The 144179-nt window shown below is 40.2% G+C and overlaps 2 protein-coding genes across 5 annotated transcripts; both read right to left on the bottom strand.

Moving 5' to 3' along the window:
* Positions 1-19021: 19021 nt before the first annotated feature.
* Positions 19022-47502, bottom strand: TNFRSF11A (TNF receptor superfamily member 11a). Its single transcript, XM_069853540.1, has 10 exons — positions 47085-47502; positions 34605-34686; positions 33306-33431; positions 32644-32787; positions 31462-31555; positions 30995-31089; positions 30046-30153; positions 28102-28154; positions 25990-26821; positions 19022-22051 (listed from the first exon to the last, which is right to left on the bottom strand). The coding sequence occupies exons 1-10, from the start codon at positions 47136-47138 to the stop codon at positions 21672-21674; spliced, it is 1968 nt and encodes a 655-aa protein (XP_069709641.1). The 5' UTR covers positions 47139-47502; the 3' UTR covers positions 19022-21671.
* Positions 47503-54634: 7132 nt separating this feature from the next.
* Positions 54635-143108, bottom strand: RELCH (RAB11 binding and LisH domain, coiled-coil and HEAT repeat containing). 4 transcript variants are annotated; one of them, XM_069853534.1, is made up of 29 exons: positions 142499-143108; positions 121582-121671; positions 113380-113451; positions 113215-113270; positions 112989-113102; positions 110986-111189; positions 110803-110894; positions 109531-109836; positions 104840-104915; positions 104325-104420; positions 95437-95549; positions 90834-90924; positions 87188-87259; positions 86239-86379; positions 85389-85553; positions 84354-84501; positions 81532-81688; positions 80843-80966; positions 79774-79822; positions 79259-79338; positions 78392-78498; positions 77704-77803; positions 73545-73627; positions 72570-72633; positions 70850-70988; positions 70020-70136; positions 68943-69031; positions 62546-62616; positions 54635-56419 (listed from the first exon to the last, which is right to left on the bottom strand). In XM_069853534.1, the coding sequence occupies exons 1-29, from the start codon at positions 142980-142982 to the stop codon at positions 56299-56301; spliced, it is 3621 nt and encodes a 1206-aa protein (XP_069709635.1). In that variant the 5' UTR covers positions 142983-143108; the 3' UTR covers positions 54635-56298. The 4 variants fall into 4 exon arrangements, with proteins under 4 accessions (XP_069709635.1, XP_069709636.1, XP_069709637.1 ...); XM_069853535.1 differs by having other exon boundaries at positions 70020-70109; XM_069853536.1 differs by lacking the exon at positions 113380-113451.
* Positions 143109-144179: the final 1071 nt, after the last annotated feature.

Here is a 144179-nt window from a genome sequence, read left to right as displayed (position 1 = left end):
ACAGGCCATGCTAAGAAGTTTTTCCCTGTCTTTCTTATAAGCCCCCTTTAAGTATTAAAAGGCCTCATCAAGGTCGACTCAGAGTCTTCTCCAAGCTGAACAACCCCAACTCTTTCATCCTCTCTTCATAGAGGAGGTATTCCAGGCCTTTGATGAGTTTGTGGCCCTCCTCTGGACCCTTTCCAACAGGTCCATGTCCCTTCTGTGCTGAGGGCTCCAGAGCTAGATACAGTATTCCAGATGTGGTCTCACCAGAACAGAATAGAGGGGCAGAATCACCTCTCTTGACTTGTTGGCCGTGCTCCTTTTGATGCAGCCTAGGATATGGCCTGCAAGCGCACAATGCCAGCTCCTGTCCAGCTTCTGTGGGAAGCCAGGACCCCTACCTCCTTCTCGGCAGGTTTGCTTTCAATCTCTTCATCCTCCAGCCTGTATTGTTACTGAGGGTTGTCCTAACCCAGGTGCAGGACCTTGCACCAATCTTGATCAAGACTTTCCTGCAAAGGACTTGTTGGTTGCTCGGACCACAAAGGGCATGAGGACTTGTGTAAAACTGGTTACATTTGCAGCTCTACTACCATTATCTTCTGGTTGGTTAATAATATTAGTAGAATAAATAAAATTAATTTCATTCGATAATGGTGAAATTATAGATCTGTAAATAATGTTGAACACCTTATGCAAAAATATCTAAAATAAAAAATGGTATGACATTTTGCCTTTCTTGAAATTAAACTTTCTGCCATTACAGAAGTTCAATTTTAACGCACTGGTGAAAACCCAGCAAGAAAAGCAGTACAATTCTTACTAACAGGTTAGTAAAAATTTCCTATGACATCACCAGATGTTTCACTTTTAGGTGGGAAACGTGTTCAACTGACAATCTGCCTGTCTGCTTCTGTTTGTTTAACACTAGCATCTACCCTGTGATCAGGCCTAATGGGGCTTTTGGTATGCAATTTCCCACGGTTGGAGGAAGAAAGCGAAAGTGGTTTCCAGTACGTGCAGCCAGGTCCACTGGAGCATCTTGAGTCACTGGGGTGAGTCAAATCCCACAGCTTCAGCACCAGCAGAGCCAGGTGTGGAAGAGGCTCCTCGGCTAGTGGGGCTGACAAGGAGCACGTCCCAATCCCAGACTCATGGGGAGCAACGGGAGGGCTGCTGTTCCAGAGGAGGAGGACGTGGGACCAGACGGTGGTTGTTTAGCTTGGCTGTCCTTGCCTCCCACAGCAGCCGTTCTCTGGCAGCATCCAGTCGTTCCCACAGTAAGTCTGGGCTCAGCCTTGGACACTTGCATTCAGTTATTGCTTTGGATGTAGCTGAAGTTTTCCTGAAGAGCTCGAGCCGTGGCACAGGAAGCACGTATTTCAGTTTGCAGCCCAGGCCAGACCGGAGCAGGATTTCTCTGGCAGGGGGAAGAAGGCGGTTGTTTGGCCTCAGGCTCATCTCCCTGCAGCAGCAAGGGAGGCAGAAGAGCTCTGCACAGAAATCCTCATGCACAGAAACCCTCATGCAAAGCCTTCAACCACCTGAGACACAGGGCTTGAGCCAGGACACCTGGAAGTGAAAACAACTACTTAACAGTTTCATAGCCTCCTTTACTTTTATTTGTTAAGTACTTTGTGACAGGTGAGTTAACATTAATCTTATTCTGCAGAGAGCAAAAGCAGACAGAGGTGTCCGAAAATACCCACCAAATCAATGGCACAAATGTAAACAGAAGCCAGCGCTTCTCATTCACAGACCGTATTTGAAAAAAAAAAAAAAAGAAAAAAAGAAACATGGAAAAGCACATTTTTCTTTAAAAATGTTTTCTTAGGATCACTGATCTGTGACTCCAGCTGATGTTTTTTAAATCTGTGAGCAGACCGAGGCTTCACGGTGAGCTCTCCTTCCCTGAGGAACCACATCGGCAAGAGCCATTTGGACAGGAGGAAACATGGCTCAACCTGCCTTCAAACTATTTTCCTTTGTTTCTTATTTCAGGGAGCCTTAAGCTTTCAGAGGTCTGTACCAGTAAGCTCATAACTTGTCCATGATCCGGTAAGTCACTACATTTCCATTTTGTCCAAGAGACACAGAATACAAATTAGTGGTCTGCTTTATTGTTCGTTCAAGGGAAAAAAAAATTAAAAAGGCAAAAAAAAAAGTCTCTTGTTCCATTTAAAGTCTCTAAACTTAATAGTTTATAGAATTTAAATAAAGGGTAGACTTATGTCCTTGCTCAAAGCCCCATAATGGATGGCAGATGTACACACATACACATACTAGCAACCAACCCAATGCAAAGTACCATCAGCAGTGGCTCCGAATCATCCAGGGAAATACATACTAGAATCACTCCTAGAACAAAAGTCTGTGGCTGCTCTGCTCTTTTTATTACCAGAGAAGAGTTTGATGGCAGTAGAGCGAACCACACTTTTATTATTTGTTGCACAGTCCCCCTGTGGCATTGTTTTTTGTAGCCATCCTCGTTAATTTACATGCAGAGATACCACATCACTGCTCAATTTAACTGCACCCCTGCAATATCAGATTTACGCCTGTAGAACAGAAGGAATAACTTCATTAGCTCAGCCAGCAGAGGGAACTGCTAATCAGCACTAATTGCTCACACAGGCCTAATGTATAACCTACTAAGTTTAGTAAATACCCAGTAAGTTATATTACTCCATGTTTCCTTCTCCGTGACAGACTGCAAATCACTCAGCTTACTTCAGCACTGTAATCTCCCTCCACAGCACCCCCCCAGGGCTTCACCTCCCCTCACCTTGACCTTATGGCTTCCTCCTGGAAGGCGGGTGAGCTTTGAAACCAGTTTTGCACAATGGCATTTTTGTGCCAATTGAGTTTTTCTGATCATTTTTCTGATCAATTGAGTACTCAGCCAAGTTCAAATCCTTAAAACCACACAAAGTCTTTTTTTCCCCCTCATCTACCTTCTTACTCCCCTCTAGTTTGCTCATGTCCCACATATATTCTGCCAAACAGCAGTTGTATAGATCAGGTGTTAAACCGTACAGCTCACACATAGCCCCAACTCAAAGCCAGGTTTGACCCGCACTGACTGGCTGCGTAACTGGGCTGAGACCTTGTACAGCAGTACCACAGCCACAACATCACAGCTACTCCACTCCTTTTAAATCCTCCCAGCTTCCCATGGAGAAAACATACACACGAGGTGCGAAATATTCTTTACTGCTAGCATTGTTGATTAACAGTCACTTCAGAAGCGCTGTGGTTATCAACAGCTAGTGAAAGTATGTTTTTTTGAATCCCTTTCCCTGCTTTACCCCAGGCTGACCCAGGGCACTTCACATCTTCCAACACAAAATGCTTCCTAGTGATACCAATTTGCTTCCAAGAAGGCAAGCCAAGGCAATGCCTTGTGCTGTTTGTGACAACAGTCCAACTTGCTTTATTCAGTGCTCATCCCGTTTTTTTACGTCCCTGCAACAGGTCAATAAAAAGTGTTTGCAACACCTCCTCCCTAGTGACAGCCCTGGCTCCTGTCCTGGTGGAGCAAAGCCACCAGCACAGTTGCACCAGCTAGAGCAGGAAAAGAGAAATCCTCCATCAAACTCAGGCAGTCCAAAAGGGATCCACCAGCTCAAGAGCAATGAAGGCATGCAGTAGAAACCTCATTAGGCAGCTTCTAATGATCTCAGATGTTGGAGTTCACAGACCGATGAGAGGAGCTAAAGGCAGATCTCCCTTATGACAGCCACTCGCGGGCCACCGACATCGCTTTATTGGCCAACGAGCAGGCAGAGCGTGGGCTGTGTCAGGCATAACTCAATTACAGAGGCCATATAGAAACCCATATGGCAGCTCCCTGACACCTCATTTCCTGCACCCTGCACGGCAAAAGAAAAGGCTTGTGTAGCTGGAAACCTGGCCTGCTGCTTTCACATAAAGTCAGCAGGGGGGTCTCATTTGGAGGAATATAATGAATTAAACTGGAAGAGGTCCAGGATTCAAGTTACACTAATTATGGGTTTAAAATTAATGTAACACTAAACACCTGCTTCCGTCGATCCTGAAAAAGGTGCCTTAGAAGGGTGTTAGGTCTAATTTGTGCTTTTACAACCTTGAGAGGAAGGTGCTGTTACCATGTGAAATTAATTGCTTATGAGCCCTCCCTGGGCCCTCACATGGAAACCCGAGCCTTTGAAAAAATGAGGGATTTAAAAGACAACAGCTGTAAGATGAAACTCATGATGGAATAAAGGCAGCACCTTAGAGAATTAGTTTTACTTTTCCCTGTAATACATCCATTGTTAGCTTAGTAGTTTTCCATCTGGTTAACCCTTGATTTTCCATTACAATGTATTTTAAAAAACCAACCAAACAAAACTTTACCTGTATCAGCTATTCCTTTTTCCAGCTTGGATTATTTTTCTTTTCTGTATTTAAACCAGAACTGTTTTAGATGCACAAAAAGCTATCAAAGCTCAGAGCTGATGAACCTCACCCAGCCTGCCTCTATCTCACACTTTTCAAGGGAGTGTCTTCCTCCTGGTGTCCCCCTGTGGTGTGGCAGCCATCCTCCTCCAGGTACTCTCCGGCCAGGCACAGCTGGTACCAACTAAACAGCAGCCCTGTCTGTGCAGGCTCCCCAGGAGCAGAAGAAAAACTGCACCTATAGCACTGCAGTCAGAGGAAAATCATGGGGGCTACATGCTCCAGAAAGCCCTTTGAGGGTTTTTGGGGACACCTCTGACCACAGTGCAGTGACACAGCTCCCTCCCATCATGTGGCAAAACCACATGTTCTTTTCCTATGTGACCCGGCACACAGGTGCTTCTCCATCTGTCATATGATCTCATGGAAGGGCAGGGAGGGAAGACACAACCGTTCCTGCACGCTGATCTTTATAAGTGGTGTGACCTGCACAGAGCTGTAAAACCTGGAAAACCAGTTCCCTTTGGGGCTGGCTTACAGCTTGTAAATATTACTCGCTCAGAGTAGTCATCCTAGAACAGTTATTCTGGGGCATGTGTAGTCACTGTCATTCTTATTTCTTGCAGCAGCTTGTGCTTCCATCGTTTCCAATGCCTCCCGTGTGCTGTGCCGCACCTGTGGGAAGACTTGTCCTGGTCTGCCAACTATTCAGGCAATTGGGAGCAGCTGTGATTTTATAAAGGAAAATAATGAAATAAAAGAAACATTTGCCTTTTCTCTTTGCTGGCTCAGTGGGATCCTTAATCAGGTGGGAACATGGATTAGCTGCCTAGTATTTCAAGTTTAGCAAACTTAGCCCTGCAAATAGCAATATTGTTGATGTCTTAGAGTCACCATATACTCCTTGCGCCAGTACTTAGAAAGTGGAAACCATCTGACTGACTTGCAAGCATTTTCTTACGCCATGAAACCAAACAAGAAGATAAATCCTCCTCATTTTGTGAGTGAATTTTTCCCACACTGAATAAACTTAATAACAGGTCATCACTTCTAGCTCTGCACTTACTGTAAACACCCCTTGCTCCCCACTGCTGCATCCTCTGTACGTTGTGGCCCCAGAAGTACATCCTTGATAAAATTGTCAAACAGTCTTGTAGCCATCGGTCACGAGGAAGGGGAGTCCCAAACAGCTCATGGAGGAAGGTGGGAACAGGCCAGCAGGTTTGATCAGAGGAGGTGGCAAATTACAGAGCTGAGAAGAAAACAGCCCTGAGTGGCTTAACTCGGGCAAACTAGTTAAAATGACTTTTGCACTTGTTGATGCTATTTCAAGTGCCTCCATCTGTAACATCTGGTTGCCTTAGATACATGAGGTAACTAAGGCAACTAGATATTACAGGGAGAGGGATAAGAAATAGATCAACACTACTGAATTTGGTAGGCTCTAAAATAGTTTTTCTGTAAAGTAGAGGCAAGCGCAGAAAGTACAACAGCACCATGGGGTGGTGAATGGATACCCTAGCGTGAGGCCATGTAAGCGTTTGGGTGCATTACTCCTTTAGGGGTTGTTGGCCAGAGTGCATTAGCGACCCTTAGGATCCCTAAAGGGGAATGCCCAGTATTTGTCTTGGAGCTATTTTCACCATGAGCTATCCCATCCCCACACCTCACCCCCCACCCCCTCCAAAAAGGAAACAGCTAGGAGTCACAAGTTGTCCTCCCACTTTTCTAACTAAAGAGGGGAATACACGAAGAGAAAAGATTGTGGTGACCAGAATCATTGTGAGCCTGAACAGACATCCTAAATGTAACCTCTTTGAGGCACAAGTGGAACCAGGTCTTGATGATGTAACATACTGTAGTGCCACAGAAAAGATCAGAAAATAACGCACAGTTGCCATTCACATCAGAGCAACTAGGTACTATGTTAGAAGGTGAGCAGCTTTCAGGCTATATATGGTGGGTTTTCATCCCTGTAGAAAGTCATTAAATTGTACTGAAACACTGCAGCGACCTCTTTGGACTAGACAGTAGGGAGGAGTGGGTGTTCCCAGATTTGAAAGGGAACCATCAAAGACTGCCAGAAAGACATATTTATGCCCAAAATGTCTGCCTATTTTTTTTCCCTGGCTTGCAGGAAAAGCCTTGTTAATAAATCCACATAAAAAGCTGAATCTGCATGCTGTCTGAATATTATTCCTACACAGAAATTTTCTCTTCAAAGCTAGGGCAAAGCCTCCATTTCTTACTTAACCCAAAACTGCAGAAATTGGGAAGAAAGAAGAAAGCCAGCACCACTGCTCCCTCTGTTGCCTTTCATTAAAAATACCTGTAAGATCAGGGTGTTACAACAGCTAACCAGCTGCAGTTTGGCAAATGAAAGGCATTGTTCATTAATCCTGGCAGAATTGTCTTCCTGACCACAAAGGGCACTGCTTATTATATTGCTTGTATTTGAAATTTGAGTGTCTAAACCAGAAAGTCCCCTCCTTCTCACCTCAGCTTGCTCCTTGAGTGAAGTCTGCACAGAGTTTTGTTTTCCTCAGGAAACATCCTTGGGAAGTTTTCCTCGTTAAATAGTTGGTAATTGGTAAGTAACGCAAGACCATATTTTTCCCAGCAAATTGCCCTCTTGCAATTCTCTGCTATTTGTCTTCGGAGATGTGTGTTAGATGAACAGAAATGAGATTCAGTCTCAGTAAGTGTAAAGTAATACAAGGTACAGGAGTAGTGAGAGCAATTTAAGTATCTTAAGGGCTCTAAATTAACTGCCTCAATTTTGTAAAGTGACCCAAGAGGCAATGCATAGCTCAAAGAAAATCATTGCTCACTATGCAATCAAAAATTCTGACAAGATATTAGGAAGTTTAAAGAATGGGCCAAGTTAATATATATATGCGCTAATATATTTTAAGAACATTACAAATTACCAAGCACTGGGCAGACTCAGGTATAATGTTGTATATTCACTTGTCAAAAGATTTCAGAAACTGTATCACTAGGGTTTGGAGGAATTTAATCAAGAATAGCAAATAAGAAACCTTTCCAATCAAAGAGAGATTTGGAGAAGTGTGACTATATTTAGGAAGCAGAAAGCTAGGAGGGGACCTGAGGGCAAGCATGGGAAATGAGAAATGATCTGGAGAAGAGATATCAGGAGCTTCTCCTTTTCCTTCTTTGTAATACACCCAGGGAATGCTCAGCAATTTAAAAGATGGGAAGAGCACAACATAAAACAGGAAAGACTTTTTACACAGGCTGTGCAATATACATCCCCGGAGATGTGCAGGCAGTCTGGAAGGTTACAGCTGGACACCTGTTCGATGGGCACTGCAAACCCTTGAAGGACCACGTGGTGGCTCCTTGATCATCCTGCATCACTGGCTGGAACCTTAGTTTGAAACCTGAATAAAAGCAACCTAGCACTATGTATGAGTTCTGACAGGTAGGTGTTGGGGTACGTGCTCCAATCTGCATCGTTATGGGGTAAGAATAAGTACGTGATGATAAAGAGCTGCAGCTGCCGGCTCAGTGAATATAGGTCAGTGCTGCAAAACCTTAATCTACAGAGGAAGTATGAATGTCAAAAACATAATCAGATTCAAGCAGGATTGTGAGTTGTGCGGGTAACCAGAGCCCTCAGAATTCACCTAAATTAACTGATAGAGAATTTATCTCTTTACATGTAGATGCCAATGAGACCGAGCAGCAAGACTTTCTGAAAACATGGTGACCTCCTCAGATACTTTGGAAAGATTACAAACTTCTGCCACCCAACGGGCAACATATGGCCAGGACTTTTCAACAATGTGCTCCCAGGTACTGTGAGCTGGGCAGTGTTTGAAATGAGGGCAAGTTGAGGAATGGGGTCACACCACATTGGTTTAGCACAGAGGAGCAAAGTAACTGTTCTGGGGGACGCAATCCACCAGAATACTGGTGCATCGCTGTACATATGTACACATGTGAAATGTCACTGTGTGTTAAACAGTGATGTACGTATGTTAAATAGAGAAGCAATCTTAAGCCAGACAGAAATTTCTCAGTAGTCAATTAGCATTTCACCTATGAAGAAATTACTTCTTTAACGATTCAAACCCATCTTTAGACCTTTCTTCCCTTTAAAACTGTTGGAGGTGATTCCCTCAGCATCACCACGGTGCCACGTTAATGCTGTAGCCGCCGAGGCAGCAGCAGAGGATGGGTGGCAGCATGGTTCCTGCCACAGGGGTAGAAGGGTTATCAGAAAAGTATTCTAGGTATCAGGAAAAGAACTGAGAAAAAAAACTCTCTTAACCATCTACAGGGGTAGAAGAGCTGTTAGCAAAGCAGCTGTTAGCAAATTTCAGGTGACAAAACATTAAGACTTTTTTTTTACAGAATGATTTTTTTTTTTACAGAATTATTTCAATGGAAACATCCTATTTGGGTGTCTTGCAGAGTCCAGGAGCCCTGTGCTGCACATAAAGTCTTTGGCATGGTGTCAGTCTTAATATGGGATAAGCTGCTCTAATTAGATATCTATTTAGGAAAGGAAAAGAGAGCATTCATGTCTTGCTCTTTGCAGACACGTCTTTCTCACAGTTAATCTGAAAAGTGACACTGATTCTTTTCTCTGTTGTGAAGCCATCATTATTTTGTTTATATCTTTTGAGATCTACCACAAAAACTTTGTGTAAAAAAACTAAACATGTTCACAGCTAACTTGAAAACTAGCACAGGGACATAAAGAAAAAGACCTAGAGTCTGCTCAAACCTCAGCAGTCAAGGTAGTATCCAACTGGGATGAGGTTTTAAGCTCTCTGAGCTGTCTCTCAAGGAGCAGGGTGAAGTAAGGCTATACCTGAGAGATTAGGTTTTTTGCTTATAGTGCCATACACAGAGGTTTGAACATTGTATCCATCTCTGGTCATTCCCTAATATTCAAGGCATTAAGCTCTGCTTTGGTCTACCAAGGCAAAAGAGCAGCTTGGGCTTTGTGTGACGGGACCTGGTTTTTACAGAACTGCATGACTGAGACTCATTTGAGCACAAAGAAACCAAGTTGTTGTTTTTTTAACCTACTAGGTGTCAGAAACAGAACTGAAAAAAACCCAAACCTCCTAACCATCTCTTTTCATACACGGAAGCACGTTGGTCTGTGGTGATAACTGCGTGGGCTCCGAACAAAACAGCCAATGCGTCAGAGGAGAAGCACGGTGGTATCTCAGGCAGTGCCCATGTGGACATGACCCATCCTCCTCTGCCAGAGCAAAGCAGCCCCTAAATTCTGCAAGGTGTGACAGGTTCAGTGAGTGATTTAGGTATCGTTTATTGGTTTAAAGGTGGCTTGCTCTATAGAAAAGAAGAGGGTGAGATAATGTGCTATGACACCATGTCATGAGTGCTGTCTGGTGTCCTCCTGCCTCTTGGAGGATACACCTGGAGACCCACTGCTGGGGGGTCATGCAGCTAAGAGGATGTGCTGCTATTGCTCCCTCCAGTGAAGTTTCTCCTCATTTGGCAAACCGATTTCAGAAAGGCTGGTCTTTTTCCAGAAGCACTGATCCTGGGGGCTGTGTCTAATAGGGCCTGGAATGTGTACTCTTCATATGTAGAGAGAGAGGTATACATATTTTATCCATATGTTGTATTTTACAGAAATCACAATGGGAAAATACACGCACGTGTATTTCATGGGTAATACTATAAATGTCATCATTCAGACTCAGAGGTGAAGAGGTTATAGTAGATATTCAGCAAATTGAATTGTTTTCTTTGTGTTGAGTTTATTGTACAGTATGCCAGTCTTACTTCAGGGAAGTGTGTCCAGCTTAGACTCAACAGGCAAAAACTACTTCCATATTGTAGTTTTCAATACGATGCATTGCAGGGATTCTTTTTCTCAGTTAAGAGAAGTTATTTTACAGAATTTCTGCTCTCAAAGGCAGCTCAGAAATGAGAAGCCTTCTAGGAAAGGATTTCAAATGGAGGCAATGCTTGCCCCTGCTTGACAAGAGTCTGATAAGAAAGCTTCAATACGGGCACAAAGCAGTCTTTGACTTCAAAGGTTTAATTTCTAGCTGGCACAGGGCTGATAAAACCAATCATTTCCTCTTCAGATTTTGTTTTCTACTAATTGAATGTCTGTTCTTGTAAAGCATGTTAGTTAGTGGCACGTAGTGCTGGCTGCAGCCCAGATTGCCGAGCTCCTGAGTTTATCCATTTGATAAAATACATAATCATGCACACTGTGTGCACGCAGCCCAAGCTCCCACTGAATTTGATGGCTGATGAGATCTCATTTTAAGACCATCAGCATCTGTTCATAAGTCATTATTCCCTCCATTCTGATTTCAGTTATGGTACTTGATGTGGTTGTTTATGCTGTTGGCTAAGGAATTCAGGGATTTGGATTTTTATTCTGGTTTATGTCTATATTCTTTACATTTCCTAGAAGAATTCCAGTTATTCTATTTATAGACCTTTGTTAAGCTCCACGACAGCAACCTCTTGGGCATTTGGCACAAAATTTACACCTTTAACTTAAGTATTGGTCAACAGGTGAAAGAGATTAAGTGATGTATTTGAAGAGCATATGAATGATATGTTCTCTGCATACATAGTGGCCTGAAAACGAGAATATAGGCTTGAACTGTGGCAACAGTACTTAATTTAGACATAAGGAAGAATTATAGAGGCAGTGACGTGCAGGATGATGTTGCTTTAGGTTGTTGCGGCATTTCGATCTTCAGGGCAGGCTTCTTTTGAGGGCAGGCTAGGTGAATAGTTGCACAATATGTTCATAGAATTCCATAGAATTTCATAGAATTTCATAAAATCATTGAGGTTGGAAAAGACCTCTAAGATCATCCAGTCTGACTGTCAGCCCAACACCACCATGCCCACTAAACCATGTCACAAAGCACCGTGTCTACATGGTTTTTATATGATGACTCTACCACTTCCCTGGGCAGCCTGTTCTAATGTTTCATTACTCTTTTAGTAAAGAAATTTTTCATAATATGCAATCTAAACATCCCCTAACACAACTTGAGGGTATTTCTTCTTGTCCTATCTCTTGTTCCCTGGGAGAAGAGACCAGCACCCACCTCGCTACAATCTCCTTTCAGGGATTTGTAGAGGGTGGTAATGTCTCCCCTCAGCCTCCTTTTCTCCAGGCTAAAGAACCCCAGTTCCCTCAGCCACTCCTCAAAAAACTTGTGCTCCAGACCCTTCACCACCTGGACACGCTCCAGTGCCTCAATGTCCTTCTTGTACTGAGGGACCCAAACCCAAACACGATATTCAAGGTGCAGCCTCACCAGCGCCCAGTATAGGGGTGCGATCACGTTCACTTTTATATCCAGCCATGCCTGCTTTCAAGCTGGCTCTACAGGACCCTGTGACTTGGTGGCTCCGCAGTTTTGTGCAGCACTCGGTGAAAATGTTGTTTGGCAGTGACGTGAGGTGATGGTTGCTGAAGGCAAGAGAGGAGGAGGTGCAGCTTCGCATCAGAGGGTTGGGCTGCTGGAGCTGGGTCTGCCCCATGCAGAGAGCTGCCCGCACTTCGCCCGCTGATAAGGAGGCGAGGAAAAGCCATGCATGGTGAGGACAGAAGCCTTATAGGAGCGAAGGCTTAGCATTCCTTCACCTCCCTGTAGAACAGTCGCTTTCATGGAGAGGAAGGAATTGGGCAGGGGGGACATGGTACTGCTATGAGTGTGTCTAGCTCTGGAGAATGGCAGGGAGCCTTGCAGCCACACAATGCTCTGTGTGTGATGCTGGCGTCAGAGGAGATGGAGTTTTTCTGTGGGTTTTGTGGGTTGTGGTTGTTTGGTTTGGTTTTTTTACCTTCTTGACACATTCTCCTGCCTCCAGAACCAACATAACCCCCTATTTTATGGATGGAGGCTGGGGGAACAGACGGGGAGCATGCCTAGCAAAGAAATCTCTCACACCAGGGTAGGAGCAGTCAAGGGTGAGCTGGGCTGGCACCTCTGGTGGCAGCAGCTACTGCAGATTTAGGTGATGTTCCCAGTGGGTAGTTCCCAGGTAGACAGAGGGAGGTTGCAAAGGCTGTGGCTCAATAAGCTGCCCACGGGGAGCTGCCTTTTCTGCCCCTGTGCATTAGGAGTCAGTCACCTTCACACGTTACACGAGGGCCAGAGTTCTAAGCATCACCGCAGTGCTTCAGGAGGGATTGCTTGGTCAGAGGGTGGTGGAGCACTGGATCAGGCTCTCCAGGAAAGCAGTCACAGCACCAAGCCCGACAATATTCACGAAGCATTTGGACAACGCCCTCAGACCCATAGTGTCAATGCTCGGGTTGCCCTGTGCAGGGACAAGAGCTGGACTCAATGATCCTTGTGGGTCCCTTCCAACTCAGGACATTCCATGGTTTTATGATTTGATGATCCCAGCCTTGAGAAGTTATCTAAATGCTCGGCACAGTCTAATCTCCCATGTATACACAACTACATGTGTGCTAAAGATGTTGTGTGCATCTACCCAATGGCAAAAAGTAATCTGCTTATTTCTATACAGCACTGTCAGGTTAGAAGTATTTTCTTTGATTTCATACACAGTCAGAAGTTGACAAGCAATCACACATGATACTGGCACCACTCAGGAGAGCTTGCATCCACAAAGGCATTTTTCAAGCATGTTGGCTGCAGGGAATACACACCACACTGGGACTTCTAAGTTTCCATTTCGATCACGTTGCTCAAACATGAGAATGAGTCACCATGCTGAAAACCATGACCTTTGTATTTACACCAAAAAGGGAATGATAAGCTTAGGAGAGGGAAAGAAAACTAGAGAAGGAAAGGAAAAAAAGAAAAGAAAAAGAATGTAAACCCAGGTATGTCTTTGCTATTTGAAGCATAGTCAGCTGCTGTAATTCAGGTGCAACCTAAAGAAGTTGTTGTTGTGATTGGATTTGTTTAGTATATCTGCACAAACTCCAAGGGACCCATGTCAATGACACTATAGTCCCTGCAGCAGACATATTCTGGTCACAGGAAAGCACAGCAAAGCTTTTAGCATCTGTCCATCCACTGAAGTTTTATTTAGAAATAGACTCCATCTGTACTTTAGGGCAATCTTGCTCTTGGCCATCTCCAGGAAAAAAACTGTGCTGTGAGGAAACAAAATGATGGCTGGAAGAGTGCTCACTCTCAATGTAACTGCTCAGCAAAACATGGAGCTCCAAAAGCAAACAAGTCTTCAAGACTTTTAAAAATGGTTAACGAGACAGAATTCTTGAGTCTGTTTTTCCTCATGTTCAGTGTCCTCCTAAAGAAGAACAAATATATTTACCTAATTTGTAGTATTTTTCATTAAAAAAAGCACCAGCTGCAAAATTTACTACAGAGCGAGTAACAGTATATAGTGTCGTAGACCCAAATAGGACCTGACAAAGAGCATGAGTGTGTAGAGAACAGACTTAATGTGCACCAGCATTTAAATATAGCAGGTTGGCCTGACTGAAAATAACCTAAGCATTGAAGTGGATTTATTTTTATGTACCTCTCTCTACCATACTCGGAGCATCCTTTCAGAAAAAGGGGACAAAACCCTTGCAATGATTGTTTGTGTAAGGAAAGATGATGAACTGGATGGGCTTCTGACGTATCCATGAAGTGTTGCCCATCCAGCAGCCAAGTTGGACCCGCAGGGTGAGGATGAAAAGAAAAGGGGTTACAGGAATCATTTATGAGTAGCCTGTTGAGATGATCATTAGAACCACTTGCATCCTTCCTGTTCTCCGATAAATTCAAAGGGTGTTCTCAGAGGGAAATTTGGCCTTGCACCAGAAGGCAGCTGCATTTTTAAGTGGACACCCCTGTTAAAGGAGAATTTTCTGTGTTACAGCATGAGCCCTACCATCTGTTGTCTAGCTCATTTATCACCAGCTAAGCTTGCAAAAACCCCGGTGAGGATCTGGAATGATGCAAAAAGCAAATGTCCTTGGGGAAACAGTGTTTTGTATTTCCCACAGAGAGCAAGAACTTCTGTGCTTTAGAAGTGCCTACAACACTAAAAGGGAGAGAAATAAATGTTAGATCTGATCAAACTCAAAGAGAATAAAGAAAGCAAGCTGCTTCATAAAGGCTGAGGAGTTGAGACCTGTAATGGCAGGACTGCATGCTGCAAAACATCTTCTAAATCCTCATTTAAGGTGCTTCAAATAATCAAGACTTTATTTAAATAGCCTGGCATTACAATCTGGTGAAGATCAATAGGAACAGCCTATTAGGGCAGTGGTTTCTGCATATGAAATGGTTGGTCCTCATGCGCTGCCTATGGCCAGTTTCACTTCATTTTGTGTACACTGATTTTTTTGAGAGATATGCATGGGGCTGATTTAATTTGACGGAAACCCTGGATCACTTGCCAGCTGCTCCTTCCCCTGTGGGAAACACCTGGTGCCAAGCACTGGGGATGGCAAAGCCTCTGGATGTTGCTTGCCTCCAGTGTAGGGACAGGGAGTACAGCTCTTCCAGCCTCTCCTCTTTGTACCAGCTCCAGCCTTTGCCTCTCACCTTCCCCTTTCTACAGGTGGGAAATTTGAAGGCCCATCCCTTGGCACAAGATAAAGCTTTCAAAACTCTAGCCAGACAAAGGCACAACAGCAGGGAACTTGCTCAAATGTTGAGGTTTTTTCTGTCATTTTAGAAAACATCCGAGGAAACAGCTCTATTAGGAAAAAAGTGACAGCTTGCTAGCTTTTGAGAAGAGATAGTAAAGGAGGAAGAGGAGGAGGGGTTATGCTCTATACAAAAGAGAGGTTTGAGGACAAGTTCAAGAGGATAGGTCAGCTGCATGCCTTTGTGTCAAAATCAGAAGTGTCACCATCGAGGAAGTGCTTGTGCTGAGTGTCTGCTATGGATGACCTGACAGGGAACATGAATCAGATGAAATCTTCTTCAGACCACTTCAAGACAGGCAATGGCAGTCTTGGCTGCAGCGATAAGATAATAGAGTTTAACCACCCGAGGACTGTGAAGAACGTAACCTGCAGAATAAAGCCCCGGAACTTCATAAGACCAGATTTCATCTTGCTCAGGGAGTTGTTAGGAGGTATCCCAGAACAGTCTGCCTTGGAAGCCAAAGGCATTCAGTATTGGGAGACTTTCAGAGACAGCCTTCTCCAAGACAAGAGCAGTCCATCCACCCAAGCAGGAAAAGGAGCCAGCACAGCAAGAAAGCAGCCTTGTTAAACAGTGAGATACTGAGAGAACTGAGATGCAAAAAGGAACATGAGAGAGAGAGAAAAGGGAACAGTCTTCCAAAGCCAAATACAGAAATACCTCTTGGGCACACAGAAATGCAGAGAGGACTAAAGCCCATCTGGAGCCCAAACTGGCAAGAGACGTGAAGAGCAGCAAGAAAGCACCATGATACTGTCTGTATGTTAGCAGACAGAAGAACAAGGGAAATGTAGGTCCACTGCCAAGACGGGTTGGCCAGTTAGTTACAAATGACAGAGAATAAGCTGAAGATTTTCCTCCATGCCTGCTTTGCCTTGATCCTAATGAGTAACGTCAGCCTCCCAAGTCTCTATGGAAGCAATGATGAAGCAAACAGTAAATTGCTGACACTGGAAGAGGGCTGAGGTAGGCATTGGCTTCTCCCAGTTGCTTTCTACTTCATGCCTGGAAATAGCTTCCATGAGGACCTGTTCCATAATTTTTCGAGGGACTCAAGTGAGGCCGACTCATCTGTAATTCCCCAAATCATGTCTTTTGCCCTTTTTATAGATGGGTGTAATATTTGCCCCTTTCCAGTCAGCTGGAACCTCCCCTGAACTCCATGACCAGTTAAAGATGTTAAAGTGTGGCTTTGAAGTGACATTGGCCAATCCTTTCAGCAGCCCCTGATATACTCCACCAAGTCCCATTGGCTTGTATATGTCTGGCTTGTATATGTCCAGCTTGTAGAGGTGATCCCAAACACTTTGTAATTTTGCTCTCCTTGGGAACCTTTCTAACGGTCTCCTGGGAAGCTGAAATCAGGAGCAATTTTGTGTATGATCATCTGCATACTATGTGTAGAAATCCAGGACTGGCAATAGAAACATGATGCGACAGACGCTGTCAACTTTGATGAAAGTAAAAGCTGGTGCGATGCCCAAGGATCAATCAAGTCAGGCAGGCTAAGGAATGAGCCCAGAGGGCTGTGGTACTCCTTATCTAAAAGAACCATAAGCCGGATAGCCAAAAGAAACACAAGAAAAAAAGCAGTGTTAAACACATCGGACCAGACACATCTGACCAGACACAGCTGACCAGGCACATTCATCCACTGCAACATGGTTCCTTGAAGCTATGCTGTAATTGCCTTCTTCATAAGCCAGACAGAATTGTAGTAATGCATTTTCACCCATGTTTGTGCTCATGTATGTTCACATTTAAAAAAAACAAACAAACCAAAAACCCACAAAAAATATTTGTCAATGAGGTAAGAGCTCTGGATGGCCTTGAAGGCAAGACCAGAGGGCTTGCAAGTCTTGCTGCAGAGACGACAGTATCACTTGGTGGCCACAATGAGCTTTGATGCCTCGCAGAAGGAAAATACAGGTAACCAGACTTATTGAAGTGAGAGCAATGGGAAACTTATGTATCTTCTAGGGTCTGTTGAGAGGGGAGATCCTCATGGGAATCTCCTAGGGTATAAACATGAGATGACAGCATTAAGTGTACATGCAAAAAATGCACATCAAGGACTGCAGCCTGGATTGCTGGGTAGAATGAGTTTGAAGGCATAACAAAGACTGAAAAAAACATATATTCAGCTCGAGTAAATCATCCCATATACAGTGAAAGTGGGAAGGAAATTAGAAAGTATGAAGAAAACCCCTACAAGAACAGGCAAAACAGAAGAGAGGAGTTTCTCCTGCACAATCTCCTTAGGTAAGGACACCACGTGAGATCAGCAACAGCACTTTGACAACAGTTCATTCTCTGGATTTGGGGCAGGAATGCTGCTTTTTTGTTTGCCCCTTAAAACATTTTGCTAATGTGGATTCAGCAATTGTATGTAAGGTTGTACCTTTCACCAGATAATTAGGTTAAATAAACTGGGATGTTAAGAAGCTGTTCATATGTTTTTTGTTTTCTGCTTCAACCTTCCCACTCAACAACATGATTGACACCACAGCACAAAGGCAGAGTAAACGCATATGTCAAGGCTGTGGGAGGAATAATTTATTATATAGCAACAATTCACTGTTCTGGAAATGAAGAGAGCATCAGGCAAGAGGAAGAGAAGAGAAACACATTTCACAACAATGTTTTGATCTGAAATGGGATTCGTTCCCATCAACACTGGGGATCATTTACCCCTCGCTTCAGCAGTGACTGTGACTGCCACAAGATTATCAGTGGGATTTTTTCAGAGGTACCACTGCAACTCAGCCACAGTGAATGCAAATCGGAGGCATTTAGCATGACGGGGGGCAGCAGGTGGGAATGTGATAGGCCAAATGCTGCCAAGTGGAGCTTTCTGGTGCTGACATTTCCAAGTGAGGATGCTGCAAAGCAGCACCTTGGCCAGGCTGTGGGAGGTTGCCCTAGCACGTGCCTTTTGGGTCAAAAATATCCCTGATGGACTGAAAAGGGCAACAGCCATTTGGAAGGAGGTTTGAAAAACTAGCTGGTGGAGTTTGGAGTCATTCAGCATTCCTTGCAAGAAACCTCAGACAACTTGGTTAACTACACTTCAGTTTTCCCATGACTAATATTAAGCATCTAATAATAAGGTAGATTACAGACTCCAGAAATAACTTTTCCACACAAAGCATTTGCAGCCATTTTACCATGTCCAGTATGATGTGCTGCCACAAGTGAATTCTCCAATCACTGTTGATGTTTTTTAAGGGTGGTGATGAAGGGGCACTACTGCCTAATTTGAATGGAGGCATCTGATAAAAGTATAGCTGTACTAAATACCTGATTAGCACAAACACATCCTTTGGCAGGGTTCTGTTTTAGAATAGAGACAGGGGTGGAGCTGCTCAGATGCCATCAATATGTTAAAAGGAAAGGAACCTGAATGGACAAGTAGAAATGATGACATTTTAGTGATGCTACTCCTGGCTACGCTGTAAGCCTTGCAGAGTGATTTCTGATCTGTATTGATCTTTAATGCCACATTGTTTTCCATGGGGATAAGAAGGGCTGTGCCAGCGCCCTTGAGCAAAAGACCGCTCCTCATTTTCCCATGGTTATATGCAGAATTACCTGCTGCCCTGCCAAGCCTGAAGTGGCTGCGTTTTAAGGGTAGTTACTATATTCATTATGGATAATGTGTATGGTGACTTCTCATACTCAAAGACTTGTAAGAATGCATGCTGTGCAGGAAACTTTGGGAACGAGCTGGGATGAGTGCCCAGTTCTCAACAGTAAAGCATTAACACGTTAGATCTACAAGAGCTCCTATTTGGTTCTACGTGTGTGTGTATGATGTGCTTGTGCATTATTGTGGCACATACTGGGGAAGGGAAGCACTTCTTGTTAAAACAATTCTATATGCAAAAAATGTTATAAAAGCTTAACCAGGTATATTTTTATCCTCAATTTTTTTTTCTTTTTGGTCAAAATGAGCATGGGCACACAAAGCTTCTCTCAGATGATCTTTAAGATTTTTATTGTCACTAATTATGTGTATTACAATAGCAGCCAGAAGCCTCCAAATTAGTGCCCCAGTGCACAGGGCCCTATTGTACAAACAGATGTTAAGAAATAGCCCCACCTCAAAACTGCAAATGAAATAATAAGGATAAAGAAGTCCCTTTGGGGTCCGTGTCTAAGCAGCCAGACAGAGACCCGGGGAACGTGCAGCATGCTGATGTGTGATATGGTTTCTTCACTTTGGGTAGACTCTGCAAGAAGAAAAAGAATCGGATTTGTTGGCACACTGCATTTCCCATAAGGAGTGGCCACAGCGCTGAGATCATTATGACCCATTTCTTCACGCTTGCTGATGATGCTAGTTTCAGTCCTTGCTCAGTAGGATTCTGCGATTCAGTGAGTGAAGAATGAGTCCTCACTGAGGACATGTAGTAAACTTCCCATTGTCTTCTCTGAAGTTAGTATTATGAGCCTGCTCTGGTGGCAGATACAAGCCACGGGAAAAAGAAGCTGCAGATGAAGTGGAAAAATATCTGCACCACCTTACGTGAACATGATGATGAGTCTGTTTCCTGGTCCCTAGTGCACCAGCACCTAGGGGATTCAGAATTAGGCCAGAAGAGGACAGAAAGGGGTTGTTAAAGGATCCAGCAGTAAAGACAAAAGAACACCACAGACAGCCTCAGTAACACACCTTCAAAGAAGCAGAGGTAGCTTGGGCCATCACCGAATGGGACAACCTACCTGCCTAGCTGAACCTAGGCTAGGACAGCCTGGTATTCTGAAGGCCATGCAGAGGTGTAAGGGAGCCTGACTGTTCATGCATCATTTTTGCCAACCACCCAAGAAAGAGTCTTGCATGTCTGTACTGAATTTTATATGCCAGATACATAAATAATGCAGAATTGTTCTCCTGAGAGGTGAAAGTGGCTAAGTTCATCCTCTTGTTTTATGGGTGAGAAAGAAGCTCATCTTGACACAGTGGTCACTTTGTCAGCTTTATAGGTGCTCGTCATCCACAGAGCAGTGCTACTGCAAATGGAGCAGCTACTCGGTGAACTGCTTGGCTTTAAAATCCACCCCGGAGAGGAGCCCCTCCTTACCAGAGATCTTATCCCTCAAGGCAGATTAGATCACACTAGATAAGAGTTCCCTTTACTCTCTGACAGGAAACACAGCGCTGACCTTCCTGAAGGCTCAGACTTAGACAGCCTCCTGCAGCACTCCCACGCAGGAGAATGTCAGAAAATTACCCCTTGTCAGGAAATCATTAAAATGTTAACTTTTCCTCTGGGGAGTTCCTTGAGTCTCTGCTCCTTTCGCCTCTCTCTCCACAGTGGGTACTGGAGGAGGCTGCAGGATACGGGACCTGAACCAAAGCCAACTGAGCAGCTGAGGCTCCCTTCTAGCTACAACTACTATTGTTCTTTAAATCCAGCTCTTTGGTCCTACTGCTTACAAACTCTCAGTGTGACAGTGGTGATGTTCTGATTTCATCTCAAACAGGCTGAGCTCGGGTAATAGCTTCATGCTACCTAAGTAAAACCCTGCTTACTAATGAAAATATCAGAGAGAATGACAAAATTGTTTGGGCAGATGAAGGAACCTGTGTTTGACCCTGATCAAATTCTCCACCTTTGGGTGATCCCTCCCTCTCCTGTCACTCAGGAAATCTCCACAGCTGGTTATTGTAGACCCTTCCTCTACCTGCTAGCAGCTCTGTGTCTTAAATTTCAGTGACGTTTTTAATCCAGCAGCATGCCAAGGACATCACTCTCATCTTCAAGGGTCTGAATTCCTCTGGAGAGCTGCAATAAGGCAGAGGTGAATCAGGGTCCAAAACTATAAATGCTCTTTGCTCAAGATTAATCTGATATGGCATAGCAGCTCTGCTTTGCCTGTTTTTCTGCACATGGGGCAGTGTTGCACCTATTCATGCCCACAAGTTAATAACGGACAGACCAGGATCTTGGTTCTGGTGCTGGTTTGAGACTCTTGGGATAAGACGGGAAGGGCTGATGCCACCTGCCATGTCCCCATGGGGAGGTGAATGTCAGCAGCAGCACTGGGCTCGGTGGCAGATGTGGCCACCGCTTCCTTCCATGACCAGAGGCATTGAGGAGGCCCAAGAACCAGCAAAATGGTTGCAGCTTAGTTGTAAAAAGAAAACCCTGACGCAGAGCTCAGGGACCCCTTGCAGTGTGGCCTTCTGCCACGTCATCTACTCTCTGGGAGTGCCCAGCACGCCCTGCCAGCAACGCTGCTCCTCTCCTTGCAAAGTTCCCAGCCTGAAGGCTCTCGTCATCCCTTCTTCACTGCTTGCTGCGGAGAGGTGCCAGGGAGTAGGGGCAGGCAGGGAGCCTGCTGCCCCATGATGGAGAGGAGAGAGCCCTACCACTGCTTCTGCAATGGGTGAGCTTCATACATGCACCTGTCCCCACTGGTAACCTCTTCAGCAAGAGCACCACCACTGGCATGTGTGCCACAAGAGTCCATTCCAGCTCTAAAATTTCCTAGGAGGCACCAAGGGTAGCAACAGTCTCCAAATCTGTCACGACACCCAGGATTTCGGCAGCCCTACAGCAGCCTCACACCCTTTTGCGGGCTGCCCGTTGGTGCCCCAGCCCACAGCAAGGACACCATCTCACTTCAGTTCAACACTTTCTCCGAGAAGTGTCCCAGCTTCCCCTCCTCCTGCACGGGCTGTGAGGCTTGGCCAAGGCGGGATGGTCCCCACTCTTGGGTCGTGGGTCCGGTGTTCCACCGTGGCCACCCGCTCCCCATTGCCGGGCAGGCACCCTGCAGCTCAGCGCACTTCTCCTTGTAGTGCTGGGTGTTGCCGGCAAAAGTCTCACAACGGTTGAGGTTTTCCTCCTGCACAGGGCTGCCCACGTTCTCCTCACTCGGTCCTGAGGCTGTTGTCCCCTCCTGAGAGTTTTGGCTAAGGTAGACAACAATGATGTCACCGCTGAAGTTCATTACTTGTCCACTTGAGATAAAGGTGGAGTTACTGTTTCCAGTCACATTTCCTGGGGAAGGAAGGGGGAGAAAAAAAAAGACACATGTGATTAATATTTTCCCATCACAAGACAGATGCTTAACACAGCGAACCTATCCACTTTGGTGGCTTTACTCTTTTTCCATTATTTTTTTCCCTGTGACATGGAGATACTCGTATAAACCATGCGTTCCACAGGACCTTTTCATTATTTCCATTTTTGCCTCCTCAGTATGAAGCCTGTCATCCATGGGGAGCCTGTCTGGAAGGCTGGGAATTGTTTTCTCTCTCAATTGCGCTCTGGGAAGCAAGAGAGGAAGAGTGACAATCTCATGCTCCCCATGCCTCCTGATGTATCCAAACTGCCTCCACCCACAGTTCGCAAGGAAATGATCATTTTTTGTAATTAAAAGATTTTTTTTTTTTAGCGTTCCAGTCATCACATTGTTTTGTTTTTATTCTCCTTGGTAAACAATCGATCCCACCATGTGGGCTAGGTAACGGGCTTATTGAATAAATAGTGACAGACCTAATGCCTGAACATACAGTCACACAGTGTCAAAATGACCTGGAGCTTACATCATTATCTTGTATTGTTCTGATCCTCCATGCAGGTACACTCTGGTACTCACCTAGTGCCCTCATGGGTTTACATGGATATGCATTGATTCCACTGATGAGATAGACTCTATATTATAGCAACCTATCAAGAGTTATGGTTTCAGTCAGTCTGCCCATGGTTAGAGAATTTTTAGTATAAATTCAGTCTTTCTTCTGTTCCAGGAATGGGTCGCTGACTCAGGTGATGGCAGGACCAGGCTCAGAGAATTAATAAACTTCACTCAGAGCAGAAAGAAAATAACTTAGAGCAAACTTTCAACAACAAACTAACAAACCTGTTGAACTTTGAAAATTAAACAAAGCGAAGCAATCAAGTTAAAAAAAAATCTTCCTTGCCTATGAACACTCTCCCTCAGAAATGTTCTTCCTTCTGTGCCTCACTTAATCATTACTTGCAGGCTGATCTGACACCTTTTAGACGTTTTATGCCTTCTCTCAATACATTCCTCAGCACTTGAGACATTCCCATTTTCATTGCACGGAAGTGTGGCCCAGCCCAGAGAAACATCATTTTTCTAGCGGCTGTGGGTAGTGTTTGTACGTCAGCAATGGACACTGGGCTCCAGCAGCACTGAGAGCCTGCTCATAACTGAGTCTGGATAGCACTCTAGTGTCTCTCTAATAGCCTCCCTCTAGCACTTTTATTTATTTGTTTTAGCTAAACCACCACAAAGCTCTTTGCTTTCTTTCCAAGTGTTGTTGATTAACATGAAGTGTCAATAAGTTATCACTGCAGAAGTTTTTTCCCCTGCCCGTTGCATCCCCAATGATGGCAAACAGCTGAATCAAATGCAACACGACTGTTAGGCATAGTGTGAGTACATAAATTACTGTTTGTCTTTATACAGTTTGCCTGTCACACACAAAAGGTACCGCGGAAAAGTTTACCAAGGCTCAGTATGAGATCAAGAATTCAGAAATATGTTACAGCAGGGAGGAGAAAAAAAAAGCTGATTAACGCATTTATGTTTAATTGAATGTGGATGGCAAATTTTCATTGCTTTCTGAAGACATTGTACTGAAGCAAAAGGACATTCGAGGCCCAAAAGCACAGAAAATGGACGCAAGATCTTCCCAGATGGTACTAAGAAATGTGCTTCCACCCTAGAAAGTATAAGGGACACCTTCAGAGGATAAACGAAGGCATTGTTCTCTGCAATGTTTTAGACTTTTGGTCTCTTCTGACTACCTGATGACATTAATTAGAATGATAGATTATTTTTTCTGGTAATTATTCACTAAGAATTGGAACACGGGTACTTAATTTTCTCTGAGCCATCTAATGGCCTCTGGATAGTAAGAACTGCTTGTCGCTGACAAACCAGGCTGGTTTTGGATCTGGAAACTAAAGGTTCTGCAAAACCATTCCTATTTGTGAGTCACTTAAGTCTTCCTGCACTCGTGCTTTATGCTATAGCCCTACACATGTCTTGAGGTGGTCATGAACCAACACTTCATGTTCTGATTGCCTCCAGGCTTGCAGGGTTTGAAAAAGCACTTGAAAGCTTACCTCCATCCCTCATAGTGAACCCTGTAAGTAGCACCTATCCAGAGGTTTAGTTTGGTCCTCTAGAGTTGTTTCACAGGAAGGACAGAGTCTGCTATTTCTTGTACCATTTTGAGTGTAATTATCATCATGACTGCATACAATGCCTGGTGGCTTCAGTTGCTTTGAGCAGCTTTACAGAAAATTACTGCGAGTGCACATTTATTCCATCTGGGCACTTCATAAGGCCCAGCAAAATGACCGATGCCATTGCAGCTTCACCTGCAGCCCCAGCACACTCAGGTGCTTCATTGCAGAAGCGATGGCTAAGCCCCACCACACTCTGTGTGCAACCAGTGCCACTAGCAGGGCATGGCCATTCTGTGGACAGAAAAAGACCTGTGCCAGCAAGCCACATTCCGTACAGATTAACTAACCCACGCTCTCATACTGCCCACAGCTCAGTCAGTACTAGCTAGCAGTCCCGTGTAAAAATTGTCATTCGGAACGATCTCTGCTTAGGTTTCACCAGATGGCACTATAGCATGTACATACCCGAAGGCACAGACACAATTAAAATCCCATGTAAAGAATTGTACTGCAGATCTAATACGGCACTTTCTAGCACGTCACTTAAATCCAAGCTCTCCTATTTGCCTTATTGTTCCTTAATATTTTCTCTTCCTCTTCCCGTCACATTTAGAAAGAAAAGTAGTACTTCTGCAGTGCCAAATACGACTCGACTTTCGGTTATGCCTCAGAGTCATGTTCCAACAACAACAACAAAAAAAAGACAATTTGTGTTCTCTTTACTGTTGCTGAATATTGTACAGACCAGGCAGTGAAACTGTGTCAGGATTTCAGGAAACTGAAGCAGTAGAAGGAGTTTCTGCTCTTAGAAAGATCAATGCTACACACTTTCTGATTCCCACATGGCATGCATGTTGAGAGGGGAAGGGCCTTCAAAAGTGTTGGGTTTGGGCTTTGGCAGACTGACAAGAATGTCTCTGTAAGAAACTTAGAGGAACGACATGTTTTTAAAGAAGGGCAGCTGCTTATGACTGCTGTGTGTATTACAGTAATACTTAGATGTCCTCATCAAAACTAAGGTCTCATTATGCTTAGCAGTGCCTTGACTAAATAAAAATTGAGCATCTGAATTTAAGAGATTGTAATCTAAAATGACTAATAACACACGACAGACTGCAGACTTTTATATTGAAGAAAAGGGAGGAAGGCTTTATCCAGTGCAAGGTTCATAACTTCCCTGCTGCTACTTTTGTTTTAGTGATTCCCCCCTTGCCCCTTTCATTTGACAGTTGACAGCAGAAAATTTAATTTAGTCTCTTAGACCCAGTCGTGGCCACCAGGTTACAGCTCCAGCTGGAGTTTCACTAACTACCATATAAAGGTAACTGTACTTAAACCCAACGGCAAATATATGTGTCGACTGTTGAATGGAAAATCATCTGTCTGAGCATTATGCATCCCTTCTTGACTCAGCCTCTAGGTCCCTATACTCTCCTGCTTCTAAGTTTTCTCCATTACACACACCTGCTATCACCAAATATTTCAGCAACAGAATCACCCAGCCTTTGCAGTGACAGCCAGAAGATGGGTTCTGCATTGATAGTTAGATCAGGGCAGGACAACGGTCCCACACAGTGCTTATACTGTTTGCAGAATTCACTACGAACCAAATGGCCTTACTATTTGAGTTTTGTTTCTCAGATTAGTTTTAGGGCAATTAAATGAGAAGTCATAATTTTCTTCTTCTTTCTTTTTCCTAAGTCGAACCCTTTGAATAATACTGAGCTAGCACAGTTATGTGATTGCATTTAGGTCAAGCTTAATGGGCTTACCAGATGCTGGAGGGAGATCTGAAGTGCTGCTGTTTGTCCCTGAAGTACTTCTGTTCGTGTTCTGATACTTCATGTTGGTACTATCTGAAGCGGCATCTTCCATACTATGATCACTTGCTAGACTGCTCTGACCAGCAGAGAGAAAATTCAAGCCACAGGTGCACTGTGCATAGGATCCAGTTTCTGGGGAGTTTGCGACACTGTCAGCTGCAGCACAACAGGGTTTGCTCCACTTTCTGGGAGATTCCCTGTATGCAGCGCCACACCTCACACAGATCTTCTCTGAGCCATAGTTTGTTGAAAAATTATCGATGTCTTTGTTATCTGTTTCCTTCAGGCAACTGTGTGCACATTGGCAAGATTTCTGAAGAAGTTTGTCCGTGGTAGCAAGTGCCCCATCCTTGTCAGAGGAAGGGTAAGAGACTTGAGAGACTGGTATGTCCTCTGTGATCCCAGTCCCTGAAAAGTACTGATTTAAGCTGTCATTCTCCCCTGCCTCCAACGGTTCTGAAAATGATGACACAGTTTTACTGGCAGTTTGACTCAGTGACGATAAATAATTGATTGTATTGAGATCCTTATCTGTGTATTCATCTTCTGTGGGAATTGGTGGGAAGTGGTCCTCATCAGTCTCAGTTACCACAGAAAACTCTTGGAGGCTCCCTCCTGCTTTGCACAGTGCCATGCCGGGGCTCCCATTCCTGCAAGAAGCATGGCTGCTGGTACAGCACAAGTTTCCAGGGACAGGAGAACCGGCAGGGCCCAGGAGACACATGCCTTCAGAGGTCTGGGGGACAGCAGCATTTGTGGTGTTTATATCCCGTGGGGGCTCCTGAAACAAAGCCAAAAGAAAAATGTGTTTAATAAAGAGATCAGCTGAAAATTATTTTCTAGACAAAGAAGGAAGAGGCAGATCTCAGTTATTCCTCAGTATGGAACCTGCTGAGATTGAATTGAGAGTGTGCTGCATTTGAGTGTTGAAGTGTAATTCTGTTCTGCTGTGAAACTGTGACCAGTGATGCTGATCATGTTGCCAGTGCTTGTTACAGTAAAACTATATTTTTGGTTGCAGCTCCACAAAAAAGGGCTGGGAAATACTTCAAGGGTTCCCTTTAGTTCATGCAAGTTGCATTGTAATGTTTGGTATATGGGAACTGCTACCTTTCATTTCTAAGTGCCTGTTCAGATCTTCCAGAATGGAGGAGAGAGAGTAAATGCTCCCAGCCACTAATTGCTGTTGATTCACTCCTCTGTCCCAGAGGATCTGAGCAGCTGCAAATGCAGGAGCTTGCATGAACACTTACAAGACAAAAGAAGAACTGCCTGCTCAAAAAGGTGGGTTTGTTTTTTGGGGGGGCTTTCTTCATTGTTGCAATGGAATTTGAGTCCTTTCAATGGCAAAGCTAGACAGAGCTCCTGGATGGTGTGGTGGGGAAAGCGCACACTTGGGACACCTCAGTCCATGTCCACAGTATGAAGCAGGCAGTGCACATGAACCTGTGACCCCATCTAATTGTTTCAAGCAAGAGATCTGGAACCATTCCAGAGCAAAACCTCTTGGCAGTCCTTACTTTTTTAACAGTTGAATGAACAAGAGAGATTTCTGCAAGCACTAGAAGTAAGGGGTTTCACCCTCCTCTGAAGCTTGGTGCTTAATGCCTTGCATGTCTGGCACTCTTGGCATTGTCCCAAATCCAGGTTTCTCCCCTGTGAGCACTCTGATATGAAAAAAGGTGCAAGCTCAACTAGGCTGTTCCTGCTCCTAGTATTTAGAAAGGCTCTCTCCTAGGTAATCTTAGGTGTTCAGCAACCAGGGCTCATGTTTAGCTTTCTCCTCATAAACATTTAATCATCACAGAGATTTTTACCACTATTAAAACTGGCCAAAACTAGAGAGCGGGTTCAGAAGCTATTTGTGAACCGTGATTTCATATGCCTCACATTTACAGAAAACCAGACTGAAAAAAGTTAGAGCTGCATGAATTTTTTTTGAGGATATCAAAACTTGCTTGCTAGCCCAATATTAATGTGGAGTCTGCCTTATGAGGGGTGTTAGGAGTGCCACATGGAGAATGTACGTAGGAGAGAAAATGTTAGCATCTTTGAATTTACCTTTTTTCCTTTTATTTGGCTGCACACTTCATTAGCCCAATTCTGTAGATCTGCTGTAGGGAAAACAAAAAGAGTAGCTGTAACATGTAGCAGGCACTGAAGTTAACCACAGACCTAAACACCCACAGTCATCCACAATCCGCAATATCATTAAATGAAAACCAACAAGACTGTTTTTACTGACTGTTCAAGTGTCCCACCATCAGTCTAGCTGAGGATTCATTGTAACTGGAACAGGGATATATTTCTGTGGAACAAATGTTTCCAAGCTCCTAAAATAGACCATGGTTAAACTGTGTTCCACATCAAATGGGGTTTCTTTCCTGGTCATATGTCACACAAAGCTATGACTGGCCCAATACCGACCCGCTTGCAGCCCTATGGTCTATTTCAAGAGAAGTCACATGGATGGCCCAAAGACCATTCTCAGACAGGAGTGAGGAGCCTGGAGAGAAGAGGGTAAGCCACTGAAACCACAGGATGGCAGGCTCAAACACAGCGTATTCCACTTAATCAGGATGTACTTAGTGGGGAAATGCACTTAATCGGAGTATCTACTGAGGAAAAGCTTTAAGTCCAAGAATGCTTTATGGTAAAGGCCACCAATTAATACAGTTAGAATTCTTGTTTTCTCTTCATACTTTCAGGAGATCTTGCAGGTCTCAGATCTCATGTCCGTTTGAAGCCTGTACTGGTTTTCTATGTCTGAAGACAGATGCTGCCACTGCCAGTTCCCAGCAATGACTCTTCCTCTGATGTTAAGTCTGCACATTTACCATCAGTCCCCAAGGAGGCAGAGATTTTTCCTGAGCCTGCGTGTCTCAGGGGCTCCAGTTAGCAGGATTTACCATGCAAATGCAATGAAGGATTGTCACTGCAAAGCAGCAGGGCAATAGAAATGTCAAATAAAGAACATTTCCCCCTAACCTGTTTTGCGTCGTAAGTATTCGGTTTGCAAGGAGAGTCACCATTTCCTCCAGCCCATCCCAGGAATTCCAGATTTAGCACAACCCATGTTTAGTGTGGCAGAGGCGGCCTATTTCTAAAACACAGGCTGAAATATACTTTACAAGAAAGGGCTGCTGTCTTCCCTTCCCTTGCTCCCAAAACATTTCATAATTGCTAGGGCTTGGGAAAGCGGATGATCAAAAACTACACTAGGAAAAGCTTTCCATGTTTCAGGGGAGAAAACAAAAAAAAAGACAGAACAATACAGGTATGTCCTAAATTCCCACTAAAGAGATCCAGGGTTTAACACAGAGCAGAGTAACTGTTGAAGGCATTTCCACCATATTGGGAATACATTCAGTGCCCCACTGTTATCCACTATGCCTTTGCTAGAATTTTTCTGGCTTTCTACTTTTACTGTTTATTCCATTTCTTTCCAGTATTTCTTCCATAGCTGATCAGAACTTTGGCCTGCAGCTAAAAACATTGCCTCCATCATGTTTTCAGATACACAGCAAGCCTTTGTCTTGAAATCCATATTTTAACCTATTCAGACGCAGGTTTCATGGGAGAAGGAAAACTGGGGAGAAGGAGACAGGAGGTGTTGAAACCTCTCTGTGTCTTTCCTTCCTTCCCCTTGGCTATGGGATCTGCCATGTCATGTGATGTAGAATGGCCATGCTGCTAAATCCCCAGTGCTAAATCCCTCCTTCATCCACACAGTGGTTGCATCTGCCCCAAGGGCGGTCAGGGCTGCAGGAGGATAGCAGGTGATACGCATTATGCGTAAGTGTAATATACTCCTTGCCTAGAGGAAAGGAATTTGAAGCCTAGCTTTGTGCTAGTTAAAGCACATCCATATGGACAGATCCAGGGATAGAATACGACTTCCAAAATAACTCCCTATTTTCTTAACCTGGTGGTTACCCATGAAATCAGAGTGCATGGAGAGCAGTGCAGTTGTCACATTCATGAATATCATTAGCTATCACGTACCTGTCAGTTTTTTTCCCTTATTCTTGTAGTATATGATGAAGATGACAATGACAAATAGTGCCACAAAAAACAAGATAACAATCAACACGTATAAGATCCTGTTTGCTCCTGCAGAATGTAAGAAAAATAATGCCATCAACACGTAGCTTGAACTTAGCACTGTGACAATCCTTGTTCATTTTACCTGCTTTTGCACAGGTGAGGGTTTTTTTTCCTTCCTATTCAATTTTCAGTTTCTGTAATAAGGACGACTGCTCTAGCACTCATGCAGTTCTGTGACAAGCAGCCTTACTGAAGGAATCTGGTACTGAGCCATCTCCATAAAACCCAGAATCCTGGTGTCTCAGAGAGGTGTGATCCAGTCATGCTCCTCTGAAAGTCCCCTTGCAAGCTGTCAGCAGCCCACGGACCGTGCTTGCTCTGCCTCAGGGGGTGGGAGATGTACATCTTAGGTAGACTATAGATTTGAGCCAGCAAAATTTGTCCTTTATCTCAGGTTATGAAGCATCACTGAGTGCCAGGCAAGCAGCCTCTCTGGTATCTTATCCAGAGTGGAGAGGGAAATGGGCAGTGGGCAAGACTGAGACTGTATCCATTCTTATGAAATAAGATGGAGAGAAGCTGCTAGCCTTTATACAGATAATGTGTATGGAACTCTGCAGGACTGAAAAAATGAAAGACCTAAAAATGTGATGGAGGTCACAGGTGTAACAGCAATGCCGCTCACCATGCAGTTTCAGTACGAGGTGTAAAACTCTCCTTAGTAGTGAACACAAGATCTAGAGTCACCAGGCTCAAAGCAATCTTTAAAGGTTGGATTTTCCAAAGTGCTGTCTTGGTCTACCTAGAGTCATCCACAATGGGAATGGAGTTAAGCCAGCCAAAACTCCTAGCAAACACATCACTCCTCCTTGTAATTTCTAACAGTTAATCTGTATGAGACATGTACCGTCTTCTGATGGCTCAGGTGTCTTCCGTTCTGCACAAACTGCATCTGACTTGTCAGTGCCAGGCAGAATTTCTGCCATTCCTAGAGCTGTACAGCTGAAAAAGAAAGACAAAGAGGCTAGGTTCTCCAAGAGGGATCTTGCTGTTATGCACAGCAGCATATTCAGATGTAATGTACAACATTCCTCCTGCATTTCTCCACCCTTAAGAACCTCAGATGCCTTCTTTATTTTCAACTGCGTCAGCTCAGCAGTTCTGTTGTTATTGCTCTCTCTCGCTTCCCCCAAAGAGAATTCAAGATTGAATTCAAGAATTCAAGCATGAGAATATCTCTATTGCTGCACAGCCAACAGAGGTGCTCCATGCACTCTGCATACAGCCTGAAACGCCCCACTGAAAACCACATCCATTCAAGCTTCTCCCTGCATTCTGGCTGTTGTATTCCTTTTACAAGATGCAGGTACTCACTTGGTCCAGGGTTTACACTTGTTGGTGGATGAAGCGACCTTTGAAAAGTAGCCTCTAGGACATGGTATACACATTGTGTCCTTGTCTTGTTGCACTGTGTGTAGTAAAGGAAGAAGAACATCATAGCTTAGTTTCTATGGGTTCCTTTTAGGTGAGAGGGAAGTGACTATTCTCTCCCATCTTCCTGCTCCAGACACCCCCACAAATCCCATTTAAAGCTTCCCTGAGGAGAGAAGGATCTAGATTACATTAGAGGAGCAACATCAGTCACACATAAGCAGAAAAAAGTATGCTAGTCTGACCTGAGCACTTCTCTACATTATCAAAATGAGAAATGAACAGGAGCCATTTGCAGTTACTTTAAAATAACATGCAGCTATTATATCCTTCTCCTTCCATTAACTTCCTCATATCAATGCTATGCTGCAGACAGTGATGCTAACTGGTATTGTCACTTCTATGAAGCCACAGTAAACAAAATGCTGCATCAGGATTTACTAAACTGGACAAAAACCAGCACCACTGTGCTCCAGGCCCTTGCAGCATTTCATCCTCCATTACACTATTATGTGCTGCTTTTTTGGGGTTCCTTGTGCTTGGCACAGCTGTTCATTACAAATCTGAACTTGACTGTTTCTATTTTTCACCCACAAATTGCTTATATTTTGGTTTTGATGAGACTTAAGACTAAATTAAATGTCTATAATAAAACTTTGTATTACAAGTAACCTAAAACAGAATGCTTGCACTACCCGAAAGGCCTTAACCATTTTTAACTTGCTTATAACATTATAAAATAGTGAAATGGAGTCATTGGACAAAAACTGATTTCAAATTCAACCTCAGAACAATCCCTGATGAACTGCTTCTCTGAATACTGGAGCAGTGCATGACAGAGTGACTCAGAGTCAGACACCTCAGCAAACATTAGAAATGCACTAAATGCCTTACAACTACTGCCATGTCCATGAGATACCCTGAAAAAAACTATTGATCCAAGATACTATTTAAACTACAGAGGCAGAAGCCTTCAAAATGCAAATTAGTCCAGGAGGGTTAAATGCCAATGATAACTCAGATATGTATCTTCTTTTGACAGTCATCTAAGAGTCTGAAGCATCTTCTCAAATGTCCCAAACAATGCCGGCCTCACCCTGTAGGCCTGAGCTGGACATTTCTTACCAGGGTGCTCGACTCCAAATCCTGGAAGACATATGGTGTTCCGCTGACAGCAATCACAGTCTTCATTCCAGTGGTAGCCCATTGTACAAGCACACTGGCGCTGAAATGTGCTGTTCCCTGGGTTCACTTCTCTCAAAGCTTTCCCTAGAAGAGAAGGCAGATGGGAGTAAAAATCTCTGACAGCAAGCCTTAAGTTTATTGACCTCCCGTTCTACATATTTGCTTTGCTTGAATGCAGAACTGTTCATGTTAGAGGAAATGTTATCTTTCAAGACGCATGGGAAACCCTTGACCAGCATGGGGCTCCTCACTGATTGTATTCCTGAGCAGTACTTTTCCTTGCAGCTGTTGTAGAAAATAAACAGAGCTTTTGCAAGGGTGAGACAGACATGTTGGGGGAAGTGAACACAGAGTATGCTGGGCAAAAGGACAACCCTTAACATAGAGCTCACAGGAGTGAAGATAATCACTGTCTGCAGCACGAAGACTATGGTTGCAGTGCTCAGCACAGCATGGAATCTCTGCTGTCTGGGGACCTCCCTCTCCACCAAGCTTTTCTGCAAGTGTCAGGTACCTGAACAAAGCAACTTCCTTACGTCCAATTTCCCATCTTCATGCTTCACTAATTTGGATTAAAACGTTCTTCAGTAGGAACAGCTCACCTTGGTCACATATTTTATGCAGTAAACATTTGTCTTCTTCATTCCAGACATCCATATATTCGTTTGGGCCACATGGCTGGCACACACTATCGGACGTACTAGTGCATCTAGCAGACATATATTTTCCTGTGAATGAGAGAAGGGCAAGTAGGTTGTTTGCAAGTTGCACACCAGCTGTCTAAGGAGCTTAGGGAAAATAACAGGTCAGGCTAACACTCCTGTGCTTCTGGAGACAATAATTTATTCTGCCACCCTTTCAGTTCCTTAGTCTGACCCCAATTTAGTGTGGCACTCAAACATCCACGAAGCTTGTGACCCAGGAGCAGTCCTATCTACATACACAAGAATCAAGCTGCTTTCTGTTACCCCCAGTGATTATGTGCTATGACAACTTTTCTGGTTTGAGCTAAAGTAGCACCAGCTTTCTGACTTTACAGCTAAGGCTCATCTCAATAAGTTCACTTGCTGAAAGTTAACTGCATGCTTTTCAGACAGTGTTTTTCTCTAGAAGTGGTTACGTAGGGCATTGGTGTGCAGAGAGGCCATTGCTTATACTTATTCCTACAGAAACCAAGGCCATCCTCGAGTTGGGGGAATGCCATAAGCAAAAGGGTGGAAAAGAGCCACACCTGCAGGGAGGAGTGGGCAGGACAGGTGACCCTAAACTGACCAACAGAGTATTCCATCCCATATATGCCATACTTGGTATGAAATTGAGGGATCACAAGGGTCAAGCTGTCTTCTTTGATGGCTGGTGTCCAATATGGACCTCATCTGTCTTTTGGATCTGAGTGTTTCTGAATCCAGTTCTTGAGCTCTCTCCTGCCACTGAGTCCAGCCTGGGACCTCTTACCTCTGCCTGCTCTGAAGCATCAGTGGTGATGTAGCTATTGGGAGGAGGGGAGCAATTTAATATGTTTGCATATGTTTTATTACCGTATTTTCTTTATTATTATTATGGTTTCATTAAAGCTGTTTTAGTTACCAATCCACAAGCCTTTTTCTCCCATTTCTTTCTCCTTCCCAGAGGGGGTGGTTCGACTGGGCTCACAACTGCTTACATTTAGCTGTCAGTCAAGCCAGGCCATGACACCAACACAATATCTGCTATGGCTTTTGCCAAGGTCAGAGGGACCACTCTTGCACTAGAAAGCATTTGTAAGCCTGAAATCATGCACCTGTGAGGCTATGTGCCAACAGGCTGGTGGAGTCACAAGATCAAGCTGCCTTAATGACTCACAGAGCTGCTTCTAATGAGCTTTTCAGCTATGCAGCTGTTACAGTCCAGTGCTCACATACCTGGCTCACACTTTGTGCAGCACCGGCCGGAGTATTCATAGTGTTGTTCGCTTTCACACGGTGGGGCAATTTGTAGTGACAACTGGAGCGGAGAAGGAGAGAGAGAGGACATGAGAACCTGTATACCAGGAGAGCTTCAGACCTACCTAGAAACAGTGCTAGCAGAGAGGAGGAAAACTTTTCTATTGTATAGCATTTTGGATAGCTAAGCAGTAAAAACTATTCAACATTTATGACTTCAAAGGTGCTTTGTAGACAGGCTAAGAATATGTGATTGATGCTGTGCACACAGGGACTTGTAATACAGCCAGGTGATAAATAAATTACACGCTCTTGCAATTTGTCATGAACTTTTGACCTGCTATATAACCTCTTCTTACAATACCCTATTATTTGAAATCTATGACGGCAAAGCAATTGTAAAGAAAAAAGTTTGATATAGAGATACTTCCGTAGTTTCTTCCATAGACACAACCTGAGACCAAGACCTGGGCAAACCTGACAATTTTCATGTATGTCATTAAGCAAACAAGTAAGGTGAATGATTTATACCCATGAAAAAGAAGAAGTTCCCACCAGGATACACAATGCTTCTGGCTAGCCCCAGAAAATACTTGACTTTAATTTTGCAGCTTTTTATGGCTCCCACTGTGTCATGCAGAGATGGTCTTAGGGAACTGAGGCAGCCATCCAAAGAGTTGAGACAACTAAACCAACAGCTTTTTTGCTTCTCCAAAACCAAACCAAAGCAAATACAAACCACCTAAAACTTTTACATGAGAGGTTTACCCAACACCTTACAACCAGTTGTTGATCTTGCAATAGATAAGCTGATTCAAAACCTGGCCCATAGCAAGGAATCCTTCGTTATTGGATACAGTTTTAAAAATCTCATTTACTTAGAGAAAGCTGCAATAAAGCTTAAGCTGCTGGTTAAAGGAGCTTTTGCTGTCTAACAGCATATGGCAGACCTGTGCCTACTGATACTGGTTTCCATTCCTCTGCTTGCCATTCTCCTCTTGTTTTCTCCAAGTCTTCACTCCTTCTCTTTCCTCCCTTTCGAGGTTCAGAAACAGCAATCACTTTAAACAGAAAATATTTTTCCCTAAGCACCTTCTCCTCTTCTAATGCTGGGAAGGGTCTTGTAACTTAAGAATAACCAAAAAAAAGTTGATTTTTTTCTTAAAGAAACCACCTTTTGGCTTGGAGTTTGAGCCATGGGATGTGTTTATCAAAACTGCAGTAGCTGTGTGTGGAACAGAATAAGTACCTGAAGTCAAAGGTCTTGGGTTTCTATATTTTTGCAGGTTATAAACAACTTATGGCCATTTTATCATTGTTACAACAATCCTAGGTCAGTTTATGAGCCTAGTCATGCAAGAAATCTTCTGCAGTCTCATTGTTTCCTTGCCTTCCTCTTTGCATTCATTAGCAGTACCTTTCTCATGATTAGACTGTATGGTTTTTGGAACAAACACTGCATTTCAGGTTTGCATGGCACCTCCCAGAAGGGTTAAAAAATAATGATCCGTACTGGCAAGGCAAGAAGCTATCTAGGAAATGGAAAGCCAGGCCAGTCTGGCAGCCAAACAGTGACACTGCTCAGTGTCCCAGAGGAAATGCTGAAAACGCTCCTGTAATTGAAGGAGCTCCTTTTCTGTAATGCAATTCAGGCAGTGTCTGCTAAAACACTAAGCTGGCCAGCACAGGGCTGAGGCGACGCTGCAGGACTAAGCAGCAGAGAGAAGGTCTTAAGCAACCGATTCCCTATTCCCAGCCATCTGAAAAGACAACTGAAGTGATGAGACCAACAACAGGTCCAAGTCACTCCCTTTTTGTCACAGAATGTCCTCTTCTTCCTCGTTTGCTCCAGTTTGATAGTTCCTCTTTAGAAGAAAAGGCTAAAAAAATTACTGAAGTGTCAAACAGGGGAAAAGTCATCCTCTTTAAGGAAGGATATGCAAATCTGCTAAAGAGCATTCTAAAGGGTCCAAAATAATTTCTGAGAATCACAACTTGGCCTGAAGAGAAGCTGCAATCCCCTTGTGCTGAGGCTAGGGTAGCAGACCAAATGCTGAGGCAGCTTTTAGAAACTGTTTCGTACCTCCCTGCTTTACTTTATAAAGAGGGCTGTTGTTATGGTATGCTCAGAGCTGCCTCTGCATAAATCTACACTCTGTGCCAATAAGTAGTCTCTTCTGCGACCCTGTCCTTATTTTCACACAAGCCAAAGCATTCACAGAGCTGCAATGCCCCCTCCTTTGATTTATGCCCAACAATGTAAAGGCAAGGCTCTCAGCATCTGTTTGCTATGTTAGATCAGCCTCCTTGCAAAGGTGAGGGACTTTGCCAGGTATGGATTGGCTGGATGAAAGCTGGGGAGAAAGAGGACAGAAAGGGAAACAAAAGCAACTTGGAGTTTTCTTAGGGTGGGAGCTGAACTTGGGCCCTTTTGCTAACGCAGCCCCACTGAAGTCGGATTATTCCTTGTTTAACTTTCTGCTGGTGGACTGTGCCTGTCTTGTTGTCAAACTGTACGTCAGCTTCCCTTGGAGGCTGAGAAGCACTCATGCTGCTGGCAGCCCAATGACCCGACGTGTCACCAGCACCAGCGCATTCCCGCCACATCGTCCTTCTGAGACAGGGAAGTTCAATTCATTTTGCAGATGAGGAACTCGCATCTGGAGGCTGACTGGCTTTACAGAGGTGACAGGAAACCAAACCAAGTCTCCCAAGTCTCAAGTTTGCCCCATAACCCCTTGAACATCCTTCCTCTCCTTGGGTGCTTCTCTGTGGGTCAGAGTGATTTGAACACCACTGAGCTCTTATCTAGAGAGAGAACAGGGCTCAATGAATATCAAGATACCAAACTCCTCCAAAATGGTTAAATAAGACAAAACCCAGCCTGGTCATTCCTTTAATGGTCTCACTATTGATGAAGCTATCCACTAAATCACACCATCACATGCAAAGAAGTACTTTGAGGAGCTCTAGATATCCTGCATAAATTTAATTTGTCACTTAAAAAGTGTGCAAAGCACACAAGTTTCTACCAGTTCTTAAGAAACAGTCAGCTTTCCTGCTTGATTAACATTCTCTCAGAACAAGTATATCTGACAGGGGAAGAATCCAGGGGAGAAAAAGATAAATCTCCTCCAGGCTTGGTGGATCCAGTTTAGTAAAGCACGTCAACACTTGCTCACCTCAAGGACAGGAGTAGCACCATTGACTTCTTTAGAAAAACACGCGTGTTCATGTCAAGGTTTTCAGGAGGACTGTGTTCTGGTGTCAAGCCGCAGGCAGCCTTTTCAGCTTCTTTATTTTCTTCCCTCCACTTGTTGAAAAGGACGCTAAGCAAGAGTGTGCTTGTAGGGTCAGAGAGCTTCGATGACTCAGAGCTACAAAGCACCACTGTGTTACTCAGATCTTGAAAAAACACACATACAGGTGCTTCTGAAGGGGGAAGCAGCAGAATTCAGATTTCTGTCCTAAGGAAATATTTATTCTTGGTGCCGTTGAGCAATCAGATGGTAGCAGAAGCTGTGTGTCATGGATGCTAAAATTACTTTCTCGCTCAGATGAATATTCAGACAGACGTTTCAGAGGAGATAGAGTTGCATGTGCCTCTTTCCTTTAAAAGAAAAAAATCTGGAAGAACAAGCTCGGGGGTTTCCACAGCCTTTTTCCCATGTCACTTCTGAACAAAAAGCTGAGGCCTCAGTGAGGATTGCTCATTAGTGATAATCTTAGTTTTGAAAGATTGAGATGTAAAGGGACACATCAAGGTGTAACTATCTTAAGATGACACCTTCTTGCTCAGTGTAGTTGTTTCTGGATAATATTCAAGTCATCTGTCATCATTCCGCTTAGCAAAGCACATTTTTTTTCCTCCATTTACTGTTGCAGCACGAAAGCACCTATGGGAGAGCAAACTGGTGTGTCCTGCTTTGCAAACCACTTGCTCTTTACACTTCAGAGCCTATGTTTATTCAAACCACTTGCTTTTGAAGTCCTTAGTCTTTCTGGCTGTAGAACTGTAATATTTCAGTGGATTTGGGGCTTTATTTCCCTTTGACAAGAGGACTGAGCTTTGACTAATGCTTCCTGATCTGAAGCAGCCCCTGCAAGTACAGAATCCTGGTATCCAGCTAGGATGGCCTCTGCAATCATCATTTCTCCTTCATATATGAGCCCCTGACTCTCCTCTCACACCAAGTTGTGTGCCCATAGCCCTCCAGCTTCCTACCTGATCAGAGTCAACAATATTGCTAAGCAAAAAGCAGATTTTCTGCAGCCCATTGCCAGTTTGCCTAATAAATCAAGAGTGAAAACAGAATCTGGTTCTTGAAAGATGCTGCTCTGTGGCTGGTGCTCCCAGGCACTCTGTTGAGGCACATCATAGTAGTGCGCGCAATGAACGATTCTGGAAATTTTTACAACTGTGAGTTTATAATGGGAAAGAGGAGTCTTAAGATGAGACTTAATCATAATCACATGGATGCTGAATGCAACAGTTCCTTCATAGACAGTCTTCGCCGTTGATAAAAATTCAATCAAAGCAGCACACAAGTCACAGCTTTACAATTCCAGTTATTCACTTGCAGGTCTATAATTCATCATGAAAATCTTAGATTGTGAATGAAATGCTTTGGTGATGTCAACTTTCCACCGACCAGGAAACCACATCACAGAACTACCACCACGTGGTAAAATATTGCCAGGAAATGGCAACAGCTAAAAACTAAATATTATTTCGCTCTTAAAAACAGGTCCTTGAAACCCTGCTGGGGCCTGAATACCTAAAAAGGCCAGAAAGAAGACGAGGGATAAAATTAATAATAAAGAAGTCAAGAGAAAACTGTAACTTGCAAGCGGGACGCAGGCAAACAGCAGTAAAAGCCCTGTCCTGAGTCTTCCCCTTGCCCCTCTGTTTTAGCAGCCAGCACAAAGCAAACACCTGAGCAACTGGTGCTGCTTTGCCAACAGGAAGGACCATTCATCAATCTCAAACCCACCAGAGTTATTTCTAGCCAGCAGACTACGTGAAAGAGAAGTGCCGCACTGACCGCTCTTGCAGCGGGGAGGTGGGGGCAAGGCAGACGGGAACCTCAGGTATATCACATGGGAGATGATGGAGGTGATAGATGGCAGGGCTGAAATGGCTGATGACCAAACCTGCGAATCAGCCAGCTTTCTTCTGCGAACTGAAAACTCACCATCACGTGCACAGCATTTATCATTGACAGACAAAGTCATCTTCATCCAACAGCCAGAGGGTACACCTAACATTTTCCTCAGCTCGGCAGTCGGCAGCGTCCCCATGTTGCCTGCACTTTGGTGGAAAAACTCGTGTACTTCAACCTACGTGACCTCACTGCCAAATCAAAGGCTACTAGGTAGAATATTTCAATAGCTACTAGGTAGAATATTTAAAAAGTGAATCAGAGTAAAAACCCTACAGCTAATCAACCCAAATATTTAACAATAAAGCTTGACAGCAAGATAACAGTCCACAACAAGCAGAAATATAAACCACAGAATAATGACATTACCAAAGCTAATACCTAGACGTGCTTGTGAAAATGCCTTCAAAGGCAAATCTCTTCTAGATTAAACAGGTGCAATAGCACCGCTCCATAGGAAAGCTTAGCGATCTCACTGCTCCAGCTACAGTCTCAGTGGTTGCCCATGGGTAATTCTACAGTCATTCATGCCTAATTATAATAATAATAAAAAAGGGGCTAAAGACACAATCATTTATAGGGAGCACATTCCTCTTGCATTTTAGTTCAGCAAATTATTTTTCTGTGTTTCATCAACCGAAGCCAAGTCTTAATGAAGAAATGAACATCAGAGTTTTCTTGGGCTGGGCTGTTCCTGGATGCCAGATTAGGAGTTCAATGGGGACTTTCTACGCTTAAAAAAATCTATATGTTTATGTACTTTTTCCTCCCAGCCTTTCATGGGAGTGGAGCGTAACATATTAATTAATCTCTTTAGGTGTGAGGCAAGATTCTGCAATCCTAGCTGAGCTGTCAAGGAGAATGAGAAAGTTTGTAGAGAAGAGGGGGAAGCCTGCATATACTGCCTAATGTTCTGCTTTGGCTTCCTCCTCCTGGATTTTAGCATTGCACATAGAACAAATCCTGGACGTTGTGCAGGCAGAAAGGAGAAGGGCAGTGGTAAGGCTGTAGCCCTGGCTTTGGACATGGCCATATAGAGGGGATAAGAGTAAGAGTAAGTTAAGAGTAAGAATTGCATAAATGGATCTGCACCTTCTCCATCATGCAGCAATTGCTGTCATTATTAAAGGGCTCAGGACTGGGCTGAGAATTGGCTCATTTATTCTTTAGGTGTGCCCGTAAGGAAACAGCTCTGCTGGGGTTTGTGAGCCATTCAGGTACTTGGAAACATCCCTCCCTGGTTTGATAGGGAGCGTTTCCCTTTACTACATGTGGCATCACAGGGGAGGAATTTTTTTCCTGTGAGAGCGAATTCAAGGTATTATCTTGTACTTGCTACTGAACAATGAAAAGTTACTGAAGAACACAACGCTCATAAGGCAAAACTATTCACTGTGGCAAAACAACATGCACAAAATATATTCCCTTGTGTGCTAATTAAGCATTTTTCAGGGCTCCATATGAACCTAGCAGCACATTTTTCCCTATCTGTAGTCCAGATTAATGGGTTGCCTAACAAAACTTCACAGTATTTTTTTTTCCATACAAGATTTTTTTCTTTTCTCTCCACTTTGACCGCTGACTAAATATATTCTGCACCCATTTGCAGTCACAAAAATGTTGTTCTTTGTCATTCTTCAACAAACCCTATATACTCTTTTTTTCTTTTGGAGTGGCCACAAAGTGGTGAGGGTGAATGACTTCATTTCCACCCCCCCCCCCCCCCCCCATATCTTTGGCTAATTGGATATTGCAGGGTGGATTAAACCAGCCAGCTTGCCTCTTTTACCCAACACAAACTTTCCTAGTCCCTTTTATCTAAATTTTTCAGAGGGGAGCAGCCAGCAGTTTCTGAAAAGCTGAGAAGTGGCTCTGGGTCTCAGTTCTCTGCCTGCCCACTGCACTGCCCTCCTCCACGACAGTCCCTGCCCCAGCCTCCCCACTAGAAACATCACAGGGAAGAGGCAGGGAGTCACCACAAACACATTCAGCCACACAGTGCAGGGAACATGCCTCTGGCGTGAGGACACTAGTGGAGTCGTGGGCAGAAGAGGACCCAGAGAATAAGGGTGAGGGTTGGATGTTGCACCCTGTGTGAGGGCAGCCTGCTGGAGGGGGTGTGCCCGCTCCCTTCCCAGGCCCACATAGGCAGACTTCCCTGTTGCTTCAGTGGGAAATAGATGGGGCTCTGTCCTGTGGTGATTAATGACTCTTTGGCTTTGTTTGCAGTCACGACATCCAAACTGCTGTACAAACACCAAAGGAAGCCAAGCCCTTGGCCCAGAGAACTCACACCCTGAAAAAGCAAACGATAAAGGTAACCAAGGGAAGCACTGTGAAGAGCGCACAAGGTGGCTGCACAGGTACAGGACAAAAGCCAGGATGTCCTGGAGGGTCGGTGTTGCTCCTCTGGTGTGGTGCTGAGCCCTTTGCAGGGCATCACATCAGAAATATGATTGCACATTGCAGTGACTGACAAACAAAGAAAAATCGGGAAACCTGCATTCCCCCAGCGCTGAAGCCTCACACCAAACCCCGCTGCCATGAAGCAGAGACAACACCAGACTGCTCTGGGTGCCAGTGAAGCCTGTAGAGCAGGACCCTCCTGCAGCCCACCTTGCAACCTTCAACCATCACTGCTCCATCCCGTGGGGGTCCAACAACAATCTCCCTTTTACTACATAAACTTTGGACCATTTTCAGTGAAGAGTCAGTCATAAAAAGGGGCAAGTTCTTGCAAGCAGGCTATTATGTTATACAGACTGAGGCCGACCCAAGTCCATAGTGCAACCTGGTTAAACAGCACTTAATTTTTACATTGCATTTATAACACACAAATATTTGCCTTTGCATTTTCCATCAGTAATAATGAACTATTCTCAGACCAGCTGCTTCTCCAAGCAGGCAACGCCAACCAATGCATACTTAACCAGAGGACGGGCAGCTGCAGCAGAAGCCAGTGCTGCCTGGCAGGTTGAGTTTCCACTGAAAGGAAGGGGGTAAACTCTGCAAGAAGCACACTTGCAGCTGAGGACATGATGAACCAGCCATCTCCATTTCCCTCTTCTTCCCACTGCCCGCCTCCAGTAAGCCAAACCAGCATCTGAAACAACTACCACCTCCAAATGTCTATCAGCCTTTGCGCTGCAGAGCAGCCCCCATGCATACAGGATGGAAAGAGGTCTTTATTCTGTGGTCACAGCACGAGGTGGTAGGAGTCCTCCTGGCTGTGGTCACCACAAACACCTCCTGGAGACCCAGTCATACAGAGAGGAAGTTGGCAGGGAGGAGCAAGAGGAGGACAGCCTTGCAAGAGACATACCTTTTGGAAATGGACATCTTGTTGTTTTTAAAATTGAGGGACTTACGGGCACAGTGTCCCCCCGCCCCCAGCATCCTCCTCAGTCCTGGTCAACCAGCAGAACCCTTTGCCATGCAGAGTTGTCCCCATGGAGAGTCAGCAGCGCAGAGGTGTCCCGTGGAGAGCTGTCCACAGAGAGTTGTCCTAGACCCTCTACATATGTATCTAGTACAGCAGGGTCTTCCACCACTTTAGCTCCAAGGGACAGATGAATAAACATAGCAAAGTGACTCAAACATGATTCTTCTAAATAGTGTTAAGGTATCAATGCCAGAGGGCATCAATTTGATGTTTTCATAACTTTCTATGCTGTACTTTGCATGCCTGCCTTTTATAATCTGCACTGGTTCTTGTGGAGTGGTCAAACTACATCCCACTTCTCTGAGCTTGTGGGTCCTTGGGATGACAGTAACAGGCAACAGAAACAGATCCTTAGGGCCACAGTTAATTTCCCTGCTTGACCTGCTTTTTTTCTTTTTTTTCCCGCACAGTATGAAGAAAGCTCTGTACCATAAATGACATCAGTCAGTGCCCTCAAGATGGCTGATAAACTTTGAATTCTACTGAGTTGTGAAATGTGGTGAAGGTTTGTTTTGGTCCTGTTTGTGGGAAAGAAGAAATTACATCAGGAAGCTGATGTTTCACATGAGAGAAGCGGCAGAGGTTTCTTAAATTGTGGATTGATTCAATTTTATATGCATTATATTTCTTTTATATGAGGTACTGTAAAGTTTTTCACATGTTCTTGGGGATACTGCAAAGCAAAGAAAGGCTTCCAGATTCCCTTGCAGGAACCGTCTCTGCATTTTGACAAGTGAACTGACTGAAGTACAGTAACTTTGAAACCCATGCTGTTAATAGCAGTATCAATCCATGATTTTAGATTAGATATTGTAGAAGTTTTACTCTACTAAGTGATACCTTTGGCTCTGATCTGGACCAGGAGAGTCCATGATACAACACAGCATGGACATTTTTATGCTCTTTCCCCCCACTCTCACCATAAAGACTGTGTATTTTAGGAAGATTTTTCTGTATTACAAAGAAATCCAGATGCTTGCAGTAAGCAAACTTTCCCTATAAAGTAAATATTATGGAGTAGTGGAAGAATCCATCCCATTGACACACAAAGGAAGAAGAGTCCTTGGCATTGAACCAGACAACTGGTTTATTACATATTTGCAAATGCACATTCTCACAGGCTTTAACTCTTCTGTGACAGAAACTTTTATGCTCTTCATCAGTGTTAAGGAAAGGGATGTGACTATTCAGTACGAAGAAGCTGAGCATATCATGCCTCAGAAAGCAAAATACTGTGTCCTCTGACAGGTGCCCAAGACGTATTACTTGGAAAGATCATCTTGTGGCTGAAGCACAAGACAAGGAGGGCTGAGTTCTGCTCCCAGCGGTTCTGTTCCATGCTCGGTGTATGACCTAGAGCAAGTCACGAATTCTCTGTTCCTATTTCCTCTTTGGTGAAAATGATGACGATGATCATGTCTATTCTCAGCAGAATTATGAGTACTCAGTAACTTACATTACCAAGTGTTTCTCATTCTTCGCAGGAAATAACGTTGCAAATATCTCTGCCCTACTGCTACCCCCAACCTCCCCCACACTGATTCTAACACAAGTGCATCAGACAAACTTCAGCCCTACCACACTTATTCTCACAATTTGTTCCATCAGAAAACAGCACTCCTAAGAAACCACTCTTCAAATCAGTTAAACAAAGGAGAACCTAAAAGGCTGTCTGGAAGCAGCATCTCTCCAGGACTGCCTTGCTTTCACATTCTTGACTTGCAAGTCCTGCGCACTGTTGCAGACAGGCTATCAGATTAACAGACTCTTTGTCAAGAGGCTTATCCTAGGGAAACTTATAATTTTCCTGGAGACCCTTACTATTTTGTACTGCTACTTGTCCGAAGTATTTGCTATGGAAAGCTGCACCCTCTGCCACCCTTTACAGGCTCAGAATCAAGCACATGTTGAATGCAGTGGAAAGACATTACACATCAGCCCCAAATAAATACAAGTTCCCTGTTCTGCATCCTCTTAAAGGCTATGAATTGAGAGGTAAGAAATAATGAGGAGCTCCTTCTGGCTTTTGCCTCAGGGTACCGACAACAGGCTAGAAACAGGCATAGAAATCTGAATTTCCAAGGCTTGGTAAAGAGCTGAGCAGTTTCCAGGCAATGAGGAGACTCCAAAGAGAACAACAGACCCAAACCCAAATGGTTCCAGAAGGAAGCAAATATATAGTGACCGGTGACCAGAAGTAAGGGTACAAATAACACTGAGGTCTGCTCATCATGCTGCATTGATCAAAGTCCTGAACACCAGGGCAGGAAAAAAATGACTGATACAAAGGCTACGGAGGAACGGTACAAACCACTTGAAATCAATGATGTAAAAATCACTTTTGAAACATGCAGGGCCATTCATACACATATGGAGGCCACCTGGAAAGCAGAAACTTAAGAGAAAGCTAAGGAGCGAGGGTGGACAGAACAAAATGTATGATTTAGAGGGGGAAAAAAGGCCTGTGTGGTTTTAGGCAACACATTTAGGACCAGAGATCTAGAGGAAAGGCTCTTAGGACTATGCGGTCAGACATTAAATTGTAAGCTGTAGAACAGCAGAGGGTTTCTTGGTTTTGTTTGGTTTTTTATCTTTTTTTTTCTTGAAGCTGCACCTTGCTCTCAGGAAACCCAGCCATGGCCCACTTGTAGCACTACGCTGAGGGAAGCATTTACGATGACACAATTAATCAAGAATAATGACACACAGAGAAATAGTAGAAGTTCAAATGAAAGAACTACAAATGGTAGTGACACTGCCAAGGATTGATTAATGGAGGAAATAAAGTGCCCGTATCATGGGATTTGCAAACAGCCTGCCAGTCTACAAGGGTCTAAATAGCCCAAAGGGAGGAGAATAATTTTTAAACTATATAATTAGAAAAAGCAAAGCAAGATTCTGCAGATTTAAACTGCTGGAGGAAACCCAATGTATGCCATTCACAAAGCTCAGCAAGGGCTGGGTGTTGAAAATGGTCTTTCTGAAAACAGGGCAAGCCCAGCAACGATCCCAACTGCAGAATGCACTGACCATTAGCCACCTGGCATTGCATGAAGCTGCAAAAAGAAGACGCTCTGTTTGCAAACAACCACGGGGCCCCATGAGAGGAAAGGCTGCCCTTTTGGGACAGCTGACCTGGGATTGGGGTTTGGTTCCCAGCTCTGTCATGAGTGGCATGTGAACCTCCAAGCAAGCCACATAACTGGTGTGGGACTCCCATCTTCCACCCATGGACCCACCAGGGGCTCTCAATGCCATCCCACCTCCCAGAGCCACTGGAGGTTTGCCTACTTTTGGGTGGTGGCGTGGTTGGAGAGTGAGGGGGACTGCACCCTGAAAAGCTGTAGCCAGGCTGTAAAGATCATACAGGCTCATCCCACGTCTGAGGGACAAGTGCGCTCACGCTCTTTTGAATAAATCTGTTCAGTAGGGTGGAGTCTGCCTTATTTTTACTCTACATGCAAATTATATCCCTCAACAACCTCACTGCAAATATTTTCTGGTTTCTCACACCCTGCCCTGGGCAGGAGCAGGCTGTTTTCCCTGCAGATCCTTTGGCTTCCTTTAGAGCTTTGGGTTTGGGCTATTTTGATTTTACAGAAGCAAGAGAAGCTTGTGAGACAGGGCGAGCTGCAGGGACAAAAACAAAACCGAAAACCAAACAACCAGAGGGAAGATAAGGCAGGCGAAGTTGTTCTGCTCAACCCTGCCCTGCCAGTGCCAGCGATGCAGGATTCCACAGGCTCCGACTTCGCCACCTCCTCTGAGTGATGAGCAAAGACACAATTGGCCCCAGGTGCGAAGCAAGAGCTGCCTTCCCCCTGCTCCAGCTCAGCCCTGGCAGCGCATCCTTACCTGTTTGCCAGCGAGGCAAAGGAGAAGGAGCCAGCAGCCTGACGGGACGGGCATGGCTGGGTGTCCGTCTCTGCCTCCTCCTCTGGCTCCTTTTCCTGCCACCGAAGAGAAACTAGATCCTTCCAGCCAAGCCCGCGAGCTCTGGCAGCAGAGCGAGGCACATCTCAGCAGGCTACTTCTCTTTCTTCCTTTCCTTCCTCTCAGCTACGCGAGAGGAGAAGAGAGAAGAAGAAGAAGAGATAATCAAGAAAAAGAAAAAAAAAATAGCAGTGCCTGGCTGTAGTTCCCACAGCATTTCCTCACACTGGGTATGCAGGTTTTTTTTTTTTCCCCCTGTTCTTGTCCCTCCCTTTCCTTTCTCCACCCCCTTTTACAAGAAGTTTAGTCACTATGCCCACATCCCTCCTCCTGCTGATGGAGATTGCTTTCCCGGTCTTTCTTGGCAGCGACATCCATCCACCTGGTTCCTACCCTCCATGCTCTCCCTTCCCATCCCTCTTCTTGCCCAGCACCTTCCCTCACCGCACATCTGCCCCATAATCGCCTTCTCCTCCTCGCTGCCTCTGGATGTTGCTTTACGCAGCCAGAGAACATCTTGGGCACCAGCCGTGCTGTGGATGGCCTCCCACCTCACTCTCTGATCCACCTCGGCGCAACCTCCCTCCTGCAGGCACCTGTCCCTGGCACTGGGGCCAAGCCTGGTCCTCTCCCCTGTCCCATCCTCTGCCCCCAGCTGCTTTGCTTTAGCTGACGGAGGGAGCTGGCCGATGGGGTCACTGCCGGGGAAAGAAAAGTGGGCGATGTACTTCAGGAGAGCTCCTAAAACACCTTGTGCCATGCACAGGGTCAGTCCCTGGCACTTTACTTGGAACACTGAGTGTGAAGTGGCCTGCTGCCCCTGCCGACACAGGCATTGTTGGCAATGCCAACCCAGTGAGGACTGTCTTGCCTGGCAGAAAGAGCTGCTTGCGATGGCCCTTAACCTGTGAGGGGGGCAGGACATGGCAGCACTGATTTTTGGGGGCTGAGGATCTGGCAGAGCCAACTGCGACGTGACGCCACCTTCCCAGCCTCCCTGCGCTCACACGCCACTGTGAAATAAGCCAGGAGCATGCTTCTGACTTGAGCAAATAAGGAAGTTGTTCTTTCACTTGTGTATTTAGATTTAACCCTTAACCAAGGGAAAAAAGAAGTCATTTATAAGTTGATCTATGGCTGCAAATAAATAAATAAATTCAAACACAGAAGATGAAGAGGGTATTTTTAAAAATCCTTTACCACTGCAGTATGATTTCTGCTCAGAGGAGCGATCCTCAGAGCCAGTGAGCACTTGGCACAGAAACAGCTGCCGCGTTTCTCTCCCATAGCGAGGGCAGAGAGCCCGTCTGCACGGCAAATAAAGCCATGACCTTCACTTCACTTCTGCATGAGTTTCCAGGGGCCATAAAATCAGACCTTTTTAATCTTCCAAAAGTTCCTTTCAGCGCTTTATATTGTCAATGTCCTCTGCAACTATTAGGCCCTGCCTGATCTGGGCTCAAGCAGGTCTCGGTGCCTACGTCCTCCTCTCCCAGCATGGCATGGCTGTTTGGACACTGGGAGCCCCTACAGTGGTTTGATGCCCCCTCAATGGGATATGAGGTCAAACAATGCGGCACAATGTACCTGACTTAGGGCCAGCAACCTCTTGCCCACTCACCTCAAGAAAGGCCAGGGCAAGGGACGCATTGGTGGGTTCTAGCAAGCCAGAGAGCTTGCAGTTGCAGCGTCAGAGCCCTGTGGACCTGCCAGAAGAGCTGGGGTCTCACCACATTTGGGCTGGACAGGCTACGGCTCTAGTACTTAACAGAAATTGAACTGGGGGGTAGGGGTGGGAGGGATGGCCGTGACACCCAGCTTGCCTGGTAGGCAACATGTCCAAGACTTCACTGGGGGCTTTGCAAGGTAAGGAATGAGGCACGGGTAATGCGCTTGGTTGCTGGCAGCAGTGCTATTCCTATTTCCCACCAGTCCTGGAGGAAGCCTGGTGAGATGGCGGGGCAGCACCTGGTGGAGATCCTTCTGCCACGGCCCTGTCCACCAAAAACTCACAGCCCTGTGCCGGCTGGGCTGATTAGAAGTGTTCATATTTAAGGCACAAGGAAACGTTTCTTTTTAAACAGAACAGTCTGTTAAGTCTCTTCCCCTTTTCGCATTTAGCACAATACCAAGCCCATAGGCTGTATTTATTTACCAGCTGCTCATTCTGACCACAGATTTGCAGGAGAAAACTCACACTGTTATTAGCAGTTACACACATTATCGACTCCCTCTAAAGGTGTTGAGTAAAGGCTTTGAAGGCACTAAGTAAAACCAAGCCCTATTCAGCTCAGAGGAGCTCCAGATAGTTCAGGATCACACGTTAGCTTGATTACATCTGCACTTTTCTTGTTCAGGCTGAAATTTCTCTCATTTCCTACCACTCTGTGAAAACAGCCTCTTTTTGAAAGCTCAGACATTTTCCTCTGAGTTAAATTCTATGTTCCTGAGCCAAAACCCGCAGAAGCCACTACTGGGTGCTTTACAGTCTTAATTACCTATTGCAGTAGATCGCTAGAAACTGAAATGTGAATGCTTGAAAATATGAACTAGGGAATGTATAGAAGAAAGTGCTATCAACACTCTCACATTTATTGCATGCATCATTCTATGCAGCATAAGTTAAAACTAAAAATTTGCACTCAGACTGGCTTGTCAGCTTTTTCTTTTAAAGGAAAGATTTTTTTTTTTTCCTATTATAAAATACTAGGTTTCCTGCTACCTCTGCAAAACACCTATTTTGAATAAACCTAAAATGCTTGAAATCTGAAAGTTTCGAACTTACGGTGGCGTTCCAGTGCCTCCTGTTTCTTCTCATCACTGTGACATGCAAGCTTAAACTGGACTGGCTCTAGGGATGCTCTTTCTACAGAGACTTAGAGGTGTAACAGAATGAAAATAGTTGCTTGTGTAACATCAGGATTCCTTCCCTGGTGAAGCCTACCAGGGAGAACAAGCAGTGAGCACAGCTGACCTCTTAGCAGGTCTCTGGTCGGTATGGATCGCTTCTTACCCCTTTCCTAAAAAGTGTAAAGTACGTACTAAGCAACATTTTAAAAGAACTACAGCATTCAATGTAATTCTGCAAATTTTGTAACCATCTGACAATAAAATCACTTCAGCATCAGCGTAAGAATACATCTTTTCCAGGAGCTTGGATAAATGGTGACTAACTCCCAGGCAAATCCCTGAATTTGACTCCCTTATTTCCAAAACTTTCAACCTTTAATCAAAGATAAAGAATGGTTTGGTGTATACACCAGTTGAATGGATATCTGAACGGCGCCGTGTTTACACTCCCAGCTACTCCTTCACTTTATCCATGCCACTGACCTCCCCTGCTTCTTGCATTCACAAGGGACCCAACTGTTCCTGATGTTCCATTTCCCCATGAGTGACAACTAGGAAGATGTGAGTTAAACCTGGGTCTTTGAAATGATATAAAGGAAACCCGGGCAGAAAATCAAAACTGAAAGACACATGGTTGTACCTCAAGATGTCTTTTCACACTGTACAGGAAGGCGGTGCTTCCATTGCCCTGCTTCTCACACCCTGTTGAGGGATGGGAGGGTGAGGTGAAGGTGCTGGATCTGGATCAACACTTTTCTTCCACTAGACGTCATAAAGGTTGGCTGGGATTTTGCGCCTTGAACTAAATACCGGCTTTCTAATTGTAAGCACCTGCCTCAGCAGGTGAGTGAGGAACACAGTGCATGTGCTAAGTTAGAATTCTAGGAAGGTGACCTCTGGATCAGAAGGATGCCTTGTCGGGCAGGTGGGTCGCAGGGCAGCTTCTGGAGTATCAGCAGGTCATGCACAGAGTCCACCAGGGGGACAGGGAGAAAGGCAGCCTCCAGCTGCCGCATCACTCACCACAAGGAGAGGACCCTACTAGATGACCCATTATTTGGAGCTTTCTGCACTGGGCTACAGAGGAAAAAAAGGTAGGAAAATATCTGCGCAGTTTTAGCAGAAGGAGCTCAAATTTCTGTTGAGGTCTCTGGCTATTAAATAAATAAATCAATCTATTATTTACCAAAAAAAAGAAAAAAAATTGTACACAAAACCATGCTGTCAACTTGAAACTGTTTTCCTCTTGTGAAATGCATGTTTTCACAGCAGATTATTGCTCAGTCTCCTTTAGATTCTCAATCATACAAATATTCTTCATGACAGAGCGACTGTGAAGCAGCAGCTCCTTAGTCACATCGGTGTGGTTTGCACAACACACCTTTTACAATCCCACAAAAATGTACCAGTGCTGAACACCTGTTAATAACCAGAAGTTTGTGGCATTCTAAAGAAAAAAAAAGCTCACAACCAGCTAACGTGTTGCATATTTTAAGTATGTTCAAACACACCTTGAACCAATAGGTTATCACCAAGCACTGTGGCAGTAATGATGCCTACGTACTTCTGGAAGGAGATACAAAGTCCTGGTGAATTTTTAACTTTGAACATTTGTCCATGCTTATAAGAGATACCAACCAATAGAAGACTTAAGTCTTACATTCATCCTTAGGATAAGAGCAATATTGCCACTAACTGGGGAGCTTGTGCTGCCCAGGATGCACGTCAAGCTCTGTCCTGCCTGAAGACGAGTCTGTAAGGCTGGCAAACACGCTCCCACCTCCACCGCAGGAGGACTGCGACCTTTGAAACACAGTGCAACACTCCACCACCAGTTCCACAAAGCCACCCTGTCGTTTCATCTAACAGCACACTTAATGATCTTGAACTTCTTTGAAAACTCACCGGAATATTAAGATGATTCATACTTGGATCAACGGAGTGCATTCATCACTCAGCAAAGGATCAAATCTAAATGAGATCTTATTGCCTATTAAACACTACAGCTGCTTCTTCCCTGTCCTCACTTCCCGCTCCTCTTGCAGCATATTTAAAAGGCAGGTGTAACGCACCTGGCGGAATGACAAGCAGGATCCCACAAGGCATGCGCTTCACTACAGCTGCTGTAATTTCAGTAAGACTTCTGTCATGCTGCCTCCACCTCAGCTGCAACTGAAGCTGAAGAGGTTTCTCAGGTTCTGGGGAACAGGAGAAATCTCCGTTAAAGCGCAGGGCAAAGAGCAGCAGGATGAGACCAAAATCACAATAATTTTAGGAACGGCAACACTTAAATACGCTGCACACAGCCCTGTTTGTATGCACACAGTATTTAAATGGTAGAATAGAAAAGGTATTTGCCTCTGTGGGATAGAAAAATTGCAAGGTTGGGTGCGGGTCAGCCTGAAATACAGTGAATAAGGGACATTGTGAGGAGCACACGCAATACCAGCGCTGGGAAAGGACCCAGACAGAACACTGTCATGGTGTTGGCCCTCTTTGTGAGTCACCTTTTCAAGTCACTGTTTTTTAGGTAGAGCTGCTCATGATCGAAGTTTCAAGGAACTACAAACCTTTTGTCTAAGGAAGCCTTTCGCTATTGTATGATAGAAGTTCAAGCTCAGCACATAGTGCAGCTTCTCTGGAAAATGATTACTCATTCATGTTTACTCATGGAGATCAGTTAACACATGATAAATTAGTATACAGTACTAAAATCCAGGTCTTAATTAGTCTAGTGCAATAAAAGCACTCCACCATACCTTTGTTGACCAATTCTATAGTCTAAAACGAATCAGCTACGTATCTCAACATGTTTGCTTGTAATGTTAGCCAAACCCACTCAGTAAAGCACCAAACTGGCTCCCTTGAAGTCTTGCTGCCTGCACCAAGCTGCAATCCTGTAATTCATTATCAGTTGTCAGCTTGCAGTATCAGCATATTAATGATTTTCTACTATGTGAATCTTTGCGGGTACTTTGTCCTTCACTTAAATATCAGTAAGTTTCACACAGGAAATTACTTAAAACATTTGGAATCCATGATACCCACCTTTAGAAATGGTGCTAAAACCTAAAGCCACTTACTCCTGGAACAGAAAAATGCCATCAACACTGTCACAACAGAGAGAACAGAAATATTCCACACTTCTGCTTTTTTCTATACCGTTTTGAATCATCTCATCCACATGTAGCAATGAATTCTCACAATATATTACAAAAACTCCTCCCTTGTTCTTCACAACAGAGCTTTTCATGGAAAAATTCTGTCTTTCAGTCGTAACATTTTAATTGGCAAACATCTGCTTCCTCATTTCCTTTAGCCATTAATCCCTTTAAATAGTGCTTTTAGTTCTCCTAACCAGAATATACTTTTACGTACAGCAATAGCAGGATTTTTTTCTCTTCTTGGTGCAAAATGGGAGTGGGAAGAGAATTACAGAAGAATGTGCTGTTTTTCTTGAAGAGCACCCTTTATTCACCTTGGTTAGAAGAGTCCTTTCCCTCATTTACAGTTTTAGAAAACAACCTCTTTCTGAACAAAATATATAAGCATTAGTCAGCCTTATGTTTAATCTACAGAAGACATATTTAGATCATGAAAACTCTTTCAGGGAGTCACGTACCTTCAGATCACGGATCATCTTCCCTCAAGAGTGCAAGAGTCAATCATACAAAGGTTCTGAAATTTCACTAGGGGCAGCATGAAACCTCAACACGTTCCCTGTTTAAAGCCAATGAGTTGTAGATGTTCAGACAGAGCTACTAAAACCATCACTCTGGGATTTTGTTTTGTTTGTTTGTTTGTTTCTTTCCAGAATCCTTATTTTGGAAAACTGTAAGCAACTGAAGATAACCCTTTGGGGGATTAATTCATTTCCATGCTGTATATTCAGCTATTCCTTTAATGAAGCATTTTCTCCCAAAAGATTTACTTAACTTGTTTTGCATAACAACAGGAGGAAAAAGTTATTCTGGCAACTGCTTTCTTTAAAAAAATCTGGCTTCTCCTTCCCACTCCTGCATACTACAGTGCAATAACTAGAAAGAAAAAGGAAAAAAGAGCCCTATCTGGGCAAAGACGCTACATTTATACTAACACACCAAATTCTTTTCCCATCACTATCCATAGTTAAATTACTATCAAAGTTTTTTGGCTTGCGGCAATTAGCAGGTTTCCAAACACCGACTGAAGTTCTTTGTGGGCTAGAAGCCATTGTCACAGAGAGCCTGCAGGCAGCTGCCCTGCCCTGGAAAGTAGGAGTTTAACCATGGAGAAGTGATTTTGGTCTCATGACTGCAGAGCTATCTCTAGTGCTGCAACTACTGGAGCAGACATAGGAAAACAAAAAAAACAACAAACCAATAAAAAATAAAAAAAAGAAGTGCGACCCAGGAGAGGAGAAGACCCTGCATGAAAATGGCAATAAAGCCACATGACTAGAAGCCAGAGTGAAACAGGCATCTTGAGGTGGGAAATTTAGCCACTTCAGTCTAGTGTCTGCTATGTGAAAAAAACAAGCTAAGGCTAAAAACTTGTGCACGTCAGACCTCTCTCCTGTACTGGCTGGTTTGATGTGGTAAATCTTTTTCAGAGAAGACCAGAAGTAACAAGACAAGGCAGGTATACAAAACTTTTTATTGACAACAGAACAGTAAGGAGGAACGTCACCACTTCCCATTCCTCAGGAATGTCTCCATTTCACAGTCAGTCTGCTATAAGTATACTTTCATGGTAACAAGCAACACGAAGGCATGGAGCTGCCTGTCATCTCAAGAAAAAAGTTTCATCAGTGCAGTGTAAAGGGACCGACACTGTGCAAGGGTGCAGCAGGTCCTGTCACAACACAAACGTGGCAGGCAACCGTATATACAGAGCCAAGAGGCACAGAGATGAAGCAGTCAGAAGCCTCAAATTACCTCCATTATTTCTATGAGGGCACCTGAAGCGCTGCTCCACCCATACTCTCTTTCAGAAGCGAATACTTTTTTCCTGTTACTCCTTTAGTTTCCCATGTCCTCAAAGACGTTCACACTACCAGCTGAATGGTACCATGTCAGAGAATGCCTGAGCTTTTGTATTTTGCTACCTCATACCAGTTCATGCATGCACTTGAGTTTACTTTCAGAAGCTTACATTGACATAAAGATGGGGGGGGCGGAAAAAGTGCAGCATAAGAATAGGAACTGAAAGGATTTAGTTGTTAATGCTTCTTTCCTAATAAAAATATTTGGTAGTACTCCTTGCACTATCATTTTTATGAAGTATGTAATGCGGTCTACTTAACATTTTAAAGAAACTGCATGTCAAACAAAATAATTTCAAATATTCTGAAATTAAATTTGAACTGAGATTCAATCTAAACAAAATATCTTAACTTTAGCTTACACAGAACTGCACACTGAGTGCAAGATGAGAGCACTCTTTCTACTGCATAAGTTTTTTCTGCCTGCAGAACTGTACTGGGACCACTGTGTAGTAGCTCGTACATTTATTAACAATTATTAATTTATCATGTTTTTCCTTTACTTAGTGGATGTGCCTCTGGATGAGTAGACTGGTTGTTAAAGTGCTTTAAAATAAAACAGAAACCCCAACAAAAGAAAACATCCCTTGAAAAACCACAACAGATGTGAGAATTTTATCTGAAGTACTTTGTACAGCATTTACAATGTCAGCATAAAGCATCCGAAACATGAGCATTCCCTGCAGACTGATGCAGTGTAAGCAGTCTCATACGTTACATACTGCAATTCCTCTGGATTCAAGATGCACAATACTTACAAAAACAACCCTAGAAGCACAGACAAATGCTGGTGGCTCTTCCTCTTCTTTTTAGAAACATAATAAAAAAATCTGCATTACTCTTTCATAATTTAAATACATAAGTAATCTCCACTTTTATTACTTCATGACAATGACTTCAAATTTACATTATTTTAAGTACCGTCATAATAGCTCCATGTATAATACAGATATTTGCTGATATCCTATCAGAAAATAAAAAAAACAAAACCCTTCCACTATATAAAAAAAATGCTGGAAAGACAAGAACACAGAACAGGGACTTGGTACAGACTATGATTTCAGTTTTATATCAATCACAGTTAACCCAAAATTAACAGATACACAGCGATATTCAAAAGCAGTGCAAATATCTTTGGAGGTTAGAATAAAATTATACTACAAGAACATAAGACAGAAGAAATTAAAAGGCAAGTACTTCAAGTACAGGAACCAGTCTCTGTGAGGTCCATCTTAGTGTTAGCTGGGAGTTCCTTTTCCCATCCTACTTCTTCCTCTGAAACACATTAGCCAACATCGCGCCTGATGTAGTCAGCTGGCCCATTTTGTTCAAAAACTTGGTCTTTGTATCTTCGCTGACAAGGCTCGCTGCAATCGACATTGAGCTGGGAAAGTAAAAAAAATAGTGGCATAAGACTACAAAGAAGAAAAGAACATGGTGCCATTATTTAATAAGCAATTGAATTGTCTTTGCATTTTAGAGTTTTCAGGATCACAAGACCAGTCCATCACGAAGAACTGAAAAACCATCACTACCAAGCCCAAATACACACTGTTAAATGGATTTTCATGCTCTCACAGGCCTAGTGAAAAGTCATAAACTATTTTTGTGCATACCAGTTGTTACTACCTTTACAAGTTACCACACGAGCATTTGTTAGCTATTTGGCAATTGCTCTAGTGACAAATACCTCTGAGAAAGATTAGCTTTACCTTCTCAATGGAAATGTCAATCCTTGTTTAATGTACAAACAACAGTACTGGTTCAGACTAAGGATCTATCTAGCCCAAATATCCTGCCTCCGACCGTGGCCATTAGCAGATATGTAGGGAAGAGTAAAAGCAAGGTAAGTACAAAACAGTGACAACTCTCCTTAATTTCCAACTCTCTTATTTTCCAAATATTTCCACCTGAGCTGAATTGAAATTTGGTGTGGACTGTCCATCTACAAACTCCCAGTAAATTTTTATCTCATATTACCAGTTCAGCTTTCTCTTCGATCTCCTTGTAAATTTCTTGTAAACCCCACCCTGGGGCACTGAGTGTTACTGGGTCTCTCTCTCCCTGGGTAAAGAGCTTTCTCCTTCTGGTTGTTGTGAATGCAACTCCTGCTACCTTGGTTTGAGTGTTCCTACTTCATACGTACTAGAGAAGACAATGGAGAACCCACAATTTTCCCAAAAACTGGACTAGAAGGAACAACCCGATCAATGCTGAACCTACAAGATGCTACAAATTTAAACAACATATTAAAAAATAATACAAATGCTGCAAAATTAAATTATTTTATTTACAGCATATCGGTGACCTCAACTTCAGATATATGTAACTGTTGAGCATAGTAGGAGTAATTTGTCTCTAGGAGTGCAACAAGGTAGATGTAAGATAGCAGGAATATTAATAAATATTCCATACTTCTATATTTATAGCTAAAACTGCAAACGTACTTTTTCAATGCTAGACAGGGTCAATTCTACAAAACATTTTCTCCCTTGTGAGCTCAGCATGGACTCTGTATTTCAAAATTATACTGAAGATCACAAGATCTGTCTTACTGGCACAGGCCAGCTTCCAGGAACTGACTTTCCAGTCTGCAAGGTTATAAAAAGTTCTGTTAGAACTTACGCATCAAGGCAGGTCAAGCTGAGGTTAACTACAAATTGCTTCAACAGAATTTGAATTATTTCTTCAAAAGTAGAAGGAATGCAATTTTTCCCATTTCATACAACAAAGGAAGGCACTTAGTGGTAACAATTTCTGATTATTTTTAAATGTAGTGTTTAAAAAAAAACAAAAAGGGAAGCTTCTCACTAAAGCTGTATTGTGGATTTACAGATAGCTTATCTGTATGATAACTATAGCCCCTCAAATGTACTCCCTCATCCCTTCTGCATTTTAAGCTGAAGTGACTCCCTGTCTTTGCATTTCCACAGTGCCTAATAGATCTAGATGCTTGAAGGGGCCTTTGGTACACCTTACTCAGCATACCTAAGAGTATCATAAAACACACTCTTACATACCTTTTTCAGTACATCTCCTATTAATGGAACAGGTTATTCAAATTAATCATCTAATTTTATATCTTATTATTAGTTGGTATTTTCTGAAAGCTGTAAAGTTCATCATTACCCAACATTTACTGTTCAAGCATCATTTTATTTAAAGTATGATGTCTGAATTTTCAGTAAAGTTTAAAATTTTGAAAATTGTTCTCAGGTTACATTTCTTTTTTAGACATCACCTGATAAAAAAAGTTGTCTAAATGATATTTTAAAAAATAATATTTTTATTTGATTTAGCAGCCAGTGATTAAAATATATAGCTGGTTTGAAATGATGTATAAACTTTTGAAGTGAAATATTTCTTTCATGCACAATCATGTAGTCAGACATCTCTGGCTTGATTAAGTATCTACAGTCACCTAAGGAATCACACATTTTCAGTTGATAAAACTTAGCAGGTAAGTTACTACTACTGTAAGATAGATTTCTTGTGCAATTTCCTTTGATTTCATGGTAAAGCAAGGGCATATAAACTATGTAAATAACACTTTACACTCATTATCAGCTGATTAACAACAAGAAGCTATTCCAGCCTATGATGTATACTAGAGTTGCGTATAACTTGAGAAAATAGGAAATATAGTTCAAAAAAAGCCTAGCAACTGGTGAAAAACCTGTAGTTTTAAACAAACTGTGGTGTCATTATTCTAATGATCCTAAATAAGTTTGAGGAAAATCAGGAAACATTCAAATGTTCAATTGTTTCAAAACAGGTTTTTTGGCCACACCAACCATCCGATGTTAAAAATTAAAAATTGAGAACTAGAGGGTCTAGAAGTTAATGTTTTCATGTAAATGTTTTTCAAGTTTATATTACTGTAAAAAGAAAGATAAACCATAACACTTGGCATACTTAAAAGTTTAAATATGCCCCAAAAGTACTTTGATTTCTATACAGTCCTAAGGAAAATCCGTGCATTTACTTTTTTATTTTAAAAAAAAAAGGTGCCAAAAACCAAACCCACAAATAAAACTAATGTGTAAACATCAAATTTTTGACCAGCGTGTAGATGGATTACATGCTCCTGTCACATGGGGAAGCTTTAGGCCAAAACAAACATTCATGGTGTACATTTTATAAAAATCAGTTTGTTACGTAAGTTGTTACTCAAGATTGAAACACCTTGTTAATTGCTAAAGAAAATGTTTAGAAGTACCTATCCAATATTTCAAAAAGAAAAGTTTTTTAATCAACAGAAGGCAACCAACAACATCTTATGATTGCCTTTGCATCCGGTTTTATTTTGTGCACGCATTCTCATGTTGGTAACAGAAATCATTAATTTGTCTCCTAGTTGCTTTTAAATGTTTCATCAAATACATGTTTAACACTGAAATTAGGAACTGAAATTAGCAGGAAAAAGGACATATTCATGTATATGTAAAGGTCATTTCTTCAGTGCTAAAATATTTTGTGTTCATTTCATACAGTAAAAAATTGCAACCATAGCCTAATTCTGAATAAGAAAGAGGAAGGCTAATTAAAGAACAAAGGAACAAATTGAAAATACTTATCTTTTCAAATCTTTCAAACCTTTCAGCAGTTGCATTCTAAAAGACTGGATGTTGTTTCATGTTCGCATTTATCTGTTTTTGGAACGGCCTATTAGGGCTAACTGTCATTTCAAAATAGTTTTCTAAGAGGGATTTTAAGTAATACTGACCTCTTGCATATATATAGGTTAACATGTCTGCACTGATAGTAGCTAAAGGAAAGTAAGTCTAAATTCTACATAAAATAAAAGTTGATCACTCAAACTCTAGCCATGCACACAATAGCGCCGATGACCTAAATAAGTGAAAACATTTGAGTGGCAAAAGCACATATTTGAAAACTAAAAATATTTAAAAATCGTGTCCAACTGAAGAGCACCACTTGAGAATTAGAAAGAGCTCAGGCAAGGAATTTTGTATCATAACTTTTGGTTTCACAGCTCAGCTACAAGTAAGATGATGAAAATCCTTCAGGTTAAGGTTAATTCTGTTCTTTAAAAAGACCAGTCTGATATTGTGCACTCTTGCTACACTCTGAGAGAGGAAAAAAATTTCTTTCAGAATATATTTGCCTGGGTAGGAATCAGTTCCATATTTTCTAACCATCTCTTCTAAGAAACTGTCAAGAAGTTGCTCAGGACGTGATAAAGTAATTTACTTCAAGAAAACACTGATCAGGCATGAAAGTCATATTTAGATACACACACTGCTTTTATTTTTTTTCTTTACAGAGCCAGAGTCTGAGGTGGTAGCTTTTTTATTGCACAAAGAATAAAAATGAAAATGAAAAAAGAATATTGGTAAGTTTGTAGATTAAAAAAAAAGTCCTTAAAACCCAGGCAGAGGAAATATTTGCAAAGTAATAGATGCCCATGTGTGTAACTGGTTCATTAGAATCAACTTGTTAATCAAAATACTAAGTTGTTGCTTATGTGGAGGGGTGTCCTGATGCACAAATTGGTTCATGAGAGTCTACAGCAATTGCTTAGCACCAGATTTGCAAAAAGAGTCTGGCTGTTAATTCTGCCTAATCATAATTACCTATTGCGTATCTACTATGCACGGTACATTATACAGGGAACACCTTGATAAAATTACTACTTACTTGCAAAAAAGTAGGATGGGTCTAATAGGGCAACTAGCAAGTTCCTGTCTTGGAAAAAATTATTATTGCTAGGCTGTTCTCCAAGGAAATAGCTGGCTTAAGTACTGATATTTAATATAGCCAAAGGCAAGCTAACTATTCACTGCTCTCTAAAACTAAAAAACCAAATCCACAGCAGCTTAAGAATCTGAAGGATACAGGATGGGAATGGGCATTCAGAGTATGGCTGTTGGGGGACACACAGGTATGCATGCCAGAGCTTTCTGGCTCCATTTAAGAGAAGCCAGAAAGAATAAGGGCAAAAATATGAAGGTTGAGGAAGTAACACAGTGAAGCCCAGGAGAAAAACAGCAGCATGATTGAATGCATTTTTTGGTTCTTGATTGACTGGCTATTTAGGTTGCAAACAAGGAATATGCCTGTGGAGAGATTTAAGTCTTATAACCCTGCTCTTATTAACTAATATGTCAAAGAAATACCTATTTAATCATGAAAATAAGACACTCAACTGGAATATGCAGTTAGTACAGTATCTACTTTATAACATTGCCACATGAACATGAAAGAGGAAAAAGAATGATGTGACAGTGCATTCTTCAGATCTTAAAGGTTTTTCTTCTCCGTCAGACAGGACTTCTACATGACTAGACAGAACCAACTGCCTTATGAGAACAGAAAAACTATGGACTGTGATTTGTAGTAGAGTCTGGAGATTTTTAGTCTTAAAATTATTCCCCTTCTAAAGTCTATAAAGTTGATTTCTAGAACACTTTTAATAGCTGACCTGATACTTGTGTCTCAAATGGATTCAGTTATTATTACACGTCATTCATTTTCAGCTACAACAGTAAAAAGGCTAATTACTACTGGTAAAGACTGAAATTTTATTTGGTGCATGAAAGAATGCATCTTCTTCCACACCATGTCTCTTCTGTTCAATTCTTCTAAACTTTTCCGATTACAGTTGTTCTCAAACAACCAGCTGCTTCCAGGATTTTGCCTGAGCTCTTTCAAGAAGTAAATTCCATCCATTTGTTACAGACATGGAAGCATGACATAAATAAGTTTCAATAATTGTTTTGACTCCATGGCAAGTTATCAGGACTAAGGACAGATTCTCTTTCAGATACCGATTGTTTCTTCTCAAACTCTTCCTGATAATACTACTAAGGATTTCTTAAGTTACATAATCATGAGATGTTACCTGCTGATAAGCCATTCCAGGCAAGAAGCAGGCAAAAGAACACATACACATCATCATAAAGCTGCTTAGCTTTCCAGATCTGTGGCTCTGTTAGCTTCTTTTGTTATCAGGAGAGAGAGATACCACACACAATATCACTTCTACCGCATGAGGCGAGCTGATGCAGACACAACATGTATCTGATGCCTCACTGGAGAGCTGGGTTTAATGTGCATTTGTAGAATGGGTGTTTTACTCAGGTGCAACATAGTTGGCATTTTCCCAAAGCCAACATATTTACTAAACAGTGTTTTCACATAAATAGGTTAGTTTATACACTGGAGAAACTATTTTCATCTGCACTGGTCACATGCAAAGACAGCAGCCTGGAGTAGGTCACTACATGAATGGATAAAATATTAAGAAGAAAGTAACATGGGAAAATAAGAACACAATGGCTAGGATACAAACAAAAATGTGTTTTCTTGTGTTTTACGCTGCAAATGGAAACAACCAGAAACTGAATTAAAGTTCCTGAAATCTACTTTCAAATACAGGATACGTCAGTGTGGTATTTCTAGTCCAAAGCCTTGGACATCACCATGGAATAGATTCTGCAGAATATTAATGTGGAGGCACAATAAAAAAGAGAAGTGGAAGCCTTACCCCTGCGGTTCTTGGACAGTCTTGTTTTCCACTTTCTGTTCACACTCTTTTATCATGGAGCTTAAAATAACCTAAGACACACAAGGAAGAGAGATATATCACATTTTTTCTTTTGCATTAACACTACGTACAAAATCTACTCTGCAACAAATTCTGACATTAGCAGAGCTATTTAAAGAGTCTTGCTTGTTTTTCAACTGCATTTACATTCGAGCTACCTGATAATGCCTTGTGGCTAGAAACAACAAAATCATTCAAAATATTTTAAGGAAGAAAATATTTTTTTTAAATAGTTAAAGGAGTTCAAAACTCCTTCCTGCTTCCCTTGGCCTCTTAAAGTAGACCTAAAGCAAACTCACTTCTGTGACACACCTCCTTATCTTCCCTTTGCTGAACAATACTTGTATTTATTAGCAATTAACTTTGACATACATTCATTCACCTTCCCTTTATTTTTCTTTAGGGAGTTTTCAAGTACCTTTTAAAATGTGTATCTTTACCAACATTATGCATAAAAGAAAAAGCAAGGAAAAGAAAAGAAAAAAGTGTGATGGCATCCTGAGACAACATCTTAGTGGTAAGGAACTGCTAAAGCAAACTTGGGATCATTTCACTGGTGTCTTACAGGGTTTGTATGAATTAAAGCTATTTTTCTTTACTTAAACAGTTGCAGCATTCAAGGTTTCTGCAGAATACTTTAGACTAAACATGCCCTCACACTGACATTTTACATTTCTCCAGCACACCAAAAATAAAGGAATGTTCCCCAATAGCAGGCTTTGAATGAAATCACTGGACAGGTACAGAACTCCCTGCCTACAACAGTACTGCATTTACACAGAAGCATTTGAAACAGGTAAAACAGTTGCAATGTAGAGTGTGAAACTACATAAATGGAAACTTTCTCTGCTCACAGCTCAGGACAAAGCTAAGCACTTTCTCCGAGACACTAAACTTAAAATCTCAAAGCTACAGACCACTAAAATTAGCAGTGTCTTACCATGAATAGATACAATAAAGGAAATAAACTAATTTGAATCACTAAAATACAGATCAGTTACTAATGGTTATTACCAAATAATAACTATTTTTAAATGTATTTATATACATAAACAAGCTGGTTTCTGTCAAATTCCTACTAAACAGCTGCAGCACAAAATATCTTTTGAAAGCATTTATTACACTGATAAGATCTGCCCTCGTCTGCAGATCCGTGCCACTGTTCACTTCATTCCTCAAAAATTATTACTTACACATTTGGAAGAGTTTGGGTAGTAAGTGTTGTATACCCTCGAACATTTCAGAAAGCAGCATCCAAACCTGTATGAGTCTAACAGGACTACAATTCTTAGTGCTAAATTTGCTGTTCTTCATTTGCATAAAATATTATGCAAGTACTTCAACTCAGGAGCACAGATTAAAAGGAGAACTTCATTCAGAAGAATTCCAGTGAAAAAGCAACCTTTTCTATATGTATCAAAACTAAACTGAAAGTTCCAAGGAAAGCAATCATAATTTTTGTTTCTTAGCATGTGTATTGTTAAACCTGTGCACTGGAGCATGTCTACATTTTTGTACATCCAGCGGGATCTAGATGTTCCAAATATCAACAATATGAAGTTTTGATTGGGTGGAGGAGGGGAATTATTCAGCAAGAACCTATTATCATCTGAATACTGGGATGGATCCCCCATCCATTGCACAACTCCTTCTGGGAAGGCTGCATAATTCTTGGAGGAAGCAGAGCAATTCTCCCCTCTTTCCCACATTAATTTGTCTTAAAGTTCAGGGTGAAACAGAAGAAAGATATAAATATAGTATCATATGCAATTCCACATTATGATATTGCACATACTGCTCACACCTATTCCCTTGGGTTCTCTTTGTTTGGGCATTGCATTAACTATGAAATAATTTATGCCTCCTTTGAGAGAGACATTTTAGAGATATAACTGGAAATACAGAGACATTTTAGAGACATAACGTGCTTAAGTATTGTAAGCAATACTGCAGATGGACTAAATATTTTTATCAAGTATTGATTATATCTCACTAGCATGCAATTCAAAACTCAATTATTTTGAAAATAATAGAAGGCAAGTGGAGAAGGGAGAAGAAGGTTCTTGACATGGAATTGGAGACACTGGCAAAGTATCTGAAATGTCTGCACAAGGTGAAGTGTTTATTTTGAAGATGAGAGGGTCTGGCTTAAATGCCCAGCTTGCACTTCTGTTTATATGAATGAAAGGAAAATAAATATGAAGGATAAGTGGTAAATGCTGCCTGACAGGATCAAAAGCAAATTCCACAAATGTTACATTTCCAGGATGAGTATAAACTCTATTCTGCTGTTAGAGCCACAAGAGCCAAGACTTTGAAAGAGAAAATGTGGTGTTGTAATTGATATGCCATTTCAACTGTGAATGACACTACGATGACCAAAATAATGAGAAAAAGGTTAATGTCTAACAGTTTGAATCAGCAAATCACATTTACTTCAGAAAACATAATTTTAAAACAGAAAGCTTGAAAGACAGACACTAGAGCTATCTGGGCCTCAGATGTCTCCATCATGGTGCCTACAAAAATGCTGTTGTACCAAGGAGCTGATGAAGCATCAGATTTCCACTTTGACAGTAAAAGCTGTAGTGAGTTTTCTCATCCCCTGAAGTAGGAATAAGCATTTTTAAATTTACATTTCTCTCTGGCTATAAAAGATAAAGCACTTTGTCTCATGGCTGAAGCCAATTAATCACATGATCTTGGCAAAGGACGATAGAGAGTTGTCGTTACTTACCTATTTATTTTTAATCCTATTTAGCTCTGAGTTCCTTCTCCGGCTACGAGAGTCAAACTCAATCAAATGAGCTCTTTTGTTCTAATTCAGGGATCTTTTGAACTGACTATGCTCTTAAACCTTAGAAATTGCACTAATTACTATTTACTACCAAAAAAAATTAAGTACTAGGATTTGTATCAGTTATCCCATCAGTGAAAATGGCAAAAGAAATAAAATTAAAATAAAACCAACTTTTACCTACTACAGCTTTCAGATACAGTTTTGAACTTCCCAAAACACACTACATCTCCCAGATCTCTCTGAATACAGATTATAATTAAGAGCTGTCCTCCAGTGCTGTCTGTGTTAAGGAAGTGCAATACTGTTCCTTTTCACTGAAGCTCAGGTCACTACTGCCCCTTCTGATACAGTCCTCTGAAGTCAGATTCTTTCCTTCTAGATCTGAAAGTTACTCAAAGTAATTCACTTCCAGTTCCACACATGTAAATTTATATAAAGCAATACAACAATATCCAGAAAATAAAAGAATGAGACTGAAAGTATAACTGGAAGAAGACACTTTGTTATCTATCAAGTATATGAACTTAGAACTCCTACAGAACACAGTTGTCTCAATTAAGTCACTTTTGCAAACACAAGGAAAAGTCATGTCTTAAGTACAAAGTAATCCATTGAAGTGCAGCATTAACCTTGAAAATCCAGAAAGATGTTCATTTGTACAGTTTGATTAAATTTTTTCCTCCATTACTTGCAATGTTCATACGGTCAAGATCTTCCCAACAGGCAACTAAACTACATCTTTTCAGCGACTGACTTGATAGTTGTGTTTCAATCTCTTGGACACTCACACAGTAAAAAAGTGTTTTCTAATGTTCAGAGGGGACCTCTTGTGTTTCAGTTTGTGCCCCTGCCTCTTGTCCTGTCACTGGGCACCGCTGAGAAGAGCCTGGCTATATCCTTTCTGCACCCTTCCTTCAGGTATTTATACACATTCATGAGATCTCCCCTTGAGCCTGCTCTTCTCCAGCTGAATATCGTCAGCTCTCTTAGCCTCTCCTGCTAGGAGAGACACTCCATTCCCTTTCATCATCTTTATGGCCCTTCGCTGGACTCTCTCCAGTAGGTCCATGCTTCTGTAGCGGGGAGCCCAGAACTGGTAACAGTACTGCAGATATAAAGTGCATCCCATAAACTTCAGAACTATACATTCCTCATTCTTACCTATCATTTCTCTCTTGCACTCCACCAATTTTCATCTGCATTTTCTTGGACATATTGCAGCCACTGATTTTAGTGTATCCTTGTTTTGACTAACAAACACATGGTCAATAATTCCAGCCTGGGTCAGGCCCATGGATTATTATTCTCTGTTGATTTTCTAAGTAGGTAGTAACAAATTCCATACAAGAAATCCGAGGGCAATTAAAAGTGACTTCAGGGCCTTGGGACATATGGTGAAGGGATCAGAGGCCCGTGTAGTGCCTCATCCGTGTAGTGTTCTCATCTGTCATTTCAACTACAGGGAATGACAAGGGGAGGAATAGGAAAAGCCAAGAAATAAAGAGCTGGCTTTGAACCAGGTGTGAGGAGTTAACTTTGGGTTCTTGGATGCTGGGTTGCTGTCCAAGGAGGTGGTACACTCATCCCTGAGGGGCAAATGGTTTATTACCAAGAATCTGGCAGGGCTCATTAATAGAGCTTTAAAGTAAAAGTGAGGAGGGAGAGGGACAAAAACGGGCTTGATAAATACCAGCCTGGGAGTGGCACCCCAGTGTCTGTGGAATGGTGTGTTGATAAGGACCTTTGGTCTGCTACCTCGGAGGAAGTGGGGGGTAGCACTTCAAATGGCAGCACAGATGTAAACATTATTGATGGGTTAGAAAATTCAGTGAATGGTCACTTAGGAACTGCAACTATTCCCCTTCGGAGTGTAGTGGGATCAACAGCCCAGCTGAAATGCGCCTACACAAACACGAGGAACTAGAAGTAATTGCAAAACAAGAAGACTATTATATAATTGCCATGACAGAGGCCTCGTGGGATGACTCGCATAACTGGAGTGCTGCTATGGCTGGCTATAAATCCTTCAGGTGGGATGCCCTGCTGGACTTGCTCTTTGTGAAAAGACAAGGTCTTGGGGGAGGTGTGACGGTTGAAGGATGCCTGGGGCACAGCAATCATGAGATGATGGAATTCTCCGTTCTAGAAGTAACGAGGGCAGTCAGTAGAATGGCCACCTTGGACTTCTGGAGGGCAGACTTTGGACTGCTCAGAAGGCTGGTTGATAAAATTTCCATGGGAGACAACTGGATGATCAGGACCAGTCAGCATGGGTTTATGAAAGGCTGGTCCTGCCAAACTAGCCTGATCGCCTTCTGTGACAAGACGACCCGCTTGATGGATGAGGGAAAGGCTGTGGATGTAGTGTACTTGGACTTCAGTAAAGCCTTTGACACAGTTTCTCACAGGCTTCCACTGGCCTGGACTAACACTATAACACTAAGCTGGGAGGAAGTGCCAATATTTGGAGGGTAAGAAGGCTCTGCAAAGGGATCTGAACAGGCTGGATCAAAGGAGGCCAATGGGATGAGGTTTAACAAGGCCAAGTGCAGAGTCCTGCCCTTGGAAAACAACAACCCCACATAGCACTACAGGCTGGGGGAAGAGTGCCTAGAAAGCTGCCTGGCAGAGAAAGACCTGGGGGTGTTGGTTGACAGCCGACAGAACATAAGCCACCAGTGTGCCCAGGTGGCCAAGAAGGCCAATGACATATTGGGTTGTATCAGAAATGGCATGGCCAGGAGGACCACAAAAGTAATTCTGCCCCTGTACCGGGCCCTGGTGAGGCTGCACCTTGAATACTACGTTCAGTTTTGGGCCCCTCACTACAAGAAAGACATTGAGGTCCTGGAGCATGTCCAGAGAAGGGCAGCAAAGCTGGTGAAGGGGCTGGAGAACAAGTCTTACGAGGTACAGCTGAGGGAACTGGGGTTCTTTAGCCTAGAGAAGAGGAGGCTGAGGGAAGACCTTATCACTGTGTACAACTACCTGAGAGAGGTTGTAGAGAGGTGAGTGCTGGTCTGCTTGCCCAAGTGATAGGTGGTGAGAGGGAATGGTCTCAAACTGCACCAGGGGAGGTTCAGATTGAACATTAGGAAAAACTTCTTCACTGAAAGGGTTATCAAGCACTGGAACGAGCTGCCCAGGAAGGTGGTTGAGTTCCCATCCCTGGAGGTATTTAGAAGATGGGTAGGGATTTAGTAGAATACAGGTATGGTTGGACTTGGTGATCTCAAAGGTCTTTTCCAGCATAGGGATTCTATGATAAACATTTCCTTTTTCTTCAAAGATCTGTTGCTTCTACACGCTTTTCTGACAGTTGAGTATTTCTCTGCAGAGGTCCACTGGTCAGAAATACATTTTAGAAGATTTTATTGTTTTCTTAAATCATGTGTAGTATGCCTTATCAAAAAACACTCAATGCTATGTTTTGATACCATTCATGAGTAGTTCTCCTTAACTTATAGTTTAAAATACCATTACATTTCAACTGTTGGTGCCACTTGCACCTCATACTCAGTTAATATAGCTGCTCACCTCGTGCTCTGGTGAGAGATGTTCCATGTCAGTTCGTAAACACTTAAGTCCTGGTAAAAAGTGGTTGACCATTAAATCCTCTGAAATAACTAAAAAACAGGTGGTTAAGGTATTATAAGGATTGTCTTCTGAAATCACACTACTTCGTTTTCTGTCTTCTGATAATGCTATTCTACCGAACACAGCAACAACCTACAGCAGCAAACCCCAAGAAAACAGAACAGCATTTGGTATTCCATGACTAAAACCAAAAAAAAGATCTTAAAACATTTCATATCCATACCAGTCTTATCATATCTGTTTTCCTTAATTTACTGATAAAGATCAGGGACTTGAGTTTTGCAGCTTTTTTTTATTTAAGTATCTACCAGTTACACTGTATTGGGCCAGGCCAAGACAGAATTGATTTTCCCCATATCAGCCCTCACAATGCTGTGCTTTGTGTTGGTAGCTAGAAGGGTGTTGATAACACCAGTGTTTTGGCAGCTCCTGAGCATCAAGATACAAAGCATCAAGGCTGACTCTCCAACATTACTCCTTCACCAGTAGGTTGGAGGTAGGCAAGATCTTGGGTGGGACAAAGCCAGGACAGCTGACCCAAACTCACCAAAGTGATATTCCATACCATATTAAGTCTGCTTAGCAACAGAAGTTAACAGAAAGGAGGAGGAGCATTCGCTATGACGTTTGTCTTCTAGAGCAGCTGCTACACCTACTGACACTCTACTTCCCAGGAAGTGGCTGGATATTGCCTGATGTGAAGCAGAGAATAAATAAATAAATATTTTCCTTAGTTTCCATGTATGCCACCTTTGCTTTTGCTTTATTAAACTGCCTTTGTCTCGACTCACAACGTTTTCTCTGCTTCTCCTGCTCAGAAGGGCAGTGATAGAACAGCTTAGTGGGCACCTGGCATCCAGCCAAGGTGAAACCACCTTCTGTGAAAATCTCTTCTTTATACTGATCAGATCATGTTTTACATCACATGTTCAAAGACAAACTTATTTATTTCTCAGGTAGTAATCTTCTCCCCCCATCAGAGAATTAACATCCGAACTTCCATAAAAAAAAGGATACAACAACAGGAAAGAGCACTGTAGGCTTCAAACAGGTGAGTAGCGATATCCAGTCTCTTCGAATCCACAGACTGCTGGTTGTTGACCAAAGCTAATTTGTGCAAGTGTGGAATAACAACTGAAAATGTAAATACTGGAATAAATATTCGAAATTGCTTATCGTAAACTTGCTTAGCTTTAAAGAGTTGATAAGTGGCAATTGCAGGCATCTGACGCATCACACATCAGCGTGGAATCAAAACTGCAAATAACGGCCTTTGATGGAACTGCCCTGCAGATTTAACTGATCAACTCAAACTTGAAATAAAACTGTGATAATACCACCTGCAATAAAAAGGTACCTCAGAGTACCTTTGAAATAGTAACAGTTTACAGAAAATAGCTGTCTAAAACATGCTTCTATTTTATAAATATAGTTGATAAGCTAGAGACAGAAGTAGACGCGTCATTTAGAAATCTTCACTGACTATAGAGGAAGCCTATCTAATGAGTTCAGCCTGCTAAACTACATGCTTGCAGCTGGAAGGCATGATAGCTCTTCATGTTTTGTTTACAAGTAGCTTTAAGACATTCTAATAATCGACTTTGCTCTTCTATGTGGTTTACATTTCAGGGCCATGAAAAAAAGCTGTTTTGTTAATCTGAGACGCACTTACATTTAAGATGTGTGGAATACTTGAAATACATATATATGCCAGCAGGGGGTGAAGCAACGGGGGAGGGTCGAGAGGAAGGCATTTTACATGTCAAGTAACTGAAATACTGCTTTAGGGACAAATCAGCTTTAGGGCAGAAAGAGGAATACTGTATCCTCCCACTGATGCAACTTACATTCATCTCTAAATCTGGGCTCAGCATTAGGTCCAACTCTTCCAAATGTTTTTATGATTTCTGTATGTAGAGAATGTTGGTCTTGATATTGAGGATCCTCCAGGAAAGATGCCAGCTGCATTTTTACTCTTTCCAGAAGCTTCCAGAGAAATAAAAAGTACACAAAGTAATGAAGATGCTAGAAACTGTTACGGTTAGTTCAGAGCGTGTCTATAATCTTCCATATTTTAGATGATAAACCTTGAACTTTCTGTTAATTTACATTTTTTCTGATAGGATGTTCTAAACTCTTCAATGGAGCTCTACATTTTAAAGACTGTTGACAGCTTTTTGTTGTGATCTAACTTTAACTACAGACAGGTTATTCCATATAGCCAGTCTTTCCTCCTGAGTTTTCCTTGGCTTTGACACATTTTTCACCTAGTATTAAAATTTCCCTCTATTAATACATTAGGAGTTTTCCTGTTCAATTATAACTGAATTCAAGTTATTTTTTTGGTGATCTATCCCCATCAGTGTGCTGAAAAAATTTCTGCAGAGGACAGAGATGCAAAAGTAAGCACCACAGAATCGATAGAATTAAAAAGATTTCTTCAAATAAAGGCCAGAAAAACTGAAAATATAAATATACCTAAAATGATATAAGCATTTAATTTGCATTCAAAGTTACAAAAATAACATTTTCTGATACATTCTGGAAGGCAGTATCACCTCTTTACTCTAAGGCTTATTGTAATTAGTGCAATGGATACAGTAATTTGTGTGGTAACAAAACAGTATTCTTCCCAAACTGATTACAGGCATGCATTCCAAGCTACAAAATTGTAACTTATCCATCTTCCAATTACTTGTGAGTCATCACTGACTTCTTACTCACATTTCCTCAAACACATTCTTTTAGAATATGTTGATATTACAGGAAGAATGCGAGCTCTGGAAAAAGCTGCAAGCACTTTTAAGAAGAAATTTGACTGCATAATTATTATATAAAACAAAATTCAGTATTCCTACTGCTTATAGCAGAACACTGGGTTTCTTCTTCAGAATTCTGATCCATTACCAGAGTTGCATCATTTAAAAACCAAGGAGGAACTGCATATCTGCATTATCCTTATAGATTATTTCAGTTATGTCGCTATGATGCTGTTTAATGCCATCTTGGACATCATGAGCTAAACCAGCAGATATGACAGGAGCTGCAAGAGACTCGTGCCCTTCTAAAACAGCTGGAAGCCAGGCAAGATATCCGAAAGCATCTAAAATGGTATAATATACTTATGTGGAGGTAACTGAATCCCACTATGATTTTTTTGTTTAGTATTTTAAAGTAAAGCTATTTTATTGGAACTAATGGTCTTGGATTTCTCAATTGTATTGGAAAATCTTAAAAAATACTTTGAGCATGGGATTTCCCATTTTCTAGCACAGGCCTCCCCCTCTATTTTGCTTTGTTTATGTTTGGTTCAGTATTCAGAAATAAATATTTATATTAGTTAAAAGAGGGTTGGTTTGTTTCCAAAAAAAAACCAAACCCAAACCATTGCAAAACTGGAAAGCACTTTGGAAGAAGAAGAAAATAGAATGAAGGAAGAAATATAAGCTGCTTTTTCCCCTTTTTCCCTCTCCAAGTTCACTAGTAAATTACTGGATTTCTGGATTTATAAAAAAACCACTCACTTCCAATGCTACAAAACCAACAGCCTTACACCAGGTGTCTTACCTCTCTCTGAGTAACCGTTTCCATGATGGTCCCAAAAGCAGGAATTGTTGCAATCCTTACTGAACTACAACAGAAAAAGCAGCGCCTTTAAGATGTATTAAACATCAATAATAAAATGAATTAAAAACAAAGCAAAAAAAAAATTAGTACTTTAAGTCACATTAGTTTCTAGCAACAACAAAACAAAAAGAAGCAGACCAGGAAAAAGACAGACAGGATTAACTCAAGGTCTCAATCCGAAACTCACAATTCAGGATCACTGGACAAGGTAACAAGGGCCGGAGCAACCCGCTTGTCAATTAAGGCTTCACTCATGCCTCGAAGAGTCAGCTGTAAACCAGTCAACATGCAATAAAAAATGGTTTGGTAAACTTGAAGTACTGGGTTAGCTGTGACTGAGGATGGGCAGGCAGACTCTTAAGGTTTTTCTCAGTTTAGTCACCCACACAGGACATTAAAACGATTAAGGCTGTATTCATGCTATAGAGTTTATTAGTAACAACCTGTTAGTGAGATTAGCAAAGCATCCCTCCTTAGCTTGAAAGAAATATCACATCAGAATGTCCAGAAAATGAAGTACTATGGTGTCTATCAGAAAGTAGATAGTCAAAACTATTTTGCATTTTAGTAATGCAGATGAAACTTAATTTTGGAGTAGTAAAGCTGAATGCATAACAGAACATATTAATATCCAGCTTTCTGCTAGAATGATGTAAGCAAATTTCAAAACTGAGATTGACTGAATATAAACCAAATTAAATGACAAAGTTTTCTATTTGAAGCTTATCCAGCAGTTTTATCTGGTTCAAGTTCTAAGTGTCGTAGTAGACCTTTTTATTTACAAATAAGTGATTTGAAAGTTACGTTTGTTTAAAGGAATTAAATTTATGTTCAGTTAGAGTAAGAAACAGAACTGATGGTTATTTCTTCCTAAGTATTAAGAGAGATGCTAGGTATATAAGTTAGGAAACTTACATTTCAGGGTCACTGGAGAGAGTAATGAGAGCAGGAACAACTCTCTGAGCTACCAGAGTTTCATGTACCCCCTTCACCAACAGCTGAATGGTCGGAGCAGGGGGGTATCACAGGTGACGCACGGAAAGAGCGAGCACAGTATCATGGGAAGAGGAACGGCACAACCAAGAGAGAGAAAGAAAAAAAACACAAAAAGCAAACCAAAATTAGAAGCTAAGCAAATACTGCTACAGTAGTGCTTCATATATGCAAAAGCACGAAGAAAGCTGAAGTGGCCTGATGATTAGCACAAACCTGACAAATTCAACGGTACGATGATGTTTTCTCTATTTCCAGCTATTTTAAAATTTGAACTCTCAATAGTTTAGTAAGTAAGCATATATTTTAATTCAAATACTAATATAATTACATATTTTAATTATACATATACCTATGCCTAATTAAATACTAAAGTGATGCCAAGTTGAGTTTGACAGCTTCATCTGAATGCTAACTATTCCTAACTCAATCTAGTAGTATTTATTACAGCAGGTGGGTGTCACAGGAAAAATAGATGTCTTTAGCTAGGCCAAATGTGTGTAGTGTTCCCGCACTGAGGGATACCTTTCAAACATCTTACAGTGTGACAAACAGCACCTTTCCAGATGCCACTAAGCTTTCCTCAAAGTCATTCAGGGCTATTTTAGATTTAACTGCCATTGAAGCAAGAACATCTGTGAAACCTCCCAAGTCTCCCCTGCTGGTCTAACATCGGTAGAAAATGGAGAATCTTTGGATTAGCAATAAAATGTATTACACAAAGTCTTTTTGCAAACTAAGGATGAGATATATTTATTGCAATACAACCCAAATGTTAAAAACCGAGATCACAATGAAATTTATTACCCATAAATATGTGAAAATTGTTAGAATTTAGATGTTCCCAGATGATTTCTCTTTTTTTAAATTACTTAGGTAGTGATAAATAAGCATACATTTGCTGCATATGCCCCTCACATGTTTTCTACATATGAAAACCTATTTTTCAATAATGACAAGTTCCAAACTTTCTCCATATTCAGCACAACAGGCTGTTTTGCCTGCACAAAAAAAGAGAAAGGCTTGATGTTTCAATTTTGATTCTCATAGAATCATAGAATAACCAGGTTGGAAAAGACCCACCGGATCATCGAGTCCAACCATTCCTATCAAACATGTAAGGAAGTCTGCATACATTTGCTGATTTTAGGAACCAACCATAAAAAGCTAATCAGTAGCTTCTGAGCGAAATTTGAAATGTCTTTTTTAATATTTAGCTACATACTAATTTTTTTATTTCCTATATTCAAATTACATAATGACCACAAATTAAATTCCATGCTTTTTCCCCCAGCAGTGTAGCAAGAGAACATGTAAGATCTACAGGGCATGGGGAAAGCAGTAGGTATCAATATATCACGCAGTACCAAAACCAGGCAATATTTACACCCTCTGACTAGGGAGTTTTATATTCCGCTATTTGTTTAAGGGTTCCTGTTTTACCAACTCTAAATTTGAAACAAAGTAAATTGTGAAAGATTGGAAGGAACCTGACTTTACTACTTTTATAGGAGGCTTCTGGAATTTTTATTAAGCAATGTTTTTGTGTGCATGTATATGCACGCATGCCCAGGTGCACATGTGCATTGAATGTATTGTGGCCTTACAAATAATTGGAAAAGGAAGCATGAAGAGCGAATTGCTAAGCTGTGTAAGAGCATCTGGAGGGGAAAATCTGCAATTTACTTTCTGAATGACAAATACAGGATCAGGATTGTCAGTTCAACTACTACATTTTTAGCATTAATACATTTCTTGATTATTTACAGTGGCAACAATTTAAAATACTGATGTGTTGAGCTTATGGGCTACTCTTAAAATAGCTGTTAAGGACGTAGCTCACTGACTACAATGGTTGTACGTTTAATATTTCCAATGTTGAATGAATAGGGACTTGCACTTTCTTCACTAATCTTAGCTTTGAGAAAAGCCTAGTGGTACTGCAGTGCTTTGAAAAAGAACTGCTTGGAATTTGTAGAATTAACAAACAATTTAAAATAATTTCAGCTTCATGACTACATGCGCAGCCACACTTCTAATTATGGTAAACAGAACCGTTCTGTCTTACAGAAAAATACAATTTATATTTCAAGTGCATTCTGAACATAACTGTTCCTAGCTTTGAATCTAAACAGACCAAAGCTTGTAACACAACTACGCACTTCATGTTCAAAACAGCAGCAAATCTGTTTGCATCAACACTCAAATAGGAAACCACTGACTGAAAACATCAACATATACACAACAGAAACAGCTGGATAAGCAATGTGTAAGGTTACAGTGAGACAGAAAACACGAATTTTTATCTTGTTTTGATTTTTCTAGATCAGTGTGATCATTACTTGTGCATAATACACTTCAAAAAATGCTAGCACAAAGCTTCCTGACCCAAAGAGTAGGAGGAGTAGAAGGGCTCCAAATCATTTGTGTCCTTCTAATTTTAACAGACAGTAAAGGTTTGGTAACACAGGCTGGCAGGCCCAAATCACTGCAGCCTCTGTGCTGCTGTACAGACTGCTGTGCTGCTCAGAATCTTTACAGTTTTCATACAGCTGTCCTGCAGATGACAGGCTCTTCATCTTTTATCTAACCACTAATCAACTATTACTGCCTCTTTAAACAGGTGACTTCCGCAATATACATATAGTCATGTTTAAATATGTATGATACAGCTATCAAGAAAGTCGTAATATGATACTATTTTCAAGTGAGAAAAGTGTCTGCAGCCAAGTTACCTATGTTTTAGTAAAAATTGAAGCATACTAGGAAACAAGCAGTCAAGTTAGTATGCAAGACTGCCTAAAAATAACCAACATGCAGTTGAATTTGAAAGGAAACTGCAACCAAGACAACATGCTGTTGTAACGGAGGTCTCTTACATTTCACCAATCCTAATTAAAGAAAAATCTTAGTATTACTGACATAAAACATAAGCAATGTTCTTCATATTTAGAAAAAAACAAACCCAAACAACAAACAAAATAGCAACTCAAAAATATTTCAACAATGATCAGAATTTGCCATTTCCTTCTCAAAGGGAGAAGGGAAAGGGGTTAAAAAAAAAGACATGGTTTGACGTTTTCAAATTAAATCCCAGGATACATCTTAAAGTGGTTGTTTAGGGCTTTATCTGCAATGACTTTCAGAGTTGCAGTAAAGAACACTAATGGTCAGGTTAAGTGCTCTTTTTTATACAAGAGAGAGCTGAGCTTAGTTTTAGCTAATGAATGCAAGGTGGCAGATTCAGTTAGAGGTCTACTGGAAAGCTATCCAAATGAGCCAAATACAGAAGAAAAGCTACTTGCTTCATTTGGCAAGTGGAATACACCCCAGGGTTTTTGTATATGCCTTTTTTAATTAACATTTGATTAAAAAAAAGGCATGATATAGAAATAAAAGCAAACTTATTAGTTAAATGTAACAGTCTTTATCCTGAACAATTTTACCAAGGAAAGATGAAGCTGTCACTATGTGGCAAGTAAAGTAGTTGTAAATTACTTTAATTTTTACAAAAAACACAGAATTGGTTTAATGTATGTTTCTACCACTGTATTTCGCATCAATGGAAACTGCTTTGAATTACAATGCAAATTCATTGTAAAGGGACTAAAATCTGGTAACTTGTGAATTAGACTCCTGATGATGTGCTGAATAGCAAACACAAATGTTAAAACACAAGAGATGCTTATGTTTATCTACAGACCTAAGCAAATACATTTGACAATTAGTTTAATTCTGGTTTTCACAGTGTAGCAACAAAATGTATTTTCATAATCGGAAAGAGTTTTTTGGCATGCAAGAATCAGAACACAACAATCGAGTCAGCAGCAGATCAAAGAACACAGACGCTTGCCACAGAAGCACCTTGTAAGTGGCTAATGACAAAATGCTTAATGCAAAATATGCTGTTGAACAGAAAACACATACAGAAACAACTGCACAAGAACTTCCTGCTCCATCACACAGTACACAACTTATGTATGCCATTTGTAATTTTAAGAAAGTAGCAACATAATCCAAATCTGTTTAAAACAAACTCTAGTTTAAAAAAAAGGTGTAAAAAAGTTTGGATATCACTTACCTCAAACATTCTAGCAGCTGTACATCGAACAAGAGCAGAAGTATGGACAACTCCATACCATAAGACAGTTAATAGCAGCTCATGATAAGCTGGGTTTGCACTAAAAGAAAACAGTTATGCAATCAAAACAAACCAATCACTCCCAACTTATGAATATGTTCTGTGCCTACAAAATGCCATAGTTTCAAGAATCCACTGCTTAACAAATCTAAAACTCCAAGATTTATACTTTCTGTGGGATACATAACATTTATCTCACACTCTGAAGGACATGTAAAATGTTGCTGTCTAGAAAATACATCACATTAAGTTCATTTTTTGAAAAAACTTTAAAAATATAATTTGCAATAAGTTATGACACTGAACTGAATGCAAATATATATCTAGAAATCATCATACTAGTTTTGAAAATACAAAATTAGTTGCCATTTTATCCCCAAGGACTTTTTTGTAGGGTTTCTTTGGGGTTTGGAGTTCTTTTTTTAAAGTTCAGAATTTCTTTACCACACCACAGTTTAATCTAGAGATTAGAAGTTTTAACTCTATGAAATACCAAGGCAAAAACCCCCAAGTATACCCTTCTTTCACCCAAAGTGTCACAGTTATTAAAATTACAGCCAGATTAGTAGCTTTTAATAAAAACTTCTAATGTATTTAGATCTAGCGAACTCCAAGGTACATTCTTTACCCCAGTTCCACAAAGGAAGCTTTCAGACTATCAAGAGGAGCATGGGATAGTGAAAGCATGGTCATTACATCTTCCAAAAATCCAACTAACAGCTTGCGGTCTTCTTCCTGAAAGAAGAGCATACAACATGGAATGTGGTAGAAGTATTGCTACGATTCTGATCACCTACAGTTACAAAAGACAAACTATTACTGTGATCAAACTAGATTTAGCTTTTAATAATCTTATGAACTTTAAAAATGCGGCTTAAGAACAAGAACCTTCCAAAGCAAAGACAAGAAGAAGAGACTTGTGTATTTCCATATTTCATCAACTAAGCACATCCTCAGTCTTGAATTACCCGAACTGATTTAATCAAACCAGCTGAAAAAAGTACTTACGCACCTTCATGGCTCCTGACAGTTTGTGATTGCTCACAGTCCACTAAACATTTGTGAGATGATGAGGCATTTACTTTTTCCTGTGAGCTACATATAGGCCACTCCATAACTGGTTGCTACTGGAGGATTCGTTAGCATTATTTATGTAGTGCTTATTTTAGTACTAAGTAACACTAAAATTTTAAGACTCCAACTATGCCCAAAATGGCAAATTACCTACATAACTGTTTCAGTAAATTTAGAAAATTATGGTTTTTTTTATAGAAGCATAGATGTTATTTTAAGATTTATTGCATTTAGTTATTAACACTGATGACTATCATTTAAATGTAGTGGACAACCTGACTAGAAAACTTTTCTTACAGCAGCCCACTTACCTATCTTGAACACACAGGAGCGCTGCAAGTTTTCAATGAAAACAGTAAGGGGTCTTGGTAGAATAAAATTTACATATTATCATACATTTAGCAAAGAAAACAAAACCTACCTGAATATAGCATGTAAGGACCCCTGTTGCATAGATGGGAACTGTGGCTTTTGTTAGCACTCCATTACCTGCTGTAGAATCTAATGATACAGTGAAAAATTTAGGTTTTCTAAGTACATACTTGTGCATACATATAAATGTTTGTGTGTAACATACACTATATTTTATATGCATAAGGTAGACCTATATGTGTGTATTCTAAGTATTGTGTACATTCACTTCTTAATACATACATGAAGAATTTATATACATATATATGCATTTATACAGGCACACAAACACTAAAATAACACTCAAGTGGTATTTGGATTTGAAATTGTATTTGTACTTTACACACACACACAATCCACAATTTCAGAATGTTCCATTCAGATTAAGGTTAGATTTTCAACATTTCAAAAGATGACAAATTTGGGAAATGCGGTCTGAAAATATTATTTGAACAATAGACTGGCCGATTTTTTCTAGCTGTGGTTAAGATCAATTTTTATTCATTTGACTAAGACGCTACTTACCTATGTTTTCCTCAGATAGTCTTAATATCTCCTGGAACTGTGGTTTTACCTATACAAAGAATGATGAATCCCACGTAAGAAAACCTGTTACCAGTGTCAATTAACTAAGAAAAAAATTAATAATAAAGCCAACACAATAAAAAAAGACATTTAGAAGGTACAGAACGGAAGTAATTTTAAAAAACCTAGCCAGCTTTTAAGAAAATTGAAAGTATGACATAAGAGTGAAAATTTCTATGGAGCATCCACAGAGATGTAGCAGTATTCAGCTCTCCTGATACTGAATTCTCTTGGCAATATGCTTAGGCTCCAGGTTTTATCAATACATATGCGAAAACACCAAACAAACAAACTGTTTTTTGTGTTAGATCTTTGCTATCTATGAAGTGCTTTCTTCTAACTACAGCTGTAATCACCAGTATTAGAAATTCTTTTAAAGAAACAGAGGTTCTAAAGGTAACTTACAGAAGGGGCTTTCAAATAGCAGAGTCTGGTTCTCATCTCCTCTAGGGAGGCAGCATGTAATCCTAACTCTGTTTTGTAATTTTATCTTCAAGTAATCCTCTCACGCTTTATAATTTCCCTTTAAAAACCTATCTTTAATTATATTCTGAAGTTACTTTATTGAGAAAAAGTATATATTTCCTTGAAAAAAATATTTAGGTATCATCTACAGAAAATATTTCTAGCAGAAGAAGCTTTAATTTTAAATTTCCAATGAATTACAGGCTGGTGTACTTACATACAACACAAACACAACAATATGCTATTCTAAAGAAAAAAAATTGTTAAATCACTAGAAGCAGGATAACTATAAAGAATACAATTTAAAAAAAGACTTGCTTGTTGAGCAAGATGAGTATGCCATTCCAAAATGGTCAGAAACAGAAATCAAAAGGATGCAAAAGTGATTTAAAAACAGCAGCTTTAAATATACTTTTATGAAAAAGCAGTGGACATACAAATATAAATGGTTACATAAAGTGCACATATCTGAATAATACAGAGAATACAGAATATATGTATTGTCAAGGTACTCTATTGTTATAGAATATTTACAATACCTTACCTTAGTGTTTGTAAAAATTTTCCCAAATGTCCTACAAAGCCTCCAGAAAAACCTAGAGAACTCATGGACGCAGGCAGTTGATGCTACGTTGATCTTGCCAACTATTTCTATAAGCTGTGGTAGTCTAAAAATTGGGAAACAAAAGGATATTAAACACTACTCTGATCCTTTGTTTCTCTAAAGTTATATGTGTATAGATTTACTGCTTACGTTAATAAACATATGTAGATACATACACACACAGAGCCCCAATGATTCTAATAAAACTATCTACAAATTCTCTACAATTCCTGACCCTTGAAGAAAGCAAGGGTTTAAGTGCCAGAAAAGCCTAACCTGTATTTTCAAATATCTGTTACTGCAGAACATTGTATTTCATGAGATATTCAGAATGCAATTCTCACTTCAACAGAGAATTGACTATACTAGTGCACAGATAAAATAAACAATTTTATGAGCAAGTAGTTACCTACACATTATGCAGACAGTTGTTATTGTCTGAATAAAATTCAAGTAAATTCAGTATTAAGATGCCTAAAAAACATTCAATCTTTCACTCTTTAGTATTTCTTAAACACAATTAAACTTAAAATTATTACATTTAATAAAGGTTAACCACAATCATGATTAAGAACTAGCCATTTTGACGCATTTTAAAATCAGGAACCACAAGATAAAAATTAACTCACAGTTGATTGACTACCCATAGCAAAGCCTCCCAGCCTGTGGTACCCTCATGTTCTAGCTGATAGTCATACAGTTGCAACAACACCGCTAATTGTTCACGGCTCCCAATGATGATGGCCACATCCTGAAGAGGCGATACGGGTCGGGGAAATCTAGTGACTGTAACAACACAGAACAAGTGATCGTGAACAAAATTAAAACACCTTGGAAGTGATGTGAGTAAAGATAGCTATGAATTCTAATTCAGTGCCTTCTGTGTAAGGTTATCAAACTGCTTTTTAAAAATTGGTGAGCTAATCCAACTCTGAAGAGATTACATAACCCTCTGTTAAACTGAGAAAAAAATGGTGCAGGGAGATTATAGGATTATTGTTGCTGGCATGGCTTCACCACCAGCAAATCCTGCCTAACCTAGCAGCCTTCTATGATGACATTACTACATTCGTGAACAATGGAAGAGCTACTGATGTTAATCTGGACTTCTGGAAGGCTGTTGACACAGTCCCCCACCACATCCTTCTCTCTATATTGGAGAGATAAGGATTTGATGGTACAGACTATCCAGTGGATGAGGAATTGGCTGGATAGTCACATCCAGAGAATAGCAGTCAACAGCTCAGTGACTGAATGGAGACCAGTGACGAGTGGTGTACCTCAGGGGTCCGTGTTGGGACCAGGGCTGTGTAATATCTTCACAAATGACACAATGGGATTGAGCGCATCCTAAGTAAATTTGCAGATGACACCAAGGTGAGTGGTGTGGTTGACATGCCTGTGGGACAGGATATCATCCCAGAGAGGCCTGGACAAGCCTGAGAACTGGGCCTGTGTGAACTTCATGAGGTTCAACAAGACCAAGTGCAAGATCCTGCATCTGGGTTGGGGCAACCCCCAGTATCAATATAGGCTGGGGGATGAAGGGATTAAGAACAGCCTTGCCAAGAAGGACTTGGGGGTACCAGTGGATGAAAAAACTAGACATGAGCTAACAATGCACTCATCGGGTTGGATGGGGCTCTAAGCAACCCTACTTAGTTGAAGATCTACTGTTCATTGCAGAAGAGGTTGGACTAGACGACCTTTAAAGGCCACTTTCAACCCAAACCATTCTATGATCCCACAGAACACACTGCAGATTTACAGTATAGTAACTTGCAGGCAAGGTTTCCTGACTTCTGTTGCTAAACTTTAATCTTTTAATCTTTTAACTGCTCCAACTATTATACATGAAGCAGTTTTAGACACTCCCCAGTCCCTCCCCCCACTCCTTAATTATTTGAATGATCAGAGGCAAGATCTCAAAAAAAATTCTACACCATTAAAATATCTGGGGATTGAAATCTTGCTACAACAACATTGCATTTATTATTCTCGGTTCATGTCATGCATACTTAAAATCATTCAGCAATGAAGTTAAGCAACAACAACAACATCTTTCCTACTGCAAAATTGAAGAAAGCAAGCTTGCAGTTTCTGCAATGTTACCGGATTAGGGAGAAGTATGTGAAATTTTTCTTCCTCTGCTTTTGTAGAGGAAGAAACCATCAGACTACACTGAAGCCTGAAATTTTTGAATTCCTTATTTAAGTAGTTGTCACTCATGGAAAAAGTGCTTATCTTCAAATGACTCAAGTCAGCTGAATGAGTTTTATGATGGCATATTTAAATACTCACATTAAAATTGCGGAACAACATACCACTAGCAACTTTCCAAATTCTCCTTTAAAGCTCTTACCCCATTTTCTGCAACTCCACACACATCGCTATTATCAACATGTGGCAGGTATTCCCAATATCTTTTAAAAGTGTTTGTAATAGGAGAAGACATCATACAGGCTGCAATTGCTGATCTAAGTATTACTTGACTATTAGGCCATTCAGTCTGCTGAGACGTTACATAGATACATAACAGATGGTGAAGCTCCTACACTAGGCTGTATTTTTCCAACTTCATAAATTTTTTTATTTTGAAAGAACTAACTGGAACTGTGGCCAGCCTTCTTGAGCTATTATTGGTTGTCAGTGGAAATGAGTTCTTCAGAAACCTTAAGGAAGTCCAATTACAGATTGCTTTGCTTTCTCAAAAGCTTTTTAAAAGAAGTAGAGAGAAACAGTGAGAGAGAAAACAAACTTTGCCATTTTGCCTGTAACACTGCTAAGTAAATACAGAAAAAAAACCCCAAAAGGATGACATTTTGTTCTCCTTTATTCTGCTGGTAATCATTTTATAAATATTCATGACATATTTTTCTGTGTCACTAAGCTGATTTTTCTAATTAGTAAAATATCTGATAACGGTTCATGTCAGACTGATTTCCTTCACAGGAATGAAGTAGGAGAAGTGGAAGGAAAGAAAGTATAAAGATGTTTTCCCAAAAAGGGGAAAACAGAACACATTAAAGAGCTGTGCCAAGTCAAGACAAATCTTGCTATGCTGGAATCTGTCTTTAAAAAAAATTTTCTCTATCAGCTCAGCAACATTAAAGAAAGAAAATTCACAACATGATAGGGGTTCCCTGAATTTCTTTCTCCTTACTTTCTACATATAGAAATGCAACATAAAGAACAGATGGAGCAGAAAAAAAAAAAGCTTGGTGACAAACTTAAATCATTATTGTACAGACAGTATGCTAAAAAATTCTTAAGTTTACACATAGATTCTACAACTGATGTTTAGGTAGTAACCTTAAACACACACAATCCCAAGTAAGCATGGGCTACAGGCTATTCCTGAAATTCTTCCTTTGCACTTAGCAGTGATTTGAGTTTTGTCACCGAATTATGCTTAAATTTATAAAAACATCATATATCAGAAATTATTTACCTTCTATTTGTGGTACTTCTCCCTGAAGTTTAGCCTTGCTTGTGAAAGGTGCATTCTGCAGCACCAGTGCAAACAGTGAAGGAATCAATGACTGCAGAGCAGACAGATACATGTGGAGCTTATGTTCATCCAAGCCATGTTCTCCTTCCTGAAACAAACAGGACATGTACTTAACATTTTTGGTTTGGATGATTTGCTGCTTAGGCATGTATTCCCTGGCAAGACATCAACACATCTGTGATGAGCTTCTACTCAGAGATGCTAATTATACAGTAATTTATCCTAACCACAAGCTTACTTTGTGCCACCATCCAAATCCCCTTGTGACCCTTAAGTCACTTCTACTCAAAAAATTCAACGAATAAAGCCTTTGGCATTTAGCAGTTCATGTCAATGAACATACTGAAATATCTTGAAATAACATTTTCAGCACATTTTGGAAATGTGAGTCCTTGTCCCAGCACCTAAAAACTGAATAAACTAGTTGCCTGTACTCTGAAAACAAGCATCTTGGTTTAATGTGTTAGATTGTTGTAAGAGCCTATTTTCCAGAACTTTCCAGGTATCTACCAAATCAAGTGTGCAAAGTGGTTCACAATTGCAAATGATTTAACTAAACCATTTGATTCTACTTTTTTTTTTTTGCTTAGTAAATATTGCTTTTTATTAAAATCTACACTACACAACACTTAAAACCACTTTAAATAGAGGGCGAATGCACTTGGAATAACACACATCATCTGGTCACAGTCCCAAGCAAGTGTTTTCTGAATTGCACCTTGATTATTGGGTTATAAAGCAAAATGTTGTTAACCAAGAATATGCTCACGTTTGGGGGTATTTATGTTGGTTACTTTTTTTCTTCTTCTAAAGGACAAGTAAAAGTTCAAGAGTTACAACAAGAATCTCCAGAATTTTTCTCCCCAATAGAACGCTAAGTAGCATTTATCTCCATTTTTTTTTATTTTTTAAAAAAGGCTGCATATATAAAGATACAAAGAAAATTCTCCAGTGTAGAAGCAGCTGAACACATACCCTGAGCAGTTTTTCGATTTTATTAAGCAATGTAGGTATAAGATGGAACTGTAAATTTCCCAGTTCTGTTGTCCAGGCAGCATAAGCAGGTAAAAACACCTGATGCGTTGCACTAACTACACGTTCTGAAGGGTCTCCTAAAGCTGAAAGCAGTAGTTCAAAGCCCTGGCAAAAGATAATAAACAATGAAAATATTTTCCTAAAGTATATGCAAAAGTTTCCCCCATAAAATATGCAGACTAGAAAAATACAATCTATTTTTAAAACTTTACACTAAAAAATAAAACAAGGGAGTACATGGAGGCCTTCCAACAGATATTGCCACCATATCTAGAAAGGTAAAGAGTAGGTGGTTCAATGATCCTGCAAGTATTTCTCTAGGCAAGTTAACATAACCCACACAAACACATTCTACCACTCTGCCTTCAAAAATTCAAAGACAGTATTAGAAGTTCTTAATTTTTCATTTATTTTAAACATTATTGGGCAGCAATAAGTTGAACTGCAAGTAGGTTTTGTTGTAGGAGAAAAATGTAATAGTAAGTGGTGATATCAAACAGGCTAATAGTATCAGGTGGGCAATGAGGTGATATGTTCTTGAAGGCAAATTATGAATTATTAGAGGAGCTTCTGTATAAGGCTTATACCTGAGGTTCGAATCAGACATATAAATGTATGTTTTCTTTTTTGTCTTGCTGATACAATAAAATCAATATTCATAAAAAACATCCAAAAATTGTAAGGTATCTGGAAAGATTTAATTAAAAATTCACAAAAGTATGCATCCCCCTATTCATGAAATAACTATGAAGAAGCTTTTTATACATACAGAACCCAAATCAAAAGATACCTGTTGATATTTGTCTGGATCATCAATATATCCCATAATGATGCCAAGGCTTTTGATCACAGCTTCTCGTACCAGATCTGCCTTATCTTCCATTAGCATTTGCTGTAGCATGGAAAGTACTAACGAACTACGAATTTCTTTCTGTTTGTAATTAAGAAATATACTTGTTAAATCCAATGAAACAAGAAATGTGGGTTTATATCAAGTTTTATAGGTACTTTGCACTTCTATTAGTGCTCACAAACAAAATCCCCTCCTTGAACCATAGATCCTTTTTCAATATTATACATTCAGTTCTCACAACAGAAGATAAATTAATATAAAACATCAATAGCCTAATTAGAGAGCCTTTTGCCTTACTAAGCAAAGAACTCTGGTCCTTTAACAAATGTGGAACCAAAAATAACTAACAGCAAAAAACTACAATAGGTCTAGACTTAAAACAGAATCTTTAATCACTGTATCGCTAAACTGGAAAAGTGGGTTTTAAATTTGGGTTATTTTTCTCTCTGCCTGAAGCTTCAAATATAAGTTCACCGCTAACTTAAATTTGTTGCTTCTTCTGACTGGCAGCGCTTTTCATGCAGCATTCCACAGCATCTGAACTACTAATAGAACTACTATTACTGGGTGCCAATTAGTCTTTCAGAGATTATTTCCCTAATTGGTCCTAACTATCTTCACTTCATCTTTACTGAAACAGTAATGATTTTTTTCAGAACATACTGTTTTTATAACTAGATTAACCCATATTCCTTTAAAATAAGCTATCTCCTCCTCAGTGGGACTTATTTATCACATGCATGATATAAAGTAGAAAACAATGTGACTGTCTATGCATAACATACACACCTGGGAATATTTAAAATTATAAAGGATGCTTACATTATGCAACAGATTTTCACTTGCTTTCACTAGCAAAGTATTTAGAGCCAGTATTAATACTTACTGGAAGGTAAGGTGCTAGAGCTCCACAGGATTCTGCTACCAGTAGCCGCCTCTCAGGGTATTTGTGGTTGATCTGGTAAAGAGAAACAGAATGGCTACTTGCTTTGCAGTAACCAGTATTCAAAATACGGTCAGAATGAACTGCAACAGAGGGATACATCTGCACCTCTTAGATAAACACTGACTGTGCCTGTAGTAGCTGCATGTGGGCACTAAACAGCCTGGAATCCTTGCACTGAGGCACAAAGGCAAGGCAGATACAGCCTTCTCTAGCTGTCCTATAAAAGACAGCTCATAATTAGAGATGAATTGGAGAAGCATGTATGCATATGCAGGGGAAAGAAGGATGGAAAGCAGTGTATGGGCTGTTGTACTGTATGAACAACAACTGAGCCAGTGCGTCATTAAACATTTTGTCTAGTTTGGCCCTTGAGGAACATCGTTCCTCTAAGAACTACACAAGTGCCCTCTAGTGCTCCGAGCCAACCAGTGCAGGTCTTGCTGAGCAATTGAGGTCAAAAGACACTCGTAGTAAGCCAAGAAGTACTTGCATGCTCTCAAGTCCAGCAGAAACATATCATGCCTCTAAAGTGTGACTGAAAACAAGTCCTATTTCCAAGAATCTCTTGATCCTGTGCTACCTCCCCTTTCTGCTCAAAGGCCGTTTGAAAAGCCTGCCTTACAAATTCAACAAAGTCCCAAACTAATAGAAATAATTCTCATGCACCAGGACAGACTGAGGGAAAGCAACTTAGCAAAGAAGGACCTACAGGTCCCGACAGATACCGAGGACGGCCTGCAATGCATGCAGGGAAGACCAGTGCTATCCTGGGCAGCACTAGAATAAGCATCACCAGCAAGTAAGGAAAGTAATTATCCATTACTCAGCACTGGTGAGTTCACATCTGGAGTGCTGTGTACAGTTCTGTTTTCTAGCTACAAAGACAAAGATATATTGGAGAACGTTCAGCAGAAAGATGTGAAGATGATAGGGATAGAAGCATTTGACATATGGGGCGAGGGGCTGAGAGAGTTGGGATTGTTTGGTCTTTAGAAGAGAGAGCTCAGGAGGTAAAGAACACAGATGTGCCCAATGAAAGGACAAGAGGAAATGAAATACAGGGAATTCTGTTTTACTGGGAGAGCGGCCAAATTTTGGAACGCATTGTCCAGAAATGTTACAGATCCTCCATTTTCAGACATATTCTAAACCAGACGGGACTTGATCTTTTCTTGACTCTGATATAAGCAGACAGCTTGGCCTACAAGATGTTTAAAGGTCCTTTCCAACCTCAGCCATTCTGTGACTGTCTTGATTCTACTGGCTTAGGAGAAACTACAGATGAAGACATAGTAATAAATCAACTTTGAACAACTTATCTTGACCTTATTTCCACCCCACACTGAACAATGGTACTTGAGCACTGATATAGTATTGATGTCTTCAACTTCCTCACTGTTCTGATTTGAAATCACCAAGAACTCTCACAAGAATGAAGTGTGCCCAAAATAATTTGAAAGAGACTCAAATGAACGAATCATGAACCCCAGGACTAAACTGAAGTCCTGAGCATGGGAGAACATTCTTTGAGAGTGTCTATCATTATTTTGCATTCATTCACCAGTAGCACACTGTTCTGGTTTGAGCTAAAGATGAATCAATTCCCTAAGTAAAAGCTAAGCCTCTTCTAAGTAACTTCATTTTCTGAAAGTTGCTAATGTATTTTCAGACAGCTGCTGCCTCCGAAGTGATAAGCCTGAAGTTTAAAACCAGGGGCATTGCTGTGTTGAGAGGCCTGTTGCTTATGTTTATTCCTATGAAATTAAGGCCATCCTAGAGCCAGAAGCCAAAGGGCAAAAAAGGGTCACATCTGCAGGGAAGAGCAGACAAAGAGAGGTGACTCAAAATTGAACAACAGAGTATTCCATGCCATATATGTCATACTCAAGATAAAGCTTAGGGGTCATGAAGGTCAACTCTTCTTCAGTGGCTGATGTCCAGTGAGGACCTCATCCATCTGTCTGCTCCTGATACAGATCTATGCATTCATGAATCCAGTTCCTGAGTCCAGCTCCTCCCAGTCCAGGACCTTCCCCACACCTGTCCTGCAGCATCAGTGGTAACGTAAAGTCAAAGGTCATTGGGGAAGTTTGACGTGGTCTTATATATTTTTATGTATTTTATTATTCTCTTAATGATGTTATCTTCTTTATTATTGTTTAATTAAAACTGTTTTAGTTCTCAGCCTACAAGCCTGTTTGCCACTCATTTCCCTTTCCCCTTTCTCTGTGGAGGGCAATCGGGATACAGCTGCCTAGTTTAGCTGCTGACTTTCCTGGGAGTACGTGTGCTAAACCAGGACAGGCACCTGTCAGGCACCAACTGCACGAATGCTTTCATGACTGAAGCATCTACTGAGAAAAGGTAGAAAATCATGTCTGGTTTTGAGTTCCTTCTACAAACTCAGTCTAGTGACAACGGGATTCAGCTGGTATTTTTCACCAGAGAAAAATAATGACCTGATTTCAGTATCGCAAACAAAGTCTGGCAACTGCATTAAATAAATGCATGATGACATATGGCTTGTCAGCCTGATATGCTGTACTGATTTCTCTTTTGCATCAGCAATTAGCAAGAAACTGGTATGATGAAGATGTGCTGTTACTGAGGTGAGACTGTTCTATTAAGCACTGTTGGAATTGCATGAGTAGGACTAAGAAAAGAAAATGTGGTTTATTTTGTGTGCAACTGCTATTGCCATGACTCTTATTTAATAAATAGATACATCATTCACAGATATAAGCACGAAGGCTGCATATAAGTACTTCTACTGTCAGAAAGTATTAAGACTACTAAAGCCTGGATTTTATTGTGAAATGGAGATGGCTGTTATGCAAGAAGCAGTAGATAATTATCAGACCAGAAAGACTGTGCCATCAAAGCAAGCATTACCACTTTGTCATGGTTTAGTTACTCACTGTCTTTTAGGCAATGATGAACTTATTTTCTTCACTATAGTAGCAAAATAACATGTATTTTCATCTGAACTCATGTTGTTCTATTTCTATGTCTCAGATGAAACAGTAAGAGCAGTCCAGTTTGGTTCTTCAGTTATTTCTGTTAATTTAGAACATCTGTGGAGAAGGTCTAGAAGTCACATGTAAACTTCAAGCTGATCTTACAGGTGTAAAATCATGCCCATCTACAGGGGTTTTATTTCTGACTGCTTTCATGTTTAATTATTCTGCTTAAGAATTTAAGCTAGCTGAATTGTGGACACCGCTCCAGGGACTTTATACAATATAAAAATCAGCAAATTAAATCTTCGAATGAAAATGGATTTCCAACAGTCTGGAAATTACACTACGAATTATAAAGGTACCTGTGCCTGGCAATAGGTTAGGCAACACTGATGATTAATATATGCATATCTACATTTTCAATACAACAAAGGTACATGCAGGTAACTAAAATCTCCACAGTCTTTCACAAATTTTCCGCTTCTAAGTTCTTCTTAAAGTTATATGAAAACATATAGAATGATGACAAAACAAAACCACAACAACCTTCCCCACAAACAAGTAAAACTCAACACTTATGAATTTTTAACTAATTTTCCAGCAAAAAGCACAAAATAATCAGTTACCTGCTCCCAACATTGTGGTAAAAGCTCAGCTTCTACACGTGTTGGTCCAACGTGGCGGGCAAATGCCACACATCCAGTCAGTATCATCTGTCTGAAAACACAAATTTAAAGCCTTAATCTCTTTATAAAATAAAATTTTATAATACATAGAATAAACTCCTCAAGCTGGGAAAAGCAGATACTGTCAGGCAACAGGTACTGTCTGCAGTTAAAGTTTCACACCATGCACACTGACTTAAAGGCTAAATCTTAAACTGAAAGCCACTATCGTCCCTGCTCATTGCAGGGGGAGGTTTGGACAAGATGACCTTTAAAGGTCTCTCCCAACCTAAACTACTGTGTCTTGCTTTCTATCTAACATGACTTTTCCAGAAACTTGCAGATCCTAAGCTATATGAACCAGAGCCTGTGGATCTCTGACTTCCTGATGACTGAGACTGGGAATCTGACTGAACTTCTCATTTAATTCTTACTATTGAGTACTGCGATTCATCATGCAGTCAAAGGATCCAAATTACTTAATACTATCACACTATCAGTATTTAGTCAAATACATACACCGCTTTTATTTAGAAGTGTTCATGAACTTTAACGAACTTAATTCAAAACAAGTAACTTAACTCTTATGACATGGTTTTGCAACTCTCTAATAAGCAACTTACTGTCTTCTCTCCCAAAATACTGGACTTGAGTCTTGTCAGAAAGGGAAGCAATTAATCAATTGGTGGTATCTACAATCACCTGAGCAATTTGTATTTATATCCCTGCATTTTTTAACTTTTCCTCAAAGTTTGCAAGAAGTCTCTGCTGTTCCATCAATTACGTAGACAGAGATATATTTAAAATATCAATAAAATTCTACTTAACTGTAATTTGTGATATTTTAACTTTTACTAAATGAATGTTTATCTTGCTAAGATTTTTAATTCTAGCTATCACTCCTGTTACTAGGATTGGAACAATATCAACTTAGCATGCAATTCACCAGTTCTACTTAATTTTAATGCCTACATCAACACTTAAATAACCAGTTTCAAATGCTTGGACATGAGACATCACCTCCACAGTATGATTAGGACACTACTGAGAATTCGTTCATTATTACTTTGTGGAAAGTAAGCCAGAATTAATTTGTTACTGTTTTAGACTCATGTCTAAACTCCTAAGTATTTGTTGCAGCTAATAGCATGCCCTTAAGGTTGAAAGGCAGAGACTCTGTTGGTTATTTCTTAACAATTTATAGAAAATATTCCATCAAAAAAAAGACTCATTCACTTGCAGAAGCTTTTCAAGGAAAACGAGTCTATTAAAAAGATAGGCCAAAAATCAGAACAAGTGCTTTGGTTTTGTATTGTGAGGTTTGATCCCTGCCCATGTCTCTGCCATGTACAGAGAACTAGACCTTTGAGCAAGGTGAAAAAGGTTGGGAGAAAACAAAGGTGCAATGATTAGTTAAGACTCAAGGTATAAACAGCTGATATGTGATTGCAATATCGAGACAAAATCCTATCGTAAATCTGAATTGTGCAAAACTTAAAATAGTTACTTTAGTGCCTGTCTTTACACTGCATCTAGTCACAGAACCGGACTACTGAATAATCTTCTGCATTAGAAACTGGAAAACACAAAATATATAACTTTTTTTTAAAATCAAGCCTTCTCGAAAGAATTCCATGAAATATCAAAGTTAACTCATATTTCATTTCCTCTTGCCTTTAAAATAGTAAATTTTTAGATACTGCAAAAATATTAAAAAGTAATTATTAAAATATTTTACTAAGACCATCTTAGAAGTACATGACAGCAGTTGGTATTTCAAGGGAAGGAAAGGTTGGAGGGATCTCAACAAAAGGTTAACGTAACAAAAAATTTCAACGCTAAGCAGTTGCAAAAATTGCAGTCCAGGCCAGATACAGGAAAAACTTCTTTCTACTTATTGTCATAATCTCTTTTCTTAACAAGATGCTGGGAATGCTTTCCTAAAGAGCTCTCTTCAGGCTATGCACTTATGATCACTTAGGCATGAACATAAAGCAAATCAGTACGATCCTGGAGAGCACTGGTTTGCTTCATCAGCACAGAAACCAAACTCAAATCAAGAATCAGATGAGAGGAACAAGGCAGTTGTTAGAGTAGAACAGACATAATTTAACGCTTCTAACTCTTTCTAGAGTTTTCAGAAAGTGTCTGTACACACTGGTAAGCAATTTGACCTTGTATTACACAGCTTAAGCTTCTTCTGTCGCTTCCAAAGTTGTATTAAAAACTTACTTACTAGAGTTTTCCTTAATACATCAGCAAGTTATGGGTGTTCTGTCAGAGCTGGTATTACATGACCAAAGAAAAGCCATATCAGATACACTGAGCTTAATGTATTTTCGCTTATTTTCAGGAGTGCTGCTTCTGGGTGCATTACTTGGAAATCTTCAAGAGTTCACATTCTGAACTATGTTTTAACCTTTTCCTAAAAGACCCAAACATTAACCTGACTTGATGGCTTAGCTTGTAAAATCAATATAATTACCCATAGAAGTTTAAGCAAATCTAACATATATTTGTTCCTTTGCAGAAGAGAATTTGATAGACATTTTGGAAGATGAATAGTAAATTAACGAGCAAAGCCTTGAGGATAAATGTGGATTTGTTAAATATATTGTTAATACAAAAAATTGTGGCAATATGCTATATCTGCTTGCCCCTCGTGTGGGCAAGAGGTATAAACCCAGGCTCTCTGCATAACTGTTAATATACTTTATTATATAAAATATTTAAAGTACAATACTTATTTTAATGGTTTCATTATTAGAAATACAATGCCACATTTCAGTCTCCTGCATTTAACTAATTTTAAATGTCAACTTGGTATTAACTGCTACTTTAATGCATAATGTAGGTCTGTACATTATAGCAGAAGCTAAAGCAAGTAACATGTGACAATCAATACCATTTTTCTGGTGACTAAATCTGAATATCTTTCCCTACTTCATATCTCACAAGTCAGCTAAAATATTTAAACCTATTTAAATAAAAACCAAGCACGCATAATATACTTCCATAAAAATATGTAAGTATAAAAAAAATCTGAAATTCTAAATAAGTACATTTATCTGATTTGTATTCAGAATCTCTTTAATTTCATGGATTTTACTTATTCTTCAGTCAGGTGCTATGGCACCTTTAAAACAGATTACAATTTTTGTGTATGTAAGAGTATATTACGTACATATATATTTTGTGCTGCAGATTATAGTAGAATGTTCTTCCCAAATTTCTGATGAAAATTAATTCTTTTTAGATATAAATATCTCATTCACAACAAAGAATGACCAACTTCAAGGAAAAAGAAATTAGGGTTTTCTCCTTTCTTAGCTGCTGGAAGAGACATCTAGCTGCAGCTAAGTACACATATTAAAAAATCTACTTGATAGGCCACCAATTCTGTGACAAATTAATTGGCTACAACTCCAACAAGTGAAATGCAGCTTCCTTCCCCCTCGATCACAAAATAATTTTAGCTTCTCTATCTGCATGAGACATTCAAAACATTTTAGATGATGGTAGACATTTCAGAAGCAGATTTCTAATGAACCTGAGCTAGAGCAAAGACTGTATCTTCTTGCAATGTCAATCTGTGTGGTGCCACTGTGTTACAAGTTGCTTTTTATTTATTAATTTATAATTTTTTTTGTCTTCAAAGCCATCTCTTTCAATTTTACCTCATCTTTAAGTTTTACCATAGGAACAATTTAGAAACACACCAGAACACTTCAGTTTCAGAGGATCTTCAGAAGAAATGCTTTCCACCTATTTCATAAAACCTATTTTGTCTGAAGACAGAGTAGAGCAACGATAGATACAGGTGCTTTCAAAATATTTTTAATGAAAATAATGGGGAAGCTACAGCTCAAATAAGAAAAATCCATGTTTACAGAAGGAAACATATCAGCTAGGGTACTGTCTTTCAACCTTAAGGATTCTTGTCAAGATCAGTACAAAGTCAGATTTCCTGCATGCTAAGAACTAAGTTTATAAATAAAAATAAAAAGTATACTTTGTTTCAAAGTCTTAACCAAAATAAAACAAAGCTCTTAAGACTTGTCAGAACTAAATCACTGCTTCAGTCTCCTACATTTTTTTATTGCTACCATAGTACTGAACCATAAGGAGGAAGAATACTTTTTTCTCATGCTATTTTCCCCAACTAAACATAATAGTTAACTTGCAAACATATAGATCACTAAGATACGTTAAGACAGAGGTTTATAAAAGCTGTTTTAATTTCTATAACAATCGTTGCTAAGGATTATGATCTTAAAGCTCATTTTAACAAAGTGTTTCAGTTCATCTTTAACAGAAAAAGAACTGAAATGTTACACTGCAGCTTACCAAGCACATTCTTATATCTCAGTAACTAGAAGGCACAGGTCATAGAAATGGAAAGTCCTGAACTCCACATACATTTGTCAGTGCTATACAAGCAAAGTATCAGCTTAAGTGAAACTTGGTTAAATTCATCCAAAAATATCCAGTTTCAATTAGTTCTGCATCTTTGACAAAGAAAAAAATGTTCCTCTTGTCCCACAACACACGAACGCAAACACACCTTTGCTCATCATCTGGCCGTTTGATCAAATTGAATAGTATGTGTAGAAGCTGATCTCTCTCTTTGGGTTCAGGATGGAGGCAGGCTGTACACAGTATGAGTGGGATCAGTTCCTAAAAAGTCGTGGGTAGGAGAAAACCACACAAAGTAAAAATGTTTTGGGCATATATTCATTAATGGCAAAAGAAACTAAGATGATAAATCTAGCCACGTAACATCAAAGCAGAGAAGATTTTAGAGTCTTGATCTCTTATGAAGCGACCTGAAAAAAGTGAAGGTCTAAAAAAGTTAGAATTATTTTCTTGCTAGGAAAGGTCAGGGGAGAACCAGCACATAAAATAAAAAGCTTTGCAAAGATTACAATTAACCTATGCAGGTCACCTGTAACCAGAATTAGAGGACAATCATGGTTTAAATTGTTTTCAGTACCACTGAACTGAAGTGAGCTCCACAGACATCTACGGAATAAAGCTCCTACAGGAAAAAACTCCAAACTATTTCTGATGCCATGGAGTTAAAGATTAAGAATTCCAATTTAAGCATGCACATGCTTTTGTGCACAAGTTTGAATAAGCACTGAGAAACATACATTGGTAAAGGTAACTGAAGACAGATATCCCTCTATTTTGTGTTGATGGAGAACTATGATTTTTTTTTTTTGAAAGGCTTCTGTTTGGTTGGTTGTTTTTATTTCAATAAAGAGACAATGTCTGAAAGTGAGTTTTCTTTTTAGAGCAATTCAGTTCCCTTAAGGAACAAATTACGAAGGAAATGCTGGCTAAAAATTAACTGAAAAAAAAAATACAACACTGTTGACAATAGCGAAGACCTCCTTTCTAAATATGCCTTCAGAGCTCATGGTATTCATTCCCAGAAGAACAAATGTTTCTAAAACACGGACTGGAAGTCCCTTTCCTTGACCTTGTTGATGTGAGCCTTTACTCCGACTGAATTGGGAAGCCACGCAATTTCTAGGTGATTTAATACCTTCGGGACAGAAACATCACACTGGGAGGGCCAGGGGAAAAGAACAAGACAGACCTACTTGTCTGCAGAGAAAACATCGGCAAGTAATCTGGAGACTTCCTCACCCACCTGCTACATACTTTTCAGCCACTTTCAGCAGACAGGTTTTTGGTAAATTTTCAACTGTGACAAACAAGCAGATGACAGTGGGAAGCACTTCTGAAGTTACTAGGAAAGATTATACAAAACCTGCAAAAAATCTATAGTTATTCATAATAACTTTGCAGGGAGGTGCCAATCTTGTCTTGCAGACATTCAAAGTGACTTATTCATGGTGTTCTTCAGAGTAAACCTATTAAACAAGGTGGACACGTGGTACCAACATTTAAGACACCTTTACTGCTCAACTTGTATTTTCCCAAAAAGCAAGTGCTATGCTTATTTTAAGCTTAGAACAATACTCTATTTCAGACCATTGCTTAAGCTAGCCAACTCCTGATATGCTTTTGTTTTAATTTTACACGAATTCTATTCGGTGTGCTATTTTTCCCACCTGAAGATGACCAAGACAGATCCTAAAATGCATTTTAACATTCTGGGAGGTATTTTGGCAGATTAGAAAATTTAAGATGAGATAGAGAAATGAATATGGAAATATCATAGCCACCACTTAAAAAAAATTGAAAGTATAGAAGAAATGAGAAACAGAAACGTCCAAATTGTTCAAATCTATTTCTCAACATTTTACAGTGAACTATTTCTTGGATTTTTTTTCAAGTAAGCGTAGCACAATGCAAAATAATGTGAATTGAAAACCTGTTTTAACAAAACTTTATAAACATGTTGCACAAAGAACTAAACTTTCTTCAGCTGAAAGTTGTTTTCCCTCTAGAATTTGCATGTTAATTTTATTTTTTCTACACTTAACATGGAGTTTTTGCTAGTTTAAATTTCGGAGAAGGCAGGGAGCTTAACATATTTAACTTTTCCTGTACTTCACAGAAGTATTTTCTCTCCTGCAAACAGCATTTTAACTCAAGAACAACAACATTATAAAAATAAAATACCCTGCTTCTCTGAATACCACTATTATACATTATGATAAGATCTTTTAAAGAGGAAATCAGATTGCAATTTGTAGATAGACAACATAATTACTTGCTTCACCATAAAGAATATAGCTTATGAAAAAAACTTTAAGTAAAAAAGCCCCCGTGTTACTTTACTGAGATCCAATTTCCTGAAATCCACTCTAAATTCACATTATCCAACTGCTACTGCAAATATTCTTAAGTACTCCTTATAAAGATTTTTAAAAAAATAATATAACCCATGAAATGAGACATTTTTTTTTTAATGTCTGGTGTTTTTCTTTTACCTATTGAAACTATAACACTGATTGCACTTTCCTAGTATGTCTGAGAGCCTCCTCAAACACCTTTTCTGCTAACTCAGAACTACTGCTAGATTTCAAAGCAGTGCCATGAGCTTTGCTTTTTTTCTAAAGCTACTTCTCCAAGGTAAGGAAGTTAACAAAGTTGTCTTTTACCAGCTGAGTCTATATAAAAAGGAAACCACTTCCAAATATTCAGCTAGATACTACCACCTTGAGTGTGAAAGGCTAATGAATAACCTGAAACCATTGACATGGGCAGATACAAGGCTGGTTCTTTACCTTGCAGAAAGCTGGTTATTAAAGCTGATGGAATTAGCTGTATTTTCTTGTCCATTGGTCACATTCTTTCATGCATACTATGGGAGAAGAGAGTGTTCTCTGCATCGCTGCACCAGTGCTTCTACAGTTCCTTCTATTAAGGGGAGCGGAGAAACAGTGAGAAGTCTTGAACAGTGTTTAATGTGCTCCCTATAGACTTAATGGACAGGAAGGTAAAACTGGAGGCGACAAGGACTTTCTGTGGGACAAGAACAAAACTGCTCTCAGATGGAAAAATGTGAAGTCTCCCAAATATTTAAAAGGGAACAGATTCTTCTAGGCATATTCAGGATGATTAAGAAAGAAAAACAACCTACAGGCAGGTTCAAGCTCACTCTTTCCTGTTGTTAAGGGCTATGCCTTAGATGTAGATTTGTTTAATAAATATTAAATTTTTCATTCTCAAAAACATCAGAGGAGTGCTGTAGAAAGTGCTACTTTTGCAATAAGACACAATAATATCAGCATTGGGCTGTTTAAATTAAAGAGGAGAGTTCATAGCATTGTTACGGAGATTGTATGTGATTATTAATAATCAAGGAGAGGACTTCCAGAGCTACCTGAAACACTCTGCCTTCCTTGGGAAAGAATACCACTTGTGCTTACAGTCATAAAGAAAGAATATAAATTTAAAACAAACCCAACAACCATCTCTGTTTAATTTGAGATCCTTCCTAAACATTTTGTTCATCCTCAAGTCCCTCTTTTCCCTTTTGCTGATGACTTAGGAAAATGGATTAGCTTACATTAGTGTTAGCCAACAATACCAGGAGGAGCAACTTTCAGAACTGCGATATAGTTTTCCCGTTAGGTGCCAAGCAGACTGCCATTATAACAGTCATCACTTGCAACTTGAGGAAATAAAACATCATGTGTCAGAGGTCTCACCTCCACTGCTGAAAAGGCAAGTTCATATCTATGAGCTACCAGTACAGAATAGAGAGAAAAAAGTTATTTCGTTTTTACTGTGAGGTACACTTAGGTACAGGTGAATGACGGACAAAGCTATGAAGCTGACCAAATGCATTGCCCATCAGGACTGAAACAGCCGGTCTTCTTCTCTCTATCTGCCTAACTGTTCATGCAGGTCTCTCCAAACAAAACCTCACATCTTTTTCGCCATAGTACCTCTGGACAACTTCTCCCTAACTTATAACAACACATTCTGTTATCTTTGAACAAAATTAATTATTTGAGCTGATTCAAGTTCTCAATCAAAGCAACATTTACATGGGCACATGAAGCAGCTCTACATTATGGCTAAAATAAGGTGGCTTTTTAATAGTAACTGGTATGACCTCAACTATATGCACAACAGTTCCTCCTTCATATTAAAAGTATTAAAACAAAATATTAAAGTTTGGGGTTTATTAAATGCATCCTATAACAAGCATTCATCTGTTTTGCTGACAATTTTCTTACAAAGTAGATAGGAATTGGCTATTCATGTTGTTGCCTTCATTATCTTTTTTTCTGCTTAACATTCTGACAAAAGCCTGGTACATGGTAGCTTCTCCCACTCATTAGTGTCTTTTTGTTGGAGTGTTCGCAACCAAAATAATTGTCCAAAATAAACATCAGTGCTAAGTGTCAAAACTGGTTACTTCAATACCTTAGAAGAGTCTTTTTTTTATTATTTCAACTATTAATGTCAAACCATGACAAACATAACCACATAATATATAAACCTGGATGACATTATGATCAATTTTCTAAATTTGTCCCTTTTAATTCTCTCTAACAGTCAATGCTTATAGTGTGAACCAATGCTATGCTAAAATTCTGTAATTTAGCCTCTGACAACTAGCAGATAAAATAAAATAATCTTATGTGCAGCCACTAAGGTGGCTGCAGGTACTAATAAACTGCTGATAGGGAGTCTCCTGTGCAATAAATGTATTTGAAGTTCAGAATTCATCCTTGTAGCTTTAAAATGAAAAAAATACTTAAACATAGGATTAATATATGACTCTGAACTTTGTGCTACTCATCTTATTAATATTAAAATTACAACTCTACTTACATTTTGTGGGATGACACTATTATTCCAGGATCCAAATTAAGCCTCTTGTAGACCCCAAAGGGATGGCTTTTACATAAGAATCAATGTAGATATGAGTGTAAGAAAGACTTTCTACTTCCTTGTTTATATTGACTGTTTATTTGGAAACCTGCATACAAAACTACTGTGATAAAGCTAGTAACAACTGGCAACTCAATTAATAAACATGAAATTCAACATGTTGCATTCAACATGTTGCATTCAAGAACTGTGTTAAGGACACGGCATTGAAAGACATCATCCGTAAGACTAGAGATTAAGAGGGTAGTCTATGAGATTGAGCTATTTCATTCTAAGAAAACTATACTAGCCCCTCATATTCAGAGAAGAGAATTAAAGGAATTAAATCAAAAAATGGTTATGTCTCTTGTGTGGGGGGGGCAACCCCACCACCAAACACAAAACCCAACAGCACACATAGAATAGACACAACAAATAGGCTAGGGTCAACACTACCTCCTTTTTTCAAAAACACGATCCATAGAAGCCTTCTGCAATTTAAGTTTTACAGAGTAACAGAAAGTATTTTAACTGTTGATCAAATTTTCTCTACTCTCCCCTATTCTGTGAAACAGAAACAGTCATTTAGAAGAAACCGAGGGCTAACAGTTTCATGCGTGGGAACTCAAACTTATATACCTTTATGCGTATCCAACCACAATGACATCTGCTTAACACAGCTGCTTAAATACACTGCCAAGCTCTGATACAACTTTATTTTACATTTTTTAACAAAGCCGATATTTTATGCCTTGTAAAGCATAAGACTGAGATCAAAACCTATCACAAGATGTTCAGTTCTACATTGTTTTAAGAGACAGTTATCTACTGCCAGAGAATAAAAGTGCCTCAGTGATGTCTATGTGTAGTTACTACCCAGTAATGTAAACAACTTGAAAACTACAGCAGTATTTTCTTCTAGTGGAGTCGAGAACAGTACCCATTCAGAATCTGAAGATTCAGCATTACCTTTGCTTCAACTTTACATATAAACAAAAGCAAAACTCTTATTTTTTGCACATCAAAATCTATAGAAATAACAGTTTCTCAGTATAAAAGTGTGGTGGTACAAATTTAGTAAACCATTATAATCATGATTTTGCTAAGTTTGCATAACACAAATGAAAGTTACAGAAACTAACCCTAGAATAACAGGTGAGATGGAAGGTATAAATAATTAAGGAAAAGCATTTCTTGATTAAGAACAAAAGTAATAAGATCCTGATATTAAGCCAAAAAGTTCCCTCTGGTCCAAACTACACTGAAGTACTACATACTGCAGAGTGTAGAAGCTGTGCATACAAACAAAGTTAGTCCTGTTACCTATCAAAAACATACTGATCTTATGGATTCTTTTAAAGAGATCTTTATAAGATCTTTATAAAGGGTGAGAAAACAGTATTGCACTGATTAGTTATCACAAAAATTTTAAAAGATTGAGTTTTTCTTAATTATAGTTTAGCCAAAGGAATCTTATGGCAAACCTTTTGACAAATAGAAGGTGAGTGATTTTTTTTTTTTTTAGTCTTAAATGTGTTTTAAGTGATAAAAACAAAACTGAGGAAGCAGATTCCAATGTAGACAAAATTTTACTATCTCACACTGCTCATCTTCAAGAAGCATTATCACGGACTTCATACCCAGCCCAAGGGGTTTCCTTTGAAGAACAGGATTTTAGCATTTTGTTACTGTTCATCCATATTACTATTTGATCTGCAGAATCTCCTTTTTTACTGAGTGTATTCACCTACAAATCTACACATTGACTTATACATATTTTCAATCAGTTAGAATAAACTAGACACTTGGGATAAAATTAAATTTAAATTGACATGCTGATATATGGAATTTTAATGACTACAAATTGCTTTCAGGCAATTATCCTATATTATGCATTATTGATTTCACCCAGTTGAACTGCTCTTTTAGAAACAACAAAAATTATCTCCTCAGCCATCCTACTCAACGCTGTATTTTTCCTTCTTTCTTGTCTTCCATCAGAACAGATGACAGACAAAGAACAATTAAAGCTGCCCTAATAAAAAAAAATAACAAATAATTTCAGAAATTAGTCAGATGTTGGCACTAGCTGGTCACTTAGACGTCAGCTGTAATATTTACTGGACCACTTATTACTAACTCTGGCAGGCTGCTGCTGACGTTAAGAGGGTTAAAAGCGTTGGTAAAATGGCTTCTGAATCTCTGGTTAAGGACAAGATCTGCTAAGAGATTGTTAACTTCCACAAGCTCAGTTTCTCCAAAATGAAAATGTATGGAAAAACATTTTCAACTTAAGATGTTCCAACCAATTTCAACATGATGGATGTTTAAAGAACAACGATAGATACTTTAGGGAGCCATCACAAAATTATGTTTATTTCTGATGTCTAAAGCACTGACAGTGTAATATCTTAAATACTACCACTGTACATTTTTAGAGCAGACTGGTGATCACTTTGCATTATAACCCAGACCTGTTACGTATCCTTCTCAAATTGGTGATCTTTTGGTACATTTTTACACCACTTCTCTGTAAAATTGTGCTAAGACTCTCATGATAAGGTTGTTTTCGGACATGACCCAAATTTGTACCTTGTTGAAGAGAACCTAGTTCTTAGGTTAGCTTGTCATAATAGTGATATTAGTAAAATACTAACAGATGGTCTACCCAAGTTTTCCTTCAAATTCCATGACTACATCTGAAAGAACGTTACAATAGTTACAGCAATGGGTGGTAACTGAGAAAAGCTATTTTTAAAGCATATTTCAAGTCTTGGAATGTTAAGCATCCCATACAATCCAGTTATACAATTCTCACTTGTGTGTTTTTTTTCAATCAAATTGTAACAGATTATTTGTTTAAGGTAAAAATACATGTAATCAAATTTAACTTCAACTGTAAAACAAATCAAGTAGGAAATAGCCTAAAAGGTCACAAAAATATTAAATGCATTACACAGATTATACTACAAGCTGTGAAAAGAAGCCAAAACGCGACATCCTGCCAAGCAGAGGAAAGGAAAGGAATAAATAAGAGACCAGAAATTAAGCACTGATCCAGGAACATTCACAGAAATATTCTGAAAGACTACGAAGAGAAACATTACCAGATTACCCAGTTAACACCCCCACCCGCTCAGAAAAAACACCTGTTTTATAAAGTTTGAGACTTCCAAAATGTGGTACATCTCAAACTCACCATTTCAACTGATAATTACTCATATGTTAGAAAATTTAAGATTATAGGATCAGTACAAATTTCTTCAGGGTTTTTCAAAGCCTTGAAATGAATATATGCAAAATGCACTGCTAAATCTACCATACTGTAGGTCCCCTCAACAAGAACTAAAACTTACTCAACAAGCTAAGCTACTTCAAACCCTTCATTTTGGTGTCCACTATAAAGCCACTGAATTTTTGTTTGATATATTTTCTTATTTTTCATTGGTTTTAAACATTAGGTTTATAACAAAGCAATACAAAACTAGCCATTTTTTATCCTTCTTCAATTCCAGTCTTCCTTTTCTGCAGTATACTGTATGGATGCTTATGCAAAACAGCACTTTATTTACATTCAGAATAAACATTACATTTTCATAATTTTCTTTAGCTTCACTTTAAATTTAAGGCAAAAATATAAGCAAGATTGCTAATTTTCTTATGAAGGAGTGTTTTTAATGAACCTGATCTTGGCTAATACATGGAGCTTCTAGGAAAAGACAGTAAAATAGATTTTTTGGTTGAAATACATAGTGCTGCAAAAGAACCCAAACGTTAATCCTTATTAAAACTGATAGATAAAATACACCAAATTAAATGTTTGAACTTGCATCCTCTGCTCTTTATAACGCAAATTAACCATGGTCTTCTCTAACAAAACATCTGTTCTACTACAAACAGATGGACCTACAGTAACAGATAGTCTTGCTGAATGCTAATTGATGCCTTAAGCAAAGGAAGAAATATTAGGATACCATGCAGGTTTACTGAACTCACCTGACAGAGGTGTAAAACCATTTTCTAGGAGCAGAGATGCATGCACAAAAGTAAGAACATGATTGCAAGTAACAAGACTTTCGTGAAATTAAACACATCATCTTCAAAATGAGCAAGAAAACATCCTAGTAACATTTCAGAATTCCTCACCTCTCGCTTTGCAAGCAGCACATTAGGAACAATATGAGGCAGGCAGCGTCCCAACATTAACATGACACTTTTTTCACTGTCTGCAATCCGAGACACCTAGAAAACCAAGTTGCTTGATTAGTTCTTTTTAAATGAAGGACAGAAACAGAAAAATATCCTTTCAAAGGAATAATAAGAATTGCAGCAAGCTGATCACTCACCAGAAAATTATTTAATTTACTCACACACATTAAGCTGCTAAGTTTTTGATCTGACACTAACTTCAAAAGCACAAATCTACTTGTAGAGACTCAAAACTTCCCAATAATTACATGTCTATTGCTAGGTTTCATATTTAAGCTAAAATCTGAAAGCATATCCTTATTTCTTAAGTTTCATGCATGTAAGTTTATCTCACCATATATGTTAATGAGTTTCATACATGTTAATAAGTTCCAAAGCAATTATTGTTTTTTTAACTACAGCTGCCATGCAGAATAAAAGATCTTCTAGTTTATGTCAACTGGGAAATATACCTCTGATCCCAAACGGCTGTCTGCTGACATCCGACAGAAAGACAGTAGTGCTTGATGGAAAGCTGGTGACAATTTCCTGAAATATCATCAAAAGAGGGAAGAAGGGGAAGGCATAGGTGAGAAAGATGACCGAACAAGTCCTTTCACTCTAGAGTGATCAGCTAGATTGAGACATTCAGAAAGCATGTTTTAAGTGAAGCATACTACATAGGTTTTTGATTAAAATTATCTTTGATTTTTAGGGTGTTCAGTTTGTAGCAAAAAAAAAAAAAAGTGAGTGCTCTACTTAAGATACTTTTAGTTCTGAAATATCTTTCAAACTGCTGCATAGACAAAAACAGGACTAAAGCATGAAGAAAAGGAAGCTTCAGCAATACAAGAGGAAGCATACAATTATGCAAACTGGGTGGGGGGAGCAGAAATCACAAGATACAGTATTTTTGCGTAATGCTCTGATTGTGTGTATTGCATGATAACGCTTGAGTATTCAATTACCTAGAGGTTTCGGGGTTAAACAGAGATTGTCCAATTGCCACTTCGGGAACTCAATGTTGGGTTCAAATGCATGGCTAGAATCTCAAAGCTAACCTTAAATTGCTGCCTGATCTCTAACGTAGAGGTGTGTCTATAGAAGTACTGCCTCATGGCCATGCACAGCACCAGCCAACACAGCCAAGCTATTCAAAGCCTTATGCATACACATAAAACCCAGTTAAAACAGCCTTGTCTGAGGAGGATAATTTGGCAGAAAAGTTCTCAAAGAACAATTACTGGACTGACCATTACATAAAACAGGCAAGCATGATCATCCTATTTTTCCGAGTAATGACAACTCACTCTGCCTTATCTGAAGCCTGCATTTAGATGCTAATCTTAATACTGCCTCTTCCACTGTGGTTAAAGAGGAAAAAGAACATTTGCCTTTCAAATAAGCACAGAAAACATTTCTCCCTGTATCATCATTTCCTCTTTAAATCCTCTAATGACACTCTGAGTTTAAGGCAGGAGGCAATTCCTGCTTTTCATGTGGAAAGTGGTATCATCTTTAAACTCTTAAAAATGCCATTTCATGTACCTGAGCACACAAAATCCTACACACATGCAGTTAAGTGTATGGACGTATACATTCCATCTAATAGATTAGAAACATTATACTATTTATAGTAAATACGTCATGATTCACTATTTTCTAAGCAAATAAAGCACACTAAGAATCCAAGTTCCTACTTAAAATTGTTTAAACTAATCCAGGAGGATACAGATACATATACCAGAGTATTTTTCCTCTTTTGACTACTTACAAAATTTAGAATCATAGAATGGTTTGGGTTGGAAGGGACCCTAAAGATCATCCAGTTCCAACTGCCCTGCCATGGACAGGGACACCTCCCACTAGATCAGGTTGCTCAAAGCCTCAACCAGCCTGGCCTTGAACACCTCCAGGGATAGGGCTGCTGCAGCTTCTGTGGGCAACCTGTTCCAGTGCTCACCATCCTCACGGTAAAAGATTTCTTCCTAATATCTAATCTAAATCCCCCCTCTTTAAGCTTAAACTGTTGCACCTCATCTTATCATTGAACTCCCTGATAAAGAGCCCCTCCTCTGCTTTCCTCTGAGTCCCAAGATAAAAAAGGATTAAATAAGTAACATTATGTTTATATAACAAAAATAAGAATTTATGTTTTCTACTTAAAATCAAGTTTCTTTATTGACAGAATGAGTTTTAAAACACATTTTAATTTTTAATGAAGTTTGTTTTCTTTCCAACAGGTTATTTTTGTGCAAGGGTTCACTTTTTAAAAGTTATTAAACAATTCAGATGGCAGTGAGTCATAAAGGACCTCCATTTAACAATATGTTGACCCTTACTCTTTGCAAGTATTCTTGAATGACAGATTTACAGGCTCTACTCAAGGCTATAAGGTTCATATATGCTGGGAGAACAGGAACAAGCATTGCAAAGCAGCAGCTTAGCATTAAGAGAGTAGCAAGACCTTGGCGAACCCTTTGCCTGTGTTGTCGTTCACATTGGTGTTTATTCCACACAACGTCAGATCATTCCACACTTGAAACCTTAATTAAAATTCTACATAAAGGCAAAGTTCTACCTCCATTTTACAGAGACTGAAAACTAAGAATGAAAATATGTCACTGAATTTCCCTATGTGTTAATTAGCAGCAGGCTCTGGGCAGCACGGATCCCATTACGATTGCTGGCTATCTAAGAAAGCTTCTCCTTGACCAAGAGTAGTAAAACCCTGGATGGCTATGCTGCACAGAAATGATGACAGACCTAGTGGAAAGTCTTTTCAGGGGCCAATAGATACCAGTACTGAAGATGTTAAAAAATAAGAAATTATGATGAATACAAAAAACAAACACCATCATTCTAGCCCATATAGCACTGGGACAAGAGAGCCAATTTACTGAAAAAGTCAGGAGTGACTGCTATACACAGAAAGCAGATTGTTACTTGGTGGAAACTACCAAATACCTAAAGTGAGACAAACAAATACATGTGGTGCAGTGTATTTAAACTGCTGCTAGTGCTTTCTACTCTCATTAGTTAGTGTAGGCATTTTTCCAATGATGCCTGTGTCCTCATTTGCGGACATGCGTGCACAGCTGCTTTGAGTGCAGTCACACAAAGAAGGCTCACTTACTCTTCTATCCTCTCTTCCCATCTGGGCAAGATTTATGCCAAGAATCCACTCCCTAGCTACAAAAGTAACAATGCTAGCCTTTCAGGATGGAGTCTTAGTTTTTAATACCTCTTAATACATTCTGAATAAATTGTATTAATGGTCTTCTACAAACAACAACCCCTAGACTTAAATAATATTCAGTACTTCTATCTTGTTTCTTCTCCCGCAGATCTCAAAATACTTAACAAATAATATCATTCTTAATGAAAAAACAATTATTACAAACCAAGTACATAATCCACAAACAAAATATAGTGATACAGATCTATAAAACACTGTACCAAATATGGTTTCCTTTGACCCTTTGCTAACACGTTAAGCCCAAAACTCAGTACAGAAAGAGCTACATATGACACTTCCATTATTTATTTCTTCAGTGAACTGCATTTGATGGGACTTCTGAAGTTAACTCAATAGGAATTCAAGGCTTCATTCAACTATTTTTCATATAAATCCACGCGTATTTATATTTAAAAGGCTGTAAGCAGCAGAACAAATTCTGTTCTTCTAGAGAATACCATCAAATTCTACCGGGGATACTCATAGTTCCTTGCTCACTCAGTGATGTCATCCTATTTGGATACCATCCTTACCATTCCCAAATTATCAATATAATATTCATGCACTTAATGCTTCCCAGCACTCTGAGTTATTCTAAGCAAAAGGAAATTTGCAACAAGCCACAGATGAAAGCAGGTGCACAAGTTTATAATGTACAATAGCCACAAGTTTTGATTATTACATTGTCTAGACGTTAAGCTAGGATATGAAAGAACTTAAAAAAAAATAAATTGGAAAGCTCAAATGGAACCACTGCAAATTTTCCACAAAAATCTAAGCTGCATTTTACTTTTCTGTTAAACACTAGTATATTCAACTAGAAGAGAGAAATTTGTAGTAAGACTCTAAGGTACTATATTCAGAAACCAGAAATCCATCCTCCTATTCAATTCTAAAGTTAAGACATCACTAAAAAAGTGCCCTGGCTTCTAGGACTTGGTGTAATTCAGGAAAACCAGAAAAAAGGATACTTAGGGTTTGCAAGAAAAGTTAATTACTAGCAGGGATAAGCAACTCTTTCTTTTTCTCCTTCTCCCTTCTTTACCCCTCCACATCTTGTACTGATTTTCCATGTGCACAAAATATCACACATAGATTTCTACTTGGTATTTTCAGATGGAAGATAATTCTAGAAACATGTTACTGTATCGTGACCAGCAAAATAATGCTAAAAGGAAGTGACAAAATATAAAGCAGAATGGCTACCTAGGAACAGCAACAGTAAGACTGTAAGGTGAGCTACTTGGGCATTTTCCTCCACAACAGTAATTTCACAAGTTGTACATATCCTCACAAAGTTTGTGCTCCATGTTACTCTTGATTACACGGTGGTTTATCTGTCACTTAATGAACATATTACTTCCCCTCTACACTACAATGCTTAAAAAGACTATGTAGATTTGGAGTGGCTTTCTCAAGAACAATCAGACACAGAAACCCAGTTTCATTGTAATAACAACACGAATACACTAATTAAATTAATTGTAGTAACCCAGTGAAGACTTATCCCAAATTCAAAGCAGAATATCATTGGATACCTTTTCTGATTATTAAAACAAAACCAACCATACAGCTCATTTAAATTAGAATTTAAAATAAAATGGAAATATCCTGTCATCTCATTCACCATTTTGATTTTAGCTGCTTTTTTTTTGTTGTTGCAAGGAACAGGACTGTTTTTAGAAACAAGTAGGAGGTGAAAAGAAACTCTTAGTGCTAAAAATGTATGTTTGTCAAATGTACTCATCCTAAAAATATCAGGAACAATATGAAAATCTCATCACCTTCAAGATATGCTAAGTCTTTTATTTGCGTTTAAAGCACAAATGATCTATGAATTTTGCAGAATTTTACTGTTAGAAAAATATCTATCCATGTCACCGGAAGCTTTAATTGAAAAATTTCAGTTTAAAACTTATCACTAACCTATTAGGTTTATCGAAGTGGACTGCAGCTTTAGCTGATGGAGCACAAGAGGACAGTTTCTCTGTTTCTTTACAGGGCACAGAATTGAGCGTATCATCTTTAGAAGTCCTTGAATCCACTCCCGATGATAAAGAAAGGCTTGTTTCCTCAGTGTTTCCACATTTATTTTCACTGTCAATGCTCTTGTTATCAAAGTACCGACCATTGTCCTCTGAGACTCTGAGAGGCACTTGATTTAAAGAAGGATGGGGAGCTACACCATAAGCTGTTGACACAAAGTTTTCATTCTTGAGAAAATCTATTTCACTAAAAAAGGAAAAGCAAAGAATAAGATGTTTTTGTAGCTTTCATGAGATGGTTGTTGGAATCACAATACTGAAGCACGTCAAAAATTGTAACATATTGAAAGGCTTCCTCCAACTCCAGTACATTCAATAATTTCTTTAATAGAAATAATTTACACCACACAAGCTGTTCAAATAAGCACCAGTTTAACAGAGTTCTTTAGTCAATAATTAGCAGTAGGAAATACGTTGCACTCAAGAGGGAGTGAATCAATGAAATAAGTGAATAACACTAGTGCCATCTGATTCTGGCTGAAATGTAAGCACTGAGACCCAGATTGTCACAAGACAGAACTCCATCTGGGATGTAAAACTTAATATACTGCTGTGGTGAATAAATATCCCACCTGGCTTTGAAATGATAACTATGCAAGTTACTAAAGCCACTTAAATAACGCACTTGCCCGTATATTGTATTGGTGCATCTCTTAGGAATATCTTACAGCTCACAGAATCATAAGTTTTGACCAAACTTTTAAAGTATTTTTTTTTCTGCAGCTAAAAATACTGTCATTTCTACTAGCGTTGCTCTGTAGAAAGAAAAACTGTGTTGAAGTTATTAAAACAAACATCTTTCTAACAGTGTTTGCAAGCTGTACATAATAGTACCAAGGAGGGAAATAAAGGTGACTGAAGAGAAAACCTACACAACACATGAGAACGGATTCTGTTTTCAAAGAAGTAAATAAGGAAGTTGCGTTAAAAGAATAAAACTGGTTACAAATTATTTGGATAATAAATGGGAAATAGTTAAAAGCCTCTTTTTTTTCTAAATCAAATACCACATATTAAAGAAAAGACTGCCCTGCTCTGAAGAACTCCTAACACTTTTGTAAGTTAAGTTCTACATTTTCATATATGTGCTAGAAAAACATTGAAAAGTCATTCCAACAGTTATCAGCACTCAAGCAGATTGATAAGTACGTACCTCTCAAGTCTTTGGATTTGTTCCATCAAAGACCATTTCTCACTGTTTAACACACTAATTTGATCTTCTAATTTTTGCACTATTAAACATTGCTAGACACAAGATAGAAACAAAAGAGTTTAGTACAATAAAGTTAAGTAGTACTGCAAACAGCTGAAACATTTCTTCTGTACAATTTCTTACTTCTATTGACTGTGGTGTTGTTTCAAATACAGGGATGGTCCCAAGTATAGGAGTAGCAGCCTCTAACTCATCATCTTCAACACCAACTGATGCATCCACCACATCTCTTGCAGTAACATGATGGTTTCCAAAGTCACGATAGAGTTGTAACAGGTCAGGAGGTTTTGGAATGTTCAATCCTACATCATCCCAAAGTTCAAAATCCTTAAAAGGAATAAAAAACCCAAAAACTCAAGAATAAAATACACTTCCTTTTATTTTACTTTCCCTTCCTCATTTGAATGCAGGTCATACAACAGCAAAAGAATCATGTCAAGATTGCATTGTAATAAAGAAGATGAAAGCTTAAATCAGATAGTAAGAAACAGAAGTAGAAAAAGGATCTGTTTCATCACCTAAAGCAGTTTCAACTTAAAAGCAGCTCTAAAACTTCCAAACCCACATAGATCGTGATTTATTTTTATTTCAAAGACGTTAACTACTTTTTAGAGTCAGACGCAAAGTTGACCAAATCCTAGCAGAAGCCAGCGTGGTTGGTGGAAGGCTTTTTACTGACTCTAGTATCATTTAGTTCCCATTGCGTTCACAAGTACAAGTGTAATTTTCCATTAGGAAACAGTCAAATAGGTCTCTAGATGGCTAATAGATGGCGTGCACATTGTAGTGAAACTTGGACATAACTGTATTAACTGGGTAAAGGTGTAAAAAACACTACAGCCTCTGTCTCAAACCATCACTGTATTTCCTTCTTTTCCTCGTTAACATGTTACCATCCTATGACAAGACTGTTCCATGTCCATATACATAAATAGGCAAGTAACCTGTTTACATTAAAGGCATTGTAATGTTCTCTTCAAAGACATTAAAATTTCAATTTCTAAAATTTTTGTTTTCCTTTATCCTACTGTTCACTTTTCGCTGTATTTTTCCGCTGTCTGGTTACATACTACATCATCTATTCAAAGAAAGGATATTTTCTGAAATAATGGTATTAATAATGCAAAAAGTGGATTCTATAGATTAATTTTAGTACGTTTATATTTACTTTTTAGAGTTATGAACTTAACTCTTTTATTTTGCTAATTGCCTCACAATATAAAATATTTTCACCTTGGAACACATAAAAAAGTAAGGATAAATTATTTATCTTTTCTCTTTCAGGGGCTGTATCCTCACAAGTATTTGTATGAAACCTAGCACTGTTACAATCAAATCTAAAATAGACAATCTAGAAATTTTATTTACCAGCCCATTTGTAGGAAGGATATAGTATTACTACATTTAGTGAGAACTGGCTGAAATGCAACATTTAATATTGAATAAAATATTTAATTCTTCTAGCAATATTCCATTTTTGTGCTGAATATATTTTGGGTGTTACTCAGCATTCTGTTCACCCAGTAACAGTCATAATGTAATTAGAACCTTCCAAATATTTGAAGAAATCTTTCCCATGAAACACAAGCCAACAAAGACATAATACCAATAATGTTAGAAATACACCAGAGCACCGCTATGTTTGGAAATATCTAAGATAACACCTCATTACCAAGAGCTTCTGCAAGACTTCATTCAATGCCACAGTATGATTAAGTGTACTCACACACATATATACGTGCTCAGGTGATGACAAACAATGAGTATATTGCATGTCCTGCACAAATTAACCAAGTATGATTTAAGGAAAAGATTACATTCAAAATTTTACTACGTGCACATCCTTGAGTTTAAGTAAAAGTGTGTCCATCAGAATCCAGGAAAGTGTATAAAGACCTACAACTCAAGATATTTTTCTTCTTGTTCTGCTTCCTTTAGAGAACGCAAACATTCTGCTTCCTCTTACACATTTTGGAAAAATACACCTCAAAGTGCTATATTTTCAAACCATGCTTTATTTATATATGGAAATGCTAAACTAACATTTAACTCTTAAAATACTCATATGTATAGAGCAAACTACATGCACTGGAAATAGCAAGTAAAAAACCACAAGAAAACTTTACCTGATCATGATTTTCATCTGAAAATGTTATTGATGTAAGCTTGTAACTATTCTTCAATAAAAATTCATTAACTAGGAAGTTTAGAGCTCTTTTCTCAAGAGGTCTGATTGGCTCCTGGAAAAAAAAAGAAAACAATACACTACAAGTTCAATTCATCTTCCCACCATCTGTGGAAGCGTATCTGTCTTGAAGTCCATGCAAAGCTCAGTTATCCCCAGCCACCTACCTGAATTTCAGGACTTGATTTGTAATTTTTTCGTTCCTGCAAAGGAACTTCATTTTCTGAGGAGGAAAAAAAAAGTAACTTAATTTTACTATTTGACACAGGAGGCGCTCAGTTACTTCTACATTGTACAAAGTAGAGGCTTAAAAAAAGGTTTATGTACACCACCTGCAGCCTGAGTCAGGTTGGCTCGGAGGGCCTGTATGGTCTCCTTGGCTTTCCGTAGTTCAAACTCCAGGACTGGACAGGGATTTGGATTAAACACACACAGGCATCCAACCAAGGCAAGGGAAACAAAAATAAAATATAAAAAGCAAGGATGGGTATGAAAAAAAATATACAGTTTGTATTAAACAGAAAGCATGCAACCTTCATGGAACTTATGAACATGCAGCAGAGTTGGTCTGGAAGCAAACTGGTGAACATTTTCCATAGTTTCGCTGGCCTTAAGTTAGCTAAATCAAAATTTCAAGCTGTCTGACAAGGACTCGCTGTAGGGTTTAGTTTTGGGATTTTTTTTGGTTTTTTGCTTGCTTTTAATTTTGCATATTACTGGGAAACACCTATTATTTCTTCCCCACTCTTACAATCAGCTCTGACACTGTCAAACGTTTTGACTTTTTGGGGCAACAGGATACACAGGCCATCAGAGGACAGATCTAAATGAGGTAAATAAATGGTGGCAGTAGAGGAAGCAGTCTCCATGTAGCAAAGCTTAAACCATGAGATGAGTGCACTGTTCCATTGAGACTACAATTTATTTTTTTTTTTCAATAAAACTATACACTGAAATTTTAGTAGTTTAAATGGCCAAACCTGAAACAATTTACTTTACTACTAAAAATAATCTCGTTTTAAATATCTACTTTAAAATGGTGGATTTTTCAAGATACTCTAAAGTTGATAAAGATTTAAAAATTAGTTGAATGCATTAAGAGATGCATCAGACCAAAAGAAGCAAAACATGCATCTCAGCTGCAACAAAAACATCTTTGGTTCATTTTTCTTAAAAGGCTCCAGTGACTCTAAAATACACAACACTTTCAATGGTCTAGAGTCAGCTTTAGAGATTCAAAACTATGCATTTCTAGATGCCACTATTACGTGCTACACTTCAGCCCCTTCTCCTGGGTCACTATTAAGTGTTTCTCATGTCCCAGTGTTTCCTCCACAATGGACCAATAGCACTTCATTAGCACTGGAATTTCATGTATTTTGATGCTGAGGTCATATGAATACTTCAGTTTCAAAACTTAAAACTCTGTACCTTTGCAAAACATACAGTAAATGTTTGTTTTATAGTCATCTATAGTTAAAGCATCTAAGGGAACCTACTTAAGGAATTACCAGATAATTATATGCGTTTCATTAATTCTCAGATTAATCTAATCACACTTAAATATACAGTTACCAGAAAGCCTGATTCTTGTACTTAAGTGCTACCACACTGAAGTGTTAAACTCTTCTAAATAGATTATCTAACATTTACTTTATTCTCATGCAAAAATAAATATATTGTAGCTGCTTTTAATAAGCAAGCATTAATGACAGTTCTAATCACTGCCTGGAAACAATTTAACACGGCATTTTGAATATTTACACAGAGGACAATGCATGGCAGAAACACTGCATTGGCTCTCCCTTATAAGAAATGCTGCTGAAGACTACAAATCAAAATGGTTTCCTCTTTTGAGCATCTGTTACTAAGAATCTTTCGATAATTGGCAGGCATGGAAAAAAAGATTCACTCAGTTTGCATTTATCCATAAAAACTGAAGGGGTAACTACAGTACATCATGTGCTGTACATGAAAGTAACTTGTTTGATGCACAGAATTTTACTGCAGCAATACAAAAGCACAACTGAGGATACGATGAATAAAATATGTAAAATCTCTCTAGTATTCAGCAATGCTGATCTGCAAATACTTCTGTGCAACAAAGTCAGAAAATGCTCTTGTAGTGAAGTATCTAACAATTTTAGCACTTCCTTGCATTTGAGTTACTAATTCACAGCTATGATTCTAAGTTGTAATGTACTAATTTCTTAGGTTGTGAAAATAGTAAAGAATTTAAATTAAGCAATTCTTCTGATGGAAATGACTATGTGTTAACATCTTATTCTTGTAAAATATTTTCAAAGACCAGAACAGTTGCAGATCAGGAGTGCCCTGCACTAGAATGATGTAAATAATAAAAAAAAAAGTTTATAAAAAAACACAAACTAGAAAAACTCAGAAATCCCATTAAGGAAAATAGGAATAAGACATATCTAAAGGTGTAGAAAGCCAGAAAACTCATGTCAGACAAACCCATGTCAGACGGCAAGAATCAGTTTTAGTGAACTGTCACGATATTGATGCTTCTTGGAATCCAGTAGGACTTTACTCATTCAACCTTAAGAGTAGATTACTCTGCTGCATGTTTGCCTGTTTACACTGGAAGATTCTGAACATGCTATATTTGAGAACTTGTCACTTCACAGCATGTCACAAAAGCCACATAATTCTACCACACCACAGCATCGTTACAGTTGGAGTTCATCTCCTACTATTACTAATGCCACTGTTACAATCACCACTACACAAACCTGGATGCATCTAAGTCAGTCACAAATGTAGCTTTTATTTGAAGAAGATTGTAGGTTTTTTATTAAGCATAAATATTTTAAGTAGCTACAACATAACTTCAATCATTTAAAATTATGATTAAAAGCTCTTTATTTTAGAAGCTATACTGACATGAAGTCTTCTTCCAAAATATGTAAAAATTTTTAACTCAGCATGTGTGCTAATGAAACGAACACTGGAAATCTCCATTTGTTGATGATACGGCATTCTCTTAAAAAAGCAACCTTTTGTTTGTAACAACAATCAAGTATTGACTTTTAAAATAAATAACTAGACCTCTCTCTCCCTCTGCTGTAAAGCTTATGTACCTTAGCGGAGTTAAGCCTACAAAAGCATTGATAAAACCAGTTAAAGTTTAACCTTGTGCTTGACTGAACTGATAAAGTGTAATTCGTATCACTTGGTGAAAGGAGGAGGCTGTAAGAATGATGCAGAGAAGAGTTTTACTGCAGACAGCATAAGTAAGGAAAACAAAATTTATTCTCCTCTGCTTTAGGAAAGTAGAAACCAGAAATTTAGAGCTCTAAATGGGTTATTCTTCCTACAAGGAAAGGGCATTTCTGAACAATCTGTTCAGTCTTAGGGAAGACAACTGTTCTGAACTTAAGCTTGTCTCTTGCTTTTTTTTTTCAATAAAGAACTCAAATCACTACAGCTACCATTCTAAAAAAATACTTAGACTTACTTAAGAGAGCTGAATCTTTCAAGCAAGCAATGAAGCATTAGACCAAGATTTTCAGATCAGCAGTTCTTAAATGTTGCAGTTTTGATGCAGCTAATCTAATACACCTTAAAAGAGAAGTGCATATCAGGAGTGGGTAGCTCACCCGCCTGGCTTCGAAACTTAAAAAAATGATGATTTCTCAAGGGCCTTATTCAATTCAGACACATTCATTAATGACTTCATATGCTATTGAAACAGATTGAGAAATTAGCTATAAAGAACAACCCGTGATATGGGATATTGAACAAGCTGAGATCCACGTGAACAACAGTCCTGTTGGGCCAAGGCCAAAAAGCTGAAGAAATAAACAGTATGTCTAACACCTTTCAACAGTTGCTTTGGTATAAACATTATTTCTCTTTAGTAGAATTTTACATTCTACATTAATTATTACATCTTGTCAGAACTGCATACTTCAGTGTGAAGTATTTCAGACCAAAGTAGAAAGGTAGTTTTATGCTGTAAAGACACTACATGGCAGTCTGGAAGTTTCTTTTAAAAGTAGTTCTTCTGTGAAGTATCAAGGGCCCCTGTGCTTACCTTCCTTTCATCATATTTGGACATACTGCTACAAGTTCTATTGCCGTTTGTTTCCTAACTGCCACTTTGAGTTCTTCCTCCTTGTAAAGTAAATTTAGGACTATAGATGTCCCTAATTGTGTCTTTTATAAACATGTATGACATCCCATTACATTTAATGGATTTGTGCATACATTTTGAGTCAAACAGAAGAAATTAAAATTCCCTGGCTACACGTACTTGACGTTTCCTAATTCTCCCTTCCCTGATACAAGTCCCAAGAGGAAAAGAAGTGATCATATTTACAGTCAGTGTGAAACACTTCAGGACGTGATACAAATAGACCTGAAGCAGAAAGCTGAATTATGGCACGAGAGGTAACTATCAAGCTACAAAAATTATGATTAGCATGGGACTTTGTTAGCAAGCTAACAGAAACTTGTTATCATTCTAATAGTGAAAATTCAACACTTGACTCATTAGCCTCACTAATGCTGTTAAGTTAATGAGACAGGACTAGCTTCAGAGAAGACCTGAACTACAGCAAACTTGTCTTCAGGTACAAACCTTGGAGACTATGGACCTGGAAGGGAACTAAGGAGGCTTACAACTGCCTAACAGGGCTTAAGACAGGAAATGGGAAGACAAAACCAGACCCACTTCCAGGATGAACACAGTGTTAGCAAGTGGTTGTTGTATTAAAGATGCCATTTGTGGTTTATTTTTGCTTTGTTTCATGTGTTGATTTTTATATTTTTTTAAGATTCTTCTCTGATTTTGACTGCACACAAGTCATAATATCTATTAAAAAACATGAACAAAAAGGCTCTGTAAAAAGTGGAAACTGCAAACCTAAGTCTACATAAATGAAGACCTCAAGAAAAATCAAGTGGTATATGAATTCATCTCTTCCCTTCAAATTCTGACAGAGACAGTATCTTATTTTGCTAATCAGATATATAGAGTCTAGCCATAAATCAATGCTAGCACAGAGAGATCAGAGAACACAGATGATTGAAACGGAGTTTGATTTTGAGAATTAATTTTATTATATGTGAAAACACAGCATTGTGTTTTTAAAATTATCAGATTCTCTAAACAGCAGATGTCAAAGGGAGGTTAGCAATACTAAATATTTTGGAATATAATTATGGAAAGTAGGGGTTTTAGATCACAAACCTACTTATGCACACAGTCAATTTAAGATGCAGCAGAAGATTCTGTTCCTTAGATTGAATATCAGATGACCTATTTACATCAAATGCTGTGAGTATCTGACTTCAAGTTAGGCATACTCTTACTCAACAGGAATGGAACAAGATTTCCATTCTCCAGTTGATGAAAATGAACATTTGGAGGGGGTTTACTAAGCCTAATAAAACCTTCAGTACTGATTTTATCTTAGCACTGTTGCAGCACTTATTGCATGAATTTAGATTCAAGACTTAATAGAGAACAAGTTGCTTCCAGGTAGTAAATTGCAAGGATGCGTGCATTTTTGGAAACTTTTTGTGGATTACAAATGCATTATCTAATTTGTTACACAGCTCTTTGTGTTAGGATCAGGGAGGTAAAGAAGAAAATTCATGTCTTCTAAATTGAAGTTAGTTTTGTCATGCTCATCCACATCCTGACTGGCTTTTGTGAGTTTCACCTTTCCAGCTGAGCTGGTAATGTCACAGAAGAGACTCATTTAGCTTTCCTTGATGAGATTTCCCAAGCGACAAGTTTACACCAACTCAAAAAAATATGTTTGCTTCTAGACCAGATTTTTATTCTAATTCCAGATGGAATGAACTGGGCTAACAGATCTGAAATATTGAAATCTATTTCAAACAAAAGGTCTGTCTAGTTATTTCCAGGAATTTTTGGATTGGTACAATAAAAATACGGCAGCTAAGTCTAACGCTATCCATAACAGCAAAATAGAAATAGGATGGCTTTGGATGGTACATAAGCAACATGTTTTATTTAGTGTCGTGTAAAATACATAAAAGTATTTGTAAGTGGATATGTTTTAAATTCAGTTTTGAAGTTGTTCTTACTCAGGACTAGTTTCTTTTAGTGACTGATGTGCATTTATTTCTTATCCTCCATTTGATATTTGACTACAGAATTGATATGGAAATCATAGGATATGTCCAAACAGTAAAACCCAAATATAACAGCATAAGAAAGCGCCTACAAAAGGATCCTATTCAAACTTCACTCTGAGAACTACTGAAAGAAATATATGCATATCATATGGCCTCAAGCTTTCACATTAGATTACAATTTTATCTCCTTAGCATCAAACTGATAAAAAAAGGATATGGAAAGAAATATGCAAGATGGACTTCCAGTTCTGTTTCAAAGTACATTTGTAGCTTCTTCAAAAGCAGAAGTTATAAGCTAGACTTTGTTCACAGAAGGAACTGGATATGAAAAGTTCCTGAAACCTCTACTGACATAATATTTTTATATGCAAGTTAAACACTTAGCAGTTTTCTGAATTTTACTGCTCACGTAGATGGCTTTAAACAGAATAGTGGCAAAAGATTTTATGCAGTTATAACTGAACCAGAATTTGAAGTACAAATTCTACGTTCTTGAAAACTTCAAGTCTTTACAAGCATCCAGAAATAATATCCAGTCTTGCTTTGTTCAAGTTCTTAAGTCATTTTTTAACAACTCTTCAAAAAACCTCTCTAAAAAACCACAAATGTAATGTAAATCTCCTGTCATATAATTTGTTTGTCTGTTACATATGACAGTGGTCAATTAATACACTGTAACCTTGAGAAACTGCTACCTATTTTAGGATGTACTTAATGAAATTTAATAATTAATTTTAGGATATACTCATTTCATACCGGAAGTAATCAATATTTTTCATTAATGTTCCATCAGAAGATTAGCGATTCTGCTGAATGTCAATCCTGATTGGCCTTTGTTTTCTAAGCATCTCTAATTCAATTTGGTTAAAGACAGCTCCAAGTGAAGATCAAACTAACTCTCTCAGTAATACTATTGCCAAGAAATATTGGCTAGGAACAGGAAAAATCTACCAAGATGATGAAAAAAAGAAAATATTTGGAATTTGCATGTTTCTTCCTCCTATTTCAGGATACAATTCACAAATACTAGGGTTTCTTCCACCCACATTTAGAAGATCAGCTGTGTATCTACAACTACTGCCTCCTTGAAACTGACTACATATATTGAAAAAGACAGTAATTTAAGAATCCAGAAGTTTCTATATAAATCAAGGAACAGAAAGTACCTATAGCTCCAGACTAGGACACCAAAATACGTAAATTTGCTTCATATTAATTAATTTAACTTAGTCCTTTACCTCAAAAGCACTAGCTAGGTAAGAAAAATGAGATTTTCCACTACTGCTGTTTCTTCTCTCTGGATCAGTCCTAGTTGTTGCCATTTCTGACTGACTGCAAAAGGAAATTTCAGAATCCAGATCCTTTACAGAACTAAATCTCACCAGCCTCCTCCTTGCTTAAGAACACGACAGTATTCCTGCTAAAATAAAGTATGGTGCTTCAGAGCAGAGACAACAGTGTGGAACAGAGACATAGCAGCTTGCATCATTTTGGGTTTCATAGTGCTAAATGATGTGAACGTAGGTCACAGCATGGACAGCCTTCACGTGCTCACAATACTAAATAGTGCTAATTGACAAGAAATAGATCTGTAACAGCTTCTAGAAAGCTTTTACTGGTTTCTCTATAAAAGATGGGAATAACTTAATATCTGAACTTAGAAAAGACCCTAGACTGGAGAAATGTGGCTCACATGCAAAAGATTATTATAATGATTTAAAACATAAAAGAAAAGCAGTCTCTGCCTTTCACAAGATAATTGTAAATCCTGAAATCAAAAAAGCCATGGAATCCTAAGTTCAGAGCAACTGCAAGAGGCAAGCCATCCATCATTTCTTTGAAACAATCAAGAAATCAAACGGAAGAGAAGAATAAGACTACAATTAAGATTTGCAGCAAAGATTATTTATAGAACTGATAAAAGCCCAAATTTATTCTGGGTTTGGTAATGCTTGTTTGATCTACATGTAAGCTATATTTAAGGGTGACCTGCTACAGATCTTTACATCAGTAAGCTATCATCCATGTAGTAGTCACAGACTACTACACGGAATATTTTAGCACTTGTTTCAGCTAAATAGCACCAGTCATTAGGCAATAACAAGAAACTGTGCAAGTATCAAAAACTGGGCACACTTTCCATATATACTGCTTTGTTCTAGCCTGGTGACATCTGGAATCATATAGAAGTACATCTGCCTGAATACTTACAGTAACTATAGTAGCCATGTCTAGAATGTAACTATATCATTAAGTGACTAGTTACACCACCACAGTGAAGTCTTGTCATCTTCAGGAATGTTCATTTAAATATACAAACAACAAATCAAATGGTAAAGTTAGCCTTCTAAGACTCTTAAATTAAAAAAAAATCAACAAAAAACCACACCAAAACAACTTACCTGCTACTCTTTCATCCGTTTCCCTATTGCCGTCATCCGAGTATCTTGCAAAATCTAAGGAATCAAGAGTACTGATGCTTCCAGCACGATCTTAAGGAAGAGGGGGGGAAAAAGAAGATATCAGAAAAAGTCCTCAGCAGTTGACTGGCTTTGATAGAGAAAGTAGAAAAGTCAAAACATCTTCTCATTTCAGAAACTATAAATCAAAGCCAAATAAGTGATCCACAAGACTGAAATTCTACTGCATTTTCTAAAAGTCTGTCTCTAAGTAAAGACTATGTCAGCGAATTTTAAAAAAAGTACAGCATTACAGCAAATTCAGTGAATGGACACCATAAGAAATTCACCCTTGCTCCGCTCAAAAGGCAACATTTCTTCCCTGTCCACAGCAGATGAGGAGCTGTGCAGCGTAGCGCTTCCCCTTTTCCACAAGGGCCAGGGACATGTGCTTGGACATGCACGTGAGCACGTACAAGAAACCAAACAGATACAAACTGTACTGCAACAAGTTCGGAATAGTTCTGCTTCCATTTTACAGAAACCTGTATCTGCCCTAACTACGTTACTTCCTTTTCCTCTTTTAGTGTTATAAGGCATATTAACGTGACCAAATACTCTTCTACATATCTCCTGGTCTAGCCATTAACGTCATTACATAATCCCTTAACAAATTTACTAAGTAATGCTTCACCTAGCAAAATCAAAGCAAAACAAGTACAATTATTGCTATTGCAGGTGTAATTGTCACACTCTAAAATTAAATTGTTAAAAAAAAAGTGAGATATTCAGTAACCAGCATAAAGTTTTATATGACCTTGACATATTTCATTTGAGAAAAAAGTCAAACAAAATGCAATTTTGCTCATTTCAAGTCTGTTGAAGCACACATTTATTAGAAAAATGTGCAAAGAAATTACTCTGTGACAGAACTCAAAATAAATAGAACACGTTCCTAACACAACTGAACAGGCAGAAAATATATTAAGTAACTTAGTATCTTCCCCTCCTTTTGAAATTAATTTCTGTGTAGCACTTCAGCAATTATTTTCATTACATTAGAGCTGTTGTCACATTAACAAAGAACAAATTCCATAGGGCTGTCAAAGAAACTAACAGCTGTCAGTGGAAATAGAAGTAATTTCATCACTTGTCAGTCAAATTCTGTCATGACTAACATCACAGAAAGTATTTTAATTTCTCCCAATTCTGCACTGTGTCAAAAAAGGCCCCAGAAGGTTCTACTAATGAGCTCCTTTTTCGTATGTTTGAGCCCAGGCTGTCCCTTAAGGTCTTGTGACATTCTTTACGCACAGGCCACCAGTAGAATGAAATAAGAACATCTGGATTGAGACTGATTAAATTATCTACATGCACTCAAAAAGATACAGATAATAACAAATGAGCCAACTCTATCCGAGTTACACAGTACCAAAAATAAAGTGCCTGGCAATCCTAACTCCTCTAGTTTATGGTCATACGATACTACAGTTTTTATTAAACCAGATTTTTTTTCCCATGACTGTGCTTTGTCATCCAGGCAATAAAACAGACTGTTGCTCCCCAATGAGTCTCTATCCAGTACTTAGATTTAAAACTGTTTGTTTGCAGGTTCTGGTCTTATCTAACGTATTTTTTCCAGACACTGATCTGATTTAGTAATTCACTCTAGGCTGTTCTGTAGCGCTTAGCAGCATTACACAAACTTTTCTTTTTACAGTGTCTCTGCAAAATGGACTGCTGTGAAAATAAACCAGATTTTATATATGGGAAACCACAGCTAGAGCAGTTAAGTTCAAAAGTAAACGTGGATTTTGCATGCACAGTATGAAAGTTTTCAGAGCTAACTTGTCTAAACATCTAACACCTTGTCCAGCAAGTACTGTTCCAATTTATTTCATTAGGAGCTGCAAGATCATTTTTTGAAACCAAATTCAAGAATTGAGTCAAAGAAACAGACATTATTCAAACAGAAATCACAATGAAAAGTGACCTAGTCTCATATACAGCATCGCTGTGCCAAAAGCAGAAATACAACTCTGTTTCCTCTTGCAGATGTGTCACATATACAGCTCAATTTTCTACTGCTCTTATGAAGTACGTAACATCAGAGAAATAATGCCCAAATCTTCAGGTAGTCAACCATATCACAATGATGGAAGCATTCAAAGCTGTAAGCAACCAAACCTTCTTCATATGATTATGAGGCACACTTTACAGGCAAAGACCCTCCCTTAACAACTGATAAATCAAATCCAGCCATAAAACATAAACCTATTTGCCAAACCAGCCAGAAACTTCTTAAAAAAAACCCAAAAACACAAAAAACCCCAAACAATCAAACCAGTTGTCTAGAAAAAAGTATAAATAGTTTACATCAGGGTGCATATGATGGAAACCACTGAAAATCAAACTTGCAGCTATAAGTCCACCAATTCACAATTCCCAACCAGAGAGTATCAGTTTTACCACCTTAATGGTCCTCACAGAAACTAAACACACTCAAAGTTTTTTATAATTTTAAAACCCATAAACTGCCTTCAGAACCACATCTACACGCACAGCAGTAATTTGTAGGTTGAAACTTGTACACTCACCATTTATATTTCTCCTTATCATTACAGCGTTCACATATTCTTCACATACAGGTTGGCATTATAAAAAGACACAAATATCTGGATTTAGATTGATTAAACTAAATGAAGATGTGCTGAGGAGCACCAGCCTCATGGCCAGTTTCCTGCTACAGCTATTCCACTCTCCCAGTACTGGTCACCCTACTTCCCATTACGAAAGTACCTGCCCCAGTTATCATCATACCCCAAGCATGCTGTCATTACTAAACCAAACTAATCTGGATGCTAGAAGTCATTATGTCCACAATGTTCAGTCTGAAGACGAGATCTAAAATGAAAATTGTCTTCATGCATCATACTGGTGGAACCTGAGTCTTCACAGAAGAGAACCATGTACAGCTATCCAAATAAATGCAGAAGGAAATGAAATAGAGACAGCTGAATGCACACACAAGCTGAACAGTATTCTTTGCAATCAGCATCCCACTAGATGATACATATTGCAAAACTCAATCAAGCTGGGAAATTACAGCTTCCATAATGCAAATAAAACTAAATGGTTACCTTGAATAATGTAATAAGACTTCTACCACTACTTTGCTATAGGACACTGCCTTTAAAATATGCAGTGTGGCTACAGAAGTGGTTCCTGCTGTTAATATAAGAGGCCACCACAGCTGAAGCACTTCAGCTAAGAGATGCCTCCTGGCCAAACTGGCTCCACAGGCACCAATGAATCATCAGGGTTAAAGTTACACCCTGCCAAGTCCCAGCTACAGGGAAAGCCCAGTCACAGATCCTGTTGCACTGCTCCCACTGAAGCAGATGTTTCAAGCAGCAGGAAAGGAAGCGATGCAGGAGCTGCTCCTTCTGCCTTCAGTGCTGGTGCAGCTACTTGTTTGTGCTACCCACCTGGAAAGGCAAACTTCCACCCCAGCCAGGCTGGGTGAGGTCCACATGGCAGCTCCACCCTCTTATGCTCATAGTGCAAAGCTTGTAGTGCCACACGGACCTCGCCTGTCTTGGCTCACCGCACAGCTGCTGTGGAGCCTCGGCCATTGGGAGAGCAGGCAGCAAAGGGACCTGCTGCTTCTATCAAATGCCATGGCAGCACTAGTGGCCTGGATCTCGCCCTGCTGGGACCAGGTGACATGAATTTTGGCACTGTTATCACACAAAAATATTGAAGCTTCTTGAAGCTTCAGAGCCAAGCACCACACAGGAACTTAAGACAGTGGGTTTAAACAGCAAAGAGGGATTTCTGATAGAGCCTACTAAGGTACTAGCCATGGGATAACAAAGTGAGAAGAGAAAGTTAAATGAGACAGTTAACTGAAAACAAGGCACAGGAAGGTAAGGGCTGACAGGCCTCCCAGATACAACTATTTGTACTTCAGAAAAATGGTGATGTTTCACATTCCTCAGGTGAGCTATGTCGCTGAGCACAGCCTTTCCCTTGCTGATTCCTCTGAGTGGAAGTATTTCAACTGAAGCATTCAGAAAGGAGAGTTACTTTTAAGTTATTTGGCAAGGAATAATCAAAGCAGAATCTTGCAGGGGGAAACCGCTGAAAAGGAGAAGTACGCTTCAGCTAAATTCTGTTTCTTTTCCAGAAATATCCCAATGTGACATAGCACTAAGAAGCTGTCATGATATGCACGTTCTTCCCAATTGTGTTCCTATAATGAATGTAATATTTCTTTCTCTAGTATTCTGAATTAAAACACTTCTCTTTTTAAACCCCAATTACTTTTTGCTAAAAACTTTCCTAGTAAATAGTGAAAAAAATAACAGTTGATGTTTCAGAGGTGGTAAAGCAACTTAACAAGAACAGGTATAAACAACTCCAGAAAGTGTACCACTGCCGTAGGGAACAAGAAAGTGGCACAAGTGCATAGAAAATAAGAGAAATTGGCTTGGGCTCTTCATAGCTCGTACTAGTGAAATGCCAGGAAATAGATTGGGACAGTAAAGAACAGTCTATGTGCAATTCTTGTTTCTTACCTCAACCACTGGAAGAAGGATTAACAAAATCAGAAAACTAAGATTCATATTTGGTATGCAATGTGAAGAAGTTTTTCTACACTACTTGTTGAAAAATGCAGCATTTGAAATTTCATTTGTGAAGTTAAAAATGAGACTCATTACCACATTATGCTTATTAACTTAATCTTTTCAAATATTGCTTCATTTCAAAGGAAGGAATTTTAATTCCTTTCTTATTCCCAGGACTGTCACCTGTATTACATGCAGATTTCTACTGACAGCTTCTGTTCCCTAGGCATATTCGGCTCTCACTAAAAGCTGAGTGTAACTATATAAAGGGGAAAATGTAAAAAAAGTCTCAAAGTGATATACCCCTTTCCACTGACATGCGAAATATGACAGAGGCTGTTTCATTTACTCTGACAGTAAAACCAGTTTATTTTTAGCAGCTTACCTAAAGGGGCACCAAAAGGGATAATATCAGCCATGAATATGGCTACATGAATTAAGCAGAAACAAGTTGCAGTCTTCTACAAAAATACATTAATAAATTAACTTACATGACCAATCTGACAGCATTCTGTGGTGGCAGAACTGACTTCAGCAAAGCTTTTGATACTGTCTCCCTCAACATTCTTATAGGAAAGCTTAGAAAGTGTGGGTTAGATGAGGGGGCAGCAAGATAGATTGAGAACTGGATGGATGGAAGAGTTCAGAGGGTTGTGATCAGCAGCGTAGAGTCCAGTTGAAAGCTTGTGCCCAGCAGTGTTCCCCAGGTGTTGGTACTGGGTCCAGTCTTGTTCAATATATTCATCAATGACCTGGAAGAGGGGACAGAGAGTACCCTCAGCAGTTTGCTGATGACACAAAGCTGAGAGAAGTGGCTGATGGACCAGAAGGTGCCATGCAGTGCAACTCAGACAGGCTGGAAAGCTGGGCAGAAAGGAACCTGGATAAGTTCAAAGGCAAGTGCAGAGTCCTGCATTTAGGAACAGCCTCACACACCAGAACAGCAGGGTTGATCTGCTAGAAAGCAGCTCTGCAGAGGACCTGGGAGTCCTGGTGGACAACTGGTTAACCATGAGCCAGCAATGTGTCTTTGTGGCCAAGAAGGACAATGGTATCCTAGGGTGCGTTAGAAGAGTGTGGCTAGCAGGTCAAAGGAGGTTATCCTCCCCATCTACTTTGCCTTAGTGAGGCTACATCTAGAGTCCTGTGTCCAGCTCCAGGCTCCCCAGTTCAAGAAAGACAAGGAATTACTGGAGAGAGTCCAGTGGAGGGCCACAGAGATGATCAGGGGACTGAAGCATCTCTCTTATGAGGAGAGGCTGAGAGACCTGGGCCTGTTTAACCTTGAGAAGAGAAGACAGAGAGGGAATCTTATCAATACTTATAAATATCTAAAGGGCAGGTGTCAGGAGGATGGGACCAGGCTCTTTTCAATGGTGCCCAGCAACGGGACAAGGAGCAACAAGCACAAACTCGAACACAGGAAATTCCACTTGAACACCAGGAAAAACTTCTTTACAGTGAGGATAACGGAGCAGTGGAACAGGCTGACCAGAGAGGTTGTGGAGTCTCCTTCTCTGGAGATATTCAAAACCTGCCTGAACACAATGCTCCACAACCTGCTCTAGGTGAACCTGTTTTAGCAGGAGGGGGTGAAATACACAATCTCCAGAGGTCCCTTCCAACCTTGACCATTCTGCAATTCTGTAACATTATAAATCAGCTAAAAACATAGATAAACCAAGCAACACTACTTCTTGATAGAAAGGCTCAAGAAAAAAAATTAAACAAATCTTTTACAAGCTACTTGACTTTATTTTGCAAACGTCTAAACTGATTTTTAAAATAGCAGTAGGTAAAGCAACCAATAAGTTGTCATAATTTCTCTATGATCACAGGAAAACATATCACTATGTACTAACAATTTACCAAATAGAGCACACAAAGACCAAGAACACCATTTTTTTCCTTGAAATTCAAGATGTAATGATGCTCCAGAAGCATCTAGAAACATGGGCTTTTTTTAACATTTTTACTTTAGAGAAAGTTAAAATATTTTAACGTTAGTGCTAGAAATACCACACAGGCAACTTGATCCACCATAAGTAATTTTATTTTATAATAATACACTCTCTTCACTAAATTAAATTTTCCCTACGTAAGATTTCGCTATGGAGAAATCTTAACAAGGCTTCTCAGTTCAGTCCCAAGCGCAACTCTACTTAGAGACCATCTCAGGTTAATGCCTTCTCACTTCTCCTGAATAAAACCAGACATTGAATGTTATGTAAGCGAATAAGGCCATCAAAAATTAATTCCTTTACATCATCATCAGCCTGATGGCTATTTCTAGAAAAAAACAATAGGTATCCAGGATAGAATTCTTGGCAGCAGTAGAAATAAGTTGTACTTCATTCTTAAACTGATAACTGAAAATTTGTTTTGCAGAACAGAAAAACATGACACAAACAAACAAAAACTTAACCAATAAACATGCTACACCTTAATCTGAGGCAGCAAATTAGACTCCAAATGTTAACGTACAAAGAAAATAGTTGGGGATTATAAATGTCAGAAAACTGTAATTACAGCTGTATGTGAGAGAATTCAAGCAAAGTTTTCTATTTCCGAGACCCTCTTAGATTTATGAAAAGGGAGAAGCTAAAAAGCCATATAACTGCAACGTTTTTCAACCTACAACCCACAGTCTATTACTAAGACAAGCTTCAAGATAATGAAGAATGTAGCTCCATATAACTTTATAAAATACATAGAGGTTTTCCTGGTGAGTTGTGCTGGTGTTATGAGTTAAGTTCTCCCTCCTCCCAATATATGGATACAAACCTTCTCCCATGGAGGAAAGTTTTCCATCCAAAAGAAAATTAAGTCATAGGGAGAGCAAAGCTGAAACTTTAAGAGGCCTGCAACTCAAAGGTTGGGGAAAAAAAATCTTCAAATACATCTGAAAAGGATAACAACACAACATATTTTATAGGATACAGCTTATCTTAATTTTTAGGACATCCAATCCTATTTTTAACTTCAAAGAGATACAGGCAAACCAGCAAGTACTCTGATAACACACGCTGATTGAAAAGTTTCTTTAGAAACTGCCCAGGTCTGCCACTTTTTTTCCTTTTTTCCCCACTGTCGTACAGGTACAATAGGAAAAGTGTTGAAGATTGGTCTTAAGGAAACACAAGTGGATAAATATATATTTTATCTGTTTCTCTTGGTGGTAAAGTAAACCAGGTATTTTACCTACCTTACCTGTCCTTGAATAACTTGAATTTTCAGCTGCCCTGCACAATACCACAGGCACAAAAAAGCAGAAGCCAAGGAAACCAGGGACAGAGATTAGCTGGGAGAAAAAATAAACTTCCTCTTGTATTTAATTGCACATGCTTATGCTCTGTATTAGTTATGAACTGCACATGTGTATAAGTGAATAAACCAACCAGGAAGAAGGGTGGCATTCACAGAAGATGTGGAATAATGTAAAAACCTGAAGAGCTTCAATGGAGCCATTTCTGCATTAAATAAAAGAATCAGACATTGTTAACACTTGAAAAAGTCATCATCAACTCACAGTTTGTTTTGTGGTTGCATTATGTAGCAACTGAAATAGATATGTTGTGCAATATATGACTAAGCTAATTATTTAATTCCCCATAAATGATACTGCAAATTTCTTTAAGCTTTAGCAAATTTCACAAGACAACTCTAGAGCTTTGAGGATTTTTAAATAGGTGCTGCATTTAAACTTCTGATATGTTTCAACTTGTTCCAAGTTTACCAATGCTGGATCAGCCTGAAAGGCAAACTTGATCCACGGCAGCAGATACCTGATCTGGCATAAAACCTTTATGGTAGAAACACACTTATATTTCAATTTTTCAACCAATCAGAGCTTGCAGGGTAAATTTTACCAGGTCAACATATTCCACATTATTATGGTAACTCTGAGATGGAACTAAAAGCCTCAAAGTAATCCAGTGCGTCGGGCACTAAGTTGTAAGTACCTAACCTATCAACCTCATTTTGCAACTGCAAATGCCTCTTTTGCTCTTTCACAGGTGTTCTTACTCAATGAGACCTGCTGAACTTTCAAAGTTGGCATGGTCTGAAAAGAAGTCCTCAGACCATCATCAAATGAAAAGGAAATTAAGTTAAATAAAGCTACTAGAATAAAATTAACTGTCACACTGCCAGACCAATCCACTTACAAACTACCTAGAACAGGCATTCAAGATGATCAGGTAACAAGTCCACTATGAGCAATCTAAATCAGATTGAAAACAGACAATCTACTTCAAACCTACTTCATATTTCTGACAAGCTTAGAAAACTAAATGAGAGTAAAAACCCTAAAACCACTTAAAGAAAATTAACCTTTACTTGCTGGCCAAGAACAGCAGGAAAAAAGTTAACCATTCACCACATACATAAAACAAATACTTTGCAGATAAACTGCGGTAAAAAGATATAACCTTCAACTCCCATGACAAGCACACAGCAGAAACTCATGAGAAAAATTAAATTATGAATAGAAAATAGATTATTCAACCTTGCACAGAAACAACACACCCACACTCACTGAATTGGCTAAAGACACAGATGCACCCGAGCTGATCTGGTGGAGAGCCATACCTGTAACACACTGCTTTTGGGGAGGAACAGGGGGAGATGGGGATGTGACTTAATACATAGTCTTAGACAGCATCCAAAGTTTGAAAGAATTAAGTCAGCCCTGCCCAAAGCCATTTTAATGTTGCTGTACTGAACACTGAGGTCTTGGGGCATACAACCTTGGGGAAAACATCAAACCTAGCCTGGCTCCTCACATATATGCTGCAGTGTGCTTGAGCTACCAGAGCTTCCCAAAACAAAAGAGCTAAGGGAGAAGCATGACACAGAGGTACTTCTTCCAGCTCAAGATCCCAGCTGGCTTCAGCAGAAATCAGAAAGCATCAACAGCATTAAATTAACTCCATATGCCTGCTGTTGCAGCACTACATTTCCTAAGTATATCAATTAACTTGCAGTTTTTGCATTTTCTGCAGTAACCCAGCTTTCTGCTGTAATTTTTCTTGATGTCAGAAAATGTATCAATCTAGTCCTTAAATAGCTGTCTTTGCTGAGGGACTACTTAAAGTGTATAGATAATACCCATCTTGATACTCAAGCATTGTATTTTCTCAGTTTTCTTCATATGTCAATTCTTGTATGTTCCCCTTTCTCCGATTTCTACATTTCTCAGGACAGTAGTAAACTTTCCAGTTAAGTTTTAACAACATGCGCCCACATGGATTCTATAAAGCATTACAAAAATACAAAAAAAAAACAAACCCTAAAAATTTAGCTACTAGAGACTTAAACATATCTACCAGGAGAGACTGAGAGACCCGTGGCTGTTCAGCCTGTGGAAAGTAGGCTCAGAGGAGATCTCATCAATGTATATAAATACTTGAAGGGAGGATGCAAAGAGGATGAAGCCAGGCTCTTCTCAGCAGTGCCCAGTGACAGGACCAGAGGGAAAGGGCACAAATTAAACACAGGTGGTTCCCTCTGAACATCACGAAAACCTTTTTCTGCTGTGAGGGTAACTGAGCACTGGCACACATTGCCCAGAGAGGTGACAGTCTCCATCCATGGAGATATCTAAAAGCTGTCAGGACACAGTCCTGGGCAACCAGCTATAGGTGGCACTGCTTGTGTAGGGAGATAGGACCAGATGACCTTCAGAGGTCAATTCCAACCTCAACCATGCTGTGATTCTGTGATTATTTTTGCCATGATTTCTCTTACTCCAGCAGTTATATCAAATGACAAAACAACTGATAGCCCTCTCTTCCCTCTAACAACAAACCAAGATGAAAAAGTACTTGTTATATAAATAAGAAACTCCTATTCCACAAGTTGTTACATAACAGTATTTCCTTCAATTCAACAGCAAAGTGATCAGTTGCATCACCATCATGCAGTGCTATGTTGCAGGAAGGGAGGAAGCAAATTGCCTCTCCCTTATGGTGCACCAGGGGAAAGAGTTCAGTATTTCTTAAGGGCTTTGTCTTAACAAAATTTAAAAAACAATTAAAAATTCTTTAATTTCTTTTGTTAACTTTTCATAAAACAAACTCAATATACTTTGTACCATGTCTCAGGCAAATGCATTACATAAAAATACAAGGCCTACAACCTTTCTGGAATCACTCAAAGTTTCAGACTATGCTAGAGAAGAATTCAACTCAGTTTCTCAAATCTACATCCTTACAATACACTAGAAAACCAAATACAAGTTATACATCGAAAATAATGGCTTATAACTTTGAACACAACAACACAAGTTTTTGTGATTTATCTTTACATATTGACAGGAAGCAGACTTCAGATGCAACGTTTTAAATAGTTCCATATCTATAAATCACCTAACTCAGATTTTTTTTTAACAAATCTTAGTTTAGTTTGAAAGCATGAGAACCTCCTGAAAAAGATTATTTTCCATGTTTTTGTTAACTCCGAGATTACAGAAGTCTCATATTTACAAACTCCAAAATAACAGGAATGATGGACTGCACACAGATCAGCTTCCAATACAGGTAATGCAAATTGAAAAACTTGATCATTACTTGCTTGCAAGTACTAAACAAATCTTGACAAATCTCAACATTTCCTGCAAGTGTGCTCTCAGCTGAATATAATTTATGAGTCACATCTCCAGTCAATAAAAAGATAATTATCAGAGGGAGAAAAGCTACAGAAAACTTGATATAACTTATACAGAACTGAAATTAAGTACAGGGGAGCTTAAAGAAGCTTCCAGTGGTTAGTTCTGAAATATGAAGCTCTAGCTAACAAAATTGCTGCTTCCCTTCTCTGCCCCCCACCCCCTACCTCTCCCTTCCCTAACAGCAAAACGGTCAGAAGGAAACAAGTGCTGCTTCAGCACAAAGCCTGCTTGCTTCACTGAAGCTTTCAACCAAAGCATTGTTAAAGTCACACATAACCGAACTAGCTACAGTGCCTATACACAGAGATTCACTTCTGCCTTTCCCAGGGCAGAAAAGTAACAGTAACTCTGGCACAGGAACAGAACAAAGTCAGGACTAGAACAGCTAAAATCCCCATAGTGTATCTGTATCCTAAGACAACACCACCACACAAAAAAGTTACTACAAAGTAAAATTTAATACGGACATATGGTACATTCGTTACTCACTGATATTTGCCTGCCTCGTACTAGTGGCTACCAGTCTGTTCTCCTTTGCTCATCAATGTCATGCTTATTAGATTCTACTTTTTCTTATTATTTTTTGTGTGTAGTTACACCCTTATGGGGACTAACCTGTCTTCTGAACAGTTTAGCATTACATAGAATCATAGAATAGTTTGGGTTGGAAGGAACCTCAAAGACCACCTAGATCCACTCCCACCACCTGCTATAGGCAGGGACACCTTCCACTGAATCAGGTTGCTCAAAGCCTCATCCAACCTGGCCTTGAACACCTCCAGGCATGGGACAATCACTACTTCTCTGAACGATCTGTTCCAGTGCTTCACCACCTTCACAGTAAAAAAAATCTTCCTAACCCAATTCTCCACACTGTAAGCTTAAAACTGTTACCTCTTGTCCTATCACTGCGCTCCCTGATAAAGAGACCCTCTCCATTTCGTATAGGCTCCCTTAGAGTACTCAAAGGCTGCAATAAGAGCCTTCTCTTCTCTTCTCAGGGCTAAGCAACCCCAACTCTCTCAGTCTGTCCTTGTATAGGAGGTGCTCCAGCCCTCTGATCATCTTCATGGCCTTCCTCTGCACTCACTCTAACAGATCCATGTCTTTCCTGTGCTGAGGACTCTATAACTGAACACAGTACTCCAGGTGAGGCCTCATGAGATCGGAGGAGATGGGGGGAAAATCACTTCTTTCAACCTGCTGGTCATGCTTCTTTTGATGCTGCCCAGGATATGGTTGGCTTTCTGGGCTGCAAGCCCACATTGCTGGCTCATGTTGAACTTATCATCCACCAGCACCCCAAGTCCCTCTCTTCAGGGCTGCTCTTGATCCATTCTCTGCCCAGCCTGTAGTTGTGCTTGGGATGACCTGACCCAGGTGCAGGACTCTGCATTTGGCCTTGTTCAATTTCATGAGGTTAGTACAGACCCAGCTCTCAAGTCCGTCAAGGTCCCTCTTCTGGATGGCATCCCTTCCCTCCAGCACACTGACCATGCCACCATTGCTGAGTGCCCTAATTCCCACTGTCCATGCCTCCAACAAAGATGTTAAGCAACACTGATCCCAATACCAACCCCTGCAGAATGCCACTTGTCACTGGACATTGAGCCATTGACCATAACTCTCTGAGTGCGACCATCCAGCCAATTCCTTATCCACCAAGTGGTCCATCAGTCAAATCCCCGTCTCTCCAGTTTCGAGACAAGAATGTCATGGTGGACACCACTGAATGCTTTAAACAAATTCAGGTAAATAATGTCAGTTGCTCTTCCCTTATCCACCAGTGCTGTAGCCCCATCACAGAAGGGGGCAAATTCATCAGGCACAATTTGCCCTTAGTGAAGTCATGCAGGCTTTCACCAATCACCTCCTTTCTTTTCCATCTGCCTTAGCATTATTTCCAGGAGCATCTACTCCTGGGGAACTACAGGCCAGGCACAGAGGTGAGACTGACTGGCCTGTAGTTCCCCAGGTCTTCTTGTTTTCCTTTTTTAAAAAATGAGATTTATATTTCCCCTTTTCCAGTCAACGGGAACCTTACCAGACTGCCACAGCTTCTCAAGGATGATAGATAGTGGCTTAGCAACTTCATCCACCAGTTCCCTCAAGATCCCCAGATGCATCTCATCATATCCCATGGACTTGTGCACCTTCAGGTTTCTCAGATGGTCTTGCACGTGATCCTCTCCTACAATGGGCAGTTAATTTTCCCAGTCCCTGCTTTTACCTTTTGTGAATTGGGTGGTGTAGCCTGAACAGTTGTGACAAAGACTGAGGCAAAAAAAGTCACTGAGTTATCTTGGCCTTCTCCATATCCTGGGTACCCAGGTCTCTCATTTCCTTCTGGAGAGACCTCACATTCTCCCTAGTCTTCCTTTTATCACTCGTGTACCTATAGAAGCTTTTCATGTTGTCCTTGACATCCCTGGCCAGATTTAATTCTATCAGGGCTTTAGCTTTCCTAACTTGATTTCTGGTTGCTCAGACAGATATTTCCCTGTATTCCTCCCAGGCTGCCTGTCCACCGTCTGTAGGCTTTCTTTTTGAGTTGAAGTTTGTCCAGGAGTTCCTTGTTCATAAATGCAGGCCTCCTGGCATTTCTGCCTAACTTCATCTTCACTGGGATGCATCGCTCCTGAGCTTGGAGGAGGTGATATTTGAACATTAATCAGCTTTCTTGGGCCCCTCTCCCCTCCAGGGCTTTATACCATAGTCATCTACCAAGCAGATCCCTGAAGATTCAGGCCAAAGACTGCTCTCCTGAAGTCCAGGGGAGAGAGCTTGTTGTGCATCCTCCTTGTTGCCCTAAGGATCTTGAACTCCACCATTTCATGGTCACTGCAGCCGAGGCTTCCCTTGAATTTTACATTCCCCACCAGCCCTTCCTTGTTGGTGAGAACAAGGTACAGCACAGCACGTCTCCTCATCAGCTCTTCTATGACTTGGAGAAGGAAGTTGTCACCAATGCACTCCAGGAACCTCCTGGATTGCTTGTACCCTGTTGCGTTGCCCCTCCAACAGATACTGGGGTGGTTAAGTCACCCACTGGGGCCAGGGCTTGGGAACATGAGGCTTTGCCTGTCTGTCTATAGAGGGCCTCATATACTCCCTCTTCATGGTCTGGTGGCCTGTAGAAGACCCGCATTATAATGTCACCTGTCTCTGCCCTCCCTTTAATCCTGAGCCACAGGCTCTTGGTCAGCTCTTCATCCTCCCCCACCCTGCTGCAGATAGAGCTCCATTCACTCTGGCTGGTCACTGACATAGAGGGCAACATCCCCTCATCTCCCCTGCCTATCTTGCCTGAAGAGCCTGTATCTCTCCATTCCAACACTCCAATCATAGGATACACCTCACCATGTCTCTGTGATTCCAATGAGATCATAACCCTGCAGTCATGCACATATCTCTAACTCCTCTTGTTTATTCCCCATGCTACTTGCATTTGCATAGAGGCACTTAAGTTGAGCCCTCAATGAAGCTGTCTTCCTGGCAGGAAATCCTTTGTGTTTATTTTCAGGTGCTCTCCTGCTGACCTGTGTTCCTTCTCCAGGCTCTGGGCATCTATTGCTAGCACTGGCATCAGTCTGGAATGACGTTTCCCTCCCTGAGCAGATTTAGTTTAAAGGGCTCTTCACCAGCCTGGCAAGCCTATGACCAAAGATGTACTTCCCCTTCTTCAACAGATGGACTCCATCAGCCCCAAAAGATCAACTTTCTCAAAGCAAGTTCCGTGGTCTAAGTAGCTGAACCCCTGGCTGCAGCACCAGTACTGTAGCCAGTTGTTGATTTGCCAGACTTGACTGGCCTTATCAAACCCCACCCCTTCAGCCAGCAGGATTGATGAAAAAGCTAACTGTGCTCCAGAGTCCCTTACCACTGCTCCCAGGGTTCTGTAATCTCTCAATACCCCTCAGGCTGCCCCTGGCTGTATCACTGTTGCCCATATGAAACAACAGCATTAGACAGTAGTCAATGGGCTGTGCTAGGCTTGGCAGCCTCTAGGTGATATTCCCAATATAAGCCTCCAGCAGGCAGCACAGCTCCCTTTTGTGTGTGCCGATGGGGGAGTTTTTGGCTGTTTGGCTTTTGGTCCCCTGCAGACTGTGTTCTGCTTCTCAGCCTCCCTGATGCTGTGCAGCCTTCTCACCACCTCCTGCAGCTCAGCCACCTGCTGCAGGAGCTCCTCGACCTGAGCGCTTCTCTTGTAGGTAGCATTACTAACTGCCCCTGCTCCAGGAGAAAGGTCCAGGCACTTCCTGCAGTCTGAGGTTGGCACTGCAACCTCTCACCTCAGCAGGTCTGTCTGCATGGAGGCACCAGCCACCTCTGGGGTAGATAGTGCAGATCCCCCCAGCTAGAGCTACTGCATTTGGTCTGAAATAACTGCCCACCATTCTGCCTCAAGGGTCAGGTAGAATGAGTGCCCTTGACCTGTGCAGGTGGGCACAGAACGTGCCTGGGTGCTGGTTCTGAGTACCTCAGGACTCCCACTTGGCCAAGTGGGATGCCTCTTTGAAGAGGCGCATTGCACAAACTGACGCACCACACCCTTCTGCTGCACCACACTGTTTGCGTATCCTATTCGCAGCTCTCCTGGTCATGGCACTCAGGGGCTGCTCTTGTATGTGAGGGGGATTGGCTGCCATCACTTCTGTCCCTGCCCACACCGAGTCAGAGCTGCCACTCGTTCACCAGGAGGTCACCCTTTCCTGCTTTAGAGGCAGGGGTAGGGAATCCTCTCTGTCCTGCAGTTTTTGCTGCTGCACTTCTGCCACACTGTTGCCACTTTAGGGAAAGTGACCCAGCACCCTTCCCCTCTGTGGCTTCGCTGAAGTCCCACATCATCTCAACACACATACCAGACAAAGCTTAAACTTTACGATAAGTAAAGAAAACAATAAGTAAAGAAAGCATCAGAAACTGCTTCCATTCATTTGACATCTCCAACAATTGCAAAACTCTTAAACTAAGAAGTGTTTAAGCTATGAAGTACATCTAACTGAGAACTTTTCAGAATTATCAGTGTTGATAAAATGAAGGGGTGTTTAAAGCAGTCGCAACTGCTGGAAGTTAACCTGGCTCCTGTATCAGTAAAGCCAACATCAGAGCACTGTGAAACCTCTCAGGTTTCATCCAGGCATCACTGTTTTCTGGCAGGTCTGCAGGGAACTTGGTTCCCCTTTCCTTCAATGTTGCACACAAACCTTAGTCTTTCAGGTGCTTTCTGTACTTCTTTTAAAGAGACAACATTCAGTCTCTCCCATCTGCCTATACGAGTAGCTTTGATTATCTATTTATCCACATCTTTCCATCCTGTCCTTACTAAGAGGAGCACTATTCCAAACTGGGTAGTAAAACCACTGCCTCACTCAAGTCATCATTCCACCACACAGCACGTGGAGAAGCCAACAAGAGTATACATTTTTGCTTAGTTTCACAAAGTAAGCTCAGACTTCAGCTGACAACAACAAAAACAGCTAACAAATGACTTATAAAAGAAATAATTAGTCATAGGGACAACAGAAGTTATTTGTCTTTTCCCAATTTCCTCTCTTATTTAGACTCCTATTTAAGCTGAGAAACAATGAGCTGTTCTGAGACAGTCTTGTTCTGCTATATATTCATACAAAACAAAAACCTGGTGAAACACTGTGACTGGGGCCTGTATACAATCAATACGCTCTTCTCACATGACTTTTTCCGACAGAACCCATCTGAATTTTAAAGGCTACAAGCAAAACCAAAGAGATACTTCAGAATATCCAAAACAAAAAAAAATGGAATCCCAAACCATAAATGAAGCCAAATGCCTATGAAGTAGCAATACTTTACAAACCAGATACAAGTCCATAGAAAGTTATGCACTTAGTTTCTGAAATAACTAGAAACAAATGATCTCCCCAAAACCATAAATGTAAATAAACGTTCAAATCCCTTCTTTATGATTTTCATTAGAGCCGTTTCAAATTTTGAGAATGTTAAGCTCTTGTAGCCATAAAGAAAAATTAAATGGCAGATTTTAAGACTAATGCTAGTTCTAGCAGTGTAAAAGCCGTATCCCTTTGGAAAGGGCATTCACCAAGCATGGCAACTGAAAGTCACTGTATAATCACATTACAAAAAATAACTTTTCTTTACCCACTCTGCTCAAACTTGAATTACGGTCATACAAATGTATGGGAAGATATTTGAAGTTTGGAAACAGAAGTGACATATTTGAGTCATAAGACATTTCTAGATTTCACGTGTCTCACTTTGCACTGTACTTCTAATGCAAAGACAATAAGGCAGGAGACAAATTTAAATTTAATATGGAGATGATAACCAAAGCCTTGTAAAAGATCTGGAATCCTGTATGAAGGAGGGGCTTCTGAAGCACATCACTCATCTGAGTAGAATTAGAAAAGTGGTATTGAAATGGTCTAGCAGATGTGGAGTTACTGCCATTGAAACCAGTGGAAGAAGCTATCACCAAAGCTCAAGATGATCTTGCAGAGCTAAAACTAAATTTGATTCAAACTAGAAGAGCAAAGTTGCTAGACACAATATACATTTCCATATTTTTCATTATGATATTTTTTTATCTCTGTTTGCAGCTGCGACATTACTGCTGCTGGAAAATGTAAGGGTGTTTTTTGCGAAAAACTAAAAAAATCCTAGTCATCTGACTACCATTTGCTTTTGTAACCAAGTGCTCTGAAACACAGCTCAAAGACAAAACAGCTTCTAAGTCAGTAGCTGATCACATGATGCTAGTTATTTAACTCCTATTATACTTCATTAAAATCTCTTTATAGTAGACTGTAAAGAGAAAGATAAGAAAAATTAAAAGTAATTCCAGCATGTGCTCATATCTTAGCTTGCCTAAAAGTATTCCAAGAAATGCCAATGAACACTTGCACTAAAATTCTCCCATTGTGTACAGGAACGCACAGTACGAAAGCTTTCCATTGCTCCATGGAAATCCAGCATTCCAGACATACTTCACATTTCATAAGAACTGCCTGTCACAGTTTTTCTGCATCTACCCAAATTGTCAAAAAACTCAGTGCAAAACCAGAGAAATTCATCTAACACAGGGGCAGGGAGGTGCAGGTATAAAGCTAGTGCCGAGAACAAATTCTGACTTCAGATATTAACAGAAATAAAAAACTTTTTTTTTTTTATGTGACCACATTAAGAATTCTCTTTCACTGAATCATAAAATTTAAGTGACCTTAAAATGATATGCTGAACTCGGCTACTTCCAATACCGCCAGTTCCTAGGAAGAAAACTATAGGTTTATTCTGAAACACCTTTTGGAGAGTTCAAGTGAGAGAAGGTACCTCCAACTACTGTTGGTACTCCAACTACACAGACACAACAGACTGGATCTCTCTAAAGAACTGTACTTTTTAACTAACTTACTACTGAATCTGACCTGTGGCTTAGTACTCCAAGTAAGTCTAATAATACGAAACTTCTCTTTAAGAGAGAAGTGAAAAGAACGCTTGCCAAGATCATATAATTCTCAGCCCATCGGTGTCTTCTGCAATCTATTTTTTAATATTTTGAAATTGGCATAAATTCAGAGGCATGAAACCAGTTATTTCAGCTCTTGTTGATGTTAACCAGAATCAGGCTGAACAGCACCGACAGAATCGCTAGCTCAACACTAGACACCAGACAGCAAGAAGTCTGATGTTCAAAAATCTACTTGCGCTATACAAAAATACATTTTTTTCATTATTCTGAATCTTTCACCTTTCAATGGCACTCAGTGTGAACCACCTTCTGAACCATTGTTGAGACAAGAAAAAACTCTTTCAAAAGCACATCCTAACCTGTTGTATATATCGGGTTTCAAGACAATCACCCTTAATCTTTAACCTAAGGTCTAGAGCGATATTTATTGAGGTGTTAGCACACCTCAGTATTACTAAACTGCTTCAAAACACAAGTTTTAAGTCTCACTCCTCCTCTTCCCTCTCTCTCCCCTGCCTCCTCCATCCTTTTTTAATAGCGATATCCCATCACCATCTATCATTCAGCAGGTCCACACTATAATCATTAACACGTTCTCACATCAGTGTGCATTGGTTTAGGGTTGCAAGAGGTTTTTGTTTTTTTTTGTAGATAACATTGTGGTTACACAGGCTGCTGTTTTTCTAATTCTTCTGGAGTATATATTATAGGCTATCAATAACTGGAAGCAGCATATCATGTTAAAAAAGAAAAGGAAATGTTTAATCAATTGGATGAATTGACTGGAATCCCCAAGGAAGCCATTTTTAATGAAAAGGAAATTTATGTCAATTTGAAGCCTTGAAGCATGAGTTTTTCAAACATTTACCAGTTTTATAATGAAGATGACTGCACTGAAGCTTTCAATTGGAGAAAGGCAAGTATGAAATTTTAAGTATTTATGAACAAGATAACCAGAATATGAATAACACAGCATCTATACAATTTTTAGAAGACATAGAAAAGCAATACCTATTTGAAATTCTCCTAGCCACCTAGGTACTACTAGTTATTTCTGAATGTTAAGACTAACTGCACGTCTTTGCAACACTGAAATCGATTTCAAAATGAAGCAAAAACATTGGACTGTTTACAACATATCTGTAGATGTCTTACAATACACATACACAAGTCTCTCAACTGCCTGCTAACCCCAACTCCTTTCATATCAATACAGTCCCATGAATTAAGCCTCAGAAGTCAGGTGGCTGGGCAGCTTCTCACTCAAAGCCACTTCCACAAGCTACCTCCTTGTTAAAGCTCTATGTTTTTTTGACAGTTGCATTGATAAGACCCACAAGTAGTTTTATTCTAAGCCATCTGCACTGCTATTAAAACCCAAAAGCTTTTAATACCAGCTACATGACGATTTTTCCAAGTATCTGCACCACTCCTCCTCCCAAAAGCTACACCAACCTAGTATACTTCCAGCTTCCCAACACCTAATCCCAAAATGGTTAGCCAAAAACTACAAACGCTTGTTAAGATGGCATAAAATATAGGAAACATTGTTTTAGTTGTATATGAGGCAAAACTCAGACCTATCTTTGGAGAACTTAGCCATTCGAATGCATCAGCAGAAATAACACGCTGGCTCCGGACACCCCGTTTTGACAATTTTTAGACTTAAAATGTAGCAGCCATGGCTTAACATCCAACTCCTTCTCCTAGGAGCATATGACTGCTTGACAGCAGATGCCAGAGAAGACACAAGAAACACTGAGATGGCTAATAATTAAGACTGAAATTCGCCATCTCTCACATTTCTTCCACTTTTGGCCTTCAGAGGAAGGCTGAGGCTTGATAATATGCGCAAATGGCACCAGGGTAACATTGGTCCTGGCGTTCCATCTTCTCACCCCCCAGCTGCTCCAGTCCTAGAGCCTCCCTCAGCCCCACACTGCTTACAGCGACGCAGAAGGCCCTCTGGCCCGCACTGCTGGACATCTCATCACTGGGGGAGATGGAACCGGGTTATCTTTAAGGTCCCTTCCAACCCAAACCATTCTACGATTCCATGCTCCCCCACGCCCAGCAGCAGCTGCACCCCGGTGTCACCCCCTCGCAGCCCCGGGTCGGACCCGCCTCCGCCGAGCCGGGGTCACTTACTGAGCTGCCCGGACCCGGGCTCCCTGCCGCCCGCTCCCCCGAGGGCGCTGCCGCCCAGGGCCCCGCCGGCGGGGGGCGTCCCGCTCTGCCGCTCGAAGTTGCCCGGGTTGGAGAAGAAGTCTCGGAGCCGGGGCAGCTCCCGCCCGCTCTCCAGCAGCTCCGTGTGCAGCTCCAGCGCCGTCAGCAGGAACTGGTCCCGCAGCAGCTGCGCCGCGATCGCGTCCATCGGCACCCGCGCCGGCTCCCGCTCCCCCGCGCCGGGGCCCGCGCCGCCCGCCACGGCATCGCCCGCCGCCGCCGCCCCCCGCAGCTCCTCGGGGCTCCCCGCCTCCTGTTCCTCCTCCTCCTGCGGCGGCGCGTAGGCCGGCCCGCCCGGCTCGTTGCTGCTGCTACTGCCGCCGCCGGGCACGGAGCCCTCGGGCTCGTCCTCCTCGGAGTCGCTGAGGAAGGGGTTCACGCTGCTGCCCCCGCCCGCCGCCGCCATCTTACACCGGGACACCCGTCGAGACGCCGCCTCGGCGAAGCCTGCGCGGAACCAACGCGGCCGGGACCGGGGCCACCGCCTCTCACTCGTCCCGCGGGCGCTGCCGCCGGCGGCAACGGCGCCTCCTTCCCCCCCGCCGCCTCCCACCGGCCCAGCTTCCGGGTCCCAGCTCTCGCGAGAGTTTCCCCCAACCAATCGCAAACGGCGCCCGGGCGAGCAGGCCCATCCCCCGCCCCGCCTCGGGGCCGCGGTCGGCCGCGCTACCGCTTCCGGGTCCCGGCTCTCGCGAGATTTCGCCCCGGCCAATCGCAAACATCTCCCCGGCACGCGGACCCTCCCGCCTCGGGCTCGGGGCCGCCCCGCGCGAGGCACGGGCGGCAGCTCCGGGGGCGGGGCCGGGCGGGGGCGGGACTAGGAGCCGCCAGCCGGAAGCAGGGGCGGAAGCGGCAGATCCCGCGGCGGGGGGAGAGGAGTGAGTGCAGGCGCGTGCGCATTGAGGGCATCCCCGGGGGTTGGAGCTGGCGGGTGGTGTCAATTCCCCGGGTCTGGGGATGAGGGTGGGGACGGGGATGAGCCACCTCCCCGGGTCTAGGTCAGGGGGATAGGGGTGAGGATGGGATTGAGTCAATTCCCCAGCTCTGCAGACGGCGATGAGGATGGGGATAGAGATGAATCGGTTCTACGAGGCCTGGGGATGAGGATGAGAATGAGGGTGGGTCAGTTCCCCAGGTGTGGAGATGAGGCCTTGGGTGTTCCTTGATGAGAAAGTCAAATTGAAGCCGGGGCGTAGGAACAGGTAGTGTTTGGTGCAGAAGGAAGTTCAGTTCACGGGAAATGGCGCAGAACAGGGTCAGCGTTAGTTTCTGTTCTCTTTCTTTGAAAATAACATCCCTTTCTCACTAATAGGAGCTCTCTTTGTGTAAAGGTGATTCATGGGGAGTTACTTACCTTACTGAGAGCAAAATTGAGGCTGAAATCTTGATAATAAAATAGTGGCAATGTTTTGTGGTGGTACTGGGATCTAGCAGCAAAATTAAGTACTGTGAATGCGAGTATTTATATCATAATGCTATGCTATAAAAAATGATGTTTGTTTTTAATTTGCATGAACTGTGGTAAGTAGTGTAATCAGTGTTTCATTCTATCCTGTAATAAACTTGGAGAGTTTTTAGTGACGTATTGGTTTATGTTGTCGAT

This window comes from Phaenicophaeus curvirostris, chromosome 3 (assembly GCF_032191515.1).
Source record: "Phaenicophaeus curvirostris isolate KB17595 chromosome 3, BPBGC_Pcur_1.0, whole genome shotgun sequence".
In the NCBI taxonomy this organism is placed as follows: domain Eukaryota; kingdom Metazoa; phylum Chordata; class Aves; order Cuculiformes; family Cuculidae; genus Phaenicophaeus; species Phaenicophaeus curvirostris.
The sequence above is the reverse complement of the archived record's forward strand: the minus strand, read 5'-3'. Positions and strand labels throughout refer to the sequence as shown.

What these genes read in the sequence shown, in the direction of transcription:
- TNFRSF11A (XM_069853540.1), bottom strand. Translation starts at nt 47,138, where the DNA reads ATGCCCGTCCCGTCAGGCTGCTGGCTCCTTCTCCTTTGCCTCGCTGGC. An exon ending in ATTTGGAGTCGAGCACCCTG is followed by an intron (nt 31,556 to 32,643) that starts GTAAGAAATGTC and finishes TACTACACACAG; the next exon opens with TGCAACAAGACAAGGACACA. An exon ending in GCCAAATAAAAGGAAAAAAG is followed by an intron (nt 26,822 to 28,101) that starts GTAAATTCAAAG and finishes GCTTTGTTTCAG; the next exon opens with GAGCCCCCACGGGATATAAA.
- RELCH (XM_069853534.1), bottom strand. Translation starts at nt 142,982, where the DNA reads ATGGCGGCGGCGGGCGGGGGCAGCAGCGTGAACCCCTTCCTCAGCGAC. An exon ending in ACTATCTGAGGAAAACATAG is followed by an intron (nt 79,339 to 79,773) that starts GTAAGTAGCGTC and finishes CTGTATCATTAG; the next exon opens with ATTCTACAGCAGGTAATGGA. An exon ending in ACTGTCCAAGAACCGCAGGG is followed by an intron (nt 56,420 to 62,545) that starts GTAAGGCTTCCA and finishes TTACTTTCCCAG; the next exon opens with CTCAATGTCGATTGCAGCGA.